The sequence below is a fragment of the Abramis brama genome, assembly GCF_963993115.1.
Source record: "Abramis brama genome assembly, chromosome: 12".
NCBI classification, from domain to species: domain Eukaryota; kingdom Metazoa; phylum Chordata; class Actinopteri; order Cypriniformes; family Leuciscidae; genus Abramis; species Abramis brama.
The window spans coordinates 41246684-41360623 of NC_139974.1; the positions used below are offsets into that span (position 1 = coordinate 41246684).

At 40.4% G+C, this 113940-nt stretch overlaps 6 protein-coding genes across 9 annotated transcripts; 2 read left to right on the forward strand and 4 right to left on the reverse strand.

The window, feature by feature from the left end:
• Window positions 1-17201: 17201 nt before the first annotated feature.
• LOC311094089 (uncharacterized protein) lies at window positions 17202-52589 on the reverse strand. The gene is made up of 10 exons (XM_084131828.1): window positions 52428-52589; window positions 28474-28599; window positions 21756-21813; window positions 19751-19815; window positions 19276-19558; window positions 18853-18986; window positions 18740-18772; window positions 17916-18195; window positions 17585-17721; window positions 17202-17487 (listed from the first exon to the last, which is right to left on the reverse strand). The coding sequence occupies exons 4-10, from the start codon at window positions 19812-19814 to the stop codon at window positions 17483-17485; spliced, it is 936 nt and encodes a 311-aa protein (XP_083987954.1). The 5' UTR covers window position 19815; window positions 21756-21813; window positions 28474-28599; window positions 52428-52589; the 3' UTR covers window positions 17202-17482.
• Window positions 52590-52941: 352 nt separating this feature from the next.
• LOC311093319 (mediator of RNA polymerase II transcription subunit 30) lies at window positions 52942-59085 on the reverse strand. Its single transcript, XM_084130631.1, has 5 exons — window positions 58928-59085; window positions 58061-58234; window positions 56840-56998; window positions 55978-56067; window positions 52942-53397 (listed from the first exon to the last, which is right to left on the reverse strand). The coding sequence occupies exons 2-5, from the start codon at window positions 58232-58234 to the stop codon at window positions 53302-53304; spliced, it is 519 nt and encodes a 172-aa protein (XP_083986757.1). The 5' UTR covers window positions 58928-59085; the 3' UTR covers window positions 52942-53301.
• Window positions 59086-59547: 462 nt separating this feature from the next.
• ncdn (neurochondrin) lies at window positions 59548-67557 on the forward strand. Of its 2 annotated transcripts, none has more exons than XM_084130700.1 (7): window positions 59548-59634; window positions 60674-60860; window positions 62258-63619; window positions 64327-64571; window positions 65102-65317; window positions 65959-66101; window positions 67009-67557. In XM_084130700.1, exons 2-7 carry the CDS (start codon window positions 60687-60689, stop codon window positions 67431-67433), a joined length of 2565 nt encoding a protein of 854 aa, XP_083986826.1. In that variant the 5' UTR covers window positions 59548-59634; window positions 60674-60686; the 3' UTR covers window positions 67434-67557. The 2 variants fall into 2 exon arrangements, with proteins under 2 accessions (XP_083986826.1, XP_083986827.1); XM_084130701.1 differs by having other exon boundaries at window positions 59570-59670.
• Window positions 67558-69646: 2089 nt separating this feature from the next.
• On the forward strand, window positions 69647-87708 carry tfap2e (transcription factor AP-2 epsilon). Of its 2 annotated transcripts, none has more exons than XM_084130344.1 (7): window positions 69647-69778; window positions 71931-72386; window positions 74441-74495; window positions 80268-80481; window positions 83930-84048; window positions 85460-85598; window positions 87100-87708. In XM_084130344.1, the coding sequence occupies exons 1-7, from the start codon at window positions 69734-69736 to the stop codon at window positions 87353-87355; spliced, it is 1284 nt and encodes a 427-aa protein (XP_083986470.1). In that variant the 5' UTR covers window positions 69647-69733; the 3' UTR covers window positions 87356-87708. The 2 variants fall into 2 exon arrangements, with proteins under 2 accessions (XP_083986470.1, XP_083986471.1); XM_084130345.1 differs by lacking the exon at window positions 69647-69778 and adding an exon at window positions 70356-70483.
• A 1595-nt stretch (window positions 87709-89303) lies between these two features.
• Window positions 89304-103482, reverse strand: psmb2 (proteasome 20S subunit beta 2). The gene is made up of 6 exons (XM_084131940.1): window positions 103258-103482; window positions 102187-102309; window positions 101705-101775; window positions 91499-91661; window positions 91358-91407; window positions 89304-89475 (listed from the first exon to the last, which is right to left on the reverse strand). Exons 1-6 carry the CDS (start codon window positions 103346-103348, stop codon window positions 89374-89376), a joined length of 600 nt encoding a protein of 199 aa, XP_083988066.1. The 5' UTR covers window positions 103349-103482; the 3' UTR covers window positions 89304-89373.
• Window positions 103483-111497: 8015 nt separating this feature from the next.
• On the reverse strand, window positions 111498-113601 carry c19h1orf216 (chromosome 19 C1orf216 homolog). Of its 2 annotated transcripts, none has more exons than XM_084131258.1 (2): window positions 113502-113601; window positions 111498-112685 (listed from the first exon to the last, which is right to left on the reverse strand). In XM_084131258.1, the coding sequence occupies exon 2, from the start codon at window positions 112655-112657 to the stop codon at window positions 111755-111757; it is 903 nt and encodes a 300-aa protein (XP_083987384.1). In that variant the 5' UTR covers window positions 112658-112685; window positions 113502-113601; the 3' UTR covers window positions 111498-111754. The 2 variants fall into 2 exon arrangements, with proteins under 2 accessions (XP_083987384.1, XP_083987383.1); XM_084131257.1 differs by having other exon boundaries at window positions 113374-113514.
• Between the last annotated feature and the right edge of the window lie 339 nt (window positions 113602-113940).

Consider the following 113940-nt stretch of genomic DNA (forward strand, 5'->3'; position numbering starts at 1 on the left):
TACAAGTGAGCTAATATAATATTTCAACTCTTTTTTAAATACTTTGTGTCCAAAAAATATTATTTGTGGTTAGTAGCAATTTAATAAGACGGGGTCCTGATCAGCCTTTCAGGGTTTACTTTGCAATAACAACTGTGTTGATTTACATTATCCCTTATTGGTTATCACATTTTCAGTAAGAATATTATATGTAAGAATATATTAAGTAACAATATTATATTATATTATTTGTTACTGACAACATTCAAAGTAATGAAGAACATTCACCTGGAACACAAGTGTACGTTGATGTGTCTGTTAATAAAATAATAACAGTTATACACACATTAATAAGAACATAAACAAATTCTATCACAGAGTCTTCTCTCTCTGTCCCTTACCTGCAAACACCTCGACTTCACACAGAGTGAGATAATCATTGCGCCCCGGTATAAAAATATTGACATATCGCCCCTTAATAGTCTTAAACTTAAATGTTTTTGTCTCTCCAGGTGACATGGACTTAATACTCGCAGCCCTGTGAAGACACACAGAGAAATAGAGAGGGGCGAATCAAAACGGCATGAAGCATATTAAATATACTTCAGTCAAAGACAAGTTTTTATATTAAAATTATTTTTTCAAAGTAATGTTATTTAATTTAATAAATGTCTAAGGGTATTAAGAGAGAGATAATACTTACAGCTCATTATTGTTGCCATTATTTTCCAGGCTGTTGCCGATACGGATCTGAGCTTCATTTATCTTCTGTATACTATTAATGATGCTAACCCTGGATACCTTGAAGACTTCCCCCAAGTCAACTCTCCACCAGGGGTTCCTGTCCCCAGCAGTATAAGTGCATGACCCACGATCCCATGAAATTGAATTCCTGTTGCCATCGACAGCATTTTGAGCTACGTATACGCTCGCTTGATTGAATGTGGAGGACTGGACAGCTGTGGCTCCAAGAGCAAGATTCCCTGTTTAACACAAAATAATAAATAACTTTTCTTTTTTTACTTTAATGTGTTTTTCCCAATAAAATTGGCAAAATAATTCTAAACTATGTAATCCAAATGATTATTACACGGCTCTCTGGAATACTTGAATCTGATTGGTCAGTCACGACATTCCCAGGTCTGATATTCCCAGATAATGACATCATCAACAGCAATGCTGGATAACACACACTGACCCGGGTTTCTGGAGCCGGCCTTTCTTTAATGTTTCTTATATCACGCTGTGGACCCGCTCTCTCTCGTTTCACACAAACACAACTGGTGCCAGTTGCGTCTCTGTTATAGTTATTGGTTGTATTGAAATATTCAGATTGCATTGAAGTATTTTTAGTATTAAGAGTACAGTAGTGTTCGTCTCATTGCCAGTATGACTGTTTGTTTTACACTGTAATGGATTCTTAAATGTTTGCCTTGCTAGGAATATTTTTCATCAAAGAAGATTTGCATTTTTTACAAGAGAGCTAATATAATATTTAAACTCAAATCAATATTTTGTGTCCAAAATCATTTATTTGTGGCTAGTAGCCATGGGTTATTTTGTGATAACTGTCTTGATGATGTACATTATCCCTTACCAAATATTCAGTAAGAATATTATATACGTGTTACTGACAACATTCAAATTAATGAAGAACACTCACTTGAAGAAACAGAGCAAGATGCTGTGTACTTTACTGTTAATACAATAATAACAGTTATACAGACATTACCAAGTACAAAAAAACAATTATACCATAGAGTCTTTATAAATAAATAAAACACATTTTCACACATTTTCAATAACCATTTTTCATCCTATAATTTTAATAAATTAATCTGATTATGATACACAGTGATTACAGATTTTTTAGTATTATTCTAAACGTACCTTTGAAATCAGCGACACACATCCCAGTAAAAAGTGTTAGAAACAAAACCACAAGCATGGCCATCCTGATATAAGACATAACAACACATCTCATATCAGCATATGAAGGAATCATTTTCAATTTCTCATCCTCATTTAAACTAAGAAACATATATATTGGTATTGTAATGATAAAATGGTATATGCTCGGAGAGGATGGCATGGCAGCCAAACTGCAAAATATGAATAGCCTATACTAACCTTACACACCATACTAATATTTGTTTGCAATTTCTTCACATATTCTTTATTGTAAATAATTGTAATTAATTATAATTCATATAAGGAAAGTGATATTATTTGCTGTTTTTTGTATTATCAACTGTTCCTCTGTTTATTTGTTTGTTTTTCTATTGTGGTGTAATTCTATTCTGTATTTAAATATAATTAAATGCTTTGGCAATAGGCTACTATATTCCACATATCAGGCCAATAAAGCAACAACTCTATCAGTGGACAAGCTGAACAGAATATCTGACACACTCGGTCTCTCTTAGTGTATTTATTAGTTGCCGTATCAACACTATATAGAGAAAAAATTGCAATTGCAAAAGTAAATTTCTTACTTAGCCTATGTTAATTTTTCATCTCTGTTTTTTGTGTTTATTTAAAATTAGACAAATCTGATATTATTTTAATCTTATATCTGTTAATTAACAGTTGAGATAGTTTTTTAATGCTGATTTAACAGCAGAAACACTCGTCATGTTTAAACCCCAGTTGCTCAGGCAGGGCATGTTGTCACACTGCATTACAATGAGCCTCTATTAGAACTATGATATTCTATTCTATACTTTTATGAATTCTATTGAGAAACCATGAGAAAGAGGAGAATAAAGACTGAGAGTCAATGTTCATAAATTATTAATTATTATTTTGTTTTGAACTATGCTGTAGGCTATAGCTGTGTTTGTTGTCAACACAAAAAATATTTTATTTTTAATTATTTAAAAAATGACTATTTTATATGAAAAAGTTAATAATTGTATTTTATTGAGAAAATATTTGTGTTTGTCTTGGATCATTTTTTGATTAGATCAGATAACATTTGAATCTGTCATATGGTCATGTTATAATGAACCCCACCTATGGGGCATGTTGTCACATTTCACTTCCATTATTTCGGGGGAAATCAAGAAAAAAGTACACTGTGAAACAAAACACATTATTGTACTGGACAATTGTACTCCCCTAATCATTATTTTGCTGTTATTTTACATTCACAAACCCTGAACAAATGTACCAGTGCTGTCTGTCTGTTTGCTGTATGTTTCTTTCTTTTAGATTTGTATTGATATGTTGTTGTGCTTAAGTAATTGCAAATAATTAACTTTTATTTTTTTTAAATCTCAATTAGCAATAAATTGTCAATATAACTGGTTCTTCTTGAATGTTCTTTTGCCATTATTGTATTTCTCTGAGTGCAACAAGACACTTCTAGACTACTATATAATATATCTTTACACACTGACTTGAATTGTCGAAACAAAAGTTTAGTTTTATTAGTAAAACCTCCATTGCATATCATGCTCTATAGAAAGTGCATAAACATTCAACTCACCTGAACTTCATCAATGCATCAACCTCAGTCACAGAAGACCTTCACAATTCAGCAATTGATCTGCTTTTAAACAAAATAAATTTTTATATAATAGGCTTCATAAATGAAATTAATTATATTTTTATCAAACAATTACTATATTTATTATTTATCCAATATATTATTCATATGAGGAATATTATGACCAATCATATGAATAATATTCAATTTCACATTTATATCACACAAACACACCAAAAAGAGACAAATATCAAATTAAAGCTTTGTTAAGAGTATCACTGTGTTATTTCACTGATCTAACACATTACAGTAACATAATTATTAAAAGAATCACGAAGATGGAAATGACTCCTACGTCACACTCCTGCTCTGATCACTGCTAGCCTCAAACACTACTCCAGCTCTTTCTTCAGGTTTTTTGCTTCAGAACGAGACCCTTTTCACTGGTCTGTGTCTACGTCTCAGATGCACAGATCAAAACATGCGATGGAGCCAAAAACCTTTGTTACCTGTAGTTGGTGATGAGCGATTTCAAAACACTGATTCTTCGGATTCTTCAAATCTTCGGTTTCGAATCAGTGGTTCAGAGCGTTTATAAAACTGCCAAAGTCACGTGATTTCAGTAATCTAGGCTTCGTTACATCATAACTGTTTCGAAATGTTTCAAATGTCAGTTTCTCAATACCAAACTAGTCCGGTCTTGACCTCTCTGCCTCTAATATAATACATACTAAATATAATATTAACACATAAAACACAAACTTGTCTCTCTTTGTTAAATGTCAGGTTTAATGATCAATAATAGTCATTATAAAAGTATAAGTAAAAAGTATCAGAAGCTAAGAAATAAGAAATAATAATTTGTTACATTCATATTGCCCTTTTCTGGGTATTAAAAGCGCTTCACATATGGAAGAGGGAATCTCCTCAACCACCACCAATGTGCAGCATCCACCTGGACACCAGAACACACACACACACACACACGCTTACTGTTGGAGAAGAGATTCCATTGAATGAAGCCAATTAGTTTATGGGGATGATTAGGCCATAATGGATTAATCATATGCATCTATTCATGGATAGATGCACTTTTATGACTGAGAGATGCACTTTTATGATGGATAGATGAAATTTGATGGACTTTTTTAAAAAATAGACATTTTTTAATATATTCGTCTGAAAGAAGAATGTCATATACACCTAGGATGATTTGAGGCTGAGTAAATCATGAGCTAATTTTCATTTTTGGGTAAACTGTCCATTTAATTAATGAACATATCCTACATATAAATTCAATGCAATGCATTAATGTGTTTGTTATTAGTCTGCAGCCGAAACTTATCATAAATAGATCTATAATTAATTTTCAATCTGTACAAAACCACTTTAACCTTTCAATTTTTGAGTTGGCTGTTTCTACATTTAAAGTTTTTATACAGTATGTCGTACTAGATGACACATTAATGTGTACTTCCATTTTAATTTCCCTGGGCGAAGAGCAACAACCAAAAACATTGTAACAAATGTAACAAACAAGCTTGAGATTAACGTGGATGATATGCTTGTAGACAGTATTTTAAAGAAACAAAACAAAGAAGAGAAAAGAAGAAAGAAGCCAAGGAAAGGAGAAGACAGAAGAAGGGAAGGTCATCATCAGGAATCAACCATATCCAAAGCAAGAGAGATTATGCGAATCATTAGACAACAAGAGTGATTGAATAAGACACATTACATTAATACAAATCATGTACTTGCCTATCCTTGTCTTGTTTTTGAATACATACATCAAATAGTGTAAAATACATTTCATCTTTTCCACTGGCCGAATTGTATTTTTAATTGATTTATATTTTTAATGGAAACAGATAGGGCATTATTTGCACAAAACTATTTTCTCAGACAATCTTGTATTATCATGATAAGCAATTATCTCTGTGGTTAAAACATTAAAACACAGCACGCCACAGAAAAGTGTTCAAAAACATAGCATCCACAACAAATATTTCTATTGATTGAATTTGAATAAAAAATGTTGTAACTTCTCAGTAATGATTTCATGTTTAAGTGTTCTCCATTAATTTGAATGGCATATTTAATCTAAATGTTTATATCAGAAGTAAAACATAGTTTAAATCATTATTTTATTTATTTAAACTGTTATTTGCGTCAGTTTCACTAAACGGCCCAACGCGCTCGCTGGCGCGGACAAGGGATGGATATTTGCTTCAAGTGACAGGCTTGGTGAGTGAAATTATATTTGTATTATCTTTCTGTATGTTTAATTTTTGACCAAAAAGACATTTAACTCCAGCTCACCATCGGTGTCGCCCAACTGCTCCATCACCAAAACGTTCGTACGCATGGGTCAGAGTTTGGTGCAGGTGCGCAAATTTTCCCATCAAGTTTCCCGCAAATTTTCCCATCAAGTTTGTTTTTATAAATCACAACTTATAAATTTTATAAATCACAACGGAAGCGGTATACGCCTCTTTCAGGGCCTGTTTTGTACGTACGCAGTGGTTATAAATGAGGCCCCAGCACTGAGCAACCAGTCCACTGTGCAGTTCAGAAAGAGGTTTTTTTTTAGCTCTTCAAACAATATTTACACAGTCCCATGGACACTCAACTGGCAAACCCAACATAAGAATATAAGAAAAAAAACAATACTTGTTTGGTTTTGTCCCGTCAGTCAGTCAGACAAATGATCAGGGGCCGTATTCACAAAGCATTTTATCTTACCACTAGGAGTACTCCTAAATCGCACTAAAAGATTTTAGCTAGGAGTTTTCTCTTAAAAGTTATTCACAACGCCTTTCAGACCTACTCTTAGTAAAGAAAAATGACAACTCCTAAACTAAGTGTGAGTCTTCGTTGCTATGGATGACGTCATTACTCATGCACGAACTTGACTGAAGTGACCACCCTGATTGGCTGATGATTGTAACGCGGGAATAATTCCAAACTCCTCCCCTACGATGATGAGTGACAGGTGACAGGTCTGAGAATGCACGCGCTACACAAGTAGTGCGAAGGACGGAAGATGATGAATAACTGAATAAATAGCCTAAATGAATAAAGAGTAAGGCAAAACAAATAGCCTAGTAACCTAATGAAACATATGGATTGATGCAATATCTTTGCAACATTATTGAATTAATCTGTCACTATATGCCTCTGCCTACGTTTGCAAAGAGAAGAACATTTTAATTTGATTCACAATGAAACGTTACAATTAGTTTACATGCAATGAGTAGCCTAGTTTTGGTTGTTGTTGGTGGCGTTATTGCATCCCTAGTTATGCCTACAATGCAAAATTATTCCTATAAATAAAAGCATGTGTGGTAAGTTTTGTATACACTCTTGTAAAACAAATAAGAATGTCCAGATTAAGTATTCAGCGAGAAACATTAATCAACTAAAACATAAGAATGACGTTCAATCACCATCAGGTTCGCCATACTCCTGCCAATCTCCTGGATGGTTGATTTGGTAGCTCGCAGAGCCAGGTCAGTGGCGCTGCACAGGTCTCTGAAAGCTACCAGTTCAGGTCCAGACCTGTGCATCGAGCAGAGAAGTCTGGCCTTAGAAAACTTGAAGTACAGCCATGGTGTGAACTGTGAAGTGCCGAAGCAGCTTGGGCAGCGGAGGCGTATGCTCGGCCGCGGAGAGCTGAAGTGATGCGACAAGGCTTGGACGGGTGAGGCACTTTAGTTTTCCATCCCATGGCGGTGGGCGGGCACAGGTGTGCAGCTTCCTTTGTATGGGGGAATCGACTTGTCGTATCCTTTTTCAACCGCACGTCAACAGTCAAGAGCGTTGAGGAGATGGAAGGCTTCAGAAGAGCTGAATGCGGCGCTTTCCATGACTTTGTTAGCTCGTCGTGAACTTCAGGAAAGAAAGTAGCAGGCCTCTCCTGAGGGGCCTGTCGGCGCCCCTGCAGAAACCACTCATCCAATCTGCTACGCGCATGCTCTTCGGGCGAAGACCACTCGAGCCCGAGGTCTTCAACGGCCCTAGTCAGCACGTGGAGAAGCGAGAGAAAGGCTGTCATCCTTGTGATCCTTCTCGTCATGCACCAAACGAGAAGAGACCGGCTGCTCGCTGAGAGGAAGTGAAGACGCGAGGAGACAGGGCTAGCCCGAAAGGGAGAACCGCGTACTGGTATGCCCGCCCCTCGAAAGCAAACCGAAGAAACGGTCTGTGTCGAGGAAGAATGGAGACATGAAAGTAGGCGTCCTTCAGGTCGATCGCTGCAAACCAATCCTGTGGCCGTACGCATTCGAAAAGGCATTTGGCCGTGAGCATCTTGAACGGCAGCCTGTGAAGGGAGCGGTTCAAGACGTGCAGGTCCAGGATAGGTCGTAACCCAACGGATTTCTTCAGTACAATGAAGTAGGGGCTGTAGAAGCCGGACCTCATTTCGGCTGGAGGGACAGTCTCGATCGCACCCTTCGCCATTAAGGTGTCGACCTCCGCTCTCATGACAGGGGCATTGCCACCGACCATAGTGAAGCGGAGACCGCGCGAACTGAATCGCGTAGCCGAGCCTGATGGTTCTCGCGACCCAGCGGGACAGTCTGGGGAGCTCTAGCCAGGCCCCCAGAAACTGTGCCAGAGGGGTCATTCGAACCACAGACCTATTTGCCGCATCCTGCCAGAGGAGGCCAGGGGAGGACCAGCGTCCCACGGGGGTGTGCTCTGGCAGGGGTCTGGCGACAGAGGGGGATGAGAGGGGCGTGGTCCGTGGACGGCGCATACTGTCATCCGAGAACTCTGTGTGCTCAGAGATGAGTGTGTCAGTTCTGTCTTTAACCACATTAGGGTGCTGCCGTCTGGGGACGAGCAGCGGGAATGGGACAACCAAGGATTCTCCCCCGGCCCTCCACCGGGGGAAGGAGCGGCCCTGCTACCGTCTCCTGCACAGAACTGGAACTCATCTCTGAGCAGCCACCCTCAGGAGCGCCGCTTGGCCTGGCGTTTAGCGGGGCGCGGTGCTGGAGGGGGCTGTGACGCCTTCCTGCGGCTTCCTCCACGACGCGACCCGGGAGCAGCGGACTGCTGGGGCCGATCGGGAGGGGCGGGAGCCGTAGGAGGTCGTCCTCGGCGGCGCGCAGACTGAGGCACCTGTGCCGACGGCTGCACTGCCGGAGCAGCGGGCCGCCGGGGCAGGACATGTTTTAAAGCCTCAGTCTGCTTCTGCGCAGTCGAAAACTGCTGGGCAAAGTCCTTGACTGCTCCGCCGAAGAGGCCAGCCTGGGATATGGGGGTGTCGAGGAACCGGGTCCGCTCGGCCTCCCGCATATCAGCCAGGTTGAGCCACAGGTGTCGTTCCTGGACCACACAGGTGGACATCACCTGACCCAGGGAGCGTGCGGTCACCTTCGTCGCTCGGAGAGCAAGGTCGGTGGCGGCACGCAGCTCATCAAAGAGCCCCGGGTCAGACCTCCCCTCGTGCATGTCACGCAACATCTGGGCCTGGTAGACCTGGAGTGTCGCCATGGCATGCAGTGAGGAGGCTGCCAGCCCCGCAGCTCTATCGGCCTTCGCCACAAGGGTGGAGGAGAACCTACAGGCTTTGGAGGGGTGCTTTGGGTCGCCACGGGAAGAAGCACTCTGAGGACATAGTTGCATCGCAACAGAGCGTTCAACCTGGGGAACCCCAGTGTACCCTTTAGCAGCCGCCTGATCGAGAGGAGGCAAGGCGGAGGAAGTCGCCGAGCGATCACGGGAAGACAGGGGTGCCTTCCAGGACCTCGTGACCTCCTCATGCACATCCGGGAAGAAAGGCATTGGGGTTGGACGCCGACAAGGGTCAGCGGCCGCACCCAAAAACCAATCGTCCAGCTGCGAACGCACTGGACCAGGTGGCGGGGACCACTCAAGTCCAATGGCCGCGGCTGCCCGGGAAAGCATGGCAGTCAACTCGGGATCTGACTCGGGCAATGCTGGAGCATCCGAAGGTGGCAGCACAGCCGAATCATCACTTCCCAAGGACTGCTGCCCACCTTGAGATGCAGCGATCGACATCGTGTCTTCCTCTGGAGCGCCAAATGAGACCTGCGGCAAGTCAGTGGACCGTACTGCAGGCTCATTTGGAACACTCACGTGTTGCACAGTGCTAGAGGGAGGTGTGGAGCGTGGAATAGTCGGCGCTTTGTTCCACACCGTAACCCTCAGGTCACCCTGGCCGCCAGCCAAAGTATCAGCTCTCATGGAGCTCGTAGATCGGGGTGCGGATGAGGGGACTCTACCACAAAGGTCATTGAGTCTCGACCGCAACCGTGCGATGGGCATGTTCCCGCAGTGGGAACATGACTCATCCACAAACGCTGCGTTAGCGTGTTCAACACCCAGACACACAAGACAGCGATTGTGCCCATCAGAGTCAGACACAAATAGACCACACCCAGAAGTGCACGGGCAAGGCATCTTTAAAAAGACGTGCCGCGTGCAATGCTCTTTTGTGAAAGGAGATTTCCCCGCAAGTGCTAAAGCGACCAGGGAGATGAACACACAAACTCTGGCAAATCACTGCACAGATAAGCAGGGAATGTGCACTCGCTGGAACTCGCTGTCACACCAACACTTGGAGAGAGGCTCGTCTCGAAGAGATGAAGAGATGAACTCAGAATTGGCTTGTGGAGTGAAGAATCAACTTGGCTCCGAAGCGAAAACATATCTGCATGTTGCTCGCGCACTTCCTTATATACCCCCAGGGTGGGGCGGAGTTACGCTATGCAAATTCCGCAGACCCATGGCATTTCATTGCCATTGGATCGTTTTATATACTCGAAGATGATAGGCTTTCTAAGTGAAACCCCATTCGTCGTCATCCGACATAACTCGGAGTGACAACGAAAGGGAACTGAGGTTTCTACCAATCTTTCATGATTTTTCATGTTCATCGCTATTTCAAAATAAAGGTCACCGTGAACATATTCTTGTTGCCAATTGATAAATTATGCCTCCTCTGTAATTTATTTAGGAAATCAGACACCCAAGAGATTTAGATTGTAGGCTTTCAACCTTTGAGATTGTTTTATCAAGATTAATTCAGGTTTAGTATAGGATATTACTGTTTTTAATATGCAGTGGCTATGAGCCGGTGACACAGTGTTTTAAGCATTGTAATTTTTTTCTACCATTGTTTCAGTTTTTTGTCATTATTATTTCCTTTAAGTGTGAAAGCACCATCACGTTCTTGAGAGGGGGTTAAATCCTTCCAGGTCATGCCTGGGATCTCTCTGAATAGTTGAGTTTAAAATCCTGTCTGTTGTTAAGACAGAGGTGGCTCCTGACTGCGTTCACTTCCACTTGCATTTTCAGTCAACGATTCATGCCTTGAATTCGGTCCAGCTTTATCGCATGTGATCCTGAGAATCTGGCCTGAATATATGCCCAAAGTTCCATTGCTAAAATCATTTAAGTTAATTTTTTTTCCTCATTATTGTACACACAGCACCCCATATTGACAGAAAAACACAGAATTGTTGACATTTTTGCACATTTATTAAAAAGGAAAAACTGAAATATCACATGGTCCTAAGTATTCAGACCCTTTGCTCAGTATTTAATAGAAACACCCTTTTGATCTAATACAGCCATGAGTCTTTTTGGGAAAGATGCAACAAGTTTTTCACACCTGGATTTGGGTATCCTCTGCCATTCCTCCTTGCAGATCCTCTCCAGTTCTGTCAGGTTGGATGGTAAACGTTGGTGGACAGCCATTTTCAGGTCTCTCCAGAGATGCTCAATTGGGTTTAAGTCAGGGCTCTGGCTGAGCCATTCAAGAACAGTCACGGAGTTGTTGTGAAGCCACTCCTCGTTTTTTTAGCTGTGTGCTTAGAGTCATTGCCTTGTTGGAAGGTGAACCTTCGGCCCAGTCTGAGGTCCAGAGCACTCTGGAGAAGGTTTTCATCCAGGATATCCCTGTACTTGGCCGCATTCATCTTTCCCTCGATTGCAACCAGTCGTCCTGTCCCTGCAGCTGAAAAACACCCCCACAGCATGATGCTGCCACCACCATGCTTCACTGTTGAGACTGTATTGGACAGGTGATGAGCAGTGCCTGGTTTTCTCCACACATACCGCTTAGAATTAAGGCCAAAAAGTTCTATCTTGGTCTCATCAGACCAGAGAATCTTATTGATCACCATCTTGGAGTCCTTCAGGTGTGCTTTTATGTGTCTTGCACTGAGGAGAGGCTTCCGTCGGGCCACTCTGCCATTAAGCCCCGACTGGTGGATGGCTGCAGTGATGGTTGACTTACTACAACTTTCTCCCATCTCCCGACTGCATCTCTGGAGCTCAGCCACAGTGATCTTTGGGTCCTTCTTTACCTCTCTCACCAAGGCTCTTCTCCCCTGATAGCTCAGTTTGGCTCTAGGAAGGGCTCTGATCGTCCCAAACGTCTTCCATTTAAGGATTATGGAGGCCACTGTGCTCTTAGGAACCTTAAGTGCAGCAGAAATGTTTTTGTAACCTTGGCCAGATCTGTGCCTTGCCACAATTCTGTCTCTGAGCTCTTCAGGCAGTTCCTTTGACCTCATGATTCTCATTTGCTCTGACATGCATTGTGAGCTGTAAAGTCTTATATAGACAGGTGTGTGGTTTTCCTAATCAAGTCCAATCAGTATAATCAAACACAGCTGGACTCAAATGAAGGCGTAGAACCATCTCAAGGATAATCAGAAGAAATGGACAGCACCTGAGTTAAATATATGAGTGTCACAGCATAGGGTCTGAATACTTAGGACCATGTGATATTTCAGTTTTTCTTTTTTAATAAATGTGCAAAACCAATTCTGTGTTTTTCTGTCAATATGGGGTGCTGTGTGTACAATAATGAGGGAAAAAAAATGAACTGAAATGATTTTAGCAAATGGCTGCAATATAACAAAGAGTGAAAAATTTAAGGGGGTCTGAATACTTTCCGTATGTGCTACATAGGCTGAGATGTTTCTACTGGAGAATGACAAAAAACTCATTTTGAGAAAACGGCAGTTAAAGATTTAAATAGCTCTCAATGTGAAATCGGCGTTAGCTTTAAATCCCCCATTGGACATTCACGATTGGTTACTGATAGAAAGGAAATGCCCATATTTGGGTTACATAGCATTGTGCAGGAGACTCAGAGCTTCACAACGATACCGGTCATGACAGACTTCAGTAAACAGACGGAGCTTGGTGTGTCGCATTGTAATGCTAACTTCCTGGTAAATTCGGGAGAAACTTACAGCCGCAAGTAAACAAAATGTAATAAAATAAACATCTTAATGTATATTTGCAACATTTTCTTTATAGCAGCTTGAAAGAACACATACTGAAGGAGTAAACTAGCCCAAAATCTCAAAACTGACAACTGCATGAAAATCGATGTTTTTGCCTGCCGTGTCTCGCCTTAAAGGGTTAGTTCACTTTGAAATTAAATTTTGGTATGTTTTAGCTTACCTGAAGGGCATCCAAGATGTAGGTGTCTTTTTTCCGCAGTAGTTTCAATTTTGATATTTTTAGGTCAAACCGTTCTTGTCTGACAGTCATATCATGCAGATATATGGATCCAGACTCAAAGAGCATGCACAAAGTCCCAATTAAAACAATTCCCCATCGTCCAAATTAAACAATTCCCCATCGTAAGTACACATTGATGGCCTAAGACACGAAACGAGCGGTTTGTGTGAGAAAACGAACAGTATTTATACCGTTTTTACCTCTTATAACACGTCCAAGTGATCTGAACTCGCGGGCGCTTCCTGCTGTGTGACGTGTGCGCATAGATGTATATACACTAGATGTCGCCTTGGCTACGGCAGTTCATTGGAACGAATGTCTTTAATGCGACATCTAGTGTATATACATCTATGCGCACACGTCACACAGCAGGAAGCGCCCGCGAGTTCAGATCACTTGGACGCGGCTGTGTTATAAGAGGTAAAAACGGTATAAATACTGTTCGTTTTCTCACACAAACCCCTCATTTCATGTCTTAGGCCATCAATGTGTACTTACGATGGGGAATTGTTTAATTTGGACGATGGGGAATTGTTTTAATTGGGACTTTGTGCATGCTCTTTGAGTCGGGATCCATATATCTGCATGATATGACTGTCAGACAAGAACGGTTTGACCTAAAAATATCAAAATTGAAACTACTGCGGAAAAAAAGACACCTACATCTTGGATGCCCTTCAGGTAAGCTAAAACATACCAAAATTTAATTTCAAAGTGAACTATCCCTTTAAGCTCAAGCACAGCTGTGCCTTTGTCTCTATGATAATGTGAAGGTATGATTGGATTAGCATCTATGCATTTGAATGACACTGTTATGCTGATGAAATCAAGGCCGGGGAAATTCCGGTAACAGGTTGCCTCCTGTACTGCATTTGCATGCTTTGTTTAGATTGTCTCCACCTCTATGAATCTCTCCCCCTTGAAAGGTATAAACTCTACTGTGCTGAGCTAAAGTCAGACTTGGATGACTACAGTGACGCACAGCAAGGCCTCAATAAGTCATTTAGTCATTTAGCAGACGCTTTTATCCAAAGCGACTTACAAATTAGGACTAGATTAAGCGAGTCATCATGAAGAGGCAAAAACGAAAACAACGCAAGAAGTGCTCAAGATACGAAGTTCAGGCATTATTCAGAGTAGCATAAGCCCGATAAGTGAGGTTTTAGAGGGAAAGGGGAGGGGGTTTTTTTATTTTATTTTTATTTTTTTTTATTATATCTATGCGGTTAAGTGCTCACGGAAGAGATTGGTTTTCAGCTGTCTTTTGAAGGTTGTCAGAGATTCTGCATCCCGGATGAGGCTGGGGAGAGCGTTCCACCAGCATGGAACTGTGAATGAGAATGTTCTGGAAAGTGATTTTGTGGCTCTCTGTGATGGAACCACGAGACGTCGCTCGTTGACCGATCGTAGGCGTCTGGTAGGGATGTAGACTCGTAGGAGTGAGTGAAAGTAGGAGGGAGCTGAGCCTGTGATAGATCTGTAAGCAAGCGTCAATGCCTTGAACTTGATGCGAGCAGCGAGAGGTAGCCAGTGCCGTGAGATGAACAAAGGAGTGACGTGGGCCCTCTTGGGCTCGTTGAAGACAAGACGAGCTGCAACGTTCTGGATCATCTGTAGAGGTTTGGTTGCACATGATGGAAGTCCAGCCAGAAGAGCATAGCAGTAGTCAAGCCTAGAAATGACCAGGGCCTGGACCAGGAGTTGTGTTGCATGCTCAGTTAGGAAAGGCCTGATCTTCCTGATGTTGTGCAGTGCAAACCTGCATGATCGAGCTGTCTTTGTAATGTGGTCTGTGAAGATCAGCTGGTCATCAAACGTTACTCCAAGATTTCTGACCGACCTTGATGGGGTGATTGATGATGAATCTAGCTGGATAGTGAAGTCGTGCTGTAGAGACGGATTGGCAGGGAGGACGAGAAGCTCAGTCTTTGCCAGGTTGAGCTGCAGGTGATGTTCCTTCATCCATGTTGAGATGTCCGCCAGACAGCTTGAGACCCGTGCCGCTACTGTGGGATCATCTGGTTGAAATGAGAGGAAGAGCTGTGTGTCATCAGCATAGCAGTGGTAGGAGAAACCGTGTGCTTGTATGATGTGTCCCAGTGATGTGGTGTAGATGGAGAAGAGGAGGGGTCCCAGCACTGAACCCCGAGGAACCCCTGTGGATGTGCTCTGGATACCTCGCCTCTCCATGCGACCCTGAAGGACCTACCTGTGAGATAGGACTCAAACCAGTGGAGTGAAGATCCTGTGATGCCCAGTGATGAGAGGCTGGACAGAAGGATCTGATGATTCACAGTGTCGAAGGCAGCAGACAGATCCAGGAGAATGAGGACTGAAGATTTGGAAGCAGCTTTTGCGATCCGTAGGGCTTCTGTGACCGACAGTAATGCAGTCTCAGTTGAATGCCCTTTCTTGAAGCCAGCTTGGTTGACATCTAGCTGGTTGTTTAGAGACAAGAAGGATGTTACTTGGTTGAAAACAGCTCTTTCAAGTGTTTTCGCAATGAATGGTAGGAGAGAGATAGGTCTGTAGTTCTCTACAGATGATGTGTTCAGCGTTGGTTTTTTAAGCAGTGGAGTAACCCGAGCCTGCTTGAATGCTGTAGGGAAAACGCCAGTATGGATGAGTTGATGATGTGTGTGAGTGCTGGTAGAAGTGTGGGAGAGATGGCTTGTAGAAGGTGTGAGGGGATGGGGTCTAGAGGACAGGTGGTAGGATGACTGGAGAGGAGAAGTGTAGATACTTCTTCCTCGGTTAGTGGAGAGAAGGAGGAGAGAGGGTGATTGGCTGTGGAAGGGGTTGGTCTGGGTTCCTGTGTGTGTGGGGCTGAGAACTGACTGCTGATAGTTGTTGTTTTGTTGGTGAAGAAGTTCGCACAGTCGTCAGCAGTTAAAGAGGAGGTGGGTGGTGGTGGAGGTGGACAGAGGACACAGTTGAATGTCTTGAAGAGTGATCGTGTGTTGGAGGAGCTGTTGATCTTGTTGTGGAAGTATGAAGATTTTGCAGCATGAACATCACCAGAAAAGGAAGAGAGGAGAGATTTATACATACTCAGGTCAGATGTGTCTTTTGATTTGCGCTTCGGTCCGGTGTTCACGAAGAAACTCAGACAACCAGGGGTTAAAGGGAGTAGCGCGTGCTGGCCTGGAGGAGAGTGGGCAGATATTGTCTAGAGAAGAGGTTAGAGTGGAGCATAGGGTATCCGTTGCGGTATTCACATCCAGAGATGAGAATTGTGAGGGTGGGGGAAGAGAAGATGACACGGCAGAGGAAAGATGGGAGGGAGAAAGTGAGCGCAGGTTTCGCCTGAAAGTGACTGGTGGGGGGGTTGGTGGTGCAGGGGTAGAGAGATGTAGACTGAAAGTAATGAGGCAATGATCTGAGACATGGAGAGGTCTCACCAAGATGTTGTCTGTGATGCAGTTGCGTGTGTAAACCAGGTCCAGTTGGTTGCCTGATTTGTGAGTACCTGTGGTTCCAGAAGTTACAATAAAGAGTAACTTCTGCTTGAAAGATATACCAAAGTCTCCTGGTCTCTGCTTCGACGAAGAAAAAGTTAACAGCGGTTACAACAAGAGCAACTTCATTTACATTAAGAGTTGTAAACTGTAACAAGATAAAAGGTTTAAGATTTGGATGTTCTGGGTTCATTCTGACGCCGGTGAACCTAAGGTGCTTAGTGTACCTTGCCACTGCTATGCTGTAATAAACTTAATTTTTGTGATCTTAGACATCCACATCATTTTTTCTTACAAGGGAGAGCGATGGAACAGTTATGTAAATTATTATTCTGGATTATCTTTCTCCAGGTAATTTAGAGAGATTTCTGGGTTAGTTTGTTTTTTGTTTTGTTTGCTATTTTGGCCAGGTTCTCCCCTAGCTATTAGATATTGTATCTAATTTCATTATTATTATTTTTGATATTTCTGGTTTGGTTTTTGTTGCTTTTGTGCCTTTTTTTACTCTTTATAACAGAAAATTAAAAGTTAATATTGGTTGATTTGGTGGTTATGTTGTTGATTCTGGAACAGAAGGCTGGAAATCCTTGTTCTCTCCATGGTTTTCCTTTTCTTTCTCTTTTTTTTTGTAAAATGTAATTCTTTACTTTGTTATCAGCTCCTCAACCCTAGATGGGTAGCTATGCAACACTATACCTCCTCCTCATTGTAAATATCCAAATAAGCCTCTTTTTTTGATCCAGAAACATACAATACAACATGCAATGCTGTAGTAATTTATTGATGTGGAAAGCAGAGATAAACAAAGATGCGTAAATACACAAACCCCTGGATCAAACGGGTTAAGAATCAGGTGCATTTAAAACCATTTCAAACCTTTACTGAATGTGCACTGAAACTTATTTATCTTAAGGATAAAAGGCGCATATAGGTAAAATGAAAACAATGAAAAAAGTGCAATATTAGTATTGCTCAGAAAACAGAAGTTTGGTATTTTGCTTGTAGGATCAGTGGACTGTGGCGTAACATCCTCTCATTCCACTTAATCTGGAAATGAAATCAGAAAACCATTATTAAGGCAACATGTACACATAGTAATAGTACAAATGTCTACACACCATCTCTCTCTCCTTTTATTTCTCACCTGAAAACACCTCAACCTCACACAGTGTGAGATATTCATTGCGCCCAGAAATAAAAATGTTGACATATCGCCCCTTAATAGGCTTAAACTCAAATGTTTTTGTCTCTCCAAGTGGGATGGACACAACAGTCGCAGCCCTGTGAAGACACACAGAGTAACAGAGAAACAGTGGCGTATCAAAACGGCAAGAAGCATATTAAATATACTTCTGTCAAAGGCAAGTTTGTATTAAAAGGATTTATTCAAAGTATGTTAAAGTATGCAATAATGTTATCTTATTTACTCATTTTCTAACCACTTGTGTAATTATTAATTGAGGGACAATACTTACAGCTCATTATTGTTGCCATTATTTTCCAGGCTGTTGCCGATACGGATCTGAGCACCATTTATCCTCTCTGGAGCACCATCTCCACGATTAGTGATGCTAACCCTGGTTACCTTGTTGACTATCCCCAAGTCAACTCTCCACCAGGGGTCCCTGTCCGCATTAGTCATACTGCATGACGCACCATTATAATTTGAATTCCTGTTGCCATCGATAGCCCTTTGAGCTACTGCTTGAGGATATGTGGAAGACTGGACAGCTGTGGCTCCAAGAGCAAGATTCCCTGTATAACAAAATAATAAACAATAACTTTTTTCATTTTACTTTAATGTGCTAAGGTAGAGAAGAGGTTAGAGTGGAGCATAGGGTATCCGTTGCGGTATTCACATCCAGAGATGAGAATTGTGAGGGTGGGGGAAGAGAAGATGACACGGCAGTTAAACTAAAGTTTAATCCCAATAAAATAGGCAAAATAATGGTAAGCTATGTAATACTATTTTTACACAAATCAATATGTCCATTGTCCATGTAATTATTTATTTGTTTTAAATGACTGTACAATATCCCTTAAATGTTAGTCTTGCTAGGAATATTTTTTTCTTCACGGAAGCTTTGCGTTTATTACAAGCAAGTTTATAAAATATTTCAACACAAATCAATATTTTGTGTCCAAAATGATTTCTTTTGTGGCTAGTAGCCATGTAATAAGGTTTATTTTGCGATAACATCTGTTTTGATGTACATCATCCCTTATTGGTTACCAAATGTTCAGTAAGAATATTATATACGTGTTATCGACAACATTGAAAGTAATGAAGAGCACTCACTTGGACCACAAATGTACGATGGTGTGTCCGATACTGTTGATAAAATAATAACAGTTATACACATTAATAAGTAGATACACAAATTTTATCCCAATCTTCTCTCTGTCCCTTACCTGCAAACACCTCGACTTCACACAGAGAGAGGGTTTCATTATTCCCAGGTAAAAATATGTTGACATATCGGCCATTAACAGACTCAAATGAAAATGTTTGTGTGCCATTAGGAACAGTGAGAATAGTTGCAACCCTGCAAATACATAAAGAACAGTGTTAAAATGAAAACCAGAAGCTACGCAACAATGTACACGTCTAACAAATTAAATCCAGCTGTATTGAAATCAAAAGGTTTTGTATAGCACTGCTACAAGAAACAAATGTTAATCACAATCTGAATAAAATATGTTCAAGTCCATCTCCATGGCTGTGGGTCACTGAGTGGTTGGTGTGTGGAGTTACAATTTTGCCTCCTGATTTATTAAACCAGACTGAACATCATAAACATGGGAAGATGATAGAACAATTCGAACATTTCTTACAGCTCATTGTTGTTTCCGTTGTTGTCCAGCTTGTTACCAATACGAATCTGAGCTCCTCTAAGGCGGTCTTTGCAACAGTCTCCACGATTAGTGATGGTAACGTTGCTTACACTGTAGACATTTCCAAGGTCGACTCTCCACCATGGATTAAACTCAGTTTTAGTGAAAGTGCAGGATTCCTTCTTGTAATCTGAGTCTCTGTTTCCATCTATTGCATGTTGAGCATCTCCCTGTGGGTGGCCTAAGGAGGACTGCACAGCCATGCCATTAAGAGCAAGATTCCCTGTTCAAGATGATAGGAAATCGATTTTTTTTTTTTTAAGTATGAGACAGGTTCAAAGCATTACATATACATATACATATAAATATAAATAAATAAATATAAACTATATTTCACCCTATAATTTTAATATATTAATCTGATCAATATGTAATGATACACAATGCATTTTTACTTGTATTATTCTAAACGTACCTTTGGAATCAGCGACGCACATCCCAGTAAGAAGTGTTAGAAATAAAACCACACGCATGGCCATCCTGATATAAGACATAACAACACATCACCTCTTCTCAGCTTATGAAGGAATCATTTTCAATTTCTCCTCATTTAAACAAAGTAACAAACTGCTAATGTAATGATAAAATAGTATAGAAAAACCTCATGACTTAAAGTGAGTGTAATGTGACTAACCTGCCTCCGTTCTTTGGTTTTTAAATGCCTTTGCTGAGTTTGCTTTATTTTTATTTTATTTCATTTCATCTTGCTATGATCAATATAGCACCAATGCCATATTTTCTAAATGTCATAATCATTTGTTAAAAAACAAGTATTCGTTACTTCAATGAGCTCATTATAGCTAACTGTGATTTTGTAAATGTACATTTCTGAAATGCATAACTTGGACAGTTAACTGATAACAGATCACTCTAAATTGTAATATGGACTCATGCACTTTATGTAAAGCTGCTTTGAAATGATGTGTATTGTGAAAAGCGCTATACAAATAAACGTGAATTGAATCTTCTACGCCCATGAAACTAAGACAATTTACAATAAACTTTACAACAGTGTTATTATAGTGAACAAACCATAAAAAATAAACTTCTTTATTAAGGATTAATCTATATTTAATTTACACATTACACTGTTTTTGTACCTGAATACTACTGTAAGACCTGAAGAACTTAAAGATCAAAGTTTGTGTAAGCAGATGCAGCTCATGTGGACATCATAAATACTGTATAATATGATGTTTTGATTACATTCCCAAACCCTGAACAAGTGTACCAATGCTGTCTGTTGGTCTGCTGTACATGGATGACTGAATGTTTCTTTCTTTTGGAACTGCATTAATATTTTGTTGTGCTTAAATATCACTGTACAAATTATTAACTTCCTCCTTTCAGATTCCTTAGAATAGTTTTGTTTTGAGAAACCGAGGTATTGTAATGAAATCTACAAGCAGACATAAGATCATTTTAGAGTGTATTAAATTATTAAAAGATCAGTGTTATTTAAATGCTATTTAAAATAATAAGCAATAAACAATATTGGCATGTTGAATTACAGTCAACGCTGAATCAACTGGCAGCCGAAGAGAGCCTTCAGTGTTAGAATGAACACACAAAAGCATTACTTAATATTTTAACCAGATTAGCATGCTAAAACAACTTAATGCAAATGTATCTTATGTGTTAATCTAATATCTGAAGAGCCATATTAAAAAGAATGGCAACTGGTTAGCATGTTAATCATTAGCATGCCAAGACAAACACAGGCAGGGTCAACTTTGGAGAGATATTTCCCAGGAACGGTAGCAAAGGACACAAGAAATCCATAGACACCAAGATCATGATTCTGATAAAACTGCTAAAAAATTATTAGCAAAAATAGACATTTTTAAGATTGCATGACCTGTAGGTGGCGCTGTTCCAAAATTTCAGATCGTGGTTCCGAAGAAGTGAACCAATTTTCATTGATCAAAGTTCGGCCGAGAAACAGCCTCTGAACCAATTCTATGTCGACCTTGTTAAGAACACAACATAACTTCTGAACAAATATGAATAAAAAAACCCTGTTCAGTCATCTGATCAGGTGTAGCGAAAAAACTTAATCCTATACTTTTTAAAATGGCCGCTATTGTAATTGGTGGAGTCTTGATGCAAGATGTTTAATGTGATCAGTATCATAAGAGGAATCAGGTGTACTACATTTTATCTTTCTAGATCAAATGGTTGAAAAGTTAGAACCATTTCAATGCAACATTTTTTGAACTGGTGGTGGCGCTATAGAGTTTGTTCTGGACACTCCAAAGTTTGTCAAATTACTTTGCTTTACCATCATTACAAGTGTGCCAAGTTTCATAATTTTCCTACTTACGGTTCATATGGCTGCCATTGACTCACATTAGGGAAAAATAATAAGAAAACTAACAGATTCCAATTATAATGTTAGAGTGAATAAACCTTCAACTCACCTGGAATTCGTCAATGTATCAACCTCACAGAAGACCTTCACAAGTCACCAGTTATCTGCTTTTAAACAAAATAATACGTATTTAAACAAAAAATAGCTTTATTAATATTTGTTTATAAACAATTGCTATATTTATTTTTTATCCAAAATATTATTAATATGAGGAATATTATGCCCTGTCAAAAAATTTCAAACCAAAAATGTGCTATTAAACATAGATATAAATACTAATACGAACCAGCAGTCTGAAGAAGATCTAGTTGAATAATATTCTGCTCAGAAATTATGCTCTATTTATTGATGAATTAAGGCCCTCCCATTCAAATAAATTAATCTGATATCTGTAAAATAAACTTCAAATGGACCCATTACAAAAGAGTCCCCATTTTAATAAGCTGTAACCCTAACCTTTACATGTCCTCCTACAATATAAGTCTTGGTTAAACACGGAGATTATCACATCATAATTGTCTTCAAACCCTCTACGTTTGCACAAAGGAAAGGAATTATAGAATACATTATGGTCTGTGTTTTTTGGAAAAATGATCTGACAATGCAAATGAACTGACAATCCCTAAACACATAATTTTGTTAGTGTGACGTTATTGCATGCACAATAGGATTTGAGTTGTATTCAGGTACGTTTCATCAGTGTTTATATAGCACACCCTTAGGCCAGTAGGTTAGACTATGGAGGTGTAATAAAGACAACACTAGTTAAATAATAAAGGAAATCTTTGTATTTAAATGAACTATTAGTGTAATTGTTGATTTTCAAAAGAAACAAATAAAAATAAAATAAAGATCAACAAACTGTCACAGTGATAGGGTCTCAATTCAATTCACAATAAATTAACAATTTCACTACTCTCTGTTTTTCGTTAAATCAATTGGGTGCACCTATCAGTTCTCTCTTTCTTTGGCTTTGTGTCTTAGGCTTGGAGATGTTTTCTGCATCTGGGACGTTTTCCTCCGGAGAAGCAAGGAAACCACAAGGTAATAGTAGATCCCTGTGCAACACTCATAGAGGAACATCCTTATCTTGTGGACGAACTTTATAAACTGGCAGATCTCCTACCCGTTCTGCTACTACATGGATAGTAGGCTCCCATTTGTCTGCGAGTTTATGTTTTCCCCTGATTCGGACATTCCTCACAAGGACTTTATCTCCTACTTCAAGAGTTGACTCTTTCACTCGTTTGTCGAATCTGTCCTTATTCCTCATTGCAGACTTTGAAGAATGTTGAGTGGCAATTCGGTAACTCTCCTCAAGTCGGGCTTTAAGACTTTGGACATATTGGAATGCGACTCATGGACAGGTTTTTCTACGGGTAGCCCAAAGGCTAAATCCACCGGTAGTCTGGGTCGCCTCCCAAACATGAGCTCATAAGGCGTAAATCCAGTGGTCTCATTTTTCGTGCAATTGTCGGCATGCACTAACGGTTTCACAAAGTCGTGCCAATGCGACTTGTCCTGCTCCTTCAAGGTACCCAACATGTTTAGAAGTGTCTTATTGAAGCATTCTACGGGATTACCGCGAGGATGATACGGAGTTGTCCGTACTTTGTGAATTTTTGCCATCTCGCAAAGTTCTTTGATAAGTTTAGACTCAAAGTCAGCTCCTTGATCGCTTAGTATCTTCTCCGGGAAACCATAGTGGACAATGAATCCATCCCAGAGGCACTTAGCCACAGTCCTGGCTTTCTGGTTGTTGGTGGGTATGGCAACTGCATACTTGGTGTAATGATCCGTCATGACAAGTACATTCCGGACATTAATTCGGTCTGGCTCAATGGAAAGAAAGTCTATACAGAGCAACTCAAGGGCACGTGTAACTTGGATGTTGACCAAGGGGGCAGATTTCTCTGGAAAAGCTTTTCGCTTAACGCACCGTTCACAGGTCTTAATCTTCCTCTCAACATCAGCACTCATCTTTGGCCAATAAAAGCGAGAACGGACAAGGTCGAGAGTGCGATCTACTCCCATGTGGCCCATCTGATCGTGCAGGCTCTCCAGCACTATAGCACGGAACTTGACAGGTAACACCAATTGGTAAGTCATTTGATCGTCCAACTGTCGTCGTCTGTACAGAACTCCATCCCTCAATTCCAAGCGGTTCCACTCCCTCAACAACAACGGAAAGTCTGGACATTCATACCTCACCGTCCGGCATGGCATCTGGTCTTCTTCTAAGTGGCTGATGACTTGGTTCAGGACAACATCTTCCCTTTGTTCACGTTGCAGGTCTATACCAGTTACACCGGACACTGCAGACTCATCTTCAGTCAGGTCTTGAGCAAAACAACCAGGAATAACCTCCTGTTCCATTGCCAATGACTCCACTAGAGCAACAGGAGTTCCACATCCTTGCTGAATCAGATGCTTGTCCCACACAGCTTGTACAACAGCACAGTCCATGACAACACCTTTGTCTCCACCCAGATGTTTAGCGGTGAATTGCTGTATACGTTCCAGTTCCTTTTGTGATACCATATCATTGATCAGCTCGCCATGAGGGCGTCTTGATAGCCCATCGGCATCTTGGTTTTGCTTTCCGGATCTATAGGTCAGGTCGAAAGAGAATGTGGCTAGTGCTGATAGCCAACGATAACCTATGGCATCAAGCTTCGCGGAAGTTAGAATGTAAGTAAGAGGATTACTGTCAGTTATGACAGAGAAGTGATTTCCATACAAGTAGTCAGAGAATTTCTCGGTCACTGCCAACTTCAAAGCAAGAAACTCCAACTTATGCGCGGGGTATCGAGACTCACTTCTGGAAAGACCTCTACTGGCGAAAGCTATGGCCTTTTTTTCTCCATCTTGCTCCTGATATAATGCGGCGCCAAGACCGGTGGTGCTTGCGTCCATGTGGAGGATGTAAGGCAAAGTCGGGTCTGCAAAACTTAGCACAGGAGCACTGGTTAGTTTGGAGACAATGGTGTCGAATGCTTTGTCACAAGCCGTTGTCCATCGGCTCCCAAATGACTCTTTTGGGTTATGATAACTTCCTTTCAACTCACTGTTCATGGTCTTACGATTCAGTGGGGCATAACCAGCAGTTAAGTCATTTAAGGGTTTCACTATCTTGGAATAATCGCGGATGAACCGTCGATAGTATCCCGAAAATCCCAAGAATGATCTTAGCTCTTTTAGGTTCTTTGGTTTTGGCCAGGTCTTAAGAGCACTAATCTTTTCAGGATCCATCCAGACTCCTGTCTCAGATATTATGTGGCCTAGGTACCGGACTGTACCTGAAGTTTGGAAGAACTTGCATTTTTCTGGGGATAATTTCAACCCATACTCTCTTAGACTTCTCAATACTTTTAGAAGCCGTTCTTCATGCTGCTCAGGAGTCTGGGAAAACACTATTAAATCATCAAGGAACACCAAGACCTCGGTGAGATGTAGATCCTCCATACACTTTTCCATTAAGCGTTGGAATGTATTCGGTGCATTGGTATTTCCTTGAGGCATCTGATTAAATTCCCAAAATCCTAAGGGACAAGAGAAGGCGGTTTTGTACTTGTCAGACTCCTCCATTTCTATCTGGTAATAACCAGACTTCAAGTCCAGGACAGAGAACCATCGAGAACCCGTTAAAGCAGAAAAAGACTCTTCGAGGTTCGGCAAAGCATAGGAATCTTTCACAGTTTGTGAATTAAGCTTTCTGTAATCCACACATAGTCTTACGTCGCCATTCTTCTTACGTACGACTACGATTGGGGATGCAAAAGGAGACACAGATTCCCGGATGACTCCTGACTCTTTTAACTCTTGCAAGTGCCGTCTGACAGCAGCCAGATCATGAGGGTGGATCGGACGGGCTCTTTGTTTAAAAGGGGTTTCGTCAAAAAGCTTTATGTGATGCTTGACTTGGGATGTTCGACCAAAATCAAGGTCATGTTGAGCAAACACATCAGACATATCACTGAGCTTCTTACTGATCCTATCCTTCCACTCTTTAGGCAACAGGGAATCTCCAAAGTCAAAAGTAATCACTGCTTCGGAACAGCTCTGACCAGCAGGTAAAGATCCCACCTCGTGTTCTTGAGGGATGATACTCTCGATGGCATGCACTTCAGCAACCACAGCATTTGGCAGCAGTACTACATCCCGATGCGACTCATTCCGTAGCTGGACAGTCAACTTTTGCGTTGGAAATGATGGCACCTGAACTACACCTCTTGAGAAAAGAACACCTCCAGGAAGGGAGGAGTTTGATGGGGGCTCCAGAAGAACACATTCTTTAGTGGATAAGCAATTCACATTTGCTTTTTCGCAGAGAGCAACTGTCTGCTGTGCTGGAATCAATACGGGCTCCTTGCTTTGTAGTCTCACCAGTCCAAGGCATCCATTGGCATGCTGTTTATGCCGTAATTCCAGAGTTTTAAGCACAGCACTGTACCCGTATTGTGGAGAATGGTGTTCAAGGATATTCAAGTTAGAACATTCATCATACAAAGAATCAAGATTATTCATCCCGATTAAGACTTGAGATTGTTTTTCTGGTTTGAAGTCAGGAACAACTAGTGCCAGTGTGGAAATTTCAACCTCAGATCCAACCATGTCCTCTGGAAAAGTTATTGGAATTTCAACGTATCCTTTGTATGGAACTGGCTGACCATTTGCTCCACTGACCTCAAGCAGAAGATTCAGGGGCTTTAGAGGATGATTAATCAAGCAAGCCTGGTAAAAGGACCAAGGAACTGTGGTCACCTGCGACCCTGTGTCAAGTAAGCAATGACATTCAGTCCCTGAGATTCTGACTTGTGCTGTACACTTGGATCCGACCAGACGCTGAATACGGAATTTGTGGTGTGAAGGAGATTTGTTGCGTGGGCCTGAGTTTATTCTGGGGGGACTACCTTTAGGTTCCCTAGTTCCAGTTTGTCCCGCAACTGGAACTGTTAGGCGTTTAAAGAAACGGCACCAACATGACTGTTCTCTCTATCCCACTCCTGTTGCTTCAACCGCAGTTCGTTTCTTTTCTTTTCAACTAGCCTGGGGTTCAGAGAATTTTCGCAGGTTACAGATATGTGGCCATCTTCACCGCATCTGAAGCAGTAACCAGGGCGTGGTCTGGATTTCATGACAGGATCACCGTTTGACTTGGACGGTTGCTTAGCAACAAACTCAGGAGTGGTGGAAGAGGGCGATGTCTTATGCTTGGGTTTGACAGTCTTTCTAGGCTTTGGAAGAGTCAACGAAGTTAACTGTTCCTTTAACTCAGCAATTTGCTTCTTCAACTCAGCAGTCTCAGACAACAATTTTGACTCATGAGGGGATTTGCTTGAAATGGTAGTATCTTGGCTATAAGCATGAGCAGATCTAGGTGATGCTTGTGGTTTCTGCTTAAAAGCACTGGTGTGGCTTCTCATGCGCAACCATTTCTGTGCACTCTTGTCTTCTCTAGTTCTAAGGGAACGCAGCAAGTCTTGGAACTCGATAGGGTCGTCTCTACGAGTTTCGAGACGAATCTCAGAAATAAGGATGTCATCCCAGCAGCCTCTGCAAAACTGCCGCAGAAGATGATGGTTGGCCTCAGACGATTTAATTCCACCTCCCCTGACTGCCTTGCTCAGAGCAACTTGAAGCCTTTGGAGATAGCTAGATGCTTTCTCTCCATCATTCTGGAATGTGTTCATGAATATTGAGAACAACTCGTCACCATCATCGATTGCACCATAAGCTGCATCAAGCACATTAAGGTAAGCTCTGGGAGAGGCACGAGGCCCTAAAGACTTGACGATATCAGTGGCAGGAGGTAAGAGACCTCATCCTCAAGAGTGTTAATTGGTCCACTGACTAGAAGAGCATTTACAATTTTGACACTTTCCTTCTATACTATTTCCATGTCCTCAATGTCAATTTACTTGCCACACTAATAAACTAATTTGAATGTCTCTTTCGTCAATTTTTTTCTTTTTGGATGTAAAGTATAAATAAAGCTATTAATTACACCTCCTGGCTGGCTCGCCACTTTTTATGTAGCACACGTGTCAAATAATATTGCACTTGTTACTAATATTACCCTTAGGCCAGTAGGTTCGATTATGGAGGTGTAATAAAGACAACACTAGTTAAATAATAAAGGAAATCTTTGTATTTAAATGAACTATTAGTGTAATTGTTGGTTTTCAAAAGAAACAAATAAGAATAAAATAAAGATCAACAAATTGTCACAGTGATAGGGTCTCAATTCAATTCACAATAAATGAACAATTTCACTACTCTCTGTTGTTCGTTAAATGAATTGGGTGCACCCTCTAGGCTATAAGGATTCCTAGAATACTACACCTTTAATATCAATAGCAAATACAACCCCATAAACATTTACTAATGTTTACAATTGTAAAATTGGACAGTTCACTGAATCACATTCAAAAATAACTCATCAGAATTGAACAAAATGTGTAAACAAAGAGTTTAGAAGAAGACAGTTCAATTAAATCAATTCAAAAGACTTGTTTGAACTGTTCAGTCCAAAAGGATGAGTTCAAAAAGTTCAGTTCAAATTCGTTTGGAATATTTGTTTCAAAAGATTTGATTCAAAAGATTCAGTTCGGAGAATCCACAGTTCCTTAGAATCGTGGAAAAATGATTCTATAGTTCCAAAAAAAATTCAGTTTGTGCAGGAAAACAAAATACTCTGAGCAGTCTTTCAAAAACAAAACTCAGTCCCGTTGAAAAAAACTAACAGGCACTCAGAACTTTCCTACCCAAATCCAGATGTTGATGTGAACTCAAATCTTGCATCAATCAATGTTCATCTCGCTGGGAAGGCTCGCCATCTTAGATCATAACGCTGAAATGAACACAGTTCCAGCGTAGGACAAAAACCTGACCTGCATGTGCAACAGGCAGCATTTAGTTCACATCACACATTAAATTCACATCTTTTAGTTTAACAACAGTAAATAGTATCACTTGTTATCATGTTCAACATATAACAGCTACATTTCCATCGAAATTCGACAGCTTAGATGACATTATGCAAACTCAACAACATAAAATCACTCGTTCAGTATGATCAACAACAAAATATGAACATTATGAACTCATATACACATATTTTAACCATTACATCACTTTTTGCTCGTTAAACATCAGATCTTATCAGCACTTCATATTAACAAATAAATACGTTTTCACTCTCTCTCAATTTAACACATCAGTACACAATTAATCACATTTATGAAAGTTTACACATTTCAAAATGTGTACTCACCAAATCCAAAGAAAATCGACCATATAAATGTTTCTTTTTCAGTCCTTTCTGACGATCTTAACTTTTACATAAAGTTATGCTGCTGCTGCTTGTCTCACAGTCACGCAGAGAAAAGAAAATGGTTCCCTCCATACAGCAACTAACGTGGTGGGGCGGGACTTCAATCTATACTTAATGTGATTGGATGATTACGGCAATGTCAGTCATCACACTAACATACATTTTACTTTGATTTTATAATTTCTTACACTTTTATTATCAGTCTTATTTCTGGTTAGTTTATTATTTTAACACTCTTTAATTAATTCCTTTTTGTAATAAATTTTTATTTTACAGGGTTACATTTACTGTTCAATATCATAATGTGCTACAGTATCGTTTGGAATTTAAAAGAAAAGGTACAATTGAAGCACTTTTCCTGGCGTACAAGACAGAAACATGATTAAGATTTTGTTACGTCCCTCAGCTCCACTGTGTTCTAATTATGTGTTTGAGTTTCCCCTGCTCTTAATTACAGATGAGCCACACCTGAGCGCAGCCGTATACTGAAGCTACAAAAGCTTTCCGGAAGCACACCTGGGCGCACACAGAGCCTGAGCCAGGAGTCTATGCACTGCCGTGCTGTCGTTGAAGCGTTAGGAGTCCACCCCGGGAAACAAAAGCGTTCCGCCTCAGTATTACTGCCTCTGTTTCTGAACAACCTACTAAATAAACATACCCCTTATGTTGGACACGAGCTGTTCTGTGTGCGTCTCTCCATTTATGTTAGGGGTGGTGTCCGTCCGCCCGTAACATATTGGAGGCTCGTCCGAGATTAATAATTTTGATTAAGTCGGACTTTAGTGTGAATTGCGGAACTTTTGAAGGCTACAACATTTTGGTGAGTGTTCTGGTGAGCAATTATGATTGTCTGTTCCTTTGTTTAGTTGACGTTTATTTTATTTTGGTGGATATCTCAGGAGGGGGCACGTAGGAGATGCCTCGAGCTGAGTAAGCCACTGAAGATTGCGTAGGTATTTAGGATTTTGTTTTGGTTTTTGTGTATAGTTAGTTAGAGAAGTGGGACAACATTTTTGCCTATCAGAATACCTTTTAGTTTAGTTGTATAGCTTGTGATAATTTGTGGCATATCGCCTATTTAGTGAGCGCTGGGATTCTGATTGTACTAGCGTATTGATTAATTTGTGGGTGGACATTAAAATTCGTGGTCGTTTGTAGCCTATATTGTGCTTTTCGTTTGACCACTTTAGATATTCGCTACCTCGTAGCTTTGTCGCAGTTAAACTGCTTTGGTGAGTGTTTATTTGTAGTTTTTGTAATTTAAATTTTGTGCGCGCTTTAACTGTCTTTACCTTTAAAATTAAACGTTAACAAGCACTTTAAAAATTACGCGTTAAAATGGCAACAGAGGAAGTATTCGTTAAAGAACCCTCTATCGAGTTATTTTTGAAATTTTCGAAAGAGCAGTTACTGAATTTGGCTGCAACTTACGAGGTTGAGCTCACTTCTGCTGAAAAGCGCACCAAAGATACAATCAAGACCGTCTTACAAGCTGCTTTGGTTAGTAAGGGCATTCTGCCTGTAGAGAAACAATCCTCCGTGTCTACAGAAGCGTTACAGCTGCAGATTCGGTTAAGAGAGTTAGGTATCAGAGAGAAGGAAATTGAGTTCGACCGTGAGCGCATGCAAGCACAGGCACGTGAGCATGAACTTGAAAACCGACTCGCGTTGAGAAAGTTAGAAATCGCGGCTCAGAGGGAAGGTGTCGCTCCTTCTGACCCTAATTCATTTGATGTCACTCGCCACATCCGACTTGTGCCCCCTTTTGTGGAAAGAGATGTGGAAAAATATTTTCCCCACTTTGAGCGTGTCGCGACTAATTTAAATTGGCCGAGAACTGCATGGGCATTCCTCCTGCAATGCGTTTTAGTGGGACGGGCGCAGGAGGTTTACTCATCGCTAACAGTGGAGCAGAGCGGTGACTATGATGTTGTGAAAGCGTCAGTGTTGAGGTGCTATCAGCTGATCCCTGAAGCATACCGACAGAAGTTTAGAAACTTAAAAAAAGCTGAGCGTCAAACTTTTGTTGAATTTGGTCGAGATAAAGCAGCTCTGTTTGATCGTTGGTGCTCATCACAGCGGGTTGATAGTCAGGAGAAATTGCGTGAACTAATTCTTTTAGAAGAATTTAAGAACTGCCTGCCAACCGCTGTGGCAACCTATTTAGCTGAGCAGAAGGCCGAGTCTATTTCTGAAGCTGCTATACTTGCTGACGAATATGTCTTAACGCATAACATTGCCAGGGAACGTTTTCGCTTGAGAGTTAACCCCTCTACGACCACTGATGTAGACACGAAAAAGAATGCAGTAAAGCAAGAAGACAGACACTGTTTTTATTGTAAAAAGCCCGGGCATGTTGTGGCGGACTGTTTAATATTAAAAAAAAAACAGTCCACGAAACCAATGGGTCTCGTTAGTTCTTCGAAGAAAATGTCGCCTGTCCTTCGTGCAGCATTAAAATCAGAGAAACCCCAGTCCATGTACGAGCCCTTTCTGACGAATGGGACCGTATCTGTGCCTGGTGAGGAGGCTGTCGCTGTGCGCATCTTGCGTGATACGGGAGCTGCACAGTCTTTACTCCTTCGCGGCTTGTTGCCGTTGTCTGAAAAGACTGCAACTGGTAGTAGTGTCCTTGTTCGAGGAATCGAGATGGGTTTTCTTGATGTGCCGTTACATTGCGTGCGTCTTGATTCAGATTTGGTGTGTGGTGATGTGGTTGTTGGTGTTCAAGACTCTTTACCAATCCCCGGTGTCACGTTTCTCCTTGGCAATGACCTAGCCGGTGGAAACGTATGGAGCCGTGGCGATGTCCCACCGGAGGTTGTGTCTGTGCCGCTCATTCAAGAGTGCCCCGATGAGTGCGCACAAAAATTCCCAGAAGTTTTTCCCACCAGTGTTGTCACTAGGTCGCAGACTCGAAGGATGAGGGATACAGTACCTCCCCTTGACATCGACCTAAGTGACAGTTTCGTTGCTCACCCTGCGGAGTGTGAGAGGCTCCTTGAACCCACTTCCGCTCCGTGCCGCAGTAGTCCTGTACATGTGAGGAACAGAGGAAAAACCATAGAACCAGATATTTCGTTATCTTTAGAGAAACTCATTAGTGCTCAACAAAAAGACCCTACTCTTGTTTCATGTTATAATACAATTCAATCTGTTTCAGACCGTGCCAGCGAGAGTTCTGTTTTCTTTGTCAGAGATGGCTTACTTATGCGGAAGTGGACGCCTCACAAAAGTAATGAATGGAATGACATTGAACAAATCGTTATGCCGACTGAAAATAGACGTGCAATTCTGAGTGTCGCGCATGATTATGTTTCTGGTCACTTAGGTGTGACTAAAACATTCAACCGTGTTCTTCGTCACTTTTTCTGGCCGGGGCTGAAGCGTGATGTGCGGCAATATTGTAAGACGTGCCATGTCTGTCAGGTTAGTGGTAAACCAAACCAGATAATTCCACCTGCACCGTTGTACCCCATACCTGCCGTAGGTGAGCCTTTTGAGAAAATAATCATTGACTGTGTCGGTCCTCTGAGAAAAATCACTGCTAGAATTGTGTCCAGGGCTCTATTAAAATTCTTTGCTTTTGTGGGGCTACCGAAAATCGTTCAAACGGACCAAGGAACCAATTTCACTTCGCGTGTTTTCTCTCAAGTCCTAAAGTCGCTCCAAATTAAGCACCGCATTTCTAGCGCGTTCCATCCGGAGAGCCAAGGCGCTCTCGAACGTTACCATCAGACGCTAAAATCTATGCTGCGTGCATATTGTTTGGAGGTGGGTGCAGACTGGGAAGAGGCGATTCCTTGGATGCTTATGGCATCTAGAGAAGTCGTGCAAGAGTCAATTGGTTTCAGCCCTGCAGAACTAGTGTTTGCTCATGATGTTCGCACGCCTTTGAGCGTCATTAAAGATCAATGGATGAGCAAGCCTACCTCTCGTAGTGCAGTACAATTTATAAGTGACGTTCACACCCGACTACACAGAGCGCGTGAACTCGCTAGAGAGAATTTAGAGAAGACCCAATCTAGCATGAAAACATGGTATGATCGCAAGGCCAGAGCCCGTTCGTTTAAACCTGGAGACCAAGTGTTGGTTCTCTTACCCGTGCCCGGTTCTGTGTTTCAAGCTCGATTCAGTGGACCATATACTGTTGAAAAAAAAATATCGGATCTGAATTATGTAATTGTGACCCCAGACAGACGAAGACATTCTCGCGTCTGTCATGTAAATATGCTTAAACCATATTATACACGTGAAGAGGTTAAAAATAGCTTGTGTGACCTTAACGTACCCGGTCCTGTCGAGGTCCCCGTGTTGCCGTCTTCACTGGTAGACGATGATGATGATGAGGTGACTCCTCCGTCGCGGTGCGTGATTGAAGGTCGACTTAAAAACTCCGCTATGCTGTCCGGTATTGTAAATCATTTGCCACATTTAACACCCTCTCAAGCAACTGACATATCGTCTGTGATAGATGATTTTCCTGAATTATTCGGAGATGTTCCGACTGTGACCACCGTTCTGGAACATGACATAGACGTGGGTGATAAGGGCCCGATTAAACAGCACCCATATAGAGTAAACCCAGAAAAGCGAGCTATCCTGAAACGGGAAGTTGAGTACATGATACAGAATAATATTGCTGAACCTAGCTCTAGTCCGTGGAGTTCCCCGTGCCTTTTAGTTGGAAAACCTGATGGCACTTACAGGTTTTGCACGGACTACAGGCGTGTTAATGCCATCACTGTGCCAGACTGCTATCCACTACCGCGGATGGATGACTGTGTGGACCGTGTTGGCTCGGCTACATTTGTCACTAAAATCGACCTCCTAAAAGGTTACTGGCAGGTGCCCCTTACACCAAGAGCAAAACAGATATCAGCCTTTGTGACCCCCGATGCGTTTATGAATTATAAGGTTATGGCTTTCGGAATGCGGAATGCACCTGCCACATTCCAGCGTTTAGTAAATATTGTTTTAGCTGGAATGGCAAATTGCGAGGCGTATTTGGACGACATAGTCCTATATAGTACACACTGGTCCGAACACATGACACAACTTCAAGAGCTTTTCCGTAGACTGTCCAGTGCGAAGCTCACGATAAATCTAGCAAAATGTGAATTCGGAAAAGCCACTGTCACTTACTTGGGGCGGATAGTTGGTAGAGGACATGTTTTGCCAGTAATGGCTAAAGTAGCCGCTATTCAGGAGTTTCCTGTGCCCTGCGACCGGCGTGCGTTACGCCGATTTTTAGGAATGGTAGGCTACTATCGCAGTTTTTGTAAGAACTTTTCGACTGTGGTTTGTCCCCTCACTAACCTATTGAGCCCCAAAACTAAGTTTGAATGGACGGAGTCCTGTAACCGAGCATTCGAAAACGTCAAGGCTCTCTTACTGACAACTCCCGTGCTCGCTGCGCCAGATTTTAACAGACCGTTTCAGCTTGCTGTGGACGCTAGCAACGTAGGCGCCGGTGCCGTACTGTTGCAGTCAGGTGCAGACCATGTAAATCATCCCGTGAGTTTCTTCTCAAGGAAGTTTAATTCTGCCCAGCGAAGGTACTCCACTATCGAGCAAGAGACTTTGGCTCTAGTATTGGCTATTCAACACTTCGAAGTGTACTTGGGTTCTACCATACATCCAGTTAAGGTCTATACTGACCATGACCCACTCAAGTTCCTCAGTCGCATGTACAATTCTAACCGCAGGTTAATGCGCTGGAGTTTGTTGCTTCAACCGTTTAACCTCCAAATTGTACATATCCGAGGAGTAGACAATATTGTCGCAGATGCGTTGTCTAGGGTGGATGCTTAATAGTAATAATTTTCTTGTGAATTTTTTTTTTATATATACTCGTATATACTCGTTATTTACTCTGAGATTTACTTTAGTTTATTGAGCCTGCTAATCTAATATAAGTCTCTAGCGATGTTTGTTTTTTTTCTTTTTTACACATAAGTGTGTATTGCCTATGAGTTGACCTTATACACCAAAGTACTACATTCCTGTAATTCTATTTTGTTTCCATAGGCCTATACAGATACCTGAAAGCTGAACACAGAAGGCTAGAGTAAAAATAAGTATTTCCTATGTTTAGAGTATGGCGACAGGTCACCATTTCGGGGTGGGGGTGTTACGTCCCTCAGCTCCACTGTGTTCTAATTATGTGTTTGAGTTTCCCCTGCTCTTAATTACAGATGAGCCACACCTGAGCGCAGCCGTATACTGAAGCTACAAAAGCTTTCCGGAAGCACACCTGGGCGCACACAGAGCCTGAGCCAGGAGTCTATGCACTGCCGTGCTGTCGTTGAAGCGTTAGGAGTCCACCCCGGGAAACAAAAGCGTTCCGCCTCAGTATTACTGCCTCTGTTTCTGAACAACCTACTAAATAAACATACCCCTTATGTTGGACACGAGCTGTTCTGTGTGCGTCTCTCCATTTATGTTAGGGGTGGTGTCCGTCCGCCCGTAACAATTTTGTTTTGTAGTTTTCTCATGTCTGTATAAAAAGTGTGTCATTGTAAACAGTATTCATTTTCATTTGTCCAGTTAGGTACTTTTTGGTTGTGTTTACCGTCTCGTTAAACAAGGAAGAACCATGTAGAACTCAGTAAATATAAAAGTCCAATTTCATTGGCAAGGATCCAACAAATAAAACGGCTCCTTTGAACGCTCCCGCCCCCCTTTCTCTCTCGCCGCCACTGTGTTGCAAGTGCACAAGTTAGTTTTGCATCTAATATATCGCGAAAAGAGTAGCAAAAGTCAAGGCGCGAAATTTGAAATTGCAGTGACAGATTTGAGAAGTTGCAATTGCCTAATTGAGGTTGTACAGCGAGTGCGAATGTAAGAATAAGTGCAAATATATATATTACAAGTTTGTGTCTGTCATTGTATTTTACACATTTGTGACTACTTGTCTGCAGCTTCAAATTCAGAAGACAGGTTTGTGACTATTGTCTGCGAGTGCAAATTTCAACATTCAACTTTTTTTACATTCAACATTCAATTTTTATTTTACAGGTTTTCACATTGGAGCTGTGAATGTAAATTTTTGCGTACAAGTATGAATATTTATTGTACAAGTTCTCAAATTCACATCTACGTGCTCTCGAGTTTTGATACTCTTTTACCTTCATATTGTTCAGCCCTAACTTATTCATGATACAGCACTAGCCTAGAGTACCTAATTGCTTTTATAAAACGGTTACCACACAATACAAATATTAAAACCAAAAAACAACGCAAATCACTTCCTTCCACTGGAAAAAAAATAGTCCCTGACTTTAAACAGCAACAGAAGTTACATTATTATGCCATTAGATGGCAGCAAAGACTGTCTTTACGACTGAGTCAGTCAGTAGAAAAGACTTTTACAGCCAACGGAGAGTTGCTAGACCACCCTGGCTGCAAAATAAAATTTGCTGCCGCTAGGGTGCGTCTAGTTCTAGGCTAGGACTGACCTGAAGGAAAATGCTATATCTACTGTAAATGCAGGTACACTCACTTACTCGATCTCTCACAATACTCTACTCTATAAGCTTCAATGAACAATATCAATGAGAACATGTTTACGTTGCGGTCATAGCCATCATGAATAAAATAAAGCTATTGACCAATCAGAATCAAGGACCGGAACTAACCGTTTTATAACAGAAAATACATTTAAACATCACACAGATCATTCAAGATAACAAATACAACTTTACACCATTACAAATGTACAACTCATAACATGAATGCAACTGTAACTCCTTGTTTTTGTCATATAATGTGCACATGTAAATGTGACTTTATAGCTTTAAGGGCATTCTGTTACGTACGCACGCGGTTGCGGGGAGTTTTAGTTTTGAACACTTGCCTGTATGCTACCCGCTGCACGATTGTAACAATACAAAGTATTCATTGAACCCTGAGACTCGTGTGTGGACATTTGAATTATTTACATGGTGTCAGAAGCATTTGACGGACACATTGCTTCTCTAAAAAGATGGCCAAGTTTCATCCTCCGGAAAGTTTCGCTTTTGAATCGTCCAAATAAATGGGCTGACTGGAAGCAACGTTTCCTGCGATTTTGGCTGGCCACTAAACTGAGTAAAGAGGACGGCGAAGTGCAGGTCAGTTCGCTGATTTATGCCATGGGGCCAGAGGCTGAAAACATTTTCAAGTCTTTCACATTTGAGATGGAGGGGGATGAGAAGACATGTGCATATGGGCATGATGCATACTTCTATCCTAAACGCAACGTGATTCACGAGCGCGCCTGTTTTCACCAGAGATCGCAGCAGCCCGGTGAGAAAGCTGAAATGTTTATCAGAGCCCTTTATGAGCTATCAGAACACTGCGACTTTGGTGTAAATAGAGACGAACACATCTGCGACCGCATTGTTATGGGCATTTTGGACAAGGATTTGTCACGTAAATTGCAGCTAACGGCTGATCTTACACTTGCCCAAACGATTACAACTGTTCGCCAGTCTGAGGAGGTTGCAATCCAAGTTCACCTGCAGGGGGAGTCACATGCAGCAGTACAGGAAATCCGCGGGAGAGGATTAGGCAGAGGAAAGCCCAAGTGGAAACCTAAAAAGAGAGAAAATGATCAAGGAGACTCAAACTGTGGAAAACAGCCAAGAACTCCACATGCAACAAGTGTAAGAAGGTGGGTCACTGGGAAAATAAATGTTATAGTAAATCAGTCAGAGAAGTGACAGAGACTGTTTCACAGACACCATACTTCCTGCGTGCAGTCACAAATGAAAACAGAAGTGATGAACGATGGACAATACAGTTTACAATTGGAACAACACCGGTCAAATTCAAAATTGACACGGGTGCAGATGTAAATATTATGGGAGCAGAGGCGTTTAACAAACTAGTTTCCGACAAGAAATTGGAGTCATCTAATATCACACTGTGCAGTCCAGGTGGTCAGTTGGACTGTTTAGGAAAGTTCCAAGCCAGCACAGAATATAAAGGAAAGCCATACTGTTTTCCAGTCTACGTCATCGGTGGAACAATCTGCTAGGCAGAGCTACCGCAATGACCATGGGGCTTGTGAAACGTGTCGAGGAAGTCCACACAGCATTCGGTGAGCACGGAACACTCAAAACCGAACCTGTTAAAATCCTGTTAAGAGATAATGCTGAGCCATACACAGTGCACACTGCTCGTCGTGTCCCGTTGCCTCTACTGCAAAAAGTAAAAGAGGAATTAAAACGCATGGAGGAAAATGAGGTGATTGAGCCTGTGACTGAGCCCACTAACTGGTGTGCACCTATGGTGCCAGTTCCAAGGAAAAATGGGAAGGTGCGCATCTGTGTTGATTTGAAGAGGTTAAACGAGGCTGTAAGGAGAGAGAGGTACGTCCTTCCAACTGCTGAGGAAATTACTGCTAAACTCAGTGGCGCAACCATGTTCACGTCACTGGATGCCGCCTCCGGGTTTTGGCAGATACCTCTGCATCCTGAAAGCACCAAGTTAACCACCTTCATAACACCCTTTGGGAGATATGCGTTTAAAAGACTCCCATTCGGAATCACAAGTGCTCCGGAAATCTTCAAACGTAAAATGTAGAGACCCTCAATGGCCTGGTAGGCGTGGCTATCTTCATGGATGATGTCCTTGTGTATGGAGATTGTTGGGAAGGAACAACCAATCAGATCAGTTGTTACTCCATGACATCAGTTACTTTCTGTTCCTGATGAGCGACCATGCTAGGTACCACTTGAGTTTCTCTAGCACTGAACTTAACTTGCATGGTCAAAGTGGATATGTTTAAGTTGTGCGTCAATGATACCATGTAAGTAATTTAATGAGTGTTTTCTATTGAGTGTCACATACGATGAATAATCAAAACATTGCGAGTTCGTTTGTCTCTGAGGTGACGACTATCCTAGAGTCTAGCCTAAGATGTTCATTTAATATGTATATTCCAAATACACTTGAGTTCAGTATAATACTGATCACTGATTAATGCTTATACTGTGTATAAATGTATGTTTGAATAATGTATAGATGGTCTTTCTGTAATTATATATATGTGTTAGCTTATTGTGTAATGACTAGGGGTGTAACGGTACGCAAAAATCACAGTTCGGTACGTACCTCGGTTTAAAAGTCACGGTTCGGTTCATTTTCGGTACAGTAAAGGAAAGAAATGCAAACATTAAACTGCAGGTTGTTTATTACTATAAACTTTTTTTAACAATTTACTTACACTTTTTTAAACACTTTTTAATAAAATATAATAAAATATATATAAAATAAAAAAGAATAAGAAATAAAATACTGCTGCAAAGTTCTCCACTAAATAAAATACTCTGTCTCAAACCAATATCACATAGTCAAGTCAAGTATATTTGTATAGCGCTTTTCACAATACAGATTGTATCAAAGCAGCTTCACAGTATTAAATTAATATAAAGTAATACAACAAGGTTTGTTTCTAGTGGAATTTATTGATTGATAAAATAAAATTAAATATCCCCAAAATATCCCCAACTGAGCAAGCCAAAGGCAACAGTGGCAAGGAACTGAAAAAACTCCATTCAGTGACCTAATGGTGTCCTAAAACTCCATCAGGTGACCTAATGGAGAAAAAAAAAACCTTGGGAGAACCCAGGCTCAGTCGGGGCCAGTTCTCCTCTGGCATTTATGAACTAGAGGCCGGATTGTAGTTTGAACTGTAAGATTAAAAATATTATATGAATGCCTGGCTGAAGAGATGCGTCTTTAATCTAGTTTTAAACTGGGAGAGCGAGTCCGAGCAGCGAACAGTATCAGGAAGACTATTCCAGAGTTTCGGAGCCAAATGTGAAAATGCTCTCCCTCCTTTGGTTGATCTGGATATCCTAGGTATGACCAAAAGCCTCGAATTTACTGATCTTAAAGAGCGCGATGGATTATAGGGCGATAGAAGATCCGTTAAATAGACTGGAGCTAAGCCGTTTAGGGCTTTATAGGTCAGTAGCAATACCTTGTAATTAATACGGAACTTTATAGGTAACCAATGTAGTGATGATAAAATCGGTATTATATGATCATATTTTCTTGATCTAGTAAGAACTCTAGCGGCTGCATTTTGGACTAACTGTAGCTTGTTTATTGAGGATGCAGGACAACCAGCTAATAAAGCATTACAGTAATCTAGTCTCGAGGTCATGAATGCATGAACTAACTTTTCTGCATCAGAAACTGATAGAATATTACATAATAAAATATAATGAAAAATATAAATAAATATGATTACAGTGAGTGCAGCATTACCAATCCCAGCTTGTTGTAGGCCTGCTCATATTTAAAAAATATATAAAACTTTTACAAAGTGTAAAGTGCAGCATCAACAGTTTCAGTTTTTAGACCTGCTCATATTTTTAAGAACTTTTCCACAGTCTAAAGTGCAGCATGAACAGCTCCAGGCTGAAGGCCTGCTCAGATTCATTCAACTTTCATGTTTTTTGTCAAAAAAATTAACTTGTCCACATTGTCTACGGAAAGGGCAGATCTGCTGGCAGTTACAATGTCTCCAGCTGTAGAAAATACCCTCTCGCTAGGGACTGAGGTAGCAGGTACGGCAAGGTAGTGCTTTGCTAACTTGGCAATATGAGGATATGTGGCCTCATTGGTCCTCCACCATTCAAGTGGGTTTGAATCCAGTGAAATGCAGTCCACAACCTTGTATAAGCTAACCTCTTCCTTCACCAGCTGCAAAGTAGGCTTGTTTCCCACCTGAGTCTTGAAGAGTTCACCAAACAGTTCAGCCATGGCTGACTTCTTGACAGGAGGAGATGAAGCCTCTGGGTGTCCTGTCACTGGGGATGAACTAACTGCTGTGGCCCCCTCACTCTGCAAAATAAAATGACAAAACTTTAATTACTACTGGCACTGTCATCTTTATTTATATAAGCTTTTTTAACAATGCAGATTGTTTCAAAGCAGCAAGTATTTCAAATTATACAGTGAAGATATTTTACACACAAATTAACACAATACCTGTTCTTCCATGGTTGCAATCTCTGTGATGAGGTTGTTGTAGATTCTGTCACGACAGGCATCATCCACATGAGGAAGGGCCTTGAACCTCGGATCAAGAACTGTGCATTTGTGGAGGAAGTCATGACAAGCAGAGTATCTGTTCTTCAGGTTTTCTGTGATGGCAGCCTTGATTTCTCTCACAGTTGGACTGTCTTCCTCGTTGGGTGCCATAGAGTTGAGGACTGTGGTTTGGAGGGGGAGGATCATTGATACTGAAGGTGTGGATTCAGTGCTCATCAGTGTTGTGATGGTTTTTAGTGGTTTAAGAACCTCAAGTACATCCTCTGCTATTTTCAGATCCTGGTCAGACAACGTGCTTATTTCTTTATTCTTCTTGAGGGCATTTTCTGTCAGTGCAGAGTACACAGCTGCTTGCTGTTCAAGGTACCTCTCAAGCATATAATAACTGGAGTTCCAGCGGGTGGTGACATCATGAATAAGGGTGTGTTTTGGTATATTAAGCATTTCCTGTTTGCTCTCTAAAATATATGCAGCTGTTGGGCTGCGGTGAAAAAAAGACACAACCCTTCTGACTCTACCTAGCACTCTGGACACCTGGTTGAGACCTGTTGCTTTCTGTGATGCTAAATTAATTGTGTGTGCAAAACACCCAATTTGAGGGCCCAGTCCAGCTTCACTGACTGCATTGACAATATTCCTAGCATTGTCTGTTGTGACAGGAATTGTAGTTCCTGGCCTCTCCAACTTCCACTCCAACACTGTCATCTTAAGTCCCTCTGCCAGATTTGTGCTTTTGTGTTGTTCATAAATGGGGCGGGTTTGCAAAACATGGCTTTCCATGTTCCACTCTGGAGTAATGTGATGGGCAGTAACTGTTAAGTAACTCTCGGTAGCTCTAGATGTCCATCTATCAGTTGTGAGTGCTACAGCAGATGCCTTAGACAGCTCATGGACAACAGCAGTTTTAGCCTGTTCATAAAGGGCGGGTATAACTTTTTGGCTGAAATGTGGACGAGAAGTAATTTCATACCTGGGCTCAATCACCTTCATCATGTGCTTAAAACCAGTGTTCTCAACAACCGAGTATGGTCGTAGATCAGCTGCTATAAAAACACCAATTGCTCTCGTTATTGCGTTGGCCCGATCGGAATTAACAGCAAAGGTCTGTTTAAATGCCGACGGGAGCTGCGTTTGAATTACGGTCGTTTTTTCCTAGTTGTAGTAATGTCATAGACAGTGGCTGTTGTACAGCGCGCGGTTTGTGATTTATTTATTTTCAAAACCACTTCAGCGGAAATCCCGCCCTGCAGTCGATTTCATTGGTTTAGGTTACAGTGACGACGGGTAGGTTTAGAGATCAGTGTTGGTGTAGGGCAATCTGTACAATGATTGACATATTGACATGACCAATGAAAACTTTAGAATCAGATGCAGGGCGGGATTTGCGCTGAACGCAGAGACTTCCGCCACTTAATATGTTCGTGTGGAAACACGAAAATGTACCTATGTTCCACACACAAAATATTGCATTCAGTCATTCGGTACACGCGTACACCGTACCGAAAGCCCTGTACCGAAACGGTCCGGTACGAATACACGTACTGTTACACCGCTAGTAATGACTCAGCAAAGGACATTTCGGATAATTCCGTTAATTCCGTCCAAATTTGTCTACAGTGTGTAAGCCACTTTATGACCTGTTAAAGTCCAAGTCAGTATGGACGTGGGACCATTCTCAGCAGGAGGCATTCCAGTGGATTAAAGACATCCTGTCCACTTCTCCAGTCCTGAAGTTCTACGATGTGAACCGGCCCTAATGCTGTCTCACCTGAAGCCAGCAGTTATGGCATAGGCGGAGTACTGTTGCAGCTACATGAAGAGGAATGGAAACCTGTGGCATACTGCTCACGTCGCCTGTCTGATGCCGAGACCAGATATGCACAGATTGAGAAGGAGTGTTTGGCGAGCGTCTGGGCCTGTGAAAAATTTGAAAAGTATCTGTGTGGCCTTGAGAGCTTCAAATTGGTCACCGACCACAAACCTCTGGTGCCACTCATGAATCAGAAAGACCTGGACAACGTGCCAATACGGTGCCAAAGACTGCTCATGAGACTTATGAGACTTAAACCGATGGCCGAATATGCACCAGGGAAGACCTTAACAGTGGCTGACACACTCTCACGGAGTCCACTACAGTGCCTGGAAACGGAGACTGACACTCACTCAGACGTAGCGTGCTATATAGCAGCCGTTGTACAGCCTGCCTGCAACCCCACGTAAGCTTGAGGCCATAAAGACAGCTACAGCAGCCGACTGTAACCTTCAACTGGTGTTGCAGTACATAAAGTCAGGGTGGCCAGAGTACATAGGCCACGTCCCAGCAGCAATCAGAGAGTATTTTCCCATGAAAGCTGAATTATCTGAATGCAATGGGATCGTCATCAGAGGCAGCAGTATGGTGATTCCAGATGTGCGGAGAAAAGACATCCTGAACCGAATACATGACGGACACCAAGGTTTGACAAAGTGTAGAGAGCGAGCCCATGCGTCCGTATGGTGGCCCAGCATCTCAACAGCAATCCAACAAAAAATCCAGTCCTGTCAGGTATGCCGTGAGATGAAACCCAGCCAGCGGAAAGAAGAGACTGACCGGAAGAGAAGAGAAGAGACTTGCTATGGACCTGTGTGATCATAACAAACACACTTATCTTGTCGAGTCTGACTATTTTTCCCGGTACCTGGAAATACTTCACATGCCGACAACCACACGCAGAAAGACCCTCTGCTTGCCCTTATGTGCTTTCGGTCAACGCCTTGCACCACCACAGGCGTGAGCCCGGCAGAGCTACTCATGGGCCGGAAGATAAAGACAACCCTTCCAACACTGGAGGCAAATCTAAAGCCCCGATGGCCTGATCTGGAAACGGTCAGGACTAAGGATGCATGGGAAAAGGGGAAACAAGCATTCTACTTTAATCAGCGCCATGGAGCTAGGCCCTTGCCTTCTTTAAAGCCAGGTGATCCCGTCCTCATGAAGCTGGACCATCAGAAAGCCTGGAGAACACCTGCCGTTGTCACGGGAGACAGGACCACACCACGCTCCTTTGTTATTGAAACACCTCAGGGAACAACTTTGAGATGCAACCGGCGTCACTTGCAGCATGTTCCTCCGGCAGCTGGAGACACTCACCCTCTAGCTCCAGATGGACTACAGTAAGGTGCTGCCACACAGCAGCCTGACACTGCAGTCTTCGCTGACACTGCATCACCAACCTCCAGTGTCAAACCGCCAGAGACTCAGACTGGACTGTTCCATACCCGGTCTGGTAGACTGAGTAAACCTTTTGAAAGGTTGAATCTGTCAAGGTGTGGCTACTTTGTTCATCTTTGGAGCCATGCACTGTGGGGAGGGAAAAAGATGACTTAAAGGAAATGTTTGTTGATTTTGTGGACTGAAAAGTTTATTTACACTGCAAAGAGAGCTTATGTTCTAATGCTCGTTTATATATTGCACAGAGTAATGTTTGATGAGTTAAGCCTACTGATACTAGTGCCTTACTGTTTAATCAAGTGCAGTACCGTTCAAATGTTCAGTTATAGGAACAGTAAGGATATCTTCGGTATCTTGTGTATCCTCAGAGAAAGAAACAAAACTTGAAAGGGGAGATGTCATTTAATGTGCACATGTAAATGTGACTTTATAGCTTTAAGGGCATTCTGTTATGTACGCACACGGTTGCGGGGAGTTTTAGTTTTGAACACTTGCCTGTATGCTACCTGCTGCACGATTGTAACAATACAAAGTATTCATTGAACCCTGAGACTCGTGTGGACATTTTAATTATTTACAGTTTTAACGAAAAATACATAGTTCTATAACAAAACGAAATCAGAATATGCAACAACATCACAAGCATCAAGCGGCCATTAAGTTACTCGAACTCATACTTCAATTAAACATACTCTTATGTTCACAGCTTGGATTACTAATCTCTCATTAAAGAAAAAAGTTAACAAACAAACACATAAAATCCATAAACGTTAAGTAATTAAAATAGAGCGTTCAAACTAACACATGACGTAACGGCGCTTCCTTAACATTTTAAACAGGTTAACAAATTTATAGGAAGAGTAAAACAAAAACAAAAACAGAAATACAAAAATACATGTATAAAGAAATATATAAAGAAAAGGAAAAAAACAACACTCAGTACATTATGCATATGATCACACGACCATAGATCACTCAAGAGTAAAGGTCCTTGCACACTGAGTCCAAAATTCTCGTATGCGTTTTTTCGTATTCGTGATTCGGTGGCTCTGAATTGTCAAAACACCATTCAAAATGTTTGCTACGGATGCGAAAAACGCAGAAACTCGAACCCAATCCGAATTTTTTTATGACGGACGAAAGTTTCGGAGGCAGTGTGTAAGCGTGATTGACAAAACATGAGGTCGTATTTATTTTATAACGTGCGAAAATTTCGGACTCAGTGTGCAAGGGCCTTAATGCTACCTTCACCTTAGATTAATTACCTTCAAATAAACTTGACTTTAATACAAACCTGATTCACTTGTGGTTTGTGTCCACATGTACCAGAGACAAGGGTCCTCCTGGTACAGTGTAAACTCTGCGTACAACACAGACAAGACTTGACAGCCTTGAGATGATGCTATGCATGGAGGCTGCAATTCTTCTCCACTGAACCCTATTGCCTATTGACTCCAGTCTCCCTCTGACCATCCTGTAGCCAGCGTTTGGTAAATGATTCTTGATTGAAGCAACCAAACTGTCAAGTTCATCATCACTGATGGAACTATACATGTTCCTGACAGAGAGCTCGTACTCATCCATTCGTATGAAGATTGTGCTTCTTGAAACACACATCAGTTTAGCTATGCAAGTCAAAGAAAGTTGAGTATGGAGCATTTCTTTCAAGCCTTGTTCTCCAATAAAAATTCTGGGTCGCCCTGTGGTACCACCAGAAACTTCCACCGTGAAACATGGGGCTGGACGTTCCTCACAAGGTCAAAGTGCTCTTGCAAAGCCTGGGTGATAGCAGGAGGTACTTCTACATGATTAGATAGGGCCTGCAGAAGATACAGCTCCTGACGACAAATGAATTCGAAGTAATCCAAATTCAGTGCTGTTGTGTTGAATCCCAGTTCTATTTTATGCAAAAGCCTTTGAAGAATGTCTTAGCTGTTGCGAGACAGAACAAAGTATAGTTAATAATGTCTCACGGTCTCACACACACAAACCACCATTTAAAAGTTGTCAATCACGAAAATAATGTATGCATATTTTCCAATTAGCATACACAGGTTTGTACGCTAATAATTTTACCAATTAACAAATTACTGCATTTCTAAAGCTAGCTACCCCTTAGCTAAAACCGCTAAATGTAAATAATTGGAAGATTAACTAAATGCAGTAACGTTAATTGGTTGATCTTCAAGTTATTTAAATATAGCAGTTTTAACTAAGGCGTAGCTAGCTTTAGCAAATTTCAGTAAGGAGGGCAGAAAACTTCTGCTATTAGTTTTTCGAACGACAAAAATGTAGCTAACTTGCAATATTACAGTGCATTTGTGACTTACTTGTTCCGACATGATGGCCCATGAAAATTATTCTTCTCTCAAACATCAATTGATTGCACCTGCAATCGCATGTCTTGTCATGATCTGTGTTGAAAGTGACCAATCAAATGAGCGGAGACATCAGCCACTGTCCCCGCCTCCAAAGTCTCAAAAGTCAACTTGACAAGCGACCCAGTTGCTAGGGCGTAGAAAGGGTGGAGCGCGTTTGTGCACGCGGATACTTTCTGAGCGCTCGCCCGAGGATGGCATTCGGCGCGCGGATACTGTTTTTTGTCCTCGTATCCTGTGCACGCGCATTATTTATGTGCGCGAGTTTTGAGACTAAATAAACGCCATACACGTGCTATCAGAAATTTCCTACTTACCACTTCCGAAGTCGTGATTACGAGCTCATAGCAACCAAATTTTGACTGAGGTCTTATTTCCAATTCTTAAAACTAGGAAGCTAGTATTTACGATAATTCCGATAGCATTGTTATAATTTTGCATAATTTCTCAGAATACAAATTATTTCAAAATAAAATGTCCTTAAATTAATACTATAGTTAATAATTATTTCAATAGCCTAATCTAGTGTAAAACTCGTCACACACGGCCACATGGTGTCGGCAAGTTCGACAAAAATTCTAACCGGCATGCACTAATTCAAGTTCAAGTCGTCATAGTTGGGTAAACTTCTATATTGGTGAATGAGAGAGTACATTAAATATATGTTTAGTGTTCCCATTTGTTCAAATAGCAAAAGAAAAACTCCACAATAGTGTTTTCACAACTTTCAAAAGAGGAAAAACAATAGTTTATTATTTGGTAACATATTTTAAAATGTAGGTGATGAGACAGTGCTTTCACTCATCTGTGTGTTGATTAATGTTTATTTTTTTATGGTGGTAAAAACATCCGTCTCATGCTCTGTAAAGTGTTTCATTGATAACTTTTCATGTATACAAATCATACTTATTTTTTTATGAAATCATAATTATTTATAAATCTTGTTTCAACACAAGAAGACTTGAAGAAATTGGAAAAGATTGATTTCATTATTACATGTGCACATTTTGCAGATGCTTTTATATGAAGTGCATTCAAGTTAGACATTTCATCAGTTTATGCATTCCTTGTTTCTTGTGAACAGAACTTGCTTATGCAGGAACTTCTCATCATGTAATCGGATACTTAATGTGTGATCTTGTGATCCGGATGTGATCTTCAATTCTGTGGGTAATTTCACAACTTCAATTGTGTTTATCTTTGTTTGCATTAATGTCACATGTTTTGCAGGAATAGCATGGATGTTTTGGTCTCAGAATTACAGAATTTGAGATCTGAGTTTTTGGCAAACTGTCTAGATGCAATCATTTTTTTTAAATAAAATAATGATTTTAAGAATAGAATACCAATTTTTTTTGTCCAGCCATGGCTGTAAAATTTTCTTTGGTCTCAACAGACCTATACAAACATCATTGTACAAACATAAACATATATAAACATACCAACATCATATCACATCAGTGCCATACATCTCTCCACCCATCACAGCATCACTGCAGTTTGCCCCATACACACCGTGTACAGTATACTTTCTCTCCAGAAAAATACAATTTAGTGTGGTTTATTCATTAAATTTATTGCACTAGGTATAAAAGATCGCTTATAGATATTCTTGTTTGCCAGAGGCACTCTGTGTCGTCGTCCTGAAGGGAGCAGCTCAAACTCAATATGGAGGGGGTGTTTTTTGTCACCAATGATGCTCAGGGCCTTTCTATATAGAGCTGTACTATAAAGGACATCCAGTGACTTTTGTTGCCGGCCTATTACCTTTCCTGCTGTTTTGACTATCCTGCCCAACTTATTTTTATTTATAAGTGTTAAGTGACCGAACCAGACTGAGATATTAAACACGAGAATACTCTCTATCAGGCTGGCATACACTTTCTCCAGAATGTTCTGACTAACACCGAACTCCTTCAGTTTCCCAAAACATTCTCTGCCCGGCTTTTTTACAGATGCAATCAGTATTTTCAGTGAAACTTAATTTATCATCCACATGTGTACCTAGATACTTAAAACTGTTTACTATCTCCACTGTTTGACCACAGAGAGTAAGCGACAGGGATGTGCTCCTTTGTTTTCACAGCATTGATTGACAGAAAGCTGGACCTACACCATTGCTCCAGCCAGGAAACCTGAGTAAAATAATCAGACACAGCATCATTCTTATAAAAAAGACCAACTAAGGCCATATCATCAGCATATTTAAATAGTTTATACTTGTTGTCTTGCAGTGTCATCTCATTAGTATACACAGAGAATAATAACGTTGATAGAACACAACCCTGAGGTGCTCCTGTGTTTAGGACAATTTCCTCCGATACTGTTCCTCTGACACAGACTCTCTGTGGGCGGTCGGTTAAAAAGTCCTTGACCCAATGTACAAGACCCCCATTCACACCTAAGTCCAAAAGCCGTTGCAGCAGAATATGGATCTGCATTGTATTAAAAGCAGAGTTAAAATCTATAAATAAAATCTGTGCATACATGTTGTTCTGCTGTAAATGACTAGAAACCATGTTAACCATAGTAAGAGTAGCATCATCAGTCCCCCTATTTGTCCTGTAAGCAAACTGTAATGGATCGAATCGAATTGTTCTTTTATGCATGAGGTAAGATGTTTACTGACAACCTTCTCCATGCACTTAGCCAGTATGGGGGTTAAAGCTACAGGGCGGAAGTCATTCAGGGACTTAGACATTGGTTTTTGGGGTACTGGTCTTATAATAGAATGTTTCCATTTGAAGTCATTATCACCAGTTTTATTTATATTTAAATATATAACATTGACCTGATTTTTTTTGTCACTTTCTGTCTTTTGAGTGAAATAGCCTAATGAAAATGCTACCAACTTTCAGGCAAGTACAATTTTATAAAATATTTGTCAGAACAAGACATTTAAAACCCTCCAAATACTTCTGCTGCTAGTTCAGTTTACTTATTTGAAATGAGTTGCAACATTTGATTTCACTGCACTTGCACTCAATTCACTTAAAATTGTTAACGAATCATGCTTTTTTGAGTTGGAATAACAGCTGAAACTGTACGGTCGATTTCCCAGCATGCTCCGCATGGGATTGGGATGCTAAACTCAAAACATCCTCCATTACATTCATGTTTGTCAGTATATTATGATCTTGACATGAACAAAACAGTTTGTTAGTGTGAAGTTCTTTCAACATGAACATGTTAACAGGATTTGAGGTCATTTCAAGTACAGTTCAGTACCAGTTATTGATCAATATAATAATTGTTATGCTAACATTTCAATTTTAATAATATCATTATTTATGTGTTTTTTTCACAACACTTTTCCTGGCATACAATGGAATTCCTGGAACAATTATTCAAATATTGTGTAGTTTTGTCATAAGAAAAGGATGTGTGCTCAATGTAAACAGTACTCTTTTATTTGTGCAGTTCTGGTTGTGTCTGCTTTCTCATTCAATAAGGAAGAAATGTAGCGTTCATTGATTTTGAAAAGGCTGTTTTAAGCATTGTAATTTTTTCTACCATTGTTTTTGTTTTTTGTCATTATTATTATTATTATTGCCTTTAAGTGTGAAAGCACGACCTGAGGGTTGTTCCATAAAACAAGATTAGAATACAAGCCAGGCTTATTTTGGTTAGTCAGACTTATTGTCGGTGATTTCTGTTTCATAAAGCAAACTTAAAATAGTTCAAACTCAGTTACTCTGGCAACTTATGCTGGGAAACTAGCCTGGTCCAGGGCAGGCTAACTGTCAGGCTAAGCCTCAGTTGTTACACAGATCCTCTAACACTGACCAATAGGAACACAATGACTGACACTTTCTCATACCATTATTTGACTTTATTAACCATTATCAGTCCAAAAATAAATATACAGTAAAGAAAATCAACTTAAATAAGGCTACAATGATAAATTAGACAATATAGACCTACAAACGTGTTAAATTGTATATGAAATGTTTGTTAACATCGTTTTATATATATATATATACACATTTCTTTTTTACATAAACAATTGATAGTATACAATATAATTTAACACGTTTGTAGGTCTATAGTGTCTCATTTATCATTGTAGCCTATATATATATATATATATATATATATATATATATATATATATATATATATATATATATATATATATATATATAGGCCTATATATATATTATCCAGGTTTTATTTGTGTTTTGTGCCCAAGATTTAATTAGATAGTTTTAAAGATTTATGAATACATTTCTCTTTGGTTTTATTTGGCAGCTATAGTACATTTTATGGTTATTAGAAGAACATTAGAACATTACAATCTAAAATAAAATAAATAGCATTTATATATATATATATATATATATATATATATATATATATATATATATATATATATATATTATGTACTTTATTATGTCTTTCAATCAAACACATTTATACAAATAGTTATTTAGTTAATGTAGGCTAATATGTATTCCTGTATTTTATGGAATATTCTTTCATTTTAGAGTTGCACATATCTTTTCAAAATGTATACTTTTGCTCTTAATTTCACGTTATCCTCTCCATAATGTACTGTATAAACTATAACCAAACATTCTTGCTTTCTCCAAAAAAACAATTATTGCTTTAATTCTCAGCATTCTAAATAAGCACAAGTCATCTTTGTTAAATAGCTTAGGTCCTAAACCCAAAACTATATTTTGTATCTTTATTATATTTGGTTTCTTAAAAGATTAATATTCCCTGAATTACTTCTGTTCATTTTTTTTTTTTTTTTTTTGTATAAAATATGTATGAGTGTAGGCCTAATGAGCTATAAGTTCACTGCAACTTATCCAACATCCTAAAGATAAATTATTATAATTAGAAGATATTTCTAGTGTTATAAAAAAATCGCATAGCCTATTCATTTTCCAAGCAAAATGTATATAGTCAGAATTATTGCGCTCCTATTTGGCGCGCATGCGCGCAGCAGCGCTCGTTCAATGTGAAGTTTAGCAGCAAAATGGAAATATTTGCACGACTTTCTAAGATTTACAGATGGAGAATATTCCGGTGAAATGTAAGTTTTGCAAACACCATGTCTCAAACGCATAAAACAGCACAAAATATACGCTGTTTGAAACGCGTGCACAGTTATCTAGATTAGATAAACGTGGATCAAATTAGTGTGATTGCGTGAACTTGAACTACCTTTTATGAAACCGCTTTAGCCCCAACTTATTTGTTAGGTTTATTCAAGTCGGGGTTTGTAGTTTAATCCCCGCTTTTCTTAGCATCTTTTATGGAACAACCCTCTGGTCATCCGGTTCTTGAGAGGGGGTTAAATCCTCCTAGGTCATGCCTGGGATCTCTCTGAACAGTTGAGCTTAAAATCCTGTCTGTTAAGACAGAAGTGGCTCCTGACTGCGTTCACTTACACTTGCATTTTCGGTTAACGATTCATGCCTTGAATTCGGGCCGGCTTCATCTCACGTGATCCTGAGAATCTGGCCTGAATATATGCCCAAAGTTCCCAATGTAACCAAGACATTTTTAGTTATTAATAAAAAACCTGATTTCCACAATAATTCATTCAAATTTTCAGTTTTTTTCGAGCCATCTCATTCTGTATTAGACCAGCTTCATTAAACATCAACTCATCGTTGTATATACCTTGATAAGGAGAGTGTGTGCTGCTGTTATGCACATTAGAGATTCACGTTGCTCTTTAAGGTTTGCGTGCTACAGGAACGCAACACAAGATCACACACTTATACACACCGTCGTAAACTCTCTGCCCAGGGCAAACCTCGTCGATGCTGTGATGATCAAGCTCCTCTTTCCTCCGACTCACAGCACAAGTCTTTTTTAAATTAATAGTTTGGATTTGAAGAGCTGGTATCCACGTGTTCTCACTTCTCACTCAATTCTGCTAAAAGAGGAGCTGCACTGATGGGTTGCCAGGTATTTGTCCCAGTCAAACAAAGAGAAAAATGTGGAGCAGTTTGAGAAACAACATCACAATGACTCCATCTGCTGGTAAACGCCCAGTACTGTGACTTTAGCAGTCATTCTGCAACTGGTGAACAGTGTTATCGTTTAAATTATTAAAAAGATTTAAATATCAATATAAACCATCCAGACTCCGGTATTGTAAATGTTCCATGTAGTGTCAACTAATAGTAATACAATAATTGTGCAATTGTTAAGAAATCCCAATATGTGATTTCTGTTCGGTATTTCCTGAAAGAAATAACAAGAGACAAAAAAGTTGTTTTTATTTTTTATTTTTGTATAAATAAATAAAAAGTACAAAACAAAAAGGATGATTCTTCACCCAGAAGGCAGATATCAGGAGTGTAATGCAGAGCTCAGGAAAACACACACACACACACACACACACTACCTGAGGAGCAAGAGACATCACTGAAAAGACATCGTCGTGCAAACATCATCATCATGGTTTTGACATTACTTACTCAAAACTGATGCTAATTCAGTGCTTTGATAAAGCTGTTATTAATCAGAGCATTGGGATTTAACCCCGTAAATGAGGCAGGAGCTGCTGAGTCTGATCTCCTCTGTCCAGATGAACGAGCCGTGAACGAAACACAGTCTGGGCTGAAGATGGTGAGGTGTTTAATAGGAAGCGTGGTCATTTCCTCATGGTGAGCATGGCATTGACGTCCCACAGGAGGTTCCTCATCTGGTCCATCAGCACCTTCATCTCCTGGTTCTTCTGCCTCACTTTCTGTTAAAAAATAAATTAAAGGGGTGGTTGATTGTGATTTCACTTTTTTCATTTTAAATAGTGTGTAATGTTGCTGTTGGTGCATGAACATTATCTGCAAAGTTGCTGCGCTGAAAGTTCAACGTAAGCAGAGATATCGACTTTTAAAAATCAGGAAGTTTAATGCCTACAAAAAAGACTCGTATGGGACTACAACGAGATACTTCCCGGGTTTTATACGTAACTAACCCATGCAAAAAAGGGGGCATGGCCATATTTGTGCGGCTTTGTCGAAGAGGAGGAGTTATAGTGGAGAGCTGTAGCCATGCCGTCGAAAGTGTGTTATTTTCACCCAGCTGCCAGGTCTTCTGTGTTCGGGCTTCATACGGATGCTGTAGTTCGTCAACAATGGCTAAAATTTATGTTTGATTATGTTCCTGAAAATTTCAATCGTAATAACTCTCTGTGCTGCGCATTTTATGGAAGACAGCTTCCAGAATCTCCACGAATTCAATGCCGGATTCAACAAGAAACTGTTACTAAAACATGAAGCAGTTCCAACTTTACAACCAGAGACAGCAGTTGTTGGGCCACAACCTGTAAGTAAGACTTAATAATTTTAAATGTATTTTCATGTATAATTTCAGACGTAATGTTTTAGTTTTATCAAGGACGTAAACAAATGCCAGCGCTGGCTTTAGTATCCACTTAAGTTACACGTACAAACGCGTACAAACATTTTGGACCTGAATTTGTAATTATGTACTAATTTTGTAAATGTATTTTCCATGTATATTTTATGACGATCGATTTGATCAAGAACGTAAACCAATGCCAACGCTGTTTGTTTATAGCCAGTTAGTTCGATGCTATTTTGTGTGTATAAGACAAACGTGTATAAAGTTAAAAAAAATTATATGTAGCCTAATCGCAACAGCAAACTTCAGCTGCTGAAGTTAAAACAATAACTTTAAAAAACGGTATTTCTCAGTCATTTATTCAGTTATATTAAATGTTTAATCAGGAGAAAACCGTATCTCAAAAGCTAACAAGCAGCAGTAGCATTTTCAAGTAACAGCATATCGAAATTCATATATAGCCTAATAATAGTAGATTAGAATAGAATAATAATAATAAAAAATTTACCATTCAGAAACGTTTTGTAAGAGCCGTGTTTGCGGAGGTTGCTTGACTCTCTTCATTGCCGCTTTCTGGGTCTGATTCTGGCTCAAACTGATACGGCAGTATTGACACCATTATTTACATTTGACCGGAGCACATGTAACTTTCGCCCATAAAGGTAATGGGCGTGAAGTTTCCGGACAACATGCACTACGTAGTTTAGCCAATTACAACACACTGGCCCAACTAACCAATCTGAGTCCATTGCCTGTTTCTGAGGGAGTGTTTTCATAGAATCAGGAAGTCAACCGGTCGTTCAAATGACAGAGGAGAAAGCGGCTTACAATAAAGGTGAAATTTATGAAAAATAAGACTTAAAAAAAAAACTAAAAACAAAGACATGTTATATTGCACCCCATAAACACAATCATGCAAAGAAAAAAAGCAGTAAACCACCCCTTTAATACTTTTATTCAGCAAGGATGCATTAAATTGATCAAAAGTGACAGTAAACATGTATAATGTTACAGAAGTATAATTCCTGGAGCTCATGGATTTAATCCACAGCTGGTTCACCCATGGTTATATGCAGTGTTTGGAATAATGCCGTTTAAAAGAACGGCGTTAGGTAACAACGTTATTTTTTCAGTAACGGGGTAATCTAACTAATTACTTTTCCCGTCGTTACAACGCCGTTAACATTACTGGACGTTAAATGCGGTGCGTTACTATGCATTGATTGAATAAACTGTGTAATCCGAACGCACCCCTGGCTCACACAGCTAGTGATGAGGTGGGTTAATAACGAGGTAAGCGATTATGATTGGCTAAGGCAGAGTCATGTGTTCCATGGTAGCCAATCAGAGCCAGTGTTTTTACACACATGCCAGCACACGCGCCACACACACACACACCCACACCAGCTAAACAGAGATTCGATCGGTGCACACATTTACACGGAGAATACACGGTATAAAAATAAATAAAACTTGCGTGCAAATTAATTAATGTAATGTGGAACTACTGTTACTACTGAGAGAGAGAGAGAGAGAGAGAGAGGCGCAGGCGCGATCGAAAAGTCACAAAGTGTTTACATTTGTGTCCGTGCGTGCGTGCGCGTGTGTGTGAGGCGTGGACGCGATTGAACAGTGGAAACATAAAAACATTCGTAATTTTGTTTATACAGGACATTCAAACTGCAAAGTGTGTCCAAATTCTTTGACATATAGCAACTTTTTTTTTTTTTGAACAGTAACGCAAATAGTTACTTTCCCTGGTAACGAGTTACTTTTATTATAGAGTAATTCAGTTACTAACTCAGTTACTTTTTGGAACAAGTAGTGAGTAACTATAACTAATTACTTTTTTAAAGTAACGTTCCCAACAGTGGTTATATGCGTGTTTAAAACCAAAAACAAAGGAAAAGTGTGACGTATTGCAGTGCACTAGTGTGTTCAGAGATGGCAATGATGGTCAAACCTCTAGAACTTCTCGTCTCTCCTGAATCACGGCTGGGCTGCAGGTCTCCATCCTCACGGCTTCCGTCTCCTCCGACACAAACGGGACCAGCTGGAGGATCAGATATGATCATTAGGCTTTGAGGAAGGTCTCAATCATCATTGTATTGCATTATATGTTTTAAAACTACAGAGCTTTGATCATAAAACTAAACATTTAAATATCGTTTTACTAAGAAAGATTATTGGCACATATTATATTGATAATTTAATTTTTGTTTATATAAATATCACCATCTGCAGCAAACTGCATATTTTTGAGTGTCTGATTAAAATTGAGCTGTTTTTTCCTCCATATTCTCACTATATCAGACTATATGAGACATAAAAATGGATTTGATGGATCAAATATGATACAAATCATAAAATGTCTATTAAAATATTTTTAAACTATCAATTAAACGTAATCAATTTAAAATCCATTCTTTGATTTTGATAATGCAGATGGCATCTAAAATACTATATAATAATAAAAATAGTTTACTAATATATAATAACAGAATGATCTGTCGAGTCTCCTTCATTTATACAGCGCTTTAACAATACAGAGAGTTTCACAGCAGCTTTACAGTGATAACAGGAGATTACAGTAACAGAGATTGTTTCAGCTTTACAGCAGATCTAGAATAAAGTTATTATCCAGATAAAGTTAGTTTTGATTGATTGATTCACTTCCGTTGTAAAGATCATTAGTTATTAACATTAGTTATTAACTATACACAACACCGTTTTAACTGAAGACAGAAAACTTTTAATGCGTTCTGGCCGTTCGTTCGCACGACAACAGAGTTTGTGCATCAATCATCATGTTCAGTCAGACTGACCTCAGCCGGAGACTCCTGGAGGTCAGGGGTCATCTCCACACAGCGCTCGTACAGCAGACGCAGCTTCCGGAAGAGGAGAGTCAGCTGACGCAGGTGTTCCTGAAGCTTCCCGAAACGATCCTGATATGCAGCCTGACTCTGCGTCACTCCGTTGGGAAGCTAAGAGAAACACAGCTCCAGTACATCTGCTTCCCACATTTTAAAGGGGTGGTGTAATGCCTCTCTGCTGTCCCCAGAGTGTGTGTGTGAAGTCTTAGCTCAAAATACCCCACAGATATTTTTTATAGCATGTTTAAATTGTCACTTTTTGAGGGTGAGCAAAAACACGAATTTTTGTGTGTGTCCCTTTAAATGCAAATGAGCTGCTGCTCCCGGCACAGGGGGCGGAGCTTCAAGAGCTTGTGTGTGTGTGTGTGTGTGTGTGTGTGTGTAGCTTTGTGTATGTTATAATTCCTACTCTCTCATTATTTTGACTTATCTCATTCGATTAATGACTTTTTAGCTCATAATTTTGACTTTGTCAATAAAATTTCGATTTAATGTATAATGACTTTTCATATCAATTTTGATTAAGTGTCAATTTTGACTTTTATATGTACTTTTTAATATCATAATTTCGATTTAGTGTATCAATTTCAAAATTATCAATTTAGATTTTTTGTCATAATTTTGACTTCAATATCATCATTTTGATTTAATGTGAATTAATTTTTTTTATTATAATTATAATATTTTTTGTCATAATTATGACTTTTTAAGTCAATTTCGATTTAGTATGTAAATTTTGAATTTGTCATAATTTGTACTTTTCAATGTTTTAATAATGACTTTTTAATTTCACAATTTTGATTGTCATAATTTCGAATTTTAGTCAATTTCGATGTAGTATGTCATAAATTCAAGTTTTCTGTCATTTTCAACTTTTTAACGTTAAAATGATACCCTTTTTAGCCATTTTGATAGTCATAATTATAACTTTTTTTAATTTTTAATGTTATAATAATGACTTTTAATATAATTTTGACTGCATATTTTTACATTTTGTCATAATTTCGACTTTTTAAGTCATAAATTCGATGTAGTATGTCATAATTTCTCTTCTTATTAGTTTCAAATGTCACAGTAATATGAGTGCATGCTATTTCTCTTGTGAGTCAGTGATAGTCTTGATGTCCTCGTGGTCTGATGAGTGAGTCTCAGGTGAGTGGTTCTTCTTCTCACCTGAGTGGCGCGCGTGATCTGGAAGATCTCCATGGTGCGCGTGACGATGTCCTGCACGGTCTCCTGCCCGATGCGACACAGGTACACAGGTGAGATCTCTCTCAGCTGCTGCTGCTGAGGGCCAGGCAGACCCACGCCGGGGCCCGGGCCCTTCTGAGGGACCGCAGTGGACATCTGCACACAGAGAGCGCTTCAGATTCAACAATAATAACATAAACATCCGTCATTTGCCTTTACAGCTCTGTAATTAAACCTGATGTGAACTCTTAAACGTGTTAACCTGCTAACTTAGTCATAAATCAACATTTTGATTGAAAGATTCAAAATATTGAATCATTATGAGATAAAAGTCTAAATAATGAGATCAAATCGAATTTATAACATACTTACGCGAAATTCTGACATATTAAGTGATAATTACGACCTCAAATTGAAATCGTGACTCATTTTATCATAATGACTTGAGTAATATATCGAGTAACGTTATGTCGTAATTTCGACTTTTTAATGCCATAATTTCGATTTAGAATGTCGACCTTTTGATTTTATAATTGACTTTTTAAGTCAATTTTGATTTAGTATGTCATTATTTAGACTTTTTAAGTAGTAATTTTTACTTTTTATGTCAGAATTTTGATTTAGTATGTCAATTTCTACTTTTTGTGTCATACTTTTGATTTAGTATAGAATAATTTCGACTTTTTAATGTAATAATTATGACTTTAATATAATAATTTTGGTTTAATGTCATAATTTCGTCTTTTCTGAGGAAACCAGACACACAATGGCGGTTGTTTATGAATGGATAAACATAACACAGAGTTCAGCGCTCCAAATTCGGAACACAAACTTTGTGTAGAAACTCACTGAGTGTATTGACGTTGCTCCTGCTGCTTGAGTAGTTTATTTGTCGCGTTATTAACCATAAAAAATGCTAAACATGAATGCGGGTCTTCTGCACTCGCTCTCATTCAGTTTCAAACAGATGAGCGTCAGCCATCACTTATTGCGTCATTTCCTGTTTCCTGAGATACTTTTAAAGTCCCCCTGTAGTATCCCTTAAAAATCATCTTTGATCACCAAAATTAAATTTACATATTTAAACGTTTTTTCCTTGAAAAACAATCTCTCTCCCTCTTTTTAAATTTATTAAACGTTTTATTAAGTAACGTTAATGAATTAATTTTATGTTTTTTGTACTATTAATAAAATTATTATTTGTACTTTATATTCCTGCACTATGTTCACTCAGTATTACTACTCTTTCTTTTCAGTTTATTTAATTAGTTAATTAATTAATTAATATTTTATCCTATGTTTTATATTTGTGGTACTATTAATGTTAATATTTGTATTATAATACAACATAATAATACTGAGATTTTTCCTTTCTAATGTTGGTAATACACAATTCTGAATATTATTTGCAAAATCATGTGCACACATTTGCTTTACCGTATACTATTATTTTGAAATCGCGTAGTCTCGTTATGTCTCGCGAGGTTTTCCGTCTCCACCACGTAGCTTCAACGTGTGTTAGCGGTAATCCTATCCTGCCTCGTTCACTGCATATGGTATGAATTTATGGCTTTTTGATTTGATTTTCTCAAGTAAGTATAATTTAAAGCATACATATGTGTTGAATATGGTTTTAAAATATGTTTAGCTGTATGTGTGCTCGCCACTCAGTCGACTCTTATCGTATTAGTTCTCTATAATTCAATAATAATAACATAAACAACCGTCATTTGCCTTTAACGTTACAGCTCTGTGATAACCTGACGTAAACTCTTAAACCTGTTAATAACCTGCTAATTGAGTCATAAATCGAAATCATTAAAAACTCAAAATACTAAGTCATTATGAGATAAAAGTCGAAATAATGAGATCAAGTCGAATTTATAACATGCTTAGGTGAAATTCTGATATAAGTCATAATTACGACCTTAAAAAAAAATCGAAATGGTGACCTTTATCATAATGACTTGTTGAGTAATAATATCGACGGAGTATGTCGTAATTTCGACTTTTTAATGTCATAATTTCGATTTAGTATTTCATAATGTCGACCTTTTGATGTTATAATTTACTTTTTAAGTCAATTTTGATTTTGTATGTCATTATTTAGACTTTTTATGTCGTAATTTTGAATTTTTATGTCATAATTTTGATTTAGTATGTCAATTTCTACTTTTTGTGTCATACTTTTGATTTAGGATAGAATAATTGCGACTTTTTAACGTAATAATGTATAATAAACAAAATACGTTAATGTAATAACTTTGGTTTAGGGTCATAATTTTAATTTTTTTTTTCATAATTTCGACTTTCTGATGTCATAATTATAACTTAATTTCGATTTAGTATGTCATCATTTCGAATTTTTGTCGTAATTTCAACTTTCTTTCATAATTTTCTTTTAATTTTCTTTCTTTTAATGCCTGATTTAACCTGAGATGAACTCTTAAACCTGCTCACCTGTTATGAGAATATGACGTAGGCATTTTCCAGTCCTGAATCTGACGTGTTAAAGCACCATGGGCTTATACACATGGACTAGTGTCTGACGTAGTTACTGACAGCATATCTTCTGATGTTCATGGTTGTTCACAGGTTGGAGCAGAGGATGGCAGAGAACGGGTGTCATCTCGACCCGCAGACTCGGGCCGGCGCGGGTCCCAAAGCCCTGGAAGGGTCCAGTTGTGGCCTGTCTCGGTCTCAGAGCGAGGTTCTGGAGCGCTGTCTGCACACTCTCACTCATGCCAAGAACGACAGCCATGTTTTAGCAGCGCTGCTCCTGGTAAACAACAGCTTATCCTCTTCATCCACATCAGTGATCGACCCGCATTGTTTTTATTCTGGTGGCCAATGGCTGATATATGTGACATCACACACACCATTTAATATAAAGTCACCATGAAATCAAAATTGCTATTATTTAATGTAACATTGCATTACATTATTGATGCACATCATTATTGTTTTAAATGCATGTGCCTTCTCTTCTGTGATGATGTGGGCGGGGCAACCTGTCACTCACATTAGATCAGCCAATAGCAAACCACAACCATCCAATCAATTCCCCACAGACACAATCAAGCCCCGCCCACATTTGTTCTTGTTCCAGAAGCGTTTCACTCGGATATACAGCACTATAGGGAAGACTACTTCCGTTTCATGCTTTAAAGATAGTAATTAACACATGCATAAACATTTCCCAAACTCCAGCATCCGAACGCAAGAGAGCGTTTGGTCCGCCGCGAATATAAGAGCCCGATTGCAGCAACTTCCATTTTTATTTTCCCATGATATTGTTTTTCTTCAACACATGGGATGGAAATGCTGCTTTATTTTCAAATGTTTTATGCGATATTACAAAGTTAACCCTCATCCTTATCTCGCACTTTGGAACACATCTTTCCCTCGTGGGTCAAAATGACCCGAAGCCCTAAAATTATACTTTTTTTGTTTGTTTTTTGTCCAGAAAGCTTATTTTATTTCATTTTGATAATATTTTTTAATGCATTTTTTTTTTTGTGGAGTGTAACATTTTTATTGTTATTATTATTTTTATTTACCTTTAAAATACTAGTTTTGATCAATAAATAAATAGTAATTTAAGCACATTCCTCACATTCTTTCAACTTAAATTCAAAATAACTAAAAATTTCATGCATAACCCTTTTAATTCAGCTCAAAATATCTTACATTGGGTGTCTTTGTCGACCTCTTGTGGAAAATAAATAATATAAGATGATATTTCATGACACTAGATGGCCCTATCTGTATATGGAGCAAATGAGCTGTTCCTCTGGGTCCTAAAGTCAGTTTCTCTTTGGTATGCATTCAGATACACATGTAGACATTATAAAATAGTTTTTGGGTAAAGTTTTAGCATTTTTAGTTTGAATTTTGAGCATTATTAGGTTTTTCTATGTGTACTGAAGCATTCCTCGCATTCCATTCATTCCTAAATTGACTCGTTAGAGAAGGATTTGTTACTTCTTTTAAACTTCAACCACAAAACTCCTCGAATCCATTCAATATTTTTTTTCATTCAATATTTAAGTCCTAGAATCTTGGACCCCTCAGATGAATTAAAAATTAATTGCGGGTCAGAATGAGCCGAGGGAAGGGTGAGGGTTTAAATTCACAACTTTGAATGGAAACATAAGTAGTTTTCTCTTGTGCGTTTAGATCACGCGCTTGTGTCCGGCCGGACAGCTGGACTCCGGGACTCTCCATCGGATCTTCGAAGCGGTCGGCCTGAATCTTCCCGCTCGTCTTCTGGTCACAGCGTTCCGGGGTGAAGACGGGTCCGGGTTACCCCCGCAGGACCTGATCTCTCTGGGCTCGGCTCTACTGGCGGCTCTCAGCACGGACGCTAGCATGGTCGCGCATCCACAGCTTCTCAGCACAATCCCTCTGATCCTGAGCGTTGTGGAGAACGGACCCACCCGGACCGAGAAAACAAATGAATCCAAGAGCGTCTCCGGATCCCAAAGTGCTACAGATTCCCAGAACACCCTTGATGAGGCGCTAGCTTGCGACTGCTACCAGGTATTAAGCGCTGTATGTGCTTTACCGCAAGGTCCCGATCAGCTTCTCACACGCGGAGCCATTCCGGCTATAACCAGAGCCGTACTCAAAAATCAAACTCTTAGCCATGAAAAAGGGCTTCCGTTATTGGGACTCATGTTATCTTCCAGCGCAAGACTGCGAGCTTGGGATAAACACTCGTCTGATCTGCTCTCGCTGTTGGGTATCGTCGCGGAAAACTTCTCCCAAGCTTCCAAACAAGCCCGATTAACGATGTGCACAAATATCCCACTGTTTCTCCCTCCTCCCGGGATCGAGTCGGAAAACCAGATGCTTAAGGAGATTGTGGGTCGTCTATGGGGTTCACTCCGGCCTTTGGTTCAGGGAAAAATTAGTAAGGAGCATTTAGGCCCAGTTTTAGTGGCATCCGCCTGCCTTCTGGATCTGTTCGGATGGGAGTCAACGGGGCCGCCTAAGTTCTGTTGTTTGCTGGTGAACCGGGCGTGTGTGGAGGTGAGGATGGGTTTAGAAGAGTCGCCGGGAACTGAGATCGACCCGCAGCTCCAGCACACGCTCACCGCGTGCTATCGCATCATGGAGGCGGCGATGGAGCAGGCCTGCAGCCAGGGGGAACCGTCGAATCCTGCCCCGCCACAGGGGGCGCCGTCAAGTCCTGCCCCCTCGAGTCCTGCCCCACCACAGGGGGCGCCGTCGAGTCCTGCCCCACCACAGGGGGCGCCGTCGAGTCCTGCCCCACCACAGGGGGCGCCGTCGAGTCCTGCCCCCTCAAGTCCTGCCCCGCCACAGGGGACGCCGCCGAGTCCTGCCCCCTCAAATCCTGCCCCGCCACAGGGGGCGCCGCCAAGTCCTGCCCCCTCGAGTCCTGCCCCGCCACAGGGGGTGCCGTCGAGTCCTGCACCGCCACTGACGGCCATCGCTGGCCTGAGTCTTCAACAGAGCCGGCAGGTCTTAGGAGTTCTGAAGGAGGCCTTCTCTGCTGAGATGTACTATCTGAAACAGGTGGGTCTCTAAGGTCTCTTCTGCTCAGCAAGGCTGCATTTATGTGATCAAAAATACAGTAAAAATTGTGAAATATTATTTCTATGTGAATATACAGTAAAGTGTAATTTATTCCTTAGATCAAAGCTGAATTTTCAGCATCATTACTCCAGTCTTCAGTGTCACATGATCCTTCAGAAATCACTCTAATATGATGATTTGATGCTCAAGAAACATTTATGATTATTATCAGTGTTAAACCGTTGTGCTGCTGCATCATATGTGTGTTTTCATGATTCTTTGATGAATACATTTCAAAAGAACAGAATTTATTTAAAAATGGAAATCTTTTGTAACATTATAAATGCCTTTACTGTCACTTTGATCAATTTAATGCATCCTTGCTAAATAAAAGTATTCATTTCTTTCCATTAAAAACTCCAACCTTTGAATGGTAGTGTGTATGCTGTATAAGGTTGCTCTTTATTTTAAGGTGATGTAGTTTCATTGTACTTACACAAATTAATTTGATTAACCATTAATTAATTAACTACATAGGTATAGGGTTAGTTTCTTGTAATTATGCATCATTTACTGTTATTACCATAGGAAGTACTACGTCATCTTAAAATAAAGTGTTAACCATATATATTATTAGAATTTAGTCTGAAGAATATTCTGTTTAATTGAATGGAAATGTACTTTTATAACATGTTTGTCTCCTTTAGGTGGAAGAGAGCGCCTACGACGACCCGTTTCTGTTCGCCACGTTTCGCTCGCTCTGTGCTTGGCTTGCTGAAGAAACCTCGTGTCTGAAGGACGACGTCATTGAGCTCCTGCCTTTCCTCATTGGCTATGCGAAACGTCACTTTGAGGGAGGGGGGGAAGGAAAGGGGCTTTCTGATTGGATGTCAAAGATGTCCATGAGCAACAGATCACATGACGCAACCTGGAGCAGAGACGCTCCTCTTAGGTAAGAGAGACGAGCCTTTTCTTTAAATTATGCTATTTCCCATCTTCATCTGTTTGAGGATGAATAATCTCCAGTTCTTCTCTATATCAGTGTCAGTGTTTCTGAACTCCTGAAACGCCTCCATTGTAGTCTTGAGTTTCTTCCGGGAACGACACGCCACAATATTCCTCATTTAAATAATTCATGTGCAGAAGAAAGGGGGAGAAAGGGGGAGAAAGGGGCGGGGCCTGGTTGAGTTAGTTAGTAGTGTGTTAAACTGGTGGTTATGGTAAGGGGCGGGACATTTCCCAAACACACTCGAAGCGCTCGACTAATCACAACACACTGCTCCAGCCGACCAATCAGAGCACAGGGTGCTTTTCAGAAGGAGGGGCTTCATAGAGACAGGAAGTAAACAGAGCGTTACTGACAGACTGGGAAGAGAGGAGCTGCAACAATGGAGAATATGAGGAGAATAATCAACATTCAAGCAGGAAAACCTGTTCTAGTAGAGCCTGAAAACAACATCAAGTCTAAATGCTCTTTCCTAGATATCTCCTCCCAGCGCTGTGTCACCTCTCGGCTGAAGACGAGCCTCGACGGGTTCTTCTCTCTCTGGAGACTCCAGCTCTGCTCCTGGGTTTTCTGAGGAAAGGTTGGGGGTCATTGAAAGGTCAGAGCGGGAAGACGGTGACCCGAGACCCGAGTCTCGAAACCACGTGTTCAGCTTTACTCAACTTCGCCATCACAGAGCCAGAGCGAGTCAGGTAAGCACAGAGCAGAACTCGCTCACTTAAAGGTGCAGTGTGTAATATTCAGGCGGATCTGTTGACAGAAATGCAATATCATAATCATAACTATGCTTTCAGTGATGTACTTACGTAAAGCTTAGAATGAGGCATTTCTCTCTACACACACCGCGGGTCCGCTTACATCGACATGTTTCTACGGTGGCCCTGAGCGGACAAACGCGTTTCCTCACTATGTTGTTCTACGTGATAAGAAGCTATAGCTAAAGTCAGAGAATAAAACACTGACACGATGAACAAGTAACAATAATATTCGCAATAACATCGTTTTACTGAATAATTATGTAAACCTAATTTCTTAATTTATCTTTGTAATGAAACCTCATTGCTTAACTGGCTACTCTCTGCTGTCTCAGACGGCGACATCACTTCCTGTCGGCCACCGTAACTTCTGTTGGGTGCAGTTCACAACCTGAAAAAAGTGCACCTTTAAATATTATAACATAACTTAAATTTAAATAAACAGTGTAACAAATTGGAACATGCTTGAACATTTGATACCACAGTGTTTTAACATATATATATATATATATACACTCACTCACTCTCACTCTCTCTCTCTCTCTCTCTCTCTCTCTCTCTCTCTCTCTCTCTCTCAGGAATGATCCTTGTTTCGTGGCTCTGGAGAAACTGCTGAGCGAAGCACTTCCTGTTCTTCTTCATAAGCCACGCCTCCTGGTCTTCACAGCAAACTGTTGCACTCTGGGCCTCATGATTGGCCGACTGAAGTCCGCGTCCACAGGTACTGTTGGCTCAGTTAGTGGGATGTACCATTTTATTTCAACAATTATGAATTTCATATAGAGGTTTTAAGTAAAAAGGTAAGTTTGCTTGGCAGGTTTATCATATTTAGCTAAAGTTAAAGCCTTAAAAAGACATTGTTATGACTTATAAAGGACACTTATTTTATTTTAGCTAACATTATTTATTTTTGTTTAGTTTAAGTGCTAAAATAAATTAAAACTAAATCTTAATAAAAACTAAACAAAAAAAAACAAAAATACAAAAAACACATAAAATTACTAAAACTAACTAAAATTAAAATGAAAACAGAACATTTAAAAATAAAATCTAATTCAAAATATTAACAATTTTTTTAGAGGCAGAGCAAGTTAATGCATTATGAAGGAATGTTATGAATATGAATATAACTGTTTCTGTTTTTTATGAATAATGTCCACCAATGAAACAATTTACAATAAGAGCAGAAATTAGTAGCAAGTAATTAAAGGAATTTTGTTTTGACTCTAAATACATCTTTAAAATGTCTACAAGACTACATTTTAACAAGTATTAGAGTTTATAAAAAGTAACTTATATTTATATAAATAGACTACAGCAAAGGTATTAGAAATATAAAAATATGGAAAATGCACAAATCTCCAAAACCTGCTTATTGTTGCTTGTTAAGTTATGACTGATAACCAATAAATCTTTATTTAAAATGTATTTATTTTATTTTATTTAGAAATTTATTTAAATTTAAAATACTACATTATTAGATTTTAACAAGTATTAGAGTTTATAGAAAGTAACTAAGTTATATATTTATATAAATAGAGTACAGCAAAAGTATTAGAAATATAAAAATACAAAAAATGCACAAATATCCCAAACCTGTTACTAATGGTTTCCTTGAATCCCTGCAGAGCCTGAACCGGGCCAGCGGCGCTTCTTCTCCTCGGCTCTGGGTTTCCTGCTGAGCGCGGTGCAGTCGGGACCGGCCCGGGAAGCGGCCCGGATCAGTGTCCTGTGGGAGGAGTGCTGGGAAGAGACCGGAGAGCTGTGGAGGCTCAGTCTGCAGGCTCTGGCCGCTTGTGTCCGGGTCCAGTCCTGGATAACCAGCCTGATCCGGGACGAGCGGTGGCTCCGGAACCTCTTCGCTCGGCTGGGACCCGGCGGGCGCCTCTCGGACCGAGCTTCTCATGAGGTTCTGGAGGAGGTTCTGTGTGTCGTGGCCCGGCAGAGTCCGGTGTGTCTCGAGGAGATCCGGGAGCTGCTCAGGAACACAGCATCTCCTCAGGGAATGCCTCGGCTCAGCAGAACTCTGCTGGAGTTCAATAAGACTGTATAATAAGCACTTACTGTATTGACATATTTGTCTTTGTCATATTAAAAATGCCAAAGGATTTGTGATGCACACACTCTGTGGTCAAAGGATATCCAGAATATTGAATAAAAATATTTTTGCTTTTGAAGTGTTATTTTATGCATTATTTGGATCCAGTAGCTCAGCTTGTGGAGTACGGCGCTTGGCCCGGATTCATCAGGAGCAAATCCTGATGGAAATGTCCCTGGAAGTGACTGTCATGTGTGAATGACCTGTGTGTCCAGTAGGTGGCGCCATCACAGCAATCTAGAGTCGCTCACAAACAGACAGGGGATGATTTATTATTAATCATGAACATTTCAGGGTAAAATCACTATTACGTTTATAATAAAATAAAAATATATATATATTTTTGCAGTTTTTTTGGTCCTGTTGTGTGAAAGAATCCTGAAAAATAAAAGTAGCAAAGTTTCCACATAAAAATGAACAACATTGATAATAGTCATAAATGTGATTTCTGAAGGATCATGTGACACTGAAGACTGGAGTAATGATGCTGAAATTCAGCTTTGATCACAGGAATAAATTACACTTTACTGTATATTCACATAGAGAACAGATGATTTACATTGGAATAATATTTCACTAATTTACAGTATTTTTTGTCAAATAAATGCAGCTTTGGTGAGCAGAAGAGACTTAAAACATTAAATAATCTTACCGACCCCAAACTTTTGAACAGCTGTGCACATATACAGTTATTCTCCATTATTATGAGGTCTTAAAGCTGCATTTGTAATAATTACACCAGATTTAGAACAATGTTTTGGTTTGTTACTGCTTGAAAAATCAATTTCGCGTCACTGTCATGCCATTTCAGCAAAGTTCTGGTCACATGACACTGTTTTGGCTCTTCATAACCATGTAATGCTGATTGAAGGTAATAGACAAAAAAATCATAATGATAAATTGAGAAGATCAATAGAGATCTGAATTATGGAGTGTTATTGTCATTCTGGCTGTGTCTCTGAACAGTGACTGCAGACAGACAGCAGTTTTGAGCAAGATTATTAATTTATTTGTATTTTTATTATCTTATTTGCGCAACGGTAAATGGTATTGTTGTGGAACATTAAAAAGAACTTGGTAGGAGAGAATGTGAAACATAAAACAGCAAAACTGGCATTTAAATATCTGAATGAAAATGTCCAGAAAATGCATTTCAATCTTTCAGCGGATTTTCATTAAACAATTAAATAAACAAAACAAGTGTACAATTAATAACAAACACGTTCAACTCATTTAAAAGTTCAAGTACTTTCAACTCATTTAAAAAAAAAAAATCTAATAGATGAATTTTGTATAACTTAAAATTAAGTTGAAATTGGTTAAATTTGATGAGTTAAAGTAATGGAAAAGGTGTTGTCATGACTTATTGATCATACACTTAAATATTTTAAATTGAATTTTAAATGAGTAAAAAAACAGCTTAATAAAACATTTAGTATAAATCTTAAACTTATATTTAAACATATTTTCATTTTTTTATGAATACGAATCACATAAACTAAATGGCCCATTTCCACTAAGATTGCAAAAACCCCTAGTTTTTTGTTTGTTCGTTTGTTTGTTTTGTTTTTTTTACTAATTTAAATGGAATTTTTAATATTCCATTTGATGGAATTCAATATTAATTGAAATGCATAAATCTTGAAAAAAGGCTTTTTTTCTTCTTCTTTTTTCTTTTCGAGTGTATCATTTTTTCAGCCATCATCCAAAAATAGTAAAAGTGAAAAATACAGCCATTTTCTGCTCTTAAACATTCGTTGCCAGACAAAATCAGGATCACTTTTGTCTCACACACACAAGTTTATCCTCCTCCCATCAGCCCCTCTCTCTCTCTCTCGCTCTCTCTCTCACTCTCTCTCTCTCACTCTCACTCACACACTCCCCCTCTCTCTCTCTTTTTTATACCCCCTCTGTCTCTGTCTCTCTCTCTCCCTCTCCCCCCCCCTCTCTCTCACTCTCCCCCTCTCTCTCTCTTTTTTATACCCCCTCTGTCTCTCTCTCTCCCTCTCTCACCCCCCCCCCCCCTGTCTCTCTCTCACTCCCCCCCTCTCTCTCTCTTTTACCCCCCCTTCACTCTCTCTGTCTGCCCCCCTCCTCTCTCTCTCTCTCTCTCTCTCTCTCATAACTCTAGAGTGTGTTTTGTCAGTAAAACTCCGGTGTCTCTGCGGTGTCTCTCACTCATCTCTCGCAGGACTCAGAGTCTCTTCTCTCTCGTCTTCAAATCAACAAAGGACGAACTTTCTTTCTCCAGAATCATGTTGTGGAAATCCCGGACCAAGACAGAGCCTTACTGCTTACAGGTACTGTTATCATCCTCTCATCTAGGTTTGGCTAGAAACCGAATTATTATTTTTTTTACTGTGAAAACGAAGTTTGGTTACACTTTATTTGAAGGTGTCATTGTTACAATGTAATTATACATTTAAGTACTAAGTAATAATAATTAACAACATGTAGCCTACTTACTATAGGGTTGGGTAGGATTTGGTTGAGGGTTAGTTGCATGTAATTATGCATAATTTACTGTTATTACTATGTTAAGTACATGTAACATATGTAACAATGGCACTGGAAAATAAAGTGTTACCCGAAGTTTTGCTATAGACCTATTGCTTTAGATAGTCACGTGATAAAAAAGTACTATATCACATTTATATACAAAAAAAATTAACTCTAAATAAAATTTAGAAAATGTAAAACAATTATCAATAAAGTTTTGGCGAACCATTAACCCGCAACAAACCAGTGAAAATTGATTTTTCCAATCAGACTGAATTAATTTCGAGTAATTAATTAATGTCCCTTTAAGGTGTCCCCCCTCCCCCTCCCCTCAGTGCTATAAGAGCTGGTGTGTGTGATGAACAGGGACAGTCTGATATACAGCTTCATTCAGACAGAGTTGATGGATCTGTGATCCCGGGCCTTTAGTGACTTTATTAACGCGAATCACAGGCGCTTTGGAGCAGTTGTGTGTGCAGATGCTGGTCCACACCTACTCGAGCATGGTGAGTTAAACTCAGAGAAGATCTGAGGGATCATCATTGAGAAGATTGTCATGTGAGATCAGCTGAGATGAGCGTGCATAGAAGCGCGAGCGCGATCTGTGTTATTGAGTGTGTGTGTGTGTGTGTGTGTGTGTGATAAAGTGAGTGTTTCATTGGAAATATGTCACATGCTGCCATCGGTCTAAACGAAGATAACAGGCTGGTCTTTGTCTTACAGTGAGTTGGGAATGAAGCTTCAACAGAGAATCATTAAACTCAGAAACTTCGGTTTGGTTTATTCTCGCGAGCGATGCGTTTCATTCCGAGCTGGAGAAACTGGCGTGTGAATATTTCCCCGCTCCGAAATAAAAGTAAAACTAATCAAATAAATGCATGCACATACAATGAAACAAATAAAACTAATAAATGTGAATACAAATAAAACGACTCTCTGTAAAATTACATTGCAATCGTTTTTTTTTTTTTTTTTTTTTTTTACAAAACATATCCGAGAAACTGTGAAAAGAGAAGGGAAAATTATAGAAGCACCAAAAAGGAAATTAGATTAGCCCTACGTGTTTTTATATGCGTGTAATCCTGAATTAATTGGATCTATTAACTGTTTAAAACAGGGAGTATCATTCACAGGAAAACACTCTGGAGCCGCATCAAAACATTTAATTAGAATGTTATGGGTATAATTAATAATAGGCTAGTATAATTAACGACGACTAATTTAATACCTTGAATATATAATTTAAACTAATCAAATTATTATAGCTACAATCTTTCCAGGAACACTTGACATGTAATAAATTGTGCCAATAACAAGACCTATTCACAAACAGTCCTACACTGTAAAACATTTTTGTTGGTTTAACTTAAAAAAGTAAGTAACCTATTTGCCTTAAAATCTTAAGTTCATTGAAAAAAAAAAATGAAAAAAAAATGTGTTAATACAATGAAGGGGATTGGTTTAATCAACAACTCAAAGTATTATGTTATCCGAATCACATAAATTATCCAAGTTGACTTGACAAAAGCAAAAATGTTGTGGTAACAAATCATGATTTTTTTTTTTTAAATTACAGTGTATATATTCAAAACTTCAAAATAATTGCAATCTTAAATTGACCATATTTTTCGTTGCACTTACTGAAATCAGGAGCATGTTATGGCATGATGAATGCACTTTGCAGTCGTTCCTTTAGATGTTTATTAAGCTATTTTATTGGCTATATATGCATATTAACACTGATATTTGAAAACTTAAAAATAATTGCTATCTTAAAATAGACTAAATTGTTAATTAGGCTACTGAGATCAACATCAATTGTGGCACGATGAATTTTGCACACTTTGCAATCATCCTTTAGATGTTTATTAAGCTATTTTTTATGATGCACCTCAAAACGTTCATCATTATGATGCATTTGCATGAAACTCATGTATTTTCCCCCACGCACAGGACCGATCGGACGGGCTGTCGAGCTCCTCTCCGAGCGCACGGCTCTCCCAGCTCTCCTCGCTGAACCAGGCGTCCTACTCCTCGGCTCCCCCGCTCTGCCACACCCCGGCCTCGGACTTCCAGCCGCCCTACTTCCCTCCTCCTTATCCACAGTCCTCACTGTCCTATTCCCAGGGCCAGGACACGGGATACCCGCATTTACCGGAGCCCTACCCGTCCATCAACTCGCTCCACCAGCACCACCAGCACCAGCAGGCCTGGCACTCCCAGCGCTCGCGCTCCGAGGACGCGGGGCTCCTGTCTCAGTCTCACCGCGCGTTGAGTTTAGACCCGCGTCGCGAGTATCCGGGCGTCCCGCGGCTCCTGCATCACGGCCTGGGCGAAGGAGCCGCGGCGCTGGGGGAAGCTCCTCTGGGGATGCATGCGATGGCTCATCACGGGCTGGAGGACATGCAGGTGAGTTCATCTGGGGTTTTACAGACATTTATGAGAAATAAAAAATAAAAAAAATCATTGGATTTTTGCATGTTTCATAAAATGTAAACAACGCAATTCAGGCGTAATTCTACAAAATGTGTCTATTTATTGGTTATTTAAATGAGAGTCTTTGGCGTGTTTGACATTTTTGGTTACACTTTATTTTGTAACACTTTATTTGACAGTGTCCTTGTTACATATGTTACAAGTACTTATAACAGTAAATCATGCATAATTACGTGCAAATAACCCTCAACCAAATCATAATCCTATCCTAACCCTATAGTAAGAACATGTAGTTGCTTAATATTACTCAGTTCTTAGTTGTATAATTACACTGTAACAAGGACACCTTAAAATAAAGGGTTACACTTTATTTTAAGGTGTCCTTGTTACAGTGTAATTATACAATTAATAACTGAGTCATAGTAATTAATTACATTTATATAATTAGGGGGTTACACAGGTTTGCATGTGCATAATTGACTGTTATATTACTATAGTAAATATGAAACAGAGACACTGTAAAATAAAGTGTTAGCAAATGTTTATAGCGTATGAAACGGAAATATAAATATTTTCTAAATAACGATTTCTTTTATAGTCTTATTTGATGCATAAGTGCTTTAAAGGTTTTTTTCTGCCGTGCATTTGCGTGAAAATGCATTTTATACCTTTAATAAATCATTGTTAACAACTCCTCTATTTATTGTCTGAAACGGATAAATATCTTTACACATAAAATTTAAAAACGTTATTTAAAAAAAAGACTACAATCACAGCTTCTGAAATAAAGGAAAAATCAAGTGCTTGATTCTTCAATTTGAGTCACTTGAAATCTTTAAAAAATAAAGCTTTAAAATGTAATATGTGCTGCAAAAGTGCGTTTGATCTGAGATGTTTAATGGAATGATGTGTGATGGTAATGAAAGTTAGCAGTCAATTAACGTTGCATGTGGAAAATAAAATGATTCCCAATTAAAAGTTTCCGACCTGAATGATTTATGGCACGGAACAGAACTAATCTTGATGCAGAAGTCTTACAATTAATTTTACTTCCTCTAGAAATTAAAAACGCAACATTTTCTTAAAACTAGATATTAAAATGCGAGATACAATAAATAAGGTTTAAATCATTATAATTTGTCTTTTAAAAGTGAAGTTTTTAATAATAATAAAAAATCCCCTTTATAAGATAGCAATCGTCGGCGGCACTAATTGAAGAATCAGCCATAACATTTACGATTCGGATTGAACAGAAGATTCGGATTGGAACCGGTTTGGTTTTCGGCTCGCGCTGCTTGTTCTTTCGCTCTTTCGCTCTTTCAGTCTTTCAGTCTTTCACTCTTTCAGTGGTTTGCAGGTGCAGAATGAGTTCTTCTGTCTGTCATTGGAAACTTGCAGCGCGTCCAATCGGTTTCCTCGGTCAATTATTCAACAAACAACTGGACTCTCTTTGATGATGAAGCGTTTCCGAGAACTGACTTACACGAGAACGAACGTTTAATTTGCCATAAAGTGACAAATAAGCGTAACGTTTTTTTTTTTTTTTTTGTCGTTGTTTGTTTTTTTAACTTCAATCCTGCGACTTCAAATTAAATATCAGAGTAGATACTCTATAATGTTTTATTCATGCATCGCTTTCAAGGACAATAGTTAATGTGACCTTTTTTATTTCTCTTTGCTGTTACGTGACATCACGAGGACTATAAAAGCATTTCTTCCACTTTACATATTTCTACTCGTTCCACAAATATTTAGTTGAAATAAGGAAAATTTTGTAGCCAAATAAAATAATTGTAATGCGCATAGTATCAATGATTGTCGCATTTTATGCACAACAGGCTGTTAAGTGTGATCTAATCACCATAATTATACTGATAAATATGTTCATAGTCAATATTTTACAAGGAATATTAATCATCATGATAATAAGCACTCATGTCCCTCATCTATAAATAAAAAGGCAGTTGTTGTTTAACCTCGATTAGTTTGTAAATGAAATGAACTCAACAGTGCTGTGTGTGTGACAGGGTTTAGAAGAAGCGTCAGCGCTGGGGATCCTGGACCATTCAGTCATCAAGAAAGGTGAGAGTCTGATCTGATGAACATATACTGTAGAAGAAGAGCTGACCACACACACACACACACACACAGAGAGAGAGAGAGAGAGAGAGAGAGAGAGAGAGAGAGAGAGAGAGAGAGAGAAGAGAGAGAGAGAGAGAGACAAACACACACACACACACACACAGAGAGAGAGAGAGAGAGAGAGAGAGAGAGAGAGAAACACACACACACACACACACACACAGAGAGAGAGAGAGAGAGAGAGAGAGAGAGAGAGAGAGAGAGAGAGAAACACACACACAGAGAGAGAGAGAGAGAGAGAGAGAGATGACACACACACACAGAGAGAGAGAGAGGGAGACACAGAGAAAGAGAGAAAGAGAGAGAGAGAGACACACACAGACACACACACACACACACACACACACACAGAGAGAGAGAGAGAGACACACACACACACAGAGAGAGAGAGAGAGGGAGACACAGAGAAAGAGAGAAAGAGAGAGAGAGAGACACACACATACACACACACACACACAGAGAGAGAGAGAGAGAGACACACACACAGAGAGAGGGAGAGAGAGACACACAGAGAGAGAGAGAAAGACAGAGAGAGACACACACAGAGAGAAACACACACACACGCACACACACACTAATTCAGCTCTGCAGTTTCATTTGAAGTCCTGCCTCTGCTCCTGCGCCCTGAAGCGCTGCTGTTAATGAACTGTTCATGGTCATGCGAGAGAAAGAGGGGGATTAGAGAAGAGAGCAGATAATAAAGTTATGAAGAATTCAGAGCATCGCTGTGCCTCTACACTCACCAGGCTGGATAGTTAATAAGAACAGCTTCTGAAAACACTCTAGCATGTTTTCATTTGCATAATTCTAGATTTTATTTAGCGTTCTCTGAAATCTCGCGTGTTTACCGAGCGGCTGAACGGATCAACGGGTGAAGCGAGATTTCTGTGGAGAAGCCGCCAAATCCTGCAGGAATAAAGGGATCAGCATGAGACGCTTCAGATGCTCGGCCGCGCGCTCGGAGCGGACACGCGCACGCCGCCCACACACACGCGCGCGTTAATTCTACTGTACGACAGAGATAATATACAGTAGCGTGTGTGTTTGTGCCAATCCACCGAAAGCGGGAGGAGAGAAGCAAACACTGCGAGTGTGTCGCGTAGCAACTATAAACAAACGTTTTGCATTCAATTTGAATTTTTGTAAGATTATTGAATACACTTGTTTCAACCCATGTTGGGTCAAATGTGGACCAACCCAACCGTTGACCAACATGGGTTAAAACAACCCAGCATTTTTAGAGTGTAGTGTGTGTACACGGACTTTCACAGCAGTCATTATTAGTTTTCCAACAGTTTTGAACAAAATAGCATACTCATTTTCTGCACTTCTTAAAGTCCCCCTGTGGTGAAAATCCAGCTTTTAATATTGTTTATGTGTCTATGTGGTGTTTTTAATATGCTTTAAGACAAACCATGTGTAAATTCATAAGTCGACAGCATTGCTGAGTATTTTCTCCTTAAAACTGCAGTGAACCAAAGACAGTCTCAAAAACACGCTTTGAAATCGCTGGTGTTTCTGACGTCACAAACTACCTTGTAACCAATCAGATCAACGTGTGATCGTCAACGAGTGAGTGGAGGCGGGGCTCATTTACATATTCATAGAAGCACATATACTAAAAATGAGGCAGGTGTAGAGTTACATTCAAGATTTTTTAAGGCATGAAGAATTTTTAAAGGAAAAACTTTTAAATATGTCATTCTGGTGATCAAAGATGAGTTTTAAGGGATAAAATTGTTGACTACAGAGGGAAACGTAAAACATACAGTTACATACAGACAAGCATACTTTTAACATATTCCCCCTACATCTTAAAACCTACAAAGTAAAAATGAGTTTCCTAGTCGGAAATTGGACATATGGTGCATTCACAGATGTCGTAATTACTGTAACGAGCTTTAACGAGTTTTCAGAACAAAAGCCTTTTTAATTACAATGTGTAAACTCATAATTTTGAGAGCTAGATGCATGACATATTGATGAACGCATAAGCACAGAGGATCGAGCAAAACACCAGTCACGAACTAGAAGAGTAAAAGGAGAGTTTTTAAAGAGAAATGTGGGAGGAGCTTGAGTTTGTTGTTTAAACCGCGAGAGGCGTCGACTCTCAACTGAGCTTACACTACTCATATGTCATGTGTGGGGTCAGAGGTGTCTGCGTCGGGTCAGAGGTCACTCTTCCGCCGGAACTAGACTCGCGTACGGCCGTTATGAAAGCCAGTGATTATAGTTTATACAGTTATAAATATAGATATTCTCTTCACTTCAGAAGGCCTTGATTAACCCCCGTATGGATTACTGTTATGATGGATGGATGCACTTTTTTGGGGTTCAAAATCTCAGGCATCATTCACTCCCAATATTAAGCTTGTAAGAGCCAGGATATTTTTTGATATAACTCTGTGTTTGGCTGAAAGAATGAAGTCGAATACACCTAGGATGGCTTGAGGGTGAGGAAATCATTATTATGGGATAATTTGAATTTTTTTGGTGAACTATCCCTTTAAGGTGTGTTGGATTGAAGCGGCAGACAGATCGGTGTATGACACCGAAGTACCGATTCGAAAGCATCAGAGCTTTATTTATGGTAATTATGACTTGGCGTATATTCAGCTATATATGTCCTCTCAAGTCGTATTTATTACTGGGAAACGCTGAGATAATTTTGATACCCGGGTTGGGCGTGCCGTAACTTTAAACATGGCGGAGGGGAGAACGATTGCAACTGATGGTATTTTTATTATTTTTTTTTTTTGTCCACAACAGCAACGTCGCCTTGTCTTGTCGTTAAAGTAGTCAATCATTTTATCCCTTAAAACTCATCTTTGATCACCAAAATTACATATTTAAACGTTTTTTCCTTAAAAAAAAAAATGCCTTAAAATATCTTGAATGTAAATCGACACCCTTGCCTCATTTAGTATGTGCGGTTCTATGAATATGCAAATGAGCCCCGCCTCCACTCACTCACTCAGCTCAGAGATCCACTGGTTGACGATCACACGTTGATCTGATTGGTTACAAGGTAGTTTGTGACGTCAGAAACACCAGCGATTTCAAAGCGTGTTTTTGAGACTGTCTTTGGTTCACTGCAGTTTTAAGGAGGAAATACTCAGCAATGGAGTCGACTTATGAATTTACACATGCTTTGTCTTAAAGCATATTAAAAACACCATAAACAACATTAAAACCTTGATTTTCACCAAAAGGTGGACTTTAAGTATTTAGTCTATATATGATGTTTTATACACAGAGAAAATAGCGTATTGATCAGAATTGTCCACAAGCTGAATATCCTGTGAATGTTTATATGGTTGTCAACGAATGGGACGCTACATTTTAATATCAAAATGAATAGATTTCGGCTTTAATAAGATCTCCTCATATTAATAGCCACACTCTAAAAAATGCTGGGTCGTTTCAACCCAAATTTGGGTCAAATATGGAAAAACGCAACGGTTGGGTTAAAAATCTGGGATTTTCCCTCCTCCGCTTCCTGAATCATTCACACACCAGCGGATTTTCCTAATACATGCGTAAGCTGCATTTCTCTAGTCCTATTGAAATCCAGCCCACACAGATGAGGCGTAGAAACACACCAAAGGCTAATCTTACGAAAACAAATGAAGGTTTTTAGGAACGACGTAACAAAGATACTTGAGCTCATATTAAAACCCAATGGTCTGTTCTTCCATGAACGCTAATCATTATTAGAGTTTGAATGGAGGTTTATGCCTCATTCAGACAAAAGCCTTGTTTTAATGGGGGGGAATGGGATAGCACACACATAACAGCCTGTTTTTATTTCTGCCATTTGATTAAACCGTGTTACTTTTCGTCACTGTGATTGTTGGGTTCATTTTAAAGTCAGATTTTTTTAAGGAGCCAGAAAACTTTAATTACAAGCACAACGACTGTGTGCACAACAGATGGAATAAAGCGTTCCCCCAATGGAGATGCAACACCCGCTCGAAAATAAGAGTGAGAAACAGAAATTAAACACCGAGACAACAGATGCCAACCTGTGGGAGAGTGTCGTGAAAAGGTTACAGGACCGAATCTAAAAGCACAAATTATCACATTTTGATAAACACTTAAAAATAAGATTCGCCCTCCTGTGATTCGCGATAGCTCTGGCACACCCAACCCGTTTCAGCAACACTTCACAATAAGGTTCATATTAACATTAATGTATCAACTAACATGAACTAACCATGAGCAATAGATTTGTTACTGTATTTGTTCATCTTTGTTAACGTTAGTTAATAAAAATACGGCTGTTCATTGTTTGTACTAACACTTTCTCTTCTATATCTATATTAGAAAAATGTTTTAACATGTACTGTGTTAGATTACACTGGGAAGAGTCACAGCACTTACATATTGTTGTCCTATTGTTAGTTTCACTGCTTCTATTGTTCTCATTTGTAAGTCGCTTTCACTCTCAGAAAATAAAGTACATAATTGTACCTTTAGGGGTACAGTGGCCTGTTCCTGTTCCCTCAAGGGTACAATATTGTACCTTAAAAAGAAACGGTACATATATGTACCTTTTAATGCTTTTTGACCCTCAAAAAGTCACATATATGTGCCTTGAGGTCCAATAATAAGCCCTATGGGGCACGTTAGTGTAGACTGTACCTTGGGGGACAGAAATGGACTCCTACTGTACCAGTGTTGGATAAAAGCGTCTGCTAAATGATTAAATGTAAATGTTCATGTTAGTTCACAGTGCATTAACTAATGTTATCAAGATTTTAATAAAGTATTAGTAAATGTTGAAATTAACATTAACAAAGATGAATAAATGCTGTAGAAGTGCAGATCATTATTAGATTTTCGGTAACACTTTACAATAAGGTTCATTAGTTAACATTATTACATGGCTTGGTTGAACTCTAATGTAGAGTGCGGTGTGTTATTTCTTGATATCAGACACTGCGAAGTTGCCATGAACAACAGAGCGTTGCTGTGGACGCAGGATTCTAACCGTAGAGACGGAATGGACTATTTTCTTTAGCGGAAGCAATACAATCGTTTTTAAATCAATAAACTCCTTTTTAAATCAATATTTTGTGTCAAATTATTGATTTATTTGGTAGGTAGCCATGTAATAAGCGGGATAATGTAGAGCGAGGCGGTTGTTATAGCGAATACAACCCCTTCAGGCTCCGCTTCGCGTCGGGGTCGTGATCAGCCTGTCGGGGGGGTGTTCGCTAACAACCGCCTCGCTCTACATTATCCCTTACTTGATGTATTAACTAACATGAATAAACAGCTGTTCATTGTTTGTTCATCTTAGTTCACAGTGCATTAAGTGAGGGATAATGTAGATCCAGCCGGTTATCATCTCAGAATAAACCCGACAGAGTGATCAGGATCAGATCACACACACACACACTAAGCAGGAGAAGCTTAGGACCAAATCTAAAAGCACAAATTATCAGATTTTGATAAACACTTAGAAGGTTCACTCTCCTGTGATTTGCGATAGCTCTGGCACATCTACATTAATGCATTTGGCAGACGCTTTTATTCAAAGTGACTTACTAACATTTCAAAGTTCACATTTACATTCTTATCAGTTCTTGCTTTCCCTGGGAATCGAACCCCTGACCTTGGCGTTGCAAGCACCGACGCTCTTCTGTTTGAGCTCCAGGAAAGCTTCACCTTCACCGTCTGTGTGTGTGTGTGTGTGTGTGTGTTCAGTGCCGTCGAAGCTGAACGGCTCGCTGTGTCTCAGTAAAGAAGGCCTGGGTCTGGGTGGCGTGTCGAACCCGTCGGAGATCTTCTGCTCGGTCCCGGGACGCCTGTCGCTCCTCAGCTCCACATCCAAGTATAAGGTGACGGTGGGAGAAGTCCAGAGACGCCTGGCGCCGCCCGAGTGCCTGAACGCGTCGCTGCTCGGAGGAGTCCTGCGCAGGTACACACGAAGAACACACACATTCAGCGGCTCTCCTTTACAAAACATTTACATTTATGCATTTGGCAGACGCTTTTATCCAAAGCGACTTACATTGCATTTCAAGGTTCACATTTACATTCTTATCAGTTCTTGCTTTTCCCTGGGAATCGAACCCATGACCTTGGCGTTGCAAGCGCCGACGCTCTACTGTTTGAGCTCCAGGAAAGCAGTAAAATTGGCGTAGGAGTGAGTGGGTGTTGTAACACACTTGTTTTAAATGGTTTAACATACTATACATGACACTATAGTTGCCATATCAACACTATGTGACCCTGAACTACAAAACCTCACATGGGTCAATTTTATGAAATTGAGATGTATACATCTTATGAAAGCTGAATAAATAAGCTTTCCATTGATGTGTGCTTTGTTAGGATAGGACAATATTTACCAAACTTTCCTTGTGGTAATTGTAATTATTGTCAGAATATGGCTAAAACTGCTACATTTATGGATGTTTTCAGTAATAAGACTTACACTATTAACAGTTTTATAAATTGCAATACTACCCATGTTGTCTATCGATTGGAGTGTACATGTGGCTGTTTTTACGTAGGCCTCACTAAAAGGAGACTGAGAGACAGGGTAGCTGAGCATAGGTATGCCATCCAGACTGGAAATATGAATTATCCTATGGCCAAACATTATGTAGACGCAAAACATGGGAGGGATTCATCTTCTCCCTGTTCTTCCTCTTCTCCCTGTTCTTCCTCTTCTCCCTGTTCTTCCTCTTCTCCCTGTTCTTCCTCTTCTCCCTGTTCTTCCTCTTCTCCCTGTTCTTCCTCTTCTCCCTGTTCTTCATCTCCTCCCTGTTCTTCATCTCCTCCCTGTTCTTCCTCTTCTCCCTGTTCTTCCTCTTCTCCCTGTTCTTAATCTTCCCTGTTCTTCATCTCCTCCCTGTTCTTCCTCTTCTCCCTGTTCTTCCTCTTCTCCCTGTTCTTCATCTCCTCCCTGTTCTTCATCTTCTCCCTGTTCTTCATCTTCCCTGTTCTTCATCTCCTCCCTGTTCTTCCTCTTCTCCCTGTTCTTCATCTCCTCCCTGTTCTTCATCTCCTCCCTGTTCTTCCTCTTCTCCCTGTTCTTCATCTCCTCCCTGTTCTCCCTGTTCTTCATCTTCCCTGTTCTTCATCTCCTCCCTGTTCTTCCTCTTCTCCCTGTTCTTCATCTTCCCTGTTCTTCATCTCCTCCCTGTTCTTCATCTCCTCCCTGTTCTTCATCTCCTCCCTGTTCTTCCTCTCCTCCCTGTTCTTCATCTTCTCCCTGTTCTTCCTCTTCTCCGTTCTTCATCTCCTCCCTGTTCTTCCTCTTCTCCCTGTTCTTCATCTCCTACCTGTTCTTCCTCTTCTCCCTGTTCTTCATCTCCTCCCTGTTCTTCATCTTCTCCCTGTTCTTCATCTTCCCTGTTCTTCATCTCCTCCCTGTTCTTCCTCTTCTCCCTGTTCTTCATCTCCTCCCTGTTCTTCATCTCCTCCCTGTTCTTCCTCTTCTCCCTGTTCTTCATCTCCTCCCTGTTCTCCCTGTTCTTCATCTTCCCTGTTCTTCATCTCCTCCCTGTTCTTCCTCTTCTCCCTGTTCTTCATCTTCCCTGTTCTTCATCTTCTCCCTGTTCTTCCTCTTCTCCCTGTTCTTCCTCTTCTCCCTGTTCTTCCTCTTCTCCCTGTTCTTCCTCTTCTCCCTGTTCTTCCTCTTCTCCCTGTTCTTCATCTCCTCCCTGTTCTTCATCTCCTCCCTGTTCTTCCTCTTCTCCCTGTTCTTCATCTCCTCCCTGTTCTTCCTCTTCTCCCTGTTCTTCATCTCCTCCCTGTTCTTCATCTTCTCCCTGTTCTTCATCTCCTCCGTGTTAATCTCCTCCCTGTTCTTCCTCTTCTCCCTGTTCTTCATCTTCCCTGTTCTTCATCTCCTCCCTGTTCTTCATCTCCTCCCTGTTCTTCCTCTACTCCCTGTTCTTCATCTCCTCCCTGTTCTTCATCTTCTCCCTGTTCTTCATCTCCTCCCTGTTCTTCGTCTCCTCCCTGTTCTTCGTCTCCTCCGTGTTAATCTCCTCCCTGTTCTTCATCTCCTCCGTGTTCTTCATCTCCTCCCTGTTCTTCATCTTCTCTGTTCTTCATCTCCTCCCTGTTCTTCCTCTTCTCCCTGTTCTTCATCTTCCCTGTTCTTCATCTCCTCCCTGTTCTTCCTCTTCTCCCTGTTCTTCATCTCCTCCCTGTTCTTCATCTCCTCCCTGTTCTTCATCTCCTCCCTGTTCTTCCTCTTCTCCCTGTTCTTCATCTTCCGTGTTCTTCATCTCCTCCGTGTTCTTCATCTCCTCCGTTCTTCATCTCCTCCCTGTTCTTCATCTCCTCCCTGTTCTTCATCTCCTCCCTGTTCTTCATCTCCTCCCTGTTCTTCCTCTCCTCCCTGTTCTTCATCTCCTCCCTGTTCTTCCTCTTCTCCCTGTTCTTCCTCTTCTCCCTGTTCTTCCTCTTCTCCCTGTTCTTCCTCTTCTCCCTGTTCTTCCTCTTCTCCCTGTTCTTCCTCTTCTCCCTGTTCTTCATCTCCTCCCTGTTCTTCCTCTCCTCCCTGTTCTTCCTCTTCTCCCTGTTCTTCATCTCCTCCCTGTTCTTCCTCTTCTCCCTGTTCTTCATCTCCTCCCTGTTCTTCATCTCCTCCGTGTTAATCTCCTCCCTGTTCTTCCTCTTCTCCCTGTTCTTCATCTTCCCTGTTCTTCGTCTCCTCCCTGTTCTTCGTCTCCTCCCTGTTCTTCGTCTCCTCCCTGTTCTTCGTCTCCTCCCTGTTCTTCGTCTCCTCCCTGTTCTTCGTCTCCTCCCTGTTCTTCGTCTCCTCCCTGTTCTTCGTCTCCTCCGTGTTCTTCATCTCCTCCCTGTTCTTCATCTCCTCCCTGTTCTTCATCTTCTCTGTTCTTCATCTTCTCCCTGTTCTTCATCTTCCCTGTTCTTCATCTCCTCCCTGATCTTCATCTCCTCCCTGTTCTTCATCTCCTCCCTGTTCTTCATCTCCTCCCTGTTCTTCATCTTCTCCCTGTTCTTCATCTCCTCCCTGTTCTTCATCTCCTCCCTGTTCTTCATCTCCTCCCTGTTCTTCATCTTCTCCGTGTTCTTCATCTCCTCCCTGTTCTTCATCTCCTCCCTGTTCTTCATCTCCTCCCTGTTCTTCATCTCCTCCCTGTTCTTCATCTCCTCCCTGTTCTTCATCTCCTCCCTGTTCTTCATCTCCTCCCTGTTCTTCATCTTCCCTCTGTTCTTCATCTCCTCCCTGTTCTTCATCTTCTCCCTGTTCTTCATCTTCTCCCTGTTCTTCATCTTCCCTGTTCTTCATCTCCTCCCTGTTCTTCATCTTCCCTGTTCTTCATCTCCTCCCTGTTCTTCATCTCCTCCCTGCTCTTCATCTTCTCCCTTTTCTTCCTCAGAGCCAAGTCGAAGAACGGTGGCCGATGTCTCCGAGAGCGCCTGGAGAAGATCGGACTGAACCTGCCAGCCGGCCGACGGAAGGCTGCAAACGTCACGCTCCTCACAGCGCTGGTGGAAGGTACCAGACATTACTAGTCAAGGCAGCTTTATTTATACAGCGCTTTTACTATAGTGTTTCAAAGCAGCTTTACTGAGATAACAGACTTGGTCTCTCAGTTGTGTAGTTTGTAGTGTGTAGTTGTGTAGTGTGTAGTTGTGTAGTGTGTAGTTGTGTATTTGTGTAGTGTGGTGTAGTGTGTAGTTGTGTAGTGTGGTGTAGTGTGTAGTTGTGTAGTGTAGTAGTTGTGTAGTGTGTAGTTGTGTAGAGTGTAGTTGTGTAGAGTGTAGTTGTGTGGTTTGTAGTGTGTAGTTGTGTAGTTTGTAGTGTGTAGTGTGTAGTTTGTAGTGTGTAGTTTGTAGTGTGTAGTTTGTAGTGTGTAGTTGTGTAGTGAATCACACTGAATCTTCTAAACAGAAGTAGTGCACTTTAAGTGCGCGGATGATGAACTTATTTAACCGGATAAACGGAGTGTGTGACGCTGGACACTTCATGCTCTCGACGGTCACCGCTTCACTTACGCAGCAGAGCGGATCAGACTCAGACTAGTAATAAGTTAATAAGTTAAATGAGTTCATACACTACACGGTTGAGTACTCTGTGTATAGTGTGTCATTTGGGACACAGCTTTTGATTCAGGCAGCATTACAGGTCAGAGGTCAGACTGGATCAGAACAATATTTAGAATACTAAAGCCAGATCAGATCACATCCGCACCGTCTCGTATTTGCTGTGGTTATTGTGTCAAACGCAGCACACACACACACACGCACACACAACATTATCAGTCACTTAGGCAAGTGAGTTTATCGTGGATGTTACTGTAGTGTGTTAAGTTAAAATAAGTGCCAATGAGAACTCAGTCTATTATCACCTCATCTCTGCGTCAGCCTGATCTCTCTCTCTCTCTCTCTCGCTCGCTCTCTCTCTCTCTCTCATTGTTTTATGGAGTGTACAAGATTGGGTTATTTTTTTGACTTTCTTAAATTGTTGTTTAGCAGTTTAAATGAAGTTTTTACGGCTCAGAGTTTTATTCTTGGTTATCGATATGCAGCAAAAATCAGAATAAAATGTCAACTATTAAATTTCATTATAGGTGAAGCAAAATTGGCAATATATTTAAGTAGGAGGAACAAAATTGAAGGGTCAGAAGGATGTGAAGTTATATCTATTTTAAAAAACAGGATAAAATCAAGAGTATGGATTGAGTTTAAATTTTATAAGATGAAGGACTTGATGTTTTTTCAAGCCAGTGGTGTTATAATGATGCAGTTTGCTCTGTTGTAGATGACATTTAATTTTGTTCTTGTGTGTTACAATGAGTATTACTAATGTAATGTGAATTATTGTGGTTATTAAATATTGGAATTGCGTTGAGTGGTATATAAGAATTGTAAAATAAATGTTTTGTTAAAATTCTCTCTCTCCTCAGGTGAGGCGGTTCACCTCGCTCGGGACTTCGGGTACGTGTGTGAGACCGAGTTCCCGGCCCGGGCGACAGCGGAGTATCTGTGCCGGCAGAGCGACCCGGATCAGACGCCCACGAGACGCAGCATGCTGATGGCCAGCAAGTGAGTGAAGACCACACACACACACACACACACACACTACACACACACACACACACACACACACACCTGTAGATTCTGTGAACGCTGGAATAAACCTGTGCTGTTCCTATAGACCAGGGCAGTGGTTCTCAACTCCAGTCCTCGGGACCCGCTGCTCTGCACATTCTGTATGCCTTATTTAACACACCTGAACCAGATCATCAGCTCGTTAGGAGAGACTCCATGAACTGAACTGAGTGTGTCAGATGAGAGAGACATACAAAATGTGCAGAGCAGCGGGTCCCGAGGACTGGAGTTGAGAACCACTGGACCAGGGGTTTCACTTCTTGCTGCCACAGACCTTAAATACGAGGAACACTCTTCATAAAGTATAAAGGCAGCTGTAGATTTATGTGTATAAAATCACTGTCCAAAAAAAAATATATATATATATATTTTTTTTAGTATCTTTTTTCATTATATAAATGGGTCAATGCAGGAATTCAGTGAAATAATGAAGCTTCAGTTCCATTCGTGAGCACATTTTCTACTCAGTTCATCAGTGTATTATTGAAAGCACGTGTGTGTGTGTGTGTGTGTAGTGTGTGTGTGACCACCTTTCACCCCTCTCCGTGTCCTCAGGGAGATCTGCAAGGAGTTCGTGTGTGTGTGTGTATGTAGTGTGTGTGTAGTGTGTAGTGTGTGTGTGTGTGTGTGTGTAGTGTGTGTGACGCCTCTCACCCCTCTCCGTGTCCTCAGGGAGATCTGCAAGGAGTTCGTGTGTGTGTAGTGTGTGTGTGTGTGTGTGTGTGTGACCACCTCTCACCCCTCTCCGTGTCCTCAGGGAGATCTGCAAGGAGTTCATGTGTGTGTGTGTGTGTGTGCATGTGTGTAGTGTGTGTGTGTATGTAGTGTGTGTGTGTGTGTGTGTGTGACCACCTCTCACCCCTCTCCCGTGTCCTCAGGGAGATCTGCAAGGAGTTCGTGTGTGTGTGTGTGTGTGTGTGTGTGTGTGTGTGTGTGTGTATGTAGTGTGTGTGTAGTGTGTGTGTGTGTGTATGTGTGTGTGTGTGACCACCTCTCACCCCTCTCCGTGTCCTCAGGGAGATCTGTAAGGAGTTCATGTGTGTGTGTGCATGTGTGTAGTGTGTAGTGTGTGTGTGTGTGTGTGTGTGTGTGTGTGTGTGTGTGTGTGTGTGTGTGTGTGTGTGTGTGTGTGTGTGTGTGTGTGTGTGTGACCACCTCTCACCCCTCTCCCGTGTCCTCAGGGAGATCTGCAAGGAGTTTGTGTGTGTGTGTGTGTGTGTGTGTGTATGTAGTGTGTGTGTAGTGTGTAGTGTGTGTGTGTGTGTGTAGTGTGTGTGACGCCTCTCACCCCTCTCCGTGTCCTCAGGGAGATCTGCAAGGAGTGTGTGTGTGTGTGTGTGTGTGTGTGTGTGTGTGTGTGTGTGTGTGTGTGTGTAGTGTGTGTAGTGTGTGTCTGAACGCCTCTCACCCCTCTCACCCCTCTCTGTGTCCTCAGGGAGATCTGCAAGGAGTTCATGGACCTGATGTCTCAGGACAGGTCTCCTCTGGGTGCCGGTCGGCCCACGCCCTGCCTGGACCCCGGGGTGCAGAACAGCCTGACCCACTTCAGTCTGCTGACCCACGGCTTCGGGACGCCGGCCATCTGCGCCGCGCTCAACGCCTTCCAGAGCTACTTACTGGAGGCCCTCAAACTGCTGGAGAAGGAGGGAGCCAAGGGCCTCCACGACAAGGAGCTCAAGCACCGCAAGTGAGCCGCCGGGCGAGAGACACTGACTGCTCCTCCCTCTCTCTCCGTCAGGAGTGTATGAGTGTATTTATGTGTGCGAATGTGTGCGTTCAGCCCGTTCGGATCCGCTGGTCTCCTGAGAAAACACCAGCATGTGGACCTCAATCTCCCATCGGATCCTGTCGGGCGACTTATACGGGATACGCGGGAAGCGGCTCGGACTCCTGAAGCGGCGGTGTAAAGTTATTATTGACTGATGAATTTGAAAATGTCATTTTTGTACTTCATGTTGTATGTTTATTATCAATGTTGCTGTTCTTCTTATCGCTGTACTGCAATGTAAATGTAATATATTATTAAACCAACGACTGGATTCAATCGCTTTGACGGGGTCATTATCGCTGTGAAACACTATTACAATTATTTGTTTTGAATAATATTAGTTGAAAAATGAAAGTTGAAGTTGAAGCACTAAAATTATTAATAAATAAAGCTGGAAAAAAAACTAAAAATAATAATAATAACACGGCAAAGTGACTAAAAATAAATAAAGTGACTAAAATGAAAACCAAAAATATAAAACTAAATTCAACAATTGAATTCAACCGCTTGACAGGGTTATTGTTATTATAAACTATTAAAATCATTTGTTTGAAATAATGCAGCATATTAAATATAAATATTAGCTGAAAAACAAAAGTTGAAGCATTAAAATGATTAATAAATAAATAAAACTAAAATGAAAAAACTAGACATATGGCAAAACGACTAAAATGAAAACTTAAAAATATAAATTTAAAATAAAATGACTTATTTTATGAAATATAAATATTAGTTGAAAAAAGTTGAAGTTGAAGCATTAAAATGATTAATACATAAAACAAATTAAAAACTAAAAATAATAATAATAACAACATGGTAAAATTACTAAAATGAAAACTAAAAATATAAAACTAAAATAAAATGACTTATGACATCTAAATATTAGTTGAAAAACAAAAGTTTAAGTTGAAGCATTAAACTTTTTAACTGTAAATAAATAAATAAATAATAAACAAAGCCGAAATTAAAAACAAATAAATCTAAAAATAACAATAATAATGGGAAAAGCTCATAACGAAATGACTCAAATGAAACAAATCAAATAAAAAGGCTTTCCGGCGGGTGTGTGTCCAGACCTGTTGGTGTGGCTCAAATCTGCCGTGATTACAGAATTAGCGTGACACACACTGAGCGCCCGCAGGGGACGCCTGAGACTCGAGCCGTTCGCTGAAGGCAGGGTGACATTAACCCGAGCCGAAGCCTCGACGCCACCGTGGAGGATCACCTCAGATACACACACACACACACACACACACACACACACTCACCTCAGAGATACAGCAGTCCTGACCAGCGACACACACACACACACACACACACACTCACCTCAGAGATACAGCAGTCCTGACCAGCGACACACACACACACACACACCTCAGAGATACAGCAGTCCTGACCAGCGACACACACACACACACACACACACACTCACCTCAGAGATACAGCAGTCCTGACCAGCCCACCCTGAGGACGACACACACACACACACACACACTCGCTCTTCTGTCTCCTCTCACCCCATCTGTCACTCCAGCGCTCTTCATCTGCTCAGGGGCCCGACGTCTCCGTACCTGCCCCCCTGCCGGCTCACACACACACACACACACACACCTCCGCTCTGACACTCAGCAGGTTCTCTCTGCCTGCAGGCGAACATATGCTGCTCGTCCCTTCAGATTCCGGTGTGTTCAGGAGAGAGGGATTGTTTAATGTTTATTAATCACCTGTCTGTGGAGGAGAGACACACACACACACACGTGCAAAAACACTTGTGTACAAAGCAGTGAGGAGACAAGCACACATCCACAGACAGACGCACAGAAACACAGTGTGCAAAAACCAAGAAATGATTTCATACGAACAGCAGAACATATTATTAATGTTTTTATTAGAGCACAGGATACATTAATAGTACAAAAGATGTGGAATAACAGATGATGCTCATTTGGCGCCGACCGGAAGCTTCTCCATGTCGTGGATCCCGTCTTTGTCGATCAAGCGGACGGTGAAGGAGGGAAGGTTCAGGATGAAGCGCTTGTTGAGCTGTTGGAGAAACATGTGATCAGTGCGGTTCAGGAGAGCTTCGCGTAACACAGCGGAGCAAACGAGGACTCATCAGTTCCTCAGGAACACCTGAGAGGTTCTCGAGAACACCTGAGAGGTTCTCAAGAACACCTGAGAGGTCCTCGAGAACACCTGAGAGGTCCTCAAGAACACCTGAGAGGTTAGAACACCTGAGAGGTCCTCAAGAACACCTGAGAGGTTAGAACACCTGAGAGGTCCCCCAGAACACCTGAGAGTATCTCAAGAACACCTGAGAGGTCCTCAAGAACACCTGAGAGGTCCTCAAGAACACCTGAGAGGTCCTCAAGAACACCTGAGAGGTCCTCAAGAACACCTGAGAGGTCCTCCAGAACACCTGAGAGGTTCTCAAGAACACCTGAGAGGTCCTCCAGAACACCTGAGAGGTCCTCAAGAACACCTGAGAGGTTCTCAAGAACACCTGAGAGGTTAGAACACCTGAGAGGTCCTCCAGAACACCTGAGAGGTTCTCAAGAACACCTGAGAGGTCCTCCAGAACACCTGAGAGGTCCTCCAGAACACCTGAGAGGTCCTCAAGAACACCTGAGAGGTCCTCCAGAACACCTGAGAGGTCCTCAAGAACACCTGAGAGGTCCTCCAGAACACCTGAGAGGTCCTCAAGAACACCTGAGAGGTCCTCCAGAACACCTGAGAGGTCCTCAAGAACACCTGAGAGGTCCTCAAGAACACCTGAGAGGTTCTCCAGAACACCTGAGAGGTCCTCAAGAACACCTGAGAGGTCCTCAAGAACACCTGAGAGGTTCTCCAGAACACCTGAGAGTATCTCAAGAACACCTGAGAGGTCCTCAAGAACACCTGAGAGGTCCTCAAGAACACCTGAGAGGTCCTCCAGAACACCTGAGAGGTCCTCAAGAACACCTGAGAGGTCCTCAAGAACACCTGAGAGGTCCTCAAGAACACCTGAGAGGTCCTCCAGAACACCTGAGAGGTCCTCAAGAACACCTGAGAGGTCCTCAAGAACACCTGAGAGGTTCTCCAGAACACCTGAGAGGTCCTCAAGAACACCTGAGAGGTCCTCAAGAACACCTGAGAGGTTCTCCAGAACACCTGAGAGTATCTCAAGAACACCTGAGAGGTCCTCAAGAACACCTGAGAGGTCCTCCAGAACACCTGAGAGGTCCTCAAGAACACCTGAGAGGTTCTCAAGAACACCTGAGAGGTCCTCAAGAACACCTGAGAGGTTAGAACACCTGAGAGGTCCTCCAGAACACCTGAGAGGTTCTCAAGAACACCTGAGAGGTCCTCCAGAACACCTGAGAGGTCCTCAAGAACACCTGAGAGGTTCTCCAGAACACCTGAGAGGTCCTCAAGAACACCTGAGAGGTCCTCAAGAACACCTGAGAGGTCCTCCACGACTGTAGACACACTGGGGTCTTACATTAACTCTTTTATCCCGTAACAACGCATGAAAGGTTTTATAATGTTACATTATAGACTTCTGCTTCAAATAAACGCTGTTCTTTAGAACTTTTCCACACAATTATGAAGCAGCAACTGTTTTCAACACTGCTAATAATCATAAATGTTTCTTGAGCATCAGATCATCATATTAGAGTGATTTCTGAAGGATCATGTGACACTGAAGACTGGAGTAATGATGCTGAAAATTCAGCTTTGATCACAGGAATAAATTACACTTTACTGTATATTCACATAGAAAACAGCTGATTTACATTATAATAATATTTTACTATTTTTACTGTAGATTTGATCAAATATTGAACTTTCAAAAGTACCGATAGTGCAAGTCTATGCAGTTTTAATGGGATAAATTTGGAGTGTAATTATGAACAATAATAACCACCACTCCTGAACACCGTACCTCCTCTAAACACTTCTTGAGCAGATCCACGGCTTCCTCACGGGTCAGATCTGCAGAACAACAGAAACACCGGTTTAGAGATCACCAGCTGACCTGATGATGCCGAGTAACCGTGATGTGTGTGTGTGTGTGTGTGCTCACCGGGTCTGTAGTATCGGTCGAGGATGGAGAGCGTGAGGAAGGCGCCGTAGCCGTGAGCAGCGAACGGGGCTTTAGCGAGAGCCGACAGATGGTCCATGTAATACAGTCCGGGCCCGTCGGCCTCGTCGTAGCCGGCCAGCAGCAGGTTCACATGATACGGAGTCTGAGGGACGAGACATCACCGTTCAGCTCACCTTTACTGTGTTTACAACACACACCGCTTCACAGGAAGTGCATGAGTCCACATATCTACATAACTCAGACAGTTTCCTCTGATATCAGATCACTGTAAGCTGTAAAGGGAACTGTCTGAGTTATGTATTTCAGAAATATACATACACAAAATCACAGTTAGCGAAAAATGTATTAATTTAAACAATGTAATAATTGAATGCAGAAACCATGAGCTGATTGAAGTGATGAATGCTTGTAAGAGCTACTGCACACTGTGTGTGAGCTGGTCATCCCTGACGCGTCCTGCATCGCCCGGAGGGGTTATTCTGTGACTGTACATTATTCAGCTTTATCAAAGCAGACGCCACACGCGATAGCAAGCCTCTTTCCTGATTACGTGCTTTATTTAATGCTAAAAGCGTCTAATGCGAGTCTGTCTATCAGTTACAGAAGACATCAGATCCTGAAAAGAATTGAAAAGAAACCGGAATGTTTAAACTGTGAAGAAACAAACGTATTTTATGACTGAGATTGTTTGTCACTCAGTCAGTTTGTATTTTTAAGTAATAATCAAATTCAGAAATATTACATGTGCTTATCCATTTGGCTGTGAGTGCAAGTTTGCAGAGAGACTCCGCCCACACTCTCCTCTGATTGGCTATGATTTTAGATTGATTTGGTTGCGAGTGCAGTGCGCTTGCATAGACTCCGCCCACACTCTCCTCTGATTGGCTGTGATTTTGACTCGTGTCTCATGTTTAGTGTGGACAGTCAAATTGCTTGTTGCTGGAATCTGATTGCATCGCGTCTGGTCAGGACATGATGTATTAATACTGATCTGAGTCTATTTTATTATGAGGGGGAGAAAAACAGAAACTAGCATAACTCGACCTAGGGGGAAAAATACTAAAAGAAAAATTGAGCACAGAATCTTGTCGAAAACCCCAAACTTTAACTTCAACAGGGTTAGACGGAGGGAGGGAGGGAGGGAGAGAGGGAGAGAGAGAGATAGGAAGAGAGAGAGAGAGAGAGAGAGAGAGAGAGAGAGAGAGAGAGAGAGAGAGAGAGATGAAGGAAAAGAAAAAGAGAGAGAGAGAGAGAGAGAGAGAGAGAGAGAGAGAGAGAGATGAAGGAAAAGAAAAAGAGAGAGAGAGAGAGAGAGAGAGAGAGAGAGGGAGAGAGAGAGATAGGAAGGAGAGAGAGAGAGAGAGAGAGAGAGAGAGAGATGAAGGAAAGGAAAAAGAGAGAGAGAGAGAGAGAGAGAGAGAGAGAGAGAGATGAAGGAAAGGAAAAAGAGAGAGACCTTTTCCAACAAGCGAGCCTCACAGACAAACTGTCTTATATTCTGGGAGAGAAAGAAGAGTGTGTTCTCCTGGCAGCGCAGTGTGTGTCTTCCTGCCATCATATGAGGGACAAGGGCTGAACCCTCTTCCCTTAAACTGCTCTCTGTACTTATTTTTATTTTATTTTATTTATTTTCATTGTGATATATTTATGCATAATATTGAAATATATTTTTAATTGTTTTATTTATTTTTTATTGTTCGATTTTATGTATCAACCTGTACGTATATGTTTGTATATGTCTATTGCTTTGGCAATATTGTGCTATTTTACACAGTCATGCCAATAAAGCTCATTTGAATTGAATTGAATTGAATTGAGAGAGAGAGAGAGAGAGAGAGAGAGAGAGAGAGAGAGAGAGAGATGAAGGAAAGGAAAAAGAGAGAGAGAGGGAGAGAGAGAGAGAGATGAAGGAAAGGAAAAAGAGAGAGAGAGAGAGAGGGAGAGAGAGAGAGAGATGAAGGAAAGGAAAAAGAGAGAGAGAGAGAGAGGGAGAGAGAGAGAGAGATGAAGGAAAGGAAAAAGAGAGAGAGAGAGAGAGGGAGAGAGAGAGAGAGAGAGAGAGAGATGAAGGAAAGGAAAAAGAGAGAGAGAGAGAGAGGGAGAGAGAGAGAGAGATGAAGGAAAGGAAAAAGAGAGAGAGAGAGAGAGAGAGAGAGAGAGAGAGAGAATTTTTTTTTGACATTTAAAAATCCCTTTATTAATTCAATAACATTTGTGATTTATCTGCATAAATATTTATAAACAAAAAAACAAAACATTTTTTCCTTCTTTTTTTTCAATTCCACCTATTTTTTCCAAAACACATTAGAAAATATTTAGATTAAAGCTTCCATTCCCATCAGGTTCACACAAAAAATTATTAAAACCCCAGAGATGAAAAAACCCTGAACATTATGTGTAAGGCAATAAAAAGCATACTCTATCGTTAACCTTTTTTTTATAAAACATTTTGTCAATAAAATAGGATCAGTACACCCACTTTCTTCAACTTGTTTTTTCTAGTACACCAAATTGCCAACTTCACCATTCCATAAAGAAAATTAAGAATAATAACTTTATTCTTGTTTTCTACTGAGTACTTTGGCCCATAAATAATGAAACCTCAAATAAACCCATCAGCTTCAGACTCCAACCCTTCACTACTGCATCAAGTTTCTCAGGCGATAACATTCCATAAACGTATGAATCACAGTTTCTGATGCATTACAAAAAGGACAACCCTCCCCAACTAAAGGATCCAGTCGTGCTGTGTGTCTGTTAGTGGCTAAAACTCCATGTACAGTTCTCCACTGCAGATCTCCTACTCTCTTCAGTGGGCTTTAGTACAGGGTCCGCCAGCTACCTGTCGGGGAAGAACCTGACCTCAACACTAAAGTCCATTTGCTTCCTGTTTGATCTTTAAGGTCTTTATAGTTCATAGTTTTAACACATGCTGTATATAAAGTTCTTTTTGATAAATTATTGAACAACCCCATTTCTGGAGTATTCAGAGATAGCAATTTTGCAGGATCTTCCTCTTGATAATCCTTTTTCATCAAAAAGTCAAATTCCGGAACAGAATATGGCTCTGTATCATCTCCTGTACAAGTCTCTCTGAGAAAATCTTTAGCTGAAAAAGGAAGTGCAGCTTGTAGGTCTTCTAGCACTCGCTTGGCGAGACGCACAGACCTGAAACCTACTGTCTGAGCAAGTTCTTCAGCTTCAATCCACCCATCTCTTTTTCTTAGATCCCGAAACATGGATATTCCAGCACAAATCAAATTTGACCTTATGGTCTCAGAGTTCAGGATCTCAACAGGAAACAGAGGATTGAAAAAAAGAGATTCATTAAACAGCCACGGACCTGGTTTTGACCACTCTCTTGAAACAGTAAACAATTGCCAGAAATCCAAAAAGAGAGAAAAGAGAGAGAGAGAGAGAGAGAGAGAGAGAGAGAGAGAGGAAGGAGAGGAGAGAGAGGAAGGAGAGAGAGAGAGAGAGAGGAAGGAGAGGAGAGAGAGAGAGAGAGAGAGAGAGAGGAAGGAAGGAGAGGAGAGAGAGAGGAAGGAGAGAGAGAGAGAGAGAGAGAGAGAGGGGAAGAGAGAGAGAGAGAGGGGAAGAGAGAGAGAGAGAGGGGAAGAGAGAGAGAGAGAGAGAGAGAGAGAGAGGAAGGAGAGAGAGAGAGAGAGGAAGGGTGTGAAACAGAGAACGGGGGGTGAGGTAGGTGTGTGTGTGTGTATATATGGGTCTGGGGGGGGGGGGGGGGGGGGGGTTGGGTCGCTGGTGTCACCATCAGTGTGACTGTGATCATCTGCACCCCCGCTGCCACGAGCACCTCCTCTCGCTCGCCCCGATGCCCTGGAGCTCTGCCAGCTCTCATTAAAACTTCTGCTAGTCCTCGATCCTCCTCGCGCTCGCTCTCAAACTCTCAGACTACCGTCGCTTCCCCCCCGTCTCCCGTCTCAGCATCTCGGAGAGAGAGAGAGAGATTTCGGCATTCCAGGGGGGATTTAAAGGTGAAGCTGAAGTGTCATTTTTATGATTATTAAATGCATAAACACTTGCGACGCACCGATATGAACATTTTGTCCGGTACCAATAACTCTTTATATTTGAAAGCCGATAACCGATATATTGGCCGATAAATCTAAATACAAATTTTATATAATTTTTGAGAGCCTGATTACAAAAACAAAAGTCTCGCCATTAAAAGCCGTGTCCCAATCACACAATTATGATGTTCTCATTATTATTTTCTGTAGCCGATACGACAGACGTGCTGCACTGAACTCTATTTCCCTTTTCAAAGTGATTCCGATCATATTTCAAGCAACTCAAACCCATCAGTGCTTCAGCTGAAGGAAATAACACATTATTATCGGCTTCAATTTAATTAAATTAACTGCCCAATTTTCTTATCAGGCCGATAACGATAACATCACCAATGATCATATATCGTCCGATACCGATATGGTGGTCGATATATCGCATCCCTAATAAAGACTGAGACATTCGCAGGACTCAAACAGTGTGAGTTTGATCAACTTCATGTCAGAATGAAACGGGAGTTGCGCTAGTCTTTTCTTCTCTATTGCGACGTATATACGAGAAGGGTCTAAAATGAACACTTGTCAAGCGCCAAACGAGGGTAATAATCGCCAGACGGCCGTAACAATTTTATGAATTCTAACAATGCAATATTGCAAGAACATGAACATAAAACTTGAACAACACTCCGGACACTGCACGCCAATTTAAAAACTCAATCGAATATATACAATATTCAACATCCAAAGCGAGCGCCCAGAAAGAAGTGAGCTCTCCTTTACATCTTCCTGCGCTTGAACACACACATTCACACATTATGTAAAGAACAACGCCTCAGGCCGAACAACGCCTCTCTCGTAAACAGTCGGTTGTGTCTTCAGTGAATGTAAACAGGTGAGAGAGTAAACGCATGAGTATCAGTGTATTAGATCTGCGCATCCGCTCTTAAAGTGACAGCAGCCTAATAATCCTGCTGGTGTCTGCGTGTCTTTCTGTTTTTAAAGTTAATCAAACGACAAAAGACGAAGAAAAAATCACTTGACTGAATAACTTAAATAAGGAATAATCTGTCTAATTTATTCAGATTATGCAATGCTATTTACATTGGATTACTGTACCTGAAACTGTTATCTACCTGAAAAACATACTTGAGAAGCACTTTATTTCATTCATATCTTCTACTGTATTTAATTGTGCTATTGCTTGTAATTTGATTATTTGTTCTTGTTTTATTACTGACTGCTGATTTTTCTTTAATAATGTTTTAAATATGTTTTAAATATATTAAGAAAAAGAACAAAAATAGGGTGGGATCAGTGTTATCATAGTTATGTACAAAAAAACATAAAAAAACATTTCCGTTACTTGAAATAAAATATGAAAAATACTAGTTTCCAAAGCAACATTTCTCATTTTCATTTAGTTTAACCTGATGTCCTAAAATAATTCAAACTGAACTAAAAATGTATATAAAATATATAGACATTAAAAAAACGACAAAAACACAAAACAAAATTACTAAAACTTTAACTAAAATAAAAACAAAATATAAAAATAAAAGCTTACACAAAATATTAATACAAATTCATCTTTTTTTAAATGCTAAAAGAAACTCTAGCACCGTGAACTGAAACATTTCCATTGCTTGAAATTAAATGAACATTAACTGAAACTAGTTTCCAAAGCAACATTTCATATTTTCTTTTAGTTTAACTGAAATAAAAATGTATATATGAACTATAGACATTTAAAAAAAAAAGACGACAAAGACGCACAACAAAATTACCAAAACTTAATAAAATAAATAAACAAAACATTTAATTAAAACAAAAATGGAAAATATAATTTAAAAAATTGATACAAAATAATAATAAAAATTAATAAAAAGTAAAATAAATTTGTTTTTAAATGCTAAAATTAAACTAAACATTTTTACACTCCCACTTTCTCAAGAAAATGTCCACATTTGTTGTTAACGCAATCCTGTTTGGCGCAGCACAAGCGTAACGGTGCACATTCTTCATTTGTGTGCATTACACAGGTCCTTTACTGGCATCTATGGTTTTGGAAGCTGTATTTCCAAGAGTGTAAAAGCACATGTACATCATGGGTCCAGTGTGAGTCTGCACCTGAACTCGCCTGAGAGGCTCTAATCTGATCGGGGCCGCCCTGCTCTCGGCGGGCCGCTTGCGTAAGTAAACACCCCCCAGAGACGCTCACCTGTGCGATGCGCTTCGCCCCCAGCAGGGCGGGTGTAGACCAGATCTGAGTCTGTGCCATATTCCCCTGAGTGTCCTCCACCCTGTGCTTAAGCTCAACACCTGTCACGTGAGCTACGCTTAAAACACCACGAAGTCTCACCTGAGTCCCGGTTAAACGATCTAGCTCAGTAAAGAGACTGTATAATTCAGCGTCCGCTTTCATCTCCTCTTCTGCGCCCCTCTCTGCGCCCCAGGACACGCTCTCCTCTTTGGCATCTCTGCCCAATCTGCCGTATTAATTGTTCATCTGTAGCGGAACAGGGGAATGCCTCGCAATATGGCACCAGTAATTATTTGTGCCAGTGTGTTGGGCGGCCAATAATGCTTCATGTGTGCCAATGATAGCAAACTGTTGCTGGACCGTTCTGAGCGAGAGCTTGAGGGGATGCTGGACGGTTAAAGTAAAGCGCAGCCACAGAGAGTGTGTTTGGCTGCACAGCGCCGGTTCAGAAGCGAGCGCCGGAGTTTATCCGAGCATCTGCCGTCTCCGGGAAGATCCGTCTGAGGAGCCACTCCAGGGAAGCCCCAAAGGCCCAGTTGTTTTTTTAGAAACCTGGTTCACGACATCGCTCTCATTTAAACGTCCCGAAGGGTTTCACCGCGGGCTACATAATACGCTTGTACTGCTAGCCATAATGCTTACTTTAACAATCTGGTGCTCTTCGCGTGCCGGTCAAAAATTACCGGAATTTTTATTTTTATGAAATTAATGTACTATATTTTAGTCATTTTTTGTATTTTTAAGGGATTTTATGGTACTTAAATATATTTACGCTGTATTTATAATCCATTTATTCACTTTTTGAGCATAGACCTGAAAATGTAACTGTGGTAAATCTAGAACGCTTTAGAGCGACGGACTGAAGTTTGAGCTCTTTTTAAACACGACACTTGGCAGATTATTGATGAAGTGAAGAAAGTTTTTTTTTTTTTTAAGTTACAGAATTGTACGTTTATTGTTATGAAAGATTTGCTAAAATACTATTTTAAACTTTTATATGAAATTTTTATTTTCAAAAACATTTTTTTACTCTAAAACTGTGAGAAAATCAAAGCCATAAATCTAAACAAGTTGTGTTTAAAATTTGAGGTTAGGGTTAGGATGAAAATGATCTTTCAGTGAGTGTGTGTTTCAGTGAGAGTGTGTTTCAGTGAGTGTGTGTTTCAGTGTGTGTGTGTTTCAGTGAGAGTGTGTTTCAGTGAGTGTGTGTTTCAGTGAGAGTGTGTTTCAGTGAGTGTGTGTTTCAGTGAGAGTGTGCTTCAGTGAGTGTGCGTTTCAGTGAGTGTGTGTGTTTCAGTGTGAGTGTGTGTTTCAGTGTGAGTGTGTGTTTCAGTGTGAGTGTGTGTTTCAGTGTGAGTGTGTGTTTCAGTGAGAGTGTGTTTCAGTGTGTGTGTGTGTTTCAGTGAGAGTGTGTTTCAGTGAGAGTGTGTTTCAGTGTGTGTGTGTTTCAGTGAGAGTGTGTTTCAGTGAGAGTGTGTTTCAGTGTGAGTGTGTGTTTCAGTGTGAGTGTGTGTTTCAGTGAGAGTGTGTTTCAGTGTGTGTGTGTTTCAGTGAGAGTGTGTTTCAGTGAGAGTGTGTTTCAGTGAGAGTGTGTTTCAGTGAGTGTGTGTTTCAGTGAGTGTGTGTTTCAGTGTGAGTGTGTGTTTCAGTGTGAGTGTGTGTTTCAGTGAGAGTGTTTCAGTGAGTGTGTTTCAGTGAGAGTGTGTTTCAGTGTGAGTGTGTTTCAGTGAGTGTGTTTCAGTGTGTGTGTGTTTCAGTGAGAGTGTGTTTCAGTGAGAGTGTGTTTCAGTGAGAGTGTGTGTTTCAGTGAGAGTGTGTTTCAGTGTGAGTGTGTTTCAGTGTGAGTGTGTTTCAGTGAGTGTGTTTCAGTGTGAGTGTGTTTCAGTGTGAGTGTGTGTTTCAGTGTGAGTGTGTGTTTCAGTGAGAGTGTGTGTTTCAGTGAGAGTGTATTCGGCTGCAGTACCAAACGCTTCCACTAGAGGAAATTCGTCTCATTAATTTCCAGTGCGCTCATTTTTGTCCACAAGTGTGACTATTTTTTCAGGACCATTTAACCTGTTCGAATCATGTCCATGATTTTTGGTGTGTGTGTGTGTGTGTGTGTGTGTGTTCACACAGCAAGTGCCAAAACCTTCACCAAGTTTCGTACCATTCTGATGAAGAAGAAAGGAAAAGGCCGAAGAGCGGCAGAGAAGAAAGCCCTGATTAGCGTCACGCCGAGCCGCTCTGAGAGTGTTCAGAGACGAGCAGATTTATGAACTTGCAGCACTTCTGGGCCCCAGAGACGCCCCTCTCCCCCCCCGGGACTCGCTCTAATTGTTTTTGTAATCATTTTCTCCACTCTGCTATTGTGACAGGAGGCAGTTACACTCTTCCTAACAAATTAACACACACACTAGCAGACAAAAGAGGCAGGATGGCGACAAGCCCGTTTTTACACAGATGGGTGCACTCTACACACACACACACACACACACATTGGGGGAATGTATCATTTAAGCAGGATCACATTACAAAGGAGGCGCAGGTGTCGACGACCTCTGTGACCTTGATATCACACACACACACACACTCAAAACATGTCGGCATCTGTTTCTCAGAACATTTTACACCGGTTATGTTCAGATAATAATCTTTGTGAACTACAAAAGTCTAAAAGTTTGGGGTCTGTACGATCTTTTAAATGTTGTTGTAAGGAGTCTCTTCTGCTCACCAAAGCTGCGTTTATTTTAGATCATAAATACAGTAAAACAGTGAAATATTATTGTAATGTAAATCAGCTGTTTTCTATGTGAATATACAGTAAAGTGTAATTTATTCCTGTGATCAAAGCTGAATTTTCAGCATCATTACTCCAGTCTTCAGTGTCACATGATCCTTCAGAAATCACTCTAATATGATGATCTGATGCTTAATATTTATCAGTGCTCAATTATTAATAATGATTCTTATACAGAAACATAATGTTTTCAGGATTCTTTGATGAATAGAAAGTTCAAAATAAAAGTTTTATTTAATGCACCCTTGCTGAATAAAATAATTTATTTAAATTATTAAATTTTAAAAATTAGATAATTAAAAAAACAAAACATTTTATGCACCCCAAACTTTGGATGGTATTGTTTCCACAAAAATCTGAAGCAGCAACTGTTTTCAACACTGATGATAATCATAAATGTTTGTTGATCATGATGTCTGAAGGATCATGTGACACTGAAAATATATAGTACTTTTATACTTTTATATAGTACTTTTTTTTTTTTAACTGTAAAGAAACATTCAACTGATCAAAAGTGACAGTAAAGACATTTATAATGTTACAGAAGATTCTATTTCAAATAAATGCTGTTCTTCTGAACTTTCTATAAAAGAATCCAGAAAAAATTTACCATGTTTCCACAAAAACATTTTCAACATATTATAAATAAACAAATTAAACAAATTTTTACAAGTAAAAATGTTTCTTGAGCAGCAAATCATCATATTAGAATGATTATTAAAAAAAAAAATCAGCTTTGCCATGACAGGAATAAATTACTTCAAATATATTATTTTCCAATATAACTTTTTAATGTCTTCATGATGAAATAAATGCAGTCGCGTGAGCAAGAGAGCACATCTACCGCCGTAACCCTTTAAACACTAGCGTATATAGTGCATATAATGACCGTTTCAGCAGCTCTAGCTCAGCAAAGGAACATGCAAATATAATAATTGTTTTCTAACAGGTTTCTTCAACATCAGCTTTAAAAACTCCACGTTTGCAATGTTTGTTCATTTAACAAGCAACTCGAGGTTTGATCCATTCTAGATGAATCCCAGTTGGGGAATCGCTGGTCTACATGATGTGCGATACATCTATTGATAAATGCATATTAAATATTAAAGCGTACGCACCCGACTCCGCAGATAGTCCGCCAGGTTTTTCCTCGTGAAGTTTGCAGCCGCTGCCGGGCTGAGCTCGTATCCTGATGGAAGAGGAGGATCAATCAGATCAACACAGAAAACAGAAGAGATTTCATACAAAGTACAGAAAATGTACAGAAAAAGGGAAAAATATGCATAAGAATTTCTGAATTAACTAATTAACTAATATTTTTTACCAGAAATGCATGTCAATAATGTCAAAAACATTGGTTTGACGCTCAATACAGGACTGTGATTTCAGTACAATACAAAAATAAGACAAAATATGCAGTAAAATATGCATAATAAGAATTTTTCTGGATTAAAGACTGAATTAATTTTATTTTTACCAGAAATTCATGTTGTTTTTTACATTATTGACATGAATTTCTGGTAGAAATAAAGTTAATTTCAGTCTTTAGTCTGATGCTCTATACAGGTACAAGATCAAAATTAGAAATATTAATGTTTACCATTTCTCATTTTGTAGAGCTGGACATTTTTCTGGATGTATTCTGCGAACTGTACGGTGTCTCCGGCTTCACCCACACACAGGAGCAGGATCTTCTCGCTCAGCTTGAACATCTTGTCATAATCTGGTGATCAAACACAACAGCGCACATTAACATCATGTCAGACACACTTCACCGGATCTCAGGAGTCTGTGCAGGGTGTGTTTCACTCTTCAAGGCATTTGTGGTCTTGGACACGTACAGTCTCCTGTACTGACGCTATCATAATCCTGCCGCTGAAGAACGAGCCGAAACAGCCTTTAGTTTATAATGCAGAGAGAGATTTACTACTGTTAGAAGCAGGAGATATTAGCGGGAGGGAAATGCTGTTCTTCAGGGCATTTTATTGTACAGTAAGATTAAAAAGACTGTACATTTTCACATCTGCCAAAAAGTCATAATTCTCATAAGATGTATGTATGTAAGATTTATTTTTTTGATCAAGTAAGGTTTTTATAGACAAAAAACAGTGACACTAATTTTACTGTTTTATATCTAAACCTTTTGGGGATTCAGAGAATAAAAGAGTCAGAATTGTGAGATGATAAATTAGATTAGCTTTTTTATTCTATGGCAGAAACATGCATACACACACACTTTCAAACACACACACACATATAATGGCGCTCTTACTTTCACTTTCACATGTGAATCGCGAACTCATCCTCCACTGACACTCGAGCACAATCACACAGCAATAACTGACGTGTTGTTCCCGTTAAAGGTTATAAGTGTAGTCTAACCCGAGTTTAATACGCTGAGAACTCTGTATCTGAATATATGAATATGTAAATCAGTTCAACGCACAAACAGAGTTAGCACAGAGAAGCTAGCACGGCTAAAACTTCTCAGCTGTCGCCACACACTCAGAAGCGATGAAAACATTCAGATGAAAGTAGAACAGAAATTAATAAACAGTGAAATGAGGTTACTTATTGTGGCCTGCAGCATTTTTATTAGTTATAATAACGTGTTATCTTGCTGTCTGGCCGGTTAGTGAGCTGCTAACATGCTAATCTACATCAAACTCACCGTGTTTCATCTGGATTATACTGCTGGCGGCAACATTATCTGCAGCAACCAGAACAAAGTCCGGCCCCTGAATCCCGACCAAGTATTCCATATTGTAGACTGAGTTAATTAAACACACTCTGTTCAGTAAGTGGACTCGCAGTGCAGCTCTGTCAGATATTACACAGCAAAAGCTGATGGAGTCCTTCAGCGGCGCACAGTTCAGACGTCATCAGAGCGTTCGCGCTCTCCTGTCACGTGACATCGAGCTGCTCTGGCTCATAGACTGTAAAAAAGGTCTGGCTACACATGACCTGTTTCAACTTAATTTGGACTGAAGGACTCTTGTATTATGTTATGACAATGATGATAATTGTTGTTAATGTTTTTTGTTGTTGTTATTTTTCTTTTCTTCATGCATTTAATAAAAATTTAAAATTAAAAAATAGAGCAAGATGGGAAAAAAACATTACTGCATGATTGACAAATACATCTCATTATAAACGTATACATTTATTAGTTTGTTTATGTATATGTAATCCAAAATGCATGGAAATATTATATGCAATTCAGATGCATAAATCTTCAAGTCCCCCTGTAGTCAATAATTGTATCCCTAAACTCCTCTTTGATCAATGACATATTTAAACGTTTTTCCTTGAAAAAAAAAGTCTATGCCTTAAAATATCTTGAATGTAACTCAACACCCTTGCCTCATTTAGTATGCGCGATGCTATGAATATGCAAATGAGCCCCGCCTCCACTCACTCACTCAGAACCACTCGTTGACGATCACACGTTGACCTTTTTTTATTGAAAAATAAACAAATTTACATACAAAATAGGCACTGAATAAACAATATTAACGATTTACAATTCTCAAAAGTCAGACATAACTGCAAATTACAATAATTAATAGCAATGAAGTCTCAAATCAAATATACAATCACGAAGGGTAAGGAAGAGAAAATAAATGAGTAAAACAATTTTTTTTAATGATAATCTGATTGGTTACAAGGTAGTTTGTGACGTCAGAAACACCAGCGATTTCAAAGCGTGTTTTTGAGACTGTCTTTGGTTCACTGCAGTTTTAAGGAGGAAATACTCAGCAATGGAGTCGACTTATGAATTTACACATGCTTTGTCTTAAAGCAGATTAAAAACACCACATAGACACATAAACAAGCTGTATTTTCACCATGGGGGACTTTAAAATAATTGCATACTTTCATGTTTAACAGGCCATTTCATTTTTTGTCTACTGATGAAGTACATTCACGAACTGCTTAATTCATAAAATTAAAGCTAAATTCATAAATCGACGGAAGCCTTATATACGAGTTACTGTAGCGTTTGACTTTTTCGAGATGGAAAACAGTGCATCCATCCATGTGATGAAAGTATTTCTCTCTTTCTCTCTTTAGTTGTCACATGGTTCAGGCTGACTGCTTCGTTAGGACTCATCATTTGCATTCAGATTAATTATCTAATTACCGACAAATGTCCGGCGGCCACCCCGCGCTCCGGCTCGTCAGCTCATGCGCCTGTAATTATTTTAATCATTTACTTTCATCTGGAGTGTTCCTGCCATACTTCTGTGTTTAGAGGCCATTCTTAATTACCCTGCCAAGACACTCTTCCCCTCTTTTCATGTGAGGAAAAGGGGCAGAGAGAGAGAGAGAGAGAGAACGAGAGAGAGAGAACCCGATGGGGACAAAATCCAGGAATCTTGACAGCATCATAAAAGCTCGGAGCTCTGCTGGTTGTTCACTCTGTTTTCCCCCTTCAACTTCTCTCTCTGTCTCTGACTCCCCCACCCTTCTGCCAACCCACATCTTTCTCCAGCTCTCTCTCTCGCCCTCCCTCACTTCCTCCAGTTCCCCCTTTATCGCAAGCACACACAGGAATCGCCTCCGGGGCCCAGCGCTCTGACTGCTAATACACTCTCACACACACTGTGACATACATCATGCACCACGTTCCCCGCATCTATTATCTGTTCTGTAAATCTGTACACCTCTCTCTCTCTCTCTCTCTCGCTCTCTCTCTTTATTTTAGGCACCACCAGCCTGGTTCTCGTCTGCATCTGGTTGGTGTCTGGTGGTTGTTGGCTCAACTCCTTCCATCGCTGCGTTCCCTCTCATATACAAGCTATAATTGAGGCCTCTGGCTGTTTGAAGGATTATTCCGAGTTTGGAATAGCTGGCATTTCATTTTCATGTAGTTCGAACTCATTAGCAAGTATCGAAAATTTTTGTTTCCTATCATTTGAGATGTGAAAAAAAAAAAAGGCAGAGTTTCTGCTGCGTCCAGATAAAACGAAGGGTTTATTCTGGCTCTATTGTCCTGATTCTGAGATCAGTTCTTCAGCCAGAGACGGGCTCCAGAGGGACTCGTCTGAGTTCGGGGATTACGGACTCGTCGCCCAGGGGTAGTTTGTTAAGAGCAGGGCGTGTTTTGAACTCAGATTAAGAATATATGTGGTGCATGAGGGGGGCAGACAGAGCAAATTAATAGTATTCATGGTTTTTGTCCCACTTCAATCAGTGGAAGAAAAAGTTGTGAAAAAAAGAGTGTGTGTGGTTGGCGATCACACATCTACTACAACAAACTACCTCATTTTATTTTACTACTTATTTTTAGCTAATATGAAGAAACCACAACTGGTATCTTTTTCAATTTCACAATCATATATTTAGAGTGTTTAACTGTTAATTACACAGTAATTTCATGTTTTACAATTTAGAGGTTTTTTTTACCATTAAAACTATACAGATTTTTTTTTTACGGTTTACTTTTACACCTGCTATTACAAGAAACTATTCTTTGTTTGCAAATTATGCCATTGAACACTTTGGAGATCTACTGATTTAGATATCAATAGACTTCTTTATGTTTTAGCTACTGGAATCTATTTTCATAGTTATTGTTAAGATTTATTAGCCATTCTGACTTACATATCAAGTAAAAAAGTAACTGTAACTGCAGTAAACTGAAATACCTGTTACTTGTAACTATCTCAAAGATACTAGTATATATTTCAGTTTACTGAAGTCACAATTACTTTTTTTACTTGTCATATTAGTCAGAATTTTAATGTTCATATGAAAATCTTAAAGTTGAAAATCAAGGTTTTAATGTTGTTTATGTGTTTATGTGGTGTTTTTAATACACTTTAAGTCAAACCATGTGTAAATTCATAAGTCGACTCCATTGCTGAGTATTTTCTCCTTAAAACTGCAGTGAACCAAAGACAGTCTCAAAAACACGCTTTGAAATCGCTGGTGTTTCTGACGTCACAAACTACCTTGTAACCAATCAGATCAACGTGTGATCGTCAACCAGTGGATCTCTGAGCTGAGTGAGTGAGTGGAGGCGGGGCTCATTTGCATATTCATAGAACTGCGTATACTAATTGAACCAAGCTATTTTAAGGCACACATTTAAATGTTATTTTGGTGATAGGGATAAAATGATGGGGACAAGGGAACTTTAAGTGAATATAGAGTTGAGAAAGTGTTGTTTAGCCTACTTGTCATGTATTAGTCAGAATTGCTACTTTAATGTTAAATTAAAAATATTAATAGATTGGTCCTATATTGGAATAGGCTACACACTCGTGTCTATGATTTAACTAGTCAAACTGGAATACCAGCAAGTTGCAACAATTGAAAAACAGATGAAAGTGAACAGAGCAGATATAGCCTATATACAGGTCAGCAAACATTTGCAATTGAATAGTTACTTGTCACTATTGCGACAGCAAAAGAATCGGTAATGAAGTGAAACTGCGATAGATAACAGTTTAAGGGAAAAAAAATGTTGAAACGACTTGCAACACACTGTAATATATTCATGTCGTCACGCTTTATCTAGTTAAAGCTTTGATTCTGACCAAACATGAGGGAAATGCGGTCAGACGCGATGCGAGAGTGTTCAACGTTGCAATTTCCACATTTGCATTCTTGAAGAAAAACGCAAAGCCTGTGTCACCGTCATCGCTTTCTCGGTTTAATCTGCAATTTCACGGTGCTGAGAGCGAGCCGGGTTGAATTCATTGTTCTGTCCTGTCGTCGTTTAGCGGCGCTTTGCTTTTGTTAAGTGGCAGAGGGTTTTCACAAGGACCTGGTCACGAGAGGGACTACTTCATCTGAAGGGGTGAAAAAGAGCAAGCTAAATGGAAGTGACAGCCTCTGAGAAAATTCCTACCGGCAGCTGTGAGGATTTGACATGGCGAGCTCCCCCACCTCATCGGCCCGTGACCCCCGTGCCAGGCACACGCACCTGCCGCTCTGAGGCGCACTCTCCCCGGCGGAGAGATTAACGCGGGGCGTGGTGTGGTCGGGCCTGCCTCAATGGAGGCCTGTGAAAACCCCCTTATGCGTGAAAGAGACCCCATTCAGACTCCTTTGTTCAACACATTTTTATGGGACAACATCGGCCATTATGAGGTGTCGAGATTTACATGGGACTCCATAGAGGGGTATAATCCTTTCAAGCAGCAAACGAATAAAAGTTTAAACCCTCTGTTTTCATATTTATTAGCTGGTTAATGCAGACGAGGCAGCTGATCCCACTCAAACCAACAGGCTTCAGATATGGGCTCTACAGCCTACTATTAAACACAACCAAAATATATCCATCCACCATCCATCCATCCATCCATCCATCCATCCATCCATCTATCTATCTATCTATCTATCTATCTATCTATCTATCTATCTATCTATCTATCTATCTATCTATCTATCGTCATCCATTTATCTATCTGTCTTCCATCCATCCATCCGTTTATCTATCTATCTATCTATCTATCTATCTATCTATCTATCTATCTATCCATCCATCCATCCATCCATCCATCCATCCATCCATCCATCTATCTATCTATCGTCATCCATTTATCTATCTGTCTTCCATCCATCCATCCATCCATCCATCCATTTGTCTATCTATCTATCTATCTATCTATCTATCTATCTATCTATCTATCTATCTATCTATCTATCTATCGTCATCCATTTATCTATCTGTCTTCCATCCATCCATCCATCCATCCATCCATCCATCCATTTGTCTATCTATCTATCTATCTATCTATCTATCTATCTATCTATCTATCTATCTATCTATCTATCATGTACCCCAAGGCTGTCAACATCCCTGACTCTCTGCGACCCCCTTCTCTGTCCGAGCGGATTGTTTCCACGCCAGTTGAGTGCTATAGGCTACTTCACTGTCACACTACATCACAAAGAGGGAAGGATGAGGGGAGAGGTAAGAAAAAGAGTTTAAAATCTTTGAGGGCACACATGAGAAGGGACATGGTTACCAACATCGATGCCTGTTCACATGACTGTGACTGATATTGCCCCCTCGTGTTGAGGAATGATTAATGCATCCATACGGTTTTTACATACCTTAAATAGTTTCCTTAGGAATTTTATTGTTGGAAATAATTTTATTCTGGTATTGTGCTGCGAAAACAACTTTAAAAGCCTTCAACTGTTCTCGTTTTAACAAGTGCCCTACATTTATGAAATATGTAATAGAATTGTATTACAAGCCTATAATAACCCCAGTAGAAGTCAGAATGAGTGCAAATAATAATTAGATAGATAGATAGATAGATAGATAGATAGATAGATAGATAGATAGATAGATAGATAGATGGATGGATGGATGGATGGATGGATGGATGATGATAGATGGATGGATGGATGGATGGATGGATGATGATAGATAGATAGATAGATAGATAGATATAGATAGATAGATCTTTTAAAACAGCTGTATGAACATACAGCATTTATCTTATTTAATATTCTAAATATGTTGGAAATATTTCAATTCAGCTCATGAGAGAGCGGTGATGCCTATAGCCTACAGTTGTTTGGTGTCACAACGGTTATAGTTTCTAACTAACGCAAGTACGTCTGTCATATTTCCCTTTATTTTTGGGAAAACCGGCGCTCAGCACCAGAGAAACACGCGTTTCATCCCGAAACTCACTTCATCTCCTCGGGTGAAGATCTGCTCACCGATGCCGTTATTCGCGCCCAGCGGGGGCCTTTCTCACTCAGCAGTCTGTCCCACTGCCTACATTATACAGTGTGGCTTTAATTACATATATTATTATTATTTTTTTTAGATGTTTTTCTGGGTGAAGACACACCGAGTCACATCAAAAAAACACTGCTGAACTTGCAGCAACAACCCATTTCCCTCCCAGGCTTGTCCTTAATAAAAGCATGAGAGCTTATTTTAGTAGCCTATACACCGCAACTATAAGGGATGTAGCCTACAGTTTCTTCTAACACAGATTAGTTTTATGTTATCTAGACTTATTGAACCTGTCGTCATTAAGGCTCTTAAACCCCCAAATGAAAGTCAACGCAACAACGATGTGTTTTTAAGAGATACTTTTAAAATAGGCCTACAGCTTTATATTTCAACAGAGCTTTCAAGTAATCACTAAACTTACAAATCACTAAATCTACAAGTTAAGTGTGGTCAGACGCTACCGTTCACCTGAAGAGGTTAATATGGCAATATGCCTCTCAAACGCTACCTGAGTTCATCGATAAAACGTAAGTAGGCTATACTCCCATTCACTTTATAACTATTATTCACTTTATTATATTTATTACATTTTAAAACGTCTTTTAAATAGTTGACGGTTGGGATGGGCGCCAAAAATTGCAATGCGCGCGAAAAACCTCAACAGACTCAACTGACGGAAAGTTACGGACTATTTGTTTAAAAATCCACCGCTGTTAATGAACGATTAAAAACACTATTCTCACTATTCCTCCACTTCGTGCTGAGAGCTGTTAGCCTATTTGTTACACGAGAAATGTTATCCCTTGTAAAACACTCTCTTTTTGTATTCTCGCAGAACACTCCGAGACGAAAACGCTCCCAAAGACGTGTAATTCTCTTAGTTCGCACGTTTGATCGTGTGTTTTACTGAGCCAAAGACGACAAACCAAATCATTAAACATGTTAATTCTTCTGTACATTCTCACAGGAGTGTGATAAGCACGTAAGGTTAGTCGCATCAACTCCCCGCTTTGGGTGAGAAACCCCGGATTATCCCTCATTTCGCCCCGGGCTTTTGGCTGCCGAGTCGGGCTGGACCTGCAGGCCGAGCCGCTGCTCACCGGCCCGATCGGACCAGGTGTCCAAATCCCTCAGGGACACGAACCAGTAACTCTCACCCTGAAGCTCTGCTTTGACTGTGGATTATAGAACAAACACTGGTATCTCCATAAACACACACACACACACGCACGCAGAAAGGCCAGACGCTCACAGCCCCAGGCCACGAGATTAGAGCCACTTTGACTTAAAACTCTCACCCAACACTATTTCTGTGTGATAAGGAGGCACAATTGAACACTGTGTGGTTCTTAAAGAAAGCACTGTCATTAAAGGTCAAGCAGAGGGTCTTGAACAAATAATGTTGAAACAATACCAAGACTTATTATTGCTAAATATTGTTGACGTCAGCGCTAAATTTGTCTGAATTTGTATGGCGTAACCCTCCAGTACTGTTTTTATTTCAATGAAATTATTGTACAAGCCTTTTATTTAATATTTTGTATTTTTAGGGGATTTATGGTAGCCTACTTAATTATGCAGTAGCTATAATTAATTTATTCACTTTTTGAGCATAGATTGAATTAAATTAAATGTTCAACTTAAACGGTCATCAATCTTGAATGCTTTGGAGCAACAGACTTCAGTTTGGTCTCTTTTTAAAGACGACACTTCATGAAAAATATATTTTCCAAAACACATTTTTATCAAAGCCATAAATCTAAAAACAAGCTGTGTTTCAAATTTGAGGATGATATCTAAAAAAAATGAGCTTTCAGTAAGAATGTGTTTTGTACGCAGTACCAACCGCTTCCACTAGAGGAAATCCTATCCGATTAATTTCCAATCATGTCATATTTCCAATCAAATATGAAAGCACTTTCATACAAAGTTTCATACCATTCCGAAGAAGTATAAAAATTCTAAAAAAAGAAATACTACGTAAAATGTTTTGGTCAAAACCGACCGTTAAACTTGTGCTGTTTTTACCCTAAGGAACAATTTCAACCTGATCTGACTCTTAAAGCTGTTTTAACTGGCCAATACAGACACTGATTTAGTCACAATGTAAAAATCTTTTCCACATGATGTGCATTTTTCTGGTGATTTAGCTAACACACACTCACAACTGTGCATTTCACAAAATAACACAATGGGTATTAATTGTTAAATATAATTTATTTTATAACACACATACATATCTATCTATATATATATCATCAGTAAGCATGTGCACACAGCTAAAGGTGATGTTCTGGAGGACTTCTAACCACATCTATGATAGTGACGATAACAGTGTGGAACATTAGGGCAGAATAGTTCAGAGACCCAGGAGGAAAACGGACTCAAAAAGAAAGAGATGCAAAGATAACTTTCCACATGATGATAGTCATCAGCTGGTCTCATGATGTGTGTGTTATTGTGCGGCGGTGGCGCTCATGCGCAGAAGCTCTTTTCTGTGTGTGAGGATGATGTCGAAGCTGGACTGGAGCCGGTTCTGCTGCTCCTGGACCCGGTTCTGTAAGGTTCTGAGCCAGCGGATGAGTGCCAGGCGCCGGTACATGATCAGCTGGACCTGGTGCTTCTCCATCTCCTGCGCTTTAAACCTCTCTCGCTCCTGAAGAGTCCAAACCGCCTCCATGAGATCCGGAATCTCGGAACACGGATCCGAGTCGGAGTCCAACGACCCGTTTTCAACCAGATCAATGCTCTCTCGGCGCCCCGTCTTGGTCTGGTTTTTCCCGGCGTTCACAGTCGCATTCCCATTTTCTAGTGCCGGACGTTCCCGGCAAATTTGGTCCCATATTGAATTGGGTCCCCCTATATCCGCGCTCTCCACGCTGAGTCGGGAAGAGCTTTCAGACCTGTAGCTGAACTCAAACTCTTCATCGCTGTTAGCCCACCACTCCTCCTCTTCATCCTCATCCTCGACTTTCTCACTCTCTCCCGGCTCCTTCTCCTCATCCGTCTCTCTCCTCATCTCCTCATCGATCTTGTGTTCCTCGGCTCCATCGGGAGGAACTCTCCCGCCCGTGTCGTCTCCGCTCTCGATCTCGGGAAGAGGCTCTAGTGGACTCCAGCACGGGAGACGGGACAACGGCGAGAGAGGACCGGATCCGTAAAACGACGGATCACGACCCAAGGCTCTCGGACGCACCTGATTGCGATTCTCATCTCCCGTTATCGGATCGTCATCCTGACCCAAGAAGTTAAAGTTCCCATCTTTCTCGCATCTCTTCTGACTGTTGCTGAACGTCGACGGTCCGACCGGCGCTTGACCTCCGAACACGGGGTTCATGTCCCGATCCTGCTGGAGCATTTTCAGCTTCGCTTGAGATTCACTTGCTCTGAGAAAAGAGGAGAGAGAGAAAAAGAGAGTGATTTGACAAAAGACTCCGACCGCAAAGTGATGCATTAATATATTTCGGCAGTGAATATACTTTCAGACAAAACAGAGGAGTGCTAAAAGGCCACGAACACACAGTAAATAATATCTTGTGGCTAAAATCCCGAATGCATAAAATATTCAGTGGTGCAATTCCACGGCGTGTTTCCCATTTCGGTGACATGAAATATTCAGATGTCCTCTCACAGATATAGTCCGCTAATAACTCCTGTCAATCACTGTGCGCGTGCATGTGGTGCTGCTGAAGAACAGCAACCTGCGAGTCAGGGTCGCGCGCCTCAGGCAGAATAATTTAATGATTGAGGACATAAAATCTGCAATAGTCCAATTCCGCCCCAGGAACAGGACTGAAAATTAGTGCTAACCTGAAAGTCGGTATATTTAATACGCCAGCTGTAATTTACTTGACGTCGCGCGCCATTCGAGAGGAACTGAAGCGTCGCGTTAAAATACACGCATAAGAAATTAATGGATATTAAACCACCAAAGCTCGACTAGCTGCATATAACGAGCAAAAACGCAGATTTAGATAAGCAGCAAAACACAGCCAATAGCAAAAGCCAAGAAAAACTATCGATGAGCAGAATTGATATAAATAAAGGTTTGATTACGTAAGAGCGCGATCTCACCCCATCATACACCGCGCGCGTCCTCTGAGAGAATAAACATTGCTGATGTTATATTATATTCAGCTGTTACATAAATCCCTGATTGGCAACAGCATTTGAATATCAGTTATTATAAGGCATTGTCTTACGGTTTGTTGTCCGTGTTTCGTCCGCGAATAAGAGACAGTGTCCTCCCTGTTTCCCCTCCTCTCCTGCGATGCTGATCTCTCTCTCTCTCTCTCTCTCTCTCTCTCTCTCTCTCTCTCTCTCTCTCTCTCTTCCCATGCACTGCAGCGGAACACTGGACTGTGACTCACTTCCTAAACTGGGAAGGGACCGCATAACTGGAAACCACTGAAATGAGTGGAAAATAGTGTGAGAAATCTTCCTCAAGCAGAGCTTGTTTATAAAATGAGCGAGTAAGCGGATAAACTAAAGTTTATATCCTCAAAAGATGTCAAAACTAACGATGGAGGGTCTTATTGTTTTAATTATCTATCTATCTATCTATCTATCTATCTATCTATCTATCTATCTATCTATCTATCTATCTATACACACACACACACACACACACACACACAGAGA

What these genes read in the sequence shown, in the direction of transcription:
- LOC311094089 (XM_084131828.1), bottom strand. Translation starts at nt 19,814, where the DNA reads ATGGCCATGCGTGTGGTTTTATTTCTAACACTTCTTACTGGGATGTGC. An exon ending in AACGGAAACAACAATGAGCT is followed by an intron (nt 18,987 to 19,275) that starts GTAAGAAATGTT and finishes ATGTATTTGCAG; the next exon opens with GGTTGCAACTATTCTCACTG. An exon ending in AATGGCAACAATAATGAGCT is followed by an intron (nt 17,722 to 17,915) that starts GTAAGTATTGTC and finishes GTGTCTTCACAG; the next exon opens with GGCTGCGACTGTTGTGTCCA.
- LOC311093319 (XM_084130631.1), bottom strand. Translation starts at nt 58,234, where the DNA reads ATGTCCACTGCGGTCCCTCAGAAGGGCCCGGGCCCCGGCGTGGGTCTG. An exon ending in AGATCACGCGCGCCACTCAG is followed by an intron (nt 56,999 to 58,060) that starts GTGAGAAGAAGA and finishes TGTTTCTCTTAG; the next exon opens with CTTCCCAACGGAGTGACGCA. An exon ending in AGAGACGAGAAGTTCTAGAG is followed by an intron (nt 53,398 to 55,977) that starts GTTTGACCATCA and finishes ATTTTTTAACAG; the next exon opens with AAAGTGAGGCAGAAGAACCA.
- ncdn (XM_084130700.1), top strand. Translation starts at nt 60,687, where the DNA reads ATGGCAGAGAACGGGTGTCATCTCGACCCGCAGACTCGGGCCGGCGCG. An exon ending in AGCAGAGACGCTCCTCTTAG is followed by an intron (nt 64,572 to 65,101) that starts GTAAGAGAGACG and finishes GCTCTTTCCTAG; the next exon opens with ATATCTCCTCCCAGCGCTGT. An exon ending in ACAGAGCCAGAGCGAGTCAG is followed by an intron (nt 65,318 to 65,958) that starts GTAAGCACAGAG and finishes TCTCTCTCTCAG; the next exon opens with GAATGATCCTTGTTTCGTGG.
- tfap2e (XM_084130344.1), top strand. Translation starts at nt 69,734, where the DNA reads ATGTTGTGGAAATCCCGGACCAAGACAGAGCCTTACTGCTTACAG. An exon ending in ACGGGCTGGAGGACATGCAG is followed by an intron (nt 72,387 to 74,440) that starts GTGAGTTCATCT and finishes TGTGTGTGACAG; the next exon opens with GGTTTAGAAGAAGCGTCAGC. An exon ending in CCTCACAGCGCTGGTGGAAG is followed by an intron (nt 84,049 to 85,459) that starts GTACCAGACATT and finishes CTCTCTCCTCAG; the next exon opens with GTGAGGCGGTTCACCTCGCT.
- psmb2 (XM_084131940.1), bottom strand. Translation starts at nt 103,348, where the DNA reads ATGGAATACTTGGTCGGGATTCAGGGGCCGGACTTTGTTCTGGTTGCT. An exon ending in GCTCTACAAAATGAGAAATG is followed by an intron (nt 101,776 to 102,186) that starts GTAAACATTAAT and finishes CTCTTCCATCAG; the next exon opens with GATACGAGCTCAGCCCGGCA. An exon ending in TCAAGAAGTGTTTAGAGGAG is followed by an intron (nt 89,476 to 91,357) that starts GTACGGTGTTCA and finishes TTTCTCCAACAG; the next exon opens with CTCAACAAGCGCTTCATCCT.